Source organism: Hyperolius riggenbachi, chromosome 11, assembly GCF_040937935.1.
Source record: "Hyperolius riggenbachi isolate aHypRig1 chromosome 11, aHypRig1.pri, whole genome shotgun sequence".
Taxonomy (NCBI): domain Eukaryota; kingdom Metazoa; phylum Chordata; class Amphibia; order Anura; family Hyperoliidae; genus Hyperolius; species Hyperolius riggenbachi.
In genome coordinates this window covers 226,355,342-226,499,520 of record NC_090656.1, presented here as the reverse complement: position 1 = coordinate 226,499,520, position 144,179 = coordinate 226,355,342, and the positions used below count along the sequence as shown (strand labels likewise).

The 144,179-nt window shown below is 47.0% G+C and overlaps 1 protein-coding gene across 4 annotated transcripts; it reads right to left on the bottom strand.

Moving 5' to 3' along the window:
- Window positions 1–61,254: 61,254 nt before the first annotated feature.
- NAP1L4 (nucleosome assembly protein 1 like 4) lies at window positions 61,255–139,233 on the bottom strand. 4 transcript variants are annotated; one of them, XM_068260664.1, is made up of 15 exons: window positions 139,111–139,213; window positions 118,963–119,021; window positions 116,458–116,557; window positions 112,950–113,094; window positions 110,184–110,276; window positions 96,899–97,018; window positions 91,200–91,271; window positions 87,778–87,917; window positions 86,309–86,454; window positions 84,785–84,807; window positions 80,752–80,871; window positions 80,386–80,415; window positions 80,100–80,156; window positions 70,858–70,898; window positions 61,255–61,907 (listed from the first exon to the last, which is right to left on the bottom strand). In XM_068260664.1, the coding sequence occupies exons 2-14, from the start codon at window positions 118,994–118,996 to the stop codon at window positions 70,893–70,895; spliced, it is 1,086 nt and encodes a 361-aa protein (XP_068116765.1). In that variant the 5' UTR covers window positions 118,997–119,021; window positions 139,111–139,213; the 3' UTR covers window positions 61,255–61,907; window positions 70,858–70,892. The 4 variants fall into 4 exon arrangements, with proteins under 4 accessions (XP_068116765.1, XP_068116766.1, XP_068116767.1 ...); XM_068260665.1 differs by lacking the exon at window positions 70,858–70,898 and having other exon boundaries at window positions 139,111–139,233; XM_068260666.1 differs by lacking the exon at window positions 70,858–70,898 and having other exon boundaries at window positions 112,950–113,091; window positions 139,111–139,214.
- Window positions 139,234–144,179: the final 4,946 nt, after the last annotated feature.

Sequence of the window (144,179 nt, the reverse complement as noted above, 5' to 3'; positions counted from 1 at the left end):
CAGCTGATCTTTGTGACTGCAATAGTGGCTGAATCACACCCTGAAACAAGCATGCAGCTAATCCAGTCTGACTTCAGTCAGAGCACCTGATCTGCATGCTTGTTCAGGGGCTGTGGCTAAAAGTATTAGAGACACAGGATCAGCAGGCGATTCAGGCAACTGGTATTATTTTAAAAGGAAAAATCCATATCCTTCTCCGTTTAGGTTCCCTTTAAGGATTTGTAGTATAAAAGCCAACTCACATTGGCTGGGATTTGAACCTGGGTCTCACTGTATGGTGGGCAAGCACACTAACCACTATACCAACTGAAGCTGGCCTAAAATTTACTATTTATGCTCAATACAAGAGAAAAAGTAGACAAGACAAATAACATTTATATCACACTTTTCTCCTGGCGGACTCAAAGCACCAGAGCTGCAGCCACTAGGGCATGCTCTATAGGCAGTAGCAGTGTTAGGAAGACTTGCCTAAGGTCTCCTACTGAATAGGTGCTGGGTTACTGAACAGACGGAGCTGAGATTTGAACTCTGGTCTCCTTTGTCAGAGGCAGCGCCCTTATCCATTACACCATGCAGCCACTGCTTACAGATATTTAGCCAGACATGGCCTTCTCTTTTGTGTTCAACAGTTGTCCAAATAGAACCCCAGATAGCCAGGTAGATTCATATCTCTCTCTTTTCCTAACACTGCTACTGCCTATAGAGCATGCCCTAGTCGCTGCAGCTCTGGTCCTTTGAGTCCGCCAGGAGAAAAGTGTGATATAAATGTTATTTGTCTTGTCTACTTTTTCTCTTGTATTGAGCATAAATAGTAAATTTTAGGCCAGCTTCAGTTGGTATAGTGGTTAGTGTGCTTGCCCACCATACAGTGAGACCCAGGTTCAAATCCCAGCCAATGTGAGTTGGCTTTTATACTACAAATCCTTAAAGGGAACCTAAACGGAGAAGGATATGGATTTTTCCTTTTAAAATAATACCAGTTGCCTGAATCGCCTGCTGATCCTGTGTCTCTAATACTTTTAGCCACAGCCCCTGAACAAGCATGCAGATCAGGTGCTCTGACTGAAGTCAGACTGGATTAGCTGCATGCTTGTTTCAGGGTGTGATTCAGCCACTATTGCAGTCACAAAGATCAGCTGGACTGCCAGGCAACTGGGTTTGTTTACAGGAAACAGCCATATCACTCTCAGTTAGGGCCCATTCACACTTAGAACCGCAGAACGCCGGCGATTACCGCCGGCGTTTTGCGGGAGTGATTATCGCGGAATTAGCGATTATCGCGGAAAAATAACTGGACACTGCAGCGGTTTTGGAGCGATCGCGATTAGCGTGCTTTGCACGCTAATCCCGATCGCAAAACGCGGAACGCTCGTCGCCGGAAAACCGCTGCATGCAGCGCGGTTGCGGTTATCGCTAACCGCAACCGCGGCAGTGAGAACACTGCCATTCGCTACATTGTGTAGCGGTTCTTGCAGAACCGCTAGCGGTTTGCCGTGAGCGGGAATCGTGCGATTTCCGCTCAAGTGTGAATGGGCCCTTAAGGTTCCCTTTAAAGGAGAACTGTAGTGAAAGGTATATGGAGGCTACCATATTGATTTCCTTTTAAGCAATACCAGTTACCTGGCTATCCTGCAGATCCTCTGCCTCCAATACTTTTAGCCCTAGACCCTGAGCAAGCATGCAGCAGATCTGGTGTTTGACATTTTTGTGAGATGTGACAAGATTAGCTGCATGCTTGTTTCTGGTGTGATTCACACTACTGCAGCCAAATAGATCAGCAGGGCTGCCAGGCAACTGGTATAGCTTAAAAGGAAATCAATATGGCAGCCTCCATATACCTCTCACTACAGTTCTCCTTTTAGCAATCTAATGGTTCTATTGCATTGAGCATAAATGGTACATTTTAGGCTAGCTTCACTTACTACTGTAGTGGTACAGTGCTTAGGGTGACGTGCCCACCACACAGTGAGATCTGGGTTCGATTCCCAGCTATGGTATGATGTATACTGGTTTTTAAAATAGTATAATTCCCTGGCAGAAGAGACCCTCCGGTAGGAGGGAATAGGTAGAAGGGTAGAAGGGGAGAGGAGGGAGATTAAAATCTTCCTAGCAGAGTGTGTAGCAGCTGTCCCATAACTAATTAGTGTAGGCAGACAACTGAGTCAAATGGTATAAGGACCTTGCTTGGAGGAGGGAGGGAGGGTGGGCGGGTCCTTCAGCAGTGATGTGTATTTCACTCAATTAGGTGTGGCTCCAGGTATTAGACCTTTTGAAACATGTTTACTATCATTTGTCCAGCTGATAGAATTTTTTAAAACTTTCAAAGTTCGCCTCCCCATTGAAGTCTATTGCGGTTCGCTAACCGAACCTTTCGCGGAAGTTCGCGAACAGGGTTCGCGAACCTAAAATCGGAGGTTAGGCCCAACTCTACTGTACAGTACATTACAGCGGCTAAGCCTGGCCTTTATTGCTCTCTATGGAATGTCGTCATATGACTCTCACTACGCGGCTTCATCAGGTTATATGTGGGGTAGAAAGGATAGCGATGATCAATGAGATGTCTGGATACAAATATATGTGGCCTGAAAATGGACTGTTCTCCTCTCTTCTCCTCCCCCCTTTCCATAGTACAATCCATGCTCCTCCCCCCACCCTTCCCATAGTATAATCCGTGCTGCTCCTCCCCGCCCTTCCCATAGTACAATCCATGATCCTCCCCATAGTACAATCCATGCTGCTTCTCCCCCTCCCTTCCCATAGTACAATACATACTGCTCCTCTACCCCCCCCCCTTCCCATGGTACAATCTGTGCTGCTCCTCTACCCCCCCCCCCCCTTCCCATAGTACAGTCCATACTGCTCCTCTACCCCCCCCCCCTTCCCATGGTTCAATCCGTGCTGCTCCTCTACCCCCCCCCCTTCCCATAGTACAATCCGTGCTGCTCTTCTACCCCCCCTTCCCATAGTACAATCCGTGCTGCTCCTCTTCCCCCCCCCCCCCTTTCCATAGTACAATCCGTGCTGCTCCTCTACCCCCCCCCCCCCCTTCCCATAGTACAATCCATGCTGCTCTTCTCCACCCTGCCCCCCCCCTACATGTGGTACTTACAGTGGTGTGAATAACTATTTGCCCCCTTCCTGATTTATTATTCTTTTGCATGTTTGTCACACTTAAATGTTTCTGCTCATTAAAAACCGTTAACTATTAGTCAAAGGTAACATAATTGAACACAAAATGCAGTTTTAAATGATGATTTTTATTATTTAGTAAGAAAAAAAACTCTAAACCTACATGGCCCTGTGTGAAAAAGAAATTGCCCCCTGAACCTAATAACTGGTTGGGCCACCCTTAGCAGCAATAACTGCAATCAAGCGTTTGCGATAACTTGCAACGAGTCTTTTACAGCGCTCTGGAGGAATTTTGGCCCACTCATCTTTGCAGAATTGTTGTAATTCAGCTTTATTTGAGGGTTTTCTAGCATGAACCACTTTTTTAAGGTCATGCCACAACATCTCAATAGGATTCAGGTCAGAACTTTGACTAGGCCACTCCAAAGTCTTCATTTTGTTTTTTTTCAGCCATTCAGAGGTGGATTTGCTGGTGTGTTTTGGGTCATCGTGCTGCTGCAGCACCCAAGATCGCTTCAGCTTGAGTTGATGAACAGATGGCTGGACATTGTCTTTCAGGATTTTTTGGTAGACAGTAGAATTCATGGTTCCATCTATCACAGCAAGCCTTCCAGGTCCTGAAGCAGCAAAACAACTACAGACCATCACACTACCACCACCATATTTTACTGTTGGTATGATGTTCTTTTGCTGAAATGCTGTGGTACTTCTACGCCAGATGTAATGAGACATGCACCTTCCAAAAAATTCAACTTTTGTCTTGTCGGTCCACAAGGTATTTTCCCAAAAGTCTTGGCAATCATTGAGATGTTTTTTTAGCAAAATTGAGACGAGTCTTAATGTTCTTTTTGCTTAAAAGTGGTTTGCGCCTTGGATATCTGCCATGCAGGCCGTTTTTGCCCAGTCTCTTTCTTATGGTGGAGTCATGAACACTGACCTTAATTGAGGCAAGTGAGGCCTGCAGTTCTTTAGATGTTGTCCTGGGGTCTTTTGTGGCCTCTCAGATGAGTTTTCTCTGCGCTCTTGGGGTAATTTTGGTCGGCCAGCCGCTCCTGGGAAGGTTCATCACTGTTCTATGTTTTTGCCATTTGTGGATAATGGCTCTCACTGTGGTTCGATGGAGTCCCAAAGCTTTAGAAATGGCTTTATAACCTTTACCAGACTGATAGATCTCAATTACAGTACTTTGTTCTCATTTGTTCCTGAATGTCTTTGGATCTTGGCATGATGTCTAGCTTTTGAGGTGCTTTTGGTCTACCTCTGTGTCAGATAGCTCCTATTTAAGTGATTTCTTGATTGAAACAGGTGTGGCAGTAATCAGGCCTGGGGGTGACTACAGAAATTGAACTCAGGTGTGATAAACCACAGTTAAATTATTTTTTTAACAAGGGGGCAATCACTTTTTCACACAGGGCCATGTAGATTTGGAGTTTTTTTTTCTCACTAAATAGTAAAAACCATCATTTAAAACTGCATTTTGTGTTCAATTATGTTATCTTTGACTAATAGTTAACGGTATTTGATGAGCAGAAACATTTAAGTGTGACAAGCATGCAAAAGAATAAGAAATCAGGAAGGGGGCAAATAGTTTTTCACACCACTGTATACCACAGGGGGTACTTTATTTGGGCTCAGGAAATACATCATGATTTGTTTATAGTGAAGCAATTATAAACCTGAATACATTTTTAGAAGTAAAAGCATAAATGAATGTAGGAAATGTATACGCCATTATTGAGCTCTCCTATTACATGCATGGGCCCAGGGCCACAAGAGCGGTCTCAGGCGCAAATTCTGCCTTCAGACACTACTGCAGCCAAATAGATCAGCAGGATAGCCAGGCAACTGGTATTGTTTAAAAGGTAATTAATATGGCAGCCCCCATCGCATGCGTATGAATTCGCCGTTGGGAGATTTGGGCGCAGGGTAAAGCTGAGAAACAGCTTACCCTGCTCCTGCACATGTACCGGCGGCGCCATTAATTGCTATTCCCCTTCCAGGTCACCATGGATAGTGGAGGAAGTTGTAATTCAGCCCCCAGTTGCTGCTGGCAGACGATTTACAGAGCTTTTATAGGAAATTTGGGCTCCATCTTTTGATGGCGACCAAAATTACTCACTGAGCGCAGCTATTGCCGTAATTCCTATTATAGCCTATGGTGGCGCCGGCTGCACCCAAATCTCCTGCACGGTTTTTACAGCGCTCAGCCTCCATATTCTTCTCACTTCAGTTGTCCTTTAAAGAGAAACTCCAGTGAAAATAATGTAATAAAAAAGTGCTTCATTTTTACAATAATTATGTATAAATGATTTAGTCAGTGTTTGCCCATTGTAAAATCTTTCCTCTCCCAGATTCACATTCTGACATTTATTACATGGTGACATTGTTACTGTGGGCCCGTGATGTAGCTGCTGCTAGCTTTTTTGGCAGTTGGAAACAGCTGTTATTTCCCACAATGCAACATGGTTCACAGACAGGAAACTGCCAGGACCATGGTCCTCACAGTTTCCTGTGGGAGGAGTATCACCACAATATCAGCCATACAGAGCCCCCTTATGATCAGTTTGTGAAAAGATTTCTCATGGGAAAGGGGGTTTCAGCGACTGATTGGGATGAAGTTCAATTCTTGGTTACGGATTCTCTTTACAGGGGCACTATGGCGAAAAATTGTAAAATTTAAAATATGTGCAAACAAACAAATAAGAAGTACATTTTTTCCAGAGTAAAATGAGCCATAAATTACTTTTCTCCTATGTTGCTGTCACTTACAGTAGGTAGTAGAAATCTGACAGAAGCAACATGTTTTGGACTAGTCCATCTCTGCATGGGAGGATTCTCAGGAATTTATTTATTTTCAAAAGCACTTAGTGAATGGCAGTTGCTCTGTCCAACTGCCAAAAACTGTGTAGGGAGCAGGGAGGCCGGCCAGCATCATTCTTTAAATCATTTTTAAGGGAATATCTTTATAAAGAATAAAAGCCTTGCTGAGAATCCCTTATGAAGAGATGGGCTAGTCCAAAACCTGTCACTTCTGTCAGATTTCTACTACCTACTGTAAGTGACAGCAACATAGGAGAAAAGTAATTTATGGCTCATTTTACTCTGGAAAAAAACGTACTTCTTATTTGTCTATGTTTGCACATATTTAAAATTTTACAATTTTTCGCCATAGTGCCCCTTTAAGCCTATTCCACAGGAGCGATTACAACTAGCTTAAATCATAATCGCGGTGCTGGCAGCATTTTCCAAACAACTTCGATCAGGTCCAATACCGCACACCCTGAAATCCCTCCGTGTTAATGCAAACATTGCTAGCGGTTTTTAGTGATTTCTGATTTTAGTAGCTCCCAGGCTTGTGTGTCAGGAGGTAACTGTGATAACCTTACCCACCAGAGGTGATAGCTAACTAAGGCTGTAATATAATAAGATCGGGAAACACTGGACTACAGTATTGGGAGTGTTGTGAGATGTTACAGCACCATCTAGTGGCTGAACAAACTAACTGCTACAAGTCAGGAAGGAGTTTCTCTCTATCCAGCTTTTAGGCCTAGTGCACACCAAAAACTGCTAGCAGATCCGCAAAACGCTAGCGGTTTTTTAAGTGTTTTTTCTTATTATGAAGCGTTTTGCTAGCGTTTTGCGTAGCTTTTTTTGTATAGCAGATTACAGATAGTGTTACAGTAAAGCTGTTACTGAACAGCTACTGTAACAAAAACGCCTGGAAAACTGCTCTGATCTTGAGTTTTGTCAAGCGTTTTGCGTTTTTCCTATACTTAACATTGGAGGCAGAAACGCCTCCGAAACCCAAAAAAATGCTGCAACCCAGGAGTATGCGTTTCTGCAAAATGCCTCCCGCTCTGGTGTGCACCAGCCCATTGAAATACCGCACCCAAGCATTTACACATCCGCAAGCGGTTCTAAAAATGCTACCAAAACCACTGTGTGCACTAGGCTTTAGTTCATTTTTAATACAGTGACCAGATGCCAAAAAAATGGGCATGGCCATGACACTATGGGCGGAGCATAATCGTAACCCCAAAGCAGCAAATCTAGCCAACTATGACCAATAAATAATAAATGCAGCAACAGTTACCCCAGGCATCAGAAAACAAACGCAATTTGGGCAACATTTCAGCAGAAAACAACGCAGTGGGCAACATTGGACGCCACGGCCAGTTCATGCAATCATACAGTGGCCGGGACGTCCTGCGGCTAAAAGCGGGACCTAGCGCAGCCTGGGACAGGGGACCCCGAATCCGGGACCTGTCCCGGGTAAAGCGGGATGTCTGGTCACCGTATTTTAAAGGACAACGCAAACGAGAAGAATATGGAGGCTGCCATTTTTTTTTTTACATACCAGTTGCTTGGCAGCCCTGCTGATGTATTTGGCTGCAGCAGTGGCTGAATCCCACCAGAAACAAGCATGCAGCTAATCTTGTCAGGTCTGGCAATAATGTCAGAATCACCTGATCTGCTGCATGCTTGTTCAGGGTGTATGGCTATATAGTATTAGAGGCAGAGGATTAGTAGGGCGCCAGGAAACTTGTATTGTGTAAAAAGAAATAAATATGGCAACCTCCTTATCCCTTATCCCTCTCGCATATCCATATAGCCTCTTACTATATAAAAAAAAAAAAAAATTGCTAAAACATTAAGGCGAGGAGAACGCCAGCGCATACCACTAAGGCTGCATCTGAAATGACCACCAGCTCAGTGTGCAGCACCTAAATAGGGTAACAGTAAATTCGGGCGCCTGAGGCAAGTGGACAAATCGGGCGCCGCCATTCACTCCCATAATAAATATCGTTTAATGGGCACCCGACAGGAAAAAAGGGCGCCGGAGAAAAATAACGTTTTATAAGCGGCGCCCGGAGACTTTTACTGTTTTATAACTGTTTCTCATGATTACACATTATTTAAGGATTTATAATTTTTTAAAACATTATTTTTAAACGATAAACAGTACAATCTTTTTTAAAACATTATTTTTAAACGAAAAACAGCACAATATTTTTTTCACACGTTATTAATGCTTATCACAGGGGGGTCTTAGGTTTAGGCACCAACAGGGGGGTCTTAGGTTTAGGCACCACCAGGGGGGTCTTAGGTTTAGGCACCAACACGGGGGTCTAGGGGTTAGGGGTAGGTACAGGGAGGGTTACTTACTATTTTTTTTTAAACATTATACGTTTCACTTTTTAAACGGAAGATTAACGTTTTCACAATTGCCAATTTCATGCACATTATTTAATGATTTATAACTTTATAAAACATTATTTTTAAACAAAATATAGTACATTTTTAAACGTTATCCATGTTTATCGTTTAAAACCCCGAGCCCTTTTTTTCCCAGCGCCCCTTTTTAACGTACGCCCTAAATAGACTTTCTGCACACTTCGCATTCAATTCCGATACAAATCATTAAGGCCTCTTTTACAGTGGGACGTTAAAGTCGCACGTTAGAAAATGTTTTAACGCAGACTAACGCACAGCAATACAAAGTCTGTGCAACATTCACAGTGCACACGTTGCATTGTGTGTAACGTGTAGCAATATTTAGAAAGTGCTGCATGCTGTGCGTTTAGCAATACATTTGCTGCATTATGTGTGTTGCACATGCTCAGCAATGATTTTTTAACAATGTAACGCATGCGCCGTTTTCGATCCATCAGTATGCGACAAAAACAGTGCACCAAGAGACAATGCAGTGGAAAATAACGTCCACTTTTATAACGTACTGTATATGCTCTGCGTTAGGGGCACGTTGTGCAACTTTAACGTCGCATCAAACGCAACGTCCCACTGTAAAAGAGGCCTAAAGATTGTAAGCCTCTAGCAGGGGCCCTTTTACACTTAAAGAACCACTATCGCCAAAAAGTAGGCAGTTAAAATCTGACAGAACCGACAGGTTTTGGGCCAGTCCATCTCCTCATGGGGGATTCTCAGGGTTTTCTTTGTTTTCAACAGCAGTTGCAAAGTCCCTACCTTGAAAATTTGAGGAGTGTAGGATGTGTGGAAGCGGAGATATTTATTATTTTACCATCAGCAGCATAATTAACATCACACTGAGCATGCGTGCTACTCAGTGTGGAAGGGAGCTTCCGGGCAGCGTGATCAGACATTACCCCGGCACTGGACAGCACAGAGCATGGATGAGATCAGCAGGTCCACACTGTATGCACTTAAATGTAGCAATGCGGAGGTTACCACTTACCAGCACGGAGGACAGAGGTAACACATCACTACACCTGTCTGTGCTGCACATTTCCTCTTCAGTGCAGCTCAGCACAGGGCTTCTTTGGAAATCCTCCTCTCCTCATTGGCTGGCCACAGCAGCACCAGCATTGGTTAGTGGGCTGCCTGGTGCTGCTGCTATTGGCTGAACTCTCTCCCCTGCTGCATAGTTACATAGTTACATAGTTATTTTGGTTGAAAAAAGACATACGTCCATCGAGTTCAACCAGTATAAAGTACAACACCAGCCTGCTCCCTCACATATCCCTGTTGATCCAGAGGAAGGCGAAAAAACCCCCACAAGGCATGGTCCAATTAGCCCCTAAAGGTAAAAATTCCTTCCTGACTCCAGATGGCAATCAGATAAAATCCCTGGATCAACATCATTCTGCCTTACCTAGTAATTGTAGCCATGGATGTCTTTCAACGCAAGGAAAACATCTAAGCCCCCTTTAAATGCAGGTATAGAGTTTGCCATAACGACTTCCTGTGGCAATGCATTCCACTTCTTGCTGCATGTGACTCAGCAAGCCGACAGTTGAATAAAAGAAACTTTAAAGAGACACTGAAGCGAAAAAAAAAATGATGATATTATGATTTGTATGTGTAGTACAGCTAAGAAATAAAACATTAAGATCAGATACATCAGTCTAATTGTTTCCAGTACAGGAAGAGTTGAGAAACTCCAGTTGTTCTCTCTATGCAAACAAGCCATTAAGCTCTCCGACTAAAGGCCCATACACACGTCGGATTTTTCTGAACGACGGGTCGTTTGAACGTCCCGTCGTTCAGTCGTTCGCACGCGGAACGTGTGTACGGACTATCGTTCGCGTGATAAGACTGGTTTCCAGCGATCCGCCCAGCGGATCGCTGGAAACCAGTCTTATCACCCGAACGATAGTCTGTACACACGTCGGATTTGACGTGCAAACGACTGAACGACGGAACGTTCAAACGACGGGTCGTTCGCAAAAATCCGACATGTGTATGGGCCTTAAGTTAGTCGTGGAGAGGGCTGTTATCTGACTTTTATTATCTCAACTGTAAGTGAACTGTTTACTTTTTCTCTGCCAGAGGAGAGGTCATTACTTCACAGACTGCTCTGAAAGAATCATTTTGAATGCCGAGTGTTGTGTAATCTGCACATAATATAGAATGATGCAATGTTAGAAAAAACACTATATACCTGAAAATAAAAGTATGAGAATATTTTCTTTGCTGCTAATCTTCTAGTAATTATTCATAGTACACAACCAATTCATTATATCATATTTTTTTCCGCTTCAGTGTCTCTTTTAAGTCAAAATTTGTCAGGGATATGAATAATTCTGGGCAGCACTGTAAATAGCATCATGAGTCGCTAAAATAGCAGCGTGTGTTCACGGAGGGCTGTGAGCTTCGTCTGCCTATGTGCGGGGAGAAGATCTAGCTGCTTTTAAGTCCCTGAAAGCTGCATATGTAAAGCTTCCATGTCGGGTGAAAGAGACAGTGAGCTGATCGACAAATCATATGTAGCAGCTTGCGAGCAGCTGAATTCTATGCACACACTGCTACATCCATGATCAGCTCACCATTTCCCTTCACCCTGCATGGAAGCTCTACATCCGCAGTTTTCAGGGAGTTAAAAGCAGATGGATCTTCTGCCCGTACACAGGCAGTCAAAGCTCACTAGCCTTCAGTGCACTGTGCACAAGCTGCTATATTAGCGTCTCAGCTCTCTTCGTTCGCCCGGCATTTCAGATTTATGGCAGGCAGCGGCAGACTACATTAAGCAGATCTTTTCCCCGCAAGCAGACTCTCGGAAAGGCACACATTCTTCACATTCTTTTACACGCTGCCCAGCTCAGTCTCTACCTTCACTCCCTGTTCCAGATCCAGGCAGCGGGCAGATAATTAGAAGCTACTAAATCTTCTCCGCTGATGTCGCTTACATCATCTTCATCTCATCTCCTAAATACTCAGCCGGGAGACGCTGTAAACACTCCAAATTTTTAGCATTCGGACTATAAGACGCACTCACTTTCTCCCCCCATTTTGGGGGGAGAAAAAGTGTGTCTTATAGTCTGAAAAATACGGTACTAACCTCGCTGTCAGTTCCTCTTAGAAGGTCACCATTTTCTTCTTACAGCGATCCCTTCCAGTTCTGACAATATTTTGTCAGAACTGAAATATATCAGTTATATATCAGCAGCTGTCAGTTACAACTGAATGTGCAAGGTAATGTCCATGTTTCCCTATGGTTCAAGTGGGTGATATTACAGTTTAACAGTGTGCTGACCAGGAAGCTGTTAGGGGGTAATGGCCATTTTTAAAATGGAGGAAGGAAAATCCATTGATCATAGTGGACAAATGGTATGCAGGAGAAGAGAAAGAGATTGGATAGTAGACTACACAGGAGTAAGTATGACCTATGTATGGTTATTTTGACTTTTTCTCTTTAAAGAACCACTATCGCCAAAAAAGTAGGAAGTTAAAATCTGACAGACCCAAAAGGTTTTGAGCCAGTCCATCTCCTCATGGGGGATTCTCATGGTTTTCTTTGTTTTCAACAGCAGTTGCAAAGTCTAACTGACAAAATAGTGGGCAAGTGATTAGGGAGGCTGGCTGGTATCTTACCATTTTGAACTTCTGTTCAGGAAATGCTGTTGAAAACAAAGAAAACCCTGAGAATCCCCCATGAGGAGACCAATTGGAGCAAAACCTGTCGGTTCGGTCAGATTTTAACTGCCTATAGTGGTCCTTTAATCAGTTGCTCTCAGTTATAACTGAAACCAAACTGATTTTCAAAGTAATGCCCATATTTTCCTATGGCACAGTTCCCACTATTCGCGGTTTAACTGAAATCTTTTTTCACAATGCACTGCTATGGAAAAACCACGTACCAACGCTCGTTTCCATCTGTGGGCTTCTGTCCGCTTTTCAGCAACACATATCAATCTGTAACATTGATGAACTGATAAAAAGTGGACAGAAGCGCACTAACGCATTAAGTGTAAAAGGGCCCTTTACTGTATAATAATTACTGTAATCGCAGGGCTATTATTACAGCCGGTGTTGTGTCTGATTACGCTGCCTGTGGATTTGCGCTGCCCCGCATGCGCAGTAGGAGACTGTGCGGCCTCAGTTCATATTTAATTATGCTGCTGATGGTAAAATACTAAATATCTCCGCTTCCTCACATCCTACACTCCCTAAATTTTCAGGGTGGGGAGGGGATCCCCCGAACGACCTGTATGCTAAATTGCAGCCCCCGAGCCCCGCTGGTTCCCGAGATCGGTTTCTCTAATCTATCTCCTGAACCAGCGGGGCTTGGGGGCTGCAATTTGGCATAGAGGTCGTTCGGGGGGTCCCCTCCCTACCCTTAAAATTTGAGGAGTGTAGGATGTGTGGAAGCGGAGATATATAGTATTTTACCTCCAGCAGCATAATTAACATCACACTGAGCATGCGTGCTACTCAGTGTGGAAGGGAGCTTCCGGGCAGCGCAATCAGACATTACACCGGCACTGGACAGCACAGAGCATGGATGAGATCAGCAGGTCCACACTGTATGCACTTAAATGTAGCAATGCGGAGGTTACCAGCACTGAGGACAGAGGTAATACATCACTACACCTGTCTGTGCTGCACATTTCCTCTTCAGTGCAGCTCAGCGCAGGGCTGCTTTGGAAATCCTCCTCTCCTCATTGGCTGGCCACAGCAGCACCAGCATTGGTTAGTGGGCTGCCTGGTGCTGCTGCTATTGGCTGAACTTTCCCCTGCTGCATGTGACTCAGCAAGCCGACAGTTGAATAAAAGTAACTTAGTCAAAATTTGTCAGGGGTATGAATAATTATGGGCAGCACTGTAAATAGCATCATCCTGATTCAAATCTTCTTGCTTTTACTGATGGCTGACATGGTACAATACTCTACAGTCTATATCAGTGTCACCGGCCTTCAGAGAGCTTTCCCAGGCCAGGGTTTGTCTGACTTACCTTAGAAATGATAAAGAGGGATTTGAAGGTCAGGTGGAAGATCAGGCGAGGAGGATTTATCCTGTATAATTTCCAGCAGTAACTCCAACATCCACCCTGCAAGACAAAGCAGGACTACTATCACTGCACTGGGCCAGGAGAGAGATGAGAGCTCTAGAGACTCCTAGTGGTAAAACATGAGTAATGCACCTATCAGCGCATTGCTATGCAGGGCTTCGGACTAGCAAAACTCCCAACTCAGGTTTCTTTATCCACAGCACTTCCAACCTCCTCCAATTACACATCCATACAGGAAATAAATGGTAAATATACATTTCTTACGGTACAAGGCGTGTCATCCCTGCCAGTGTGAATACTCCAGATAATATACAACCCTCACAAATGAAAGCCTATAGATCGGTCAGTGGTTAGTGAGATGCAAATAAAACAGATTATGTAGAATTATGCAAATATATGCATTTTAAATGAACCAGAAGTTTGCATAATTCTGCATCTATGAATCATTTGCATCTTATTGGCCATTCAGTAACCTTATAACAAAGGACAGAGTTTGTATGTAATCCCCGTGTCTATATGGGTTTCCTCCGGGCACTCCGGTTTCCTCCCACATCCCAAAAACATACAGACTATGATACATACACTACACAATATAGACAAGGGGCATTCAATTGTGAGCCCCTCTGAGGGACAGTTAAACAGGAATTGTAGTGAAAATAACATTCTGAAATGTATCACTGGTGTGGACGTGTTTAGTTCTGCCAGGTGATCTATGTGGAATGTTCATTACTGAGAGTTCTATGCACAGAGTGAAGTACTGCTTGCTTGGCAGTTGGAAAAAGCCGTTATTTCCCACAATGCAATGAGGTTCTCAGAGAGCAAACGGTCAAGACCATGGTCATGACATTACACTGTGGGAGGGGTTTCACCACAATATCAGCCATACAGACTCCCCTGATGATCTATTAGAGAAAGGAATAGATTTCTCATGGGAAAGGGGGTATCAGCTACTGATGGGAACGGAGTTCATTCCTTGGTTAACGTTCATCTATAAAGAGACTCTGAAGCTAGTCTAAATTCATGTTTTTAACTGCTATTTATACTAAGTAATATAGCTAGTGCTAAAACGCTGCATTCCCGCGGCAAAACGAGAAGTTTATACCCCCCAAATCACAGGGCAAAATCCACAACTTTCTTGGCCACGGATTTTGCTGCTCATGGAGGCAGAGCTTTGAGCTGCAGCTCTTCCTCCATTCCCGTCAATCTGCCTGCGGATCTCCGCCTCTCCCCCGCCCCTCTCTGTGAATGAAGATTGAGAGGGGCGGGGGGAGGCGGGGATCAGCAGGGACTGACGCACGAAGAGGCAGAGCTACAGCCCTAAGCTCTTCCTCAATCAGGGTATAAACCCCTTGTTTTGCCGTGGAGATGCAGTGTTTTAGCACTAGCTATAGTGCTTCACATAAGTAGAAGTTAAAAATGCAGATTTAGACTCGCTTCAGAGTCTCTAAGTCCTAGGTACTCAACGTGTGGTACGCATACCCCAGGGGACAAAAAGTAGGGATAATAAAAATTGCACCCTGCAGGAAGAAAACACAGAGACAACAGGAGCCCAAATGGTGCAGTATGTCACAGTACCAGAAGCATGTAAAATATGCAAATGTATTATACTCACAAAGGTGGGTTGCAGAAGGGCAACCGACCACTAGAAGCAGGTGGAGATGTATAACCCCGACTCCACTCGGGTGACCAGACAGAGCTGGTGATGGTCGCACTCTTGATAAAAAGCAAACCTCAAATGACCTAAACTGGTCAAAGAGGGTTGATCCCCCTCCAAAAGGAGGGTGAAGGCACAAGGTAAAGGGGGAAGAGGCGCCCAGAGCAGATAAAATATGTTAAAATCAAATAAAATGAAAAAAGTGAGGTGGCTTACCTCAATGAAGACAAATTCACGTATTAATAGAATTTTATTGCACTGGCAACGCGTTTCGTGGGTGCATACCCACTTCCTCAGGCCAAATAGCAGTGCCTAATAGTGCTTGTAGCCACAAATAAGGCGCCTCTATCTAGATATCTAGATTCTCGTAGATTGCAATGCGTTTCTCGGACTATGTTCCTGCTTCATCAGGCAAATATTGAGAGGAAAATCTCAAAAAGAGCTGTTAACCACTTGGGGACCTAGGGCTTTCTACCCCTTAAGGACCGGCCACTTTTTTTCCATTCAGACCACTGCAGCTTTCACGGTTTATTGCTCGCTCATACAACCTACCACCTAAATGAATTTTGGCTCCTTTTCTTGTCACTAATAAAGCTTTCTTTTAGTGCTATTTGATTGCTCCTGCGATTTTTACTTTTTATTATATTCAGCAAAAAAGACATGAATTTTGGCAAAAAAATGATTTTTTTAACTTTCTGTGCTGACAGTTTTCAAATAAAGTAAAATTTCTGTGTACATGCAGCGCGAAAAATGTGGACAAACATGTTTTTGATAAAAAAAAAAACCCATTCAGTGTATATTTATTGGTTTGGGTAAAAGTTATAGCGTTTACAAACTATGGTGCAAAAAGTGAATTTTCCCATTTTCAAGCATCTCTGACTTTTCTGACCCTCTGTCATGTTTCATGAGGGGCTAGAATTCCAGGATAGTATAAATACCCTCCAAATGACCCCATTTTGGAAAGAAGACATCCCAAAGTATTCACTGAGAGGCATAGTGAGTTCATAGAAGATATTGTTTTTTGTCACAAGTAAGCGGAAAATGACACTTTGTGAAAAAAAAAAAAAAAAAAAAAAAAGTTTCCATTTCTTCTAACTTGCGACAAAAAAAAAATGAAATCTGCCACGGACTCACTATGCCCCTCTCTGAATACCTTGAAGTGTCTACTTTCCAAAATGGGGTCATTTGTGGGGTGTGTTTACTGTCCTGACATTTTGGGGGGTGCTAAATTGTAAGCACCCCTGTAAAGCCTAAAGGTGCTCATTGGACTTTGGACCCCTTACCGCAGTTAGGCTGTAAAAAAGTGCCACACATGTGGTATTGCCGTACTCAGGAGAAGTAGTATAATGTGTTTTGGGGTGTATTTTTACACATACCCATGCTGGGTGGGAGAAATATCTCTGTAAATGACAATTTGTTATTTTTTTTACACACAATTGTCCATTTACAGAGATCTTTCTCCCACTCAGCATGGGTATGTGTAAAAATACACCACAAAACACATTATACTACTTCTCCTGAGTACGGCGATACCACATGTGTGGCACTTTTTTGCACCCTAACTGCGCTAAAGGGCCCAAAGTCCAATGAGTACCTTTAGAATTTCACAGGTCATTTTGAGAAATTTCGTTTCAAGACTACTCCTCACGGTTTAGGGCCCCTAAAATGCCAGGGCAGTATAGGAACCCCACAAATGACCCCATTTTAGAAAGAAGACACCCCAAGGTATTCCGTTAGGAGTATGGTGAGTTCATAGAAGATTTTATTTTTTGTCAAAAGTTAGCGGAAAATGACACTTTGTGAAAAAACACAATTAAAATCAATTTCCGCTAACTTTTGACAAAAAAATAAAATCTTCTATGAACTCACCATACTCCTAACGGAATACCTTGGGGTGTCTTCTTTCTAAAATGGGGTCATTTGTGGGGTTCCTATACTGCCCTGGCATTTTAGGGGCCCTAAACCGTGAGGAGTAGTCTTGAAACGAAATTTCTCAAAATGACCTGTGAAATTCTAAAGGTACTCATTGGACTTTGGGCCCTTTAGCGCAGTTAGGGTGCAAAAAAGTGCCACACATGTGGTATCGCCATACTCGGGAGAAGTAGTACAATGTGTTTTGGGGTGTATTTTTACACATACCCATGCTGGGTGGGAGAAATACCTCTGTAAATGGACAATTGTGTGTAAAAAAATCAAAAGATTGTCATTTACAGAGGTATTTCTCCCACCCAGCATGGGTATGTGTAAAAATACACCCCAAAACACATTATACTACTTCTCCCGAGTACGGCGATACCACATGTGTGGCACTTTTTTGCACCCTAACTGCACTAAGGGGCCCAAACTCCAATGAGTACCTTTAGGATTTCACAGGTCATTTTTGTTTCAAGACTACTCCTCACGGTTTAGGGCCCCTAAAATGCCAGGGCAGTATAGGAACCCCACTAATGACCCCATTTTAGAAAGAAGACACCCCAAGGTATTCCGTTAGGAGTATGGTGAGTTCATAGAAGTTTTTATTTTTTTGTCACAAGTTAGCGGAAATTGATTTTAATAGTTTTTTTTCACAAAGTGTCATTTTCCGCTAACTTGTGACAAAAAATAAAATCTTCTATGAACTCACCATACTCCGTACGGAATACCTTTGGGTGTCTTCTTTCTAGAATGGGGTCATTTGTGGGGTTCCTATACTGCCCTGGCATTTTAGGGGCCCTAAACCGTGAGGAGTAGTCTTGAAACCAAATGTCGCAAAATGACCTGTGAAATCCTAAAGGTACTCATTGGACTTTGGGCCCCTTAGCGTACTTAGGGTGTAAAAAAGTGCCACACATGTGGTACCGCCGTACTCAGGAGAAGTAGTATAATGCGTTTTGGGGTGTATTTTTACACATACCCATGCTAAGTGGGAGAAATATCTCTGTAAATGACAATTGTTTGATTTTTTTACACACAATTGTCCATTTACATAGAAATTTCTCCCACCCAGCATGGGTATGTGTAAAAATACACCCCAAAACACATTATACTACTTTTCCTGAGTACAGCGGTACCACATGTGTGACAATTTTTTGCAGCCTAGGTGCGCTAAGGGGCCCAACGTCCTATTCACAGGTCATTTTGAAGCATTTGTTTTCTAGACTACTCCTCGCGGTTTAGGGCCCCTAAAATGCCAGGGCAGTATAGGAACCCCACAAGTGACCCCATTTTAGAAAGAAGACACCCCAAGGTATTCCGTACGGAGTATGGCGAGTTCATAGAAGATTTTATTTTTTGTCACAAGTTAGTGAAAAATGACACTTTGTGAAAAAAAAACAATAAAAATTAATTTCCGCTAACTTTTGACAAAAAATAAAATCTTCTATGAACTCGTCATACACCTAACAGAATACCTTGGGGTGTCTTTTTTTCTAAAATGGGGTCACTTGTGGGGTTCCTATACCGCCCTGGCATTTTACAGGCCCAAAACCGTGAGTAGTCTGGAAACCAAATGTCTCAAAATGACTGTTCAGGGGTATAAGCATCTGCAAATTTTGATGACAGGTGGTCTATGAGGGGGCGAATTTTGTGGAACCGGTCATAAGCAGGGTGGCCTTTTAGATGACAGGTTGTATTGGGCCTGATCTGATGGATAGGAGTGCTAGGGGGGTGACAGGAGGTGATTGATGGGTGTCTCAGGGGGTGGTTAGAGGGGAAAATAGATGCAATCAATGCACTGGGGAGGTGATCGAAAGGGGGTCTGAGGGAGATCTGAGGGATTGGCCGAGTGATCAGGAGCCCACACGGGGCAAATTGGGGCCTGATCTGATGGGTAGGTGTGCTAGGGGGTGACAGGAGGTGATTGATGGGTGTCTCAAGGTGTGATTAGAGGGGGGAATAGATGCAAGCAATGCACTGGCGAGGTGATCAGGGCTGGGGTCTGAGGGCATTCTGAGGGTGTGGGCGGGTGATTGAGTGCCTTAGGGGCAGATAGGGGTCTAATCTGATAGGTAGCAGTGACAGGGGGTGATTGATGGGTAATTAGTGGGTGTTTAGGGTAGAGAATAGATGGAAACACTGCGCTTGGGTGGTGATCTGATGTCGGATCTGCGGGCGATCTATTGGGGTGGGTGGGTGATCAGTTTGCCCGCAAGGGGCAGGTTAGGGGCTGATTGATGGGTGGCAGTGACAGCGGGTGATTGATGGGTGGCAGTGACAGGGGGTGATTGATGGGTGGCAGTGACAGGGGGTGATTGATGGGTGATTGATAGGTGATTGACAGGTAATCAGTGGGTTATTACAGGGGAGAACAGATGTAAATATTGCACTGGCGAATTGATAAGGGGGGGTCTGAGGGCAATCTGAGCGTGTAGGCGGGCGATTGGGTGCCCGCAAGGGGCAGATTAGGGTCTGATCTGATGGGTAACAGTGACAGGTGGTGATAGGTGGTGATAGGGGGTGATTGATGGGTAATTAGTGGGTGTTTAGAGGAGAGAATAGATGTAAACGCTGCGCTTGGGTGGTGATCTGATGTCGGATCTGCGGGCGATCTATTGGTGTGGGTGGGTGATCAGATTGCCCGCAAGGGGCAGGTTAGGGGCTGATTGTTGGGTGGCAGTGACGGGGTGATTGATGGGTGATAGGTGATTGGCAGGTGATTGACAGGTGATCAGTGGGTTATTACAGGGAAGGACAGATGTAATTAATGCACTGGCGAATTGATAAGGGGGGGGGGGGGTCTGAGGGCAATCTGAGCGTGTGGGCGGGTGATTGGGTGCCCGCAAGGGGCAGATTAGGGTCTGATCTGATAGGTAACAGTGACAGGTGGTGATAGGGGGTGATTGATGGGTGATTGATGGGTAATTAGTGGGTGTTTAGAGAAGATAACAGATGTAAACAATACATTTGGGAGGTAATCTGACGGCGGGTTTGCGGGCGATCTAATGGTGTGGGTGGGTGATCAGATTGCCCGCAAGGGGCAGGTTAGGGGCTGATTGATGGGTGGCAGTGACAGGGGGTGATTGATGGGTGATTGATAGGTGATTGACAGGTAATCAGTGGGTTATTACAGGGGAGAACAGATGTAAATATTGCACTGGCGAATTGATAAGGGGGGGTCTGAGGGCAATCTGAGCGTGTAGGCGGGCGATTGGGTGCCCGCAAGGGGCAGATTAGGGTCTGATCTGATGGGTAACAGTGACAGGTGGTGATAGGTGGTGATAGGGGGTGATTGATGGGTAATTAGTGGGTGTTTAGAGGAGAGAATAGATGTAAACGCTGCGCTTGGGTGGTGATCTGATGTCGGATCTGCGGGCGATCTATTGGTGTGGGTGGGTGATCAGATTGCCCGCAAGGGGCAGGTTAGGGGCTGATTGTTGGGTGGCAGTGACAGGGGGTGATTGATGGGTGATAGGTGATTGGCAGGTGATTGACAGGTGATCAGTGGGTTATTACAGGGAAGGACAGATGTAATTAATGCACTGGCGAATTGATAAGGGGGGGGGGGGGTCTGAGGGCAATCTGAGCGTGTGGGCGGGTGATTGGGTGCCCGCAAGGGGCAGATTAGGGTCTGATCTGATAGGTAACAGTGACAGGTGGTGATAGGGGGTGATTGATGGGTGATTGATGGGTAATTAGTGGGTGTTTAGAGAAGATAACAGATGTAAACAATACATTTGGGAGGTAATCTGACGGCGGGTTTGCGGGCGATCTAATGGTGTGGGTGGGTGATCAGATTGCCCGCAAGGGGCAGGTTAGGGGCTGATTGATGGGTGGCAGTGACAGGGGGTGACAGATGGGTGATAGGTGATTGGCAGGTGATTGACAGGTGATCAGTGGGTTATTACAGGGAAGAACAGATGTAATTAATGCACTGGTGAATTGATAAGGGGGGGTCAGAGGGCAATCTGAGCGTGTGGGCGGGTGATTATGTGCCCGCAAGGGGCAGATTAGGGTCTGATCTGATAGGTAAAAGTGACAGGTGGTGATAGGGGGTGATTGATGGGTGATTGATGGGTAATTAGTGGGTGTTTAGAGGAGAGAATAGATGTAAACAATGGATTTGGGAGGTGATCTGATGTCGGATCTGCGGGCGATCTATTGGTGTGGGGTGGTGATCAGATTGCCCGCAAGGGGCAGGTTAGGGGCTGGCTGATGGGTGGCAGTGACAGGGGGTGATTGACTGGTGATTGATGGGTGATTGACAGGTGATTGACAGGTGATCAGGGGGATAGATGCATACAGTAAACAGGGGGGGTGGTCTGGGGGGGGGGGTGTGGGGAGAATCTGAGGGGTGGGGGGTGATCAGGAGGGGGCAGGGAGCAGGGTGGGGGATAAAAAAAAAAATAGCGTTGACAGATAGTGACAGGGAGTGATTGATGGGTGATTAGGGGGGTGATTGGGTGCAAACAGGGGTCTGGGGGGTGGGCAGGGGGGGGTCTGATGGGTGCTGTGGGCGATCTGGGGCAGGGGGGGGGGGAAATCAGTGTGCTTGGTGCAGACTAGGGTGGCTGCAGCCTGCCCTGGTGGTCCCTCGGACACTGGGACCACCAGGGCAGGAGACAGCCTGTATAATACACTTTGTAAACATTACAAAGTGTATTATACACTTTGTATGCGGCGATCGCGGGGTTAACATCCCGCCGGCGCTTCCGTATAGCCGGCGGGATGTTGCGGCGGGTGAGCGGCGCCAGGCGGAGGCGGAGGATCGCGTCACTGATGACGCGATCGCTCCGCCCATGCCCCTACAAGGACCGCCGCCAATTGTCAATACGGCGGTCCTTGCGGGGTGCACTTCCCGGCCGCCAATTGTACATACGGCGGTCGGGAAGTGGTTAAGCTGGCCACTAACGGTCCAATTTCTAGCGAAAAATCGTTCGAGCGATCAGAAATTCTGATCGGATTGGTTGTAAATAATCTCCATTGGTGGACACAATTGATTATGAATGAGTGAAAAAAATGTCGCCGAATGAATTTTCGTCGAACGAAAATTTGCATTTTCTTGGTGGTCGTGATAGATAGGAAGCAATGATTGGTTAGTTGATGGTGTAGTGAACGATTTTTCATCCGATCAGAATTTCTGATCGCTCGAACGATTTTTCGCTAGAAATTGGACCATTAGTGGCCAGCTAAGAACGCTTCACTGAGGAGCTGGGCTTGCCTATAGTTCTTTTAGGGCTCAATCCCACAAGCAGCATTTTCTAAGTGCTAGTGATTTGAAGCTCTTGCTAATGCAATGGGGATTTTTTATAAAATCCCATCGCTCAAGTGGGATCACACCTATAGCATTATATTAGCAAGAGCTTTTTACATCACAAGTACTTAGATATGGCTTACTAACGTACTGCTAGCGCGTTTCAGTCTCTCCATCTGCATGCTTGTATGGAAAATCCTCTATTGCCAATATACTGAAGGCACATGCCACAACTTCCAACCCTGCTCAGCTGAAAATAAAAAGAAAACTCCATGTTAAATAGTCTAATCACAATATTAGAAAGCCCAAACACCTCATCCTCTATAAATACAAGTGGCCTGTCAGGTCAAACACTGCCTGGCCAAGAAGGGCAAAAAAGTATGCGGCCTTCTCTCAAATTTATTCCAAAGTGGCATTGCTGGAAAATGCCAAAGTCACTGCTGCTCCTTTGTGCCACCACTTATATGGAAATAAGTCGATAATTAGCATCCCCCAGACCTATTTTTAATAGTTAAAGCAGCGACTTCCACTATTTGATGACAAACACATTAGACTGGGTCTGCCAGCAATTGCACCAACACAATTTGGGAGAATTTTCGTGCCCATTTTTGGTCCAAGACAAAATCCACATTCAGCTGCGCCTGGGGATTCCAAATATTCAGGTTGTAGAATATCCTGACAGGCAAAAAAATAAAAAAGGGATCAGGAAATTCGGGCGCACCATGCGCCGCCATAGGACGGAATGTGACAGTAATTTGGGCCCCATCAAAAGACAGATCCCAAATTACTATAAACACAGTGTCACTTTTCTGAGGTTTGATAAGAACTGTAGAAACAAGAGGAAAAACATAGATTTTTCAAAAAGACCTTGTAGTTTGAGAAAATAAATTCTGCATACCTCAAAGAAAAAAAAAAGTTTTTTTTAAAAGGACACCCGAGGTGACATGTGGCATGATGAGATAGACAGGTGTATGTACAGTACCAAGCACACCAATAACTAGGCTGTGTTCCTTTTTTACTTTCTCTGCCTGAAAGAGTTAAAAATCAAGTATGCAAGTGACAGTTTCTGTCTGGCTTGGGACTGGGTCGGACTATAGCGTAACCCTCACTGTTAAGCAATTATAGCCATAAACCACTTTACTGGCAGAAAATGGCTTCTGAGAGCAGAAAAGAAAAAAGGGGAGGGGGGGGGCGTCAACAGTTCATAGATTCTAGCTCTGGCCTACTTCAATGAATGGGTCATTGAGAAGAGGCCATTAAAAAAAAAACTTAAAAATTACATTTAAATATAAAATAAAACCGTGGGATACCAAAAAAAAAAAAAGTATAGATGTGTGTATATATATATATATATATATATATATATATATATATATATATATATATATATATATATATATATATATATATATATATATATATATATATATATATATATATATATATATATAGTCTTTCCCCGAAAATAAGACAGTGTCTTATATTAATTTTTGCTCTAAAAGATGTGCTAGGGCTTATTTTCAGGGGATGTCTTATATTTCTATTAGGAAGTGTCTCTCAGCAGAACATTTCCTGTTCCTTTGTACTGTAATGTTCATGGATTTGAAAGTATGCTGCTGTACTGATCAGGCACCTGCCTTGTCTTCCCTGCACACAGCTTATAACCTTGCTGTGTGCTGGGATGACTGAATCAGTGCACTGCACCACTGTGTCCCCACTTACTGGCTGCCTCTTTCTCCTCTTTAGCTTCCACTAGGGCTTATTTTCAGGGTAGGGCTTATATTTCAAGCATGCTCAAACTTCCAGCTAGGGCTTATTTTCAGGGTAGGTCTTATTTTCAGGGAAAGAGGGGATAGATAGATAGATAGATAGATAGATAGAGAGTCCAGAGCTGATAGTCCAGAGCTGAGAATGGGATGGTTATGTGTGGCGCTCTCTGTTCGTCAAGTATCAAGAGGATATGGCCGGATAATTTCCAAGGATACTGTAATGGAAGTTAGGAAAGGTATTTCCTGTACATTAAAGCACGTTTCCGTGGCTGCAGTTTTATTTAATTTTAACTCTTTGTGGAAATGTTTATAGTGTGGGAAATATTTGAATGAAGAAAACCTTGTCAAACAAGAGATTAACTCACGCTGGTGAGAAACCACATTCATGTGCTGAGTGTGGGAAATGTTTAGTTCATAAATCACTTCTGGTCAGGCCTGAGAGATCTCACACTGGTGAGAATCACTTATCTGCTGAGTGGGGGAAATGGTTTTGCACAGAAATCAGTTCTTGTCAGCACATGGATAGGGCTTCTCACCAGTGGGAGGTCTCATGTATCAATGTGGGAAATGTTGTGGGAGTCAATCAAATTTTATAATGCATAAGAAATCTCACTGGTAAAAAGCCCTATTCATGGTGTGATTATGGGAAATGTTTTGCCCAAAAAAAAAAAAAAAATCAGACCCGGTCACACACTGGTGAGACGTACTATCCATGTGCTGAGTGTGGGAAATGTTTTGCAAAGAAATAAGACCTTGCCAAATATAAGCGCACATGGATAGGGCTTCCCACTAGTGCGTGATTTCTGTGCAAATCGTTACCCACACACACACACACACACACTATATTAAAGAGACTCCGTAACAAAAATTGCATCCTGTTTTTTATCATCCTACAAGTTCCAAAAGCTATTCTAATGTGTTCTGGCTTACTGCAGCACTTTGTACTATCACAGTCTTTGTAATAAATCAATGTATCTTTCCCTTGTCAGACTTGTCAGCCTGTGTCTGGAAGGCTGCCAAGTTCTTCAGTGTTGTGGTTCTGCTATGCACTGCCCCCTCAGGGGGGAAAGAAACACACAAATGATCTCTTGAGATTCAAAAGGAAGGCTGTATACAGCCTGCTTGTGTATGGATGTATTTTCTATGTGTGGACATACTGTACATCAACCTACTTCCTGTTTTGGTGGCCATTTTGTTTGTTTATAAACAAACTTTTTAAAACTGTTTTTAACCACTTTTAATGCGGCGGGGAGCGGCGAAATTGTGACAGAGGGGAATAGGAGATGTCCCCTAACGCACTGGTATGTTTACTTTTGTGCGATTTTAACAATACAGATTCTCTTTAATGGGGCTTTTTAACTAGTATGACAGGTCTCATGTGGATTTCAGAAAAAAAAAAAAAAAAGTCTTCCCACACACAGCACATGAATCGGGCTTCTAAAGAGTGTGTGTGTGTGTGTGTGTGTGTGCATGCTATAAACAACAAAAGCCGATTTTGAAACAGCATTTCCCACACTCAGCACATGGATAGGGCTTCTCACTAGTGTGTGATCTGAGTGTGGGAAATGCTTGGCTTCAAAATCAGCTCTTCATGTTCATAAGAGATCCCACACTGGCAAGAAGCCATATTCATGTGCTGGGTGTGGTAAGTGTTTTTTCTGAAACCCCAGCTTCACACACAGATTTCACACTGGCAAAAAACACCATTCATGCACCGTGTGTGGCAAATGTTTGCCGTTCAACCTTCCCGGCGGTAACCCCGAACGTAGGGTAAGCCGCGCAGGAGGATTTCTCAGGCCCTGCTGGGTCGATTTGCATAATTTTTTTTTGCAACACGCAGCTGGCACTTTGCTAGCTGCATGTGCAATCTGATCGCCGCCGCTCCGCCCCCCCCCAGGCAGCGCTGAGGGGTGGATCGGGACTCCTGATGACGTCATCCCACCCGTCGCTAGGGGAAGCCCTCCAGGAAATTCCGTTCTTTGAATGGGATTTCCTGATCAGAGATCGCTGAAGGCGACCGAAGCAGGTGGGGGGGATGCCGCTGCCCTGGGCTGGGTGCATAATTTAAAATTTAAAAACTGCTGCGCTGCCCCCTGGCGGTTTTTAATAGACCGCCAGGAGGGTTAAGTCACTGCTTATAAGACAGGAAATGTATTGGCTGTAAGTTTTCTTACACACTTTTTTCAGAAGGAAGCAGATTTAAATCCTTAGAACTCTTTCATGCTACTAAATGTATTGGTTAGTTAAAGTGGTATAGTCCCTGAATGGAGGTGACATGATAGGATAAACATGGATACATACAGTGCTGCCCATAATTATTCACACCCCTGGCAAATTTTGACTTAAAGTTACTTTTATTCAACCAGCAAATAATTGTCAGGAATAATTGACAGGAAAGGACATAGGCGTATCCCAAAAGATAAGACGACAATGTACAAGAGGTTTTGTTGTGGAAAAAAAACAAACATTTCTCAGCTTTACATTTGAGCAAAAAGTGTCCAGTCCAAAATTATTTATACCCTTCTCAATAAATCAACAGAAAAGCCTTCATTGGCTATTACAGCAAACAAACACTTCCTATAATAAGTGCAGATCAGCTTTTTGCATGTCTCCACTGGTATTTGTGCCCATTCGGCTTCAGGTTTAGCAATGATCTCCAAATCTTTCAGGTTCTTGCAATCATCCTGATCTTTAGCTCTCTCCACAGATTCTCAATTGGATTCAAGTCAGGACTCTGGCTGGACCACTCCAAAACATTCATGTTGTTGTCGGTTAACCATTTCTTCACCACTTTTGCTGTGAGTTTTGGGTCATGGTCATGGACTGAAATGTCCACTGGTGCCCAAGGCCAAGTTTCTCTGCAGACTGCCTGATGTCGTTGAGAATCCTCATGCATTTCTCTTTTTATGGTGCCGTTTACTGTGATTAGGTTCCCTGATCCATTGGCTAAACACCCCCAAAGCATTAGGTTCCCACCACCATGTTTGACAGTGGGGATGGTGTCCTTTGTGTTGAAGACTTCTCCTTTTTTATGCTAAATGAAGGAAACAACATTGTGACCAAACAATTTAACTTTTGTTTCATCTGACCATAACACAGAAGACCAGAAGTCGTCTTTGTCCAGATGAGCATTTGCAAAGGCCAAGCAAGCTTTTGTGTGCCTTATCTGGAGAAGTGGCGTCCTCCTTGGTCTGCATCTGTGGAAGCCAGCAGTGTGCAGTGTCCTTTGGATTGTCTGCCTTAAGATGTGCTACCAGCAGAGCCCAGATTCACCAGGATGGCCTCGGTGGTGATCCTTAGATTGATTTCCATTATTCTCACTATCCTCCTGGCCAGCACAGGTGTCACTTTTGGCTTCCACCACATCCTCTGAGATTTTCCACAGTGCGGAACATCTTTTTTTTTTTAATAATACTTTACACTGTAGCCACTGGAACTTAAAAACATTTAGAAATGGCCTTGTAGCCCTTTGCTGACTTGTGAGCAGCCACAATGCACGGCCGCAGGTCCTCACTGAGCTCCTTTGTCTTAGCCATGACTGTCAATGAACCAACTGCAGAGAGCTGCTGTTTTTTACCCATTGAGTAGATTACAACAGCTGTTCCAAATCGTGACCAGGCAATTTTTCACAATTCTGCACTCTGCAGCTTTAACAGCTCGCTGCAGGGCCATACAGCTTAGCACACAAATGAATCTTACCTCCATTTCTTCACACAAATAGGCCTTTCTTTTGGTGATCTCTGATAGCTGCTGCGATGGTTAGGTTTATTTATTTATCTTATTTATATAGTTATCGCTCCCTCCCCCCCCTAAATTGGCCTTAGGCTGTGATCCATAGTTTTTTCCTACCCCTCATAGGCATCAGCATCGGGTGGAGCTGTGATTCTTATTCTATTGAGCGGAACTCACATCACAGTAAAAACTTTAAATTATGCTTCAAAATCAATTCACGGTTTGGGCTCCCAATGTGAACTCGCCCTTACAGAGCTGGCTGCTGCTGCCATGTGGTTCAGTGAGTCTGTCTGTAATTACTGTTTACTAATATGACCATGCTGTACTAACTATCACAACAATGTGACGGACTATGGCCCGCTGGAGCAGCAGATTAACATTACTGCAGCTGCAATAGAGACTGGAAAGCAAAGGTTTCATTTGGACACACAGCATAAGATGGCCTTTTTATGCACTACCTGTCTACTCAACAGCACTCCAAGAGTTCAAAAAACACACTGCAGGTGTCCACATTATTTTATAATTCTCAGAAAGCAGCTGAAAATGCGCAGGCCTGGGGTGCCGACGCTGCGGACCGCGGGTCGGGCCCAGCCAGGCACCTCCAGGCCGCAGGCCTGGGGTGCCGACGCTGCGGACCGCGGGTCGGGCCCAGCCAGGCACCTCCAGGCCGCAGGCCTGGGGTGCCGACGCTGCGGACCGCGGGTCGGGCCCAGCCAGGCACCTCCAGGCCGCAGGCCTGGGGTGCCGACGCTGCGGACCGCGGGTCGGGCCCAGCCAGGCACCTCCAGGCCGCAGGCCTGGGGTGCCGACGCTGCGGACCGCGGGTCGGGCCCAGCCAGGCACCTCCAGGCCGCAGGCCTGGGGTGCCGACGCTGCGGACCGCGGGTCGGGCCCAGCCAGGCACCTCCAGGCCGCAGGCCTGGGGTGCCGACGCTGCGGACCGCGGGTCGGGCCCAGCCAGGCACCTCCAGGCCGCAGGCCTGGGGTGCCGACGCTGCGGACCGCGGGTCGGGCCCAGCCAGGCACCTCCAGGCCGCAGGCCTGGGGTGCCGACGCTGCGGACCGCGGGTCGGGCCCAGCCAGGCACCTCCAGGCCGCAGGCCTGGGGTGCCGACGCTGCGGACCGCGGGTCGGGCCCAGCCAGGCACCTCCAGGCCGCAGGCCTGGGGTGCCGACGCTGCGGACCGCGGGTCGGGCCCAGCCAGGCACCTCCAGGCCGCAGGCCTGGGGTGCCGACGCTGCGGACCGCGGGTCGGGCCCAGCCAGGCACCTCCAGGCCGCAGGCCTGGGGTGCCGACGCTGCGGACCGCGGGTCGGGCCCAGCCAGGCACCTCCAGGCCGCAGGCCTGGGGTGCCGACGCTGCGGACCGCGGGTCGGGCCCAGCCAGGCACCTCCAGGCCGCAGGCCTGGGGTGCCGACGCTGCGGACCGCGGGTCGGGCCCAGCCAGGCACCTCCAGGCCGCAGGCCTGGGGTGCCGACGCTGCGGACCGCGGGTCGGGCCCAGCCAGGCACCTCCAGGCCGCAGGCCTGGGGTGCCGACGCTGCGGACCGCGGGTCGGGCCCAGCCAGGCACCTCCAGGCCGCAGGCCTGGGGTGCCGACGCTGCGGACCGCGGGTCGGGCCCAGCCAGGCACCTCCAGGCCGCAGGCCTGGGGTGCCGACGCTGCGGACCGCGGGTCGGGCCCAGCCAGGCACCTCCAGGCCGCAGGCCTGGGGTGCCGACGCTGCGGACCGCGGGTCGGGCCCAGCCAGGCACCTCCAGGCCGCAGGCCTGGGGTGCCGACGCTGCGGACCGCGGGTCGGGCCCAGCCAGGCACCTCCAGGCCGCAGGCCTGGGGTGCCGACGCTGCGGACCGCGGGTCGGGCCCAGCCAGGCACCTCCAGGCCGCAGGCCTGGGGTGCCGACGCTGCGGACCGCGGGTCGGGCCCAGCCAGGCACCTCCAGGCCGCAGGCCTGGGGTGCCGACGCTGCGGACCGCGGGTCGGGCCCAGCCAGGCACCTCCAGGCCGCAGGCCTGGGGTGCCGACGCTGCGGACCGCGGGTCGGGCCCAGCCAGGCACCTCCAGGCCGCAGGCCTGGGGTGCCGACGCTGCGGACCGCGGGTCGGGCCCAGCCAGGCACCTCCAGGCCGCAGGCCTGGGGTGCCGACGCTGCGGACCGCGGGTCGGGCCCAGCCAGGCACCTCCAGGCCGCAGGCCTGGGGTGCCGACGCTGCGGACCGCGGGTCGGGCCCAGCCAGGCACCTCCAGGCCGCAGGCCTGGGGTGCCGACGCTGCGGACCGCGGGTCGGGCCCAGCCAGGCACCTCCAGGCCGCAGGCCTGGGGTGCCGACGCTGCGGACCGCGGGTCGGGCCCAGCCAGGCACCTCCAGGCCGCAGGCCTGGGGTGCCGACGCTGCGGACCGCGGGTCGGGCCCAGCCAGGCACCTCCAGGCCGCAGGCCTGGGGTGCCGACGCTGCGGACCGCGGGTCGGGCCCAGCCAGGCACCTCCAGGCCGCAGGCCTGGGGTGCCGACGCTGCGGACCGCGGGTCGGGCCCAGCCAGGCACCTCCAGGCCGCAGGCCTGGGGTGCCGACGCTGCGGACCGCGGGTCGGGCCCAGCCAGGCACCTCCAGGCCGCAGGCCTGGGGTGCCGACGCTGCGGACCGCGGGTCGGGCCCAGCCAGGCACCTCCAGGCCGCAGGCCTGGGGTGCCGACGCTGCGGACCGCGGGTCGGGCCCAGCCAGGCACCTCCAGGCCGCAGGCCTGGGGTGCCGACGCTGCGGACCGCGGGTCGGGCCCAGCCAGGCACCTCCAGGCCGCAGGCCTGGGGTGCCGACGCTGCGGACCGCGGGTCGGGCCCAGCCAGGCACCTCCAGGCCGCAGGCCTGGGGTGCCGACGCTGCGGACCGCGGGTCGGGCCCAGCCAGGCACCTCCAGGCCGCAGGCCTGGGGTGCCGACGCTGCGGACCGCGGGTCGGGCCCAGCCAGGCACCTCCAGGCCGCAGGCCTGGGGTGCCGACGCTGCGGACCGCGGGTCGGGCCCAGCCAGGCACCTCCAGGCCGCAGGCCTGGGGTGCCGACGCTGCGGACCGCGGGTCGGGCCCAGCCAGGCACCTCCAGGCCGCAGGCCTGGGGTGCCGACGCTGCGGACCGCGGGTCGGGCCCAGCCAGGCACCTCCAGGCCGCAGGCCTGGGGTGCCGACGCTGCGGACCGCGGGTCGGGCCCAGCCAGGCACCTCCAGGCCGCAGGCCTGGGGTGCCGACGCTGCGGACCGCGGGTCGGGCCCAGCCAGGCACCTCCAGGCCGCAGGCCTGGGGTGCCGACGCTGCGGACCGCGGGTCGGGCCCAGCCAGGCACCTCCAGGCCGCAGGCCTGGGGTGCCGACGCTGCGGACCGCGGGTCGGGCCCAGCCAGGCACCTCCAGGCCGTTTCTGCTTCCTGTCTTTAGACTAGACCCCAAACGTGTTGTGTTGTGTTGTGTTGTGTTGTGTTGTGTTGTGTTGTGTTGTGTTGTGTTGTGTTGTGTTGTGTTGTGTTGTGTTGTGTTGTGTTGTGTTGTGTTGTGTTGTGTTGTGTTGTGTTGTGTTGTGTTGTGTTGTGTTGTGTTGTGTTGTGTTGTGTTGTGTTGTGTTGTGTTGTGTTGTGTTGTGTTGTGTTGTGTTGTGTTGTGTTGTGTTGTGTTGTGTTGTGTTGTGTTGTGTTGTGTTGTGTTGTGTTGTGTTGTGTTGTGTTGTGTTGTGTTGTGTTGTGTTGTGTTGTGTTGTGTTGTGTTGTGTTGTGTTGTGTTGTGTTGTGTTGTGTTGTGTTGTGTTGTGTTGTGTTGTGTTGTGTTGTGTTGTGTTGTGTTGTGTTGTGTTGTGTTGTGTTGTGTTGTGTTGTGTTGTGTTGTGTTGTGTTGTGTTGTGTTGTGTTGTGTTGTGTTGTGTTGTGTTGTGTTGTGTTGTGTTGTGTTGTGTTGTGTTGTGTTGTGTTGTGTTGTGTTGTGTTGTGTTGTGTTGTGTTGTGTTGTGTTGTGTTGTGTTGTGTTGTGTTGTGTTGTGTTGTGTTGTGTTGTGTTGTGTTGTGTTGTGTTGTGTTGTGTTGTGTTGTGTTGTGTTGTGTTGTGTTGTGTTGTGTTGTGTTGTGTTGTGTTGTGTTGTGTTGTGTTGTGTTGTGTTGTGTTGTGTTGTGTTGTGTTGTGTTGTGTTGTGTTGTGTTGTGTTGTGTTGTGTTGTGTTGTGTTGTGTTGTGTTGTGTTGTGTTGTGTTGTGTTGTGTTGTGTTGTGTTGTGTTGTGTTGTGTTGTGTTGTGTTGTGTTGTGTTGTGTTGTGTTGTGTTGTGTTGTGTTGTGTTGTGTTGTGTTGTGTTGTGTTGTGTTGTGTTGTGTTGTGTTGTGTTGTGTTGTGTTGTGTTGTGTTGTGTTGTGTTGTGTTGTGTTGTGTTGTGTTGTGTTGTGTTGTGTTGTGTTGTGCTGTGTTGTGTTGTGTTGTGCTGTGCTGTGTTGTGTTGTGTTGTGCTGTGTTGTGCTGTGTTGTGTTGTGTTGTGCTGTGCTGTGCTGTGCTGTGCTGTGCTGTGCTGTGCTGTGCTGTGCTGTGCTGTGCTGTGCTGTGCTGTGCTGTGCTGTGCTGTGCTGTGCTGTGCTGTGCTGTGCTGTGCTGTGCTGTGCTGTGCTGTGCTGTGCTGTGCTGTGCTGTGCTGTGCTGTGCTGTGCTGTGCTGTGCTGTGCTGTGCTGTGCTGTGCTGTGCTGTGCTCTTCCGCCTGCAGCCGATGGGCAGTGGCAAAGGCTGGGCCTAAACGACCGCAATACACCCATCGTTGGCAGGTCATTATGTGGCTGCTGGCCAGGGATCGCGCACATCCCCTGGCAATAGGCTTCACCCACCCTCGATCACTGGGACCACCAGGGCAGGAGGCAGCCTGTATATTACGCTTTGTATACATTACAAAGCGTATTATACACGTCCTATGCGGCGACCATCGGGCTAACAACCCGCTGGCGCTTCCGATTGGCTGGCGGGTTGCTAACCCTACAATCGCAGCATAGGACGCGTATAATACACTTTGTAATGTATAGCAAGCTTATTATACAGGCTGCCTCCTGCCCTGGTGGTCCCAGTGCTCGAGGGACCACCAGGGCAGGCTGCGGCCACCCTAATGTGCACCCAAGCACACTGATCTGCCCCCCCCCCCCTGCCCTCTGATCACCCACAGCACTCCTCAGACCCCCCCCTGCCCACCCCCCAGACCCATGTTTGCACCCAATCACCCATCAGTCACTCGTGTCACTATCAGCGCTATTTTTTACATGAGGTTCTAAACTGCTCCCTGAATCCCCCCCCCCCATGTATTGTATACATCCATTCTCTCCACTAATCACCTATCACCCACCCCCTGTCACTAACACTGCCCCCTAAGGGCTCTTGATCACCCCCCACACACACCCTCAGATCCTCCACAGACACCCCCCCCCCCGTGTACTGTACACACCTATCCTCCCCTGTAATCACCCGTCAATCATCCCCTGTCACTGCCACCCATCAGATCGGACCCTAACCTGCCTCTTATGGGCATCTTATCACCCACCCGCACCCTCAGTTCACCCACAGACCCACCCTCAGATCACCTCCAAAGTGCATTGTTTACATCTGTTCTGCCATCTAAATCACCCATCAATCACTCCCTGTCACTGCTACTCATCAGATCAGACCCCTATCTGGCCCTAGGGCACCCAATCACCCGCCCACACCCTCAGAACGCCCTCAGACCCCAGCCTTGATCACCTCGTCAGTGCATTACTTGCATCTATTCCCCCCTCTAATCATACCTTGAGACACCCATCAATCACCTCCTGTCACCCCCTAGCACACCTACCCATCAGATCAGGCCCTAATTTGCCCCGTGTGGGCTCCTGATCACTCGGCCAAACCCTCAGATCCCCCTCAGACCCCCTTCCGATCACCTCCCCAGTGCATTGATTGCATCTATTTTCCTCTCTAACCACCCCCTGAGACACCCATCAATTACCTCCTGTCACCCCCCTAGTAGTGATGGGCGAACAGTGTACGCCACTGTTCGGGTTCGGTACTCCCCGAACACCTCATGGTGTTCGGGAGGGTGCTCAGGCACGCTGCCCGAACCCGAACAGGCCTTCTTTGGTCGGCCGAACACAGCCGTGTCCGGCCGAACATAGCCCCCTATAGGGTCCCAGCATAAACGGAGAGCATGCCCCGAGCGCGGGGAGAGCATGTAGATGACACGTACCCTCGTTCGCGTCATCGCGGTACTTCTGCGCCCTCTTGACGCGACTTCAAATGTAAACAGGAAGTGCGTCGAGAGGGCGGAAGCACCAGATGGTACTAGTGCCCAAGAACTCCAGCTTCCCTCTTCCTGCCCTCCTCCTCCGGTACTTTTGGGCACTTAAATTTAATTATAGGGTACCGGCAGAAGGGAGAGCTTAGCGGGGAGGGGTGGGGGCATTTCCGACACCCCCCCCCCCCCCCGCTCAGGGCATGCTCTCCTTTTAGGCTGGGATCCTATAGGGGACCCAAAGGGACATGTTCGGGTTGGGTTCAGACTCGAACATGCCGAACATCAGGGGCAGGTTCGGCCGAACCACACCGAACCCGAACATCCAGATGTTCGCCTAACACTACCCCCTAGCACTCCTATCCATCAGATCAGGCCCAATACAACCTGTCATCTAAGAGGCCACCCTGCTTATGACCAGTTCCACAAAATTCGCCCCCTCATAGACCACCTGCCATCAAAATTTGCAGATGCTTATACCCCTGGTCATTTTGAGGCATTTGGTTTTTAGACTACTCCTCACGGTTTTGGGCCCCTAAAATGCCAGGGCAGTATAGGAACCCCACAAGTGACCCCATTTTAGAAATAAGATACCCCAAGGTATTCCGTTAGGTGTATGGTGAGTTCATAGAAGTTTTTATTTTTTCGTCACAAGTTAGTGGAAATTGACACTTTGTGAAAAAACAATACAAATCAATTTCCGCTAACTTGTGACAAAAATAAATTCTATGAACTCACTATACACCTAACAGAATACCTTGGAGTGTCTTTCTAAAATGGGGTCATTTGTGGGGTTCCTATACTGCCCTGGCATTTTAGGGGCCCTAAACCGTGAGGAGTAGTCTTGAAACCAAATGTCTCAAAATGACCTGTGAAATCCTAAAGGTACTCATAGGACGTTGGGCCCCTTAGCGAAGTTAGGGTGCAAAAAAGTGCCACACATGTGGTCAGACGCGGAGCTAGGGGGGGGGTCGGGGTAGGACAAGTGCCCCCGGGCGCTAGGTCACCTAGGGCGCCCCCAGCTCAGCTGCAGTGTTTTTTTTTTTTTTATTTATTTATTGTATTGATACGCTGCTACGCAGCGCTCACCGCCGGGCCGGATCTCCTCATCCCCACTCAGCGAGTGACGTCACTGACGTCACACGTCATGATCGGCGCACCGCCGCGCAGCGTCCATACAGAAGTGGAACGCTGCGCAGAGCGGCAGAAGAGGCGCCGCCAGCCAGCTAGCCCAGCCCACCGGCCCCTGAGCCCCAGACCAGCCCAGCCAGCCCCATCCCTCTCTAGAGGCTAAACAGTCAGGCAGACAGCGTGGAGGATGTTCCGTGCGTGCGTGGAGCTGGAGCCCAAGGTCAGGTAGGGGCCATTTGTGGCTGCCCAATTCACCCCAAGGCACCTAAGTCTGCTGGAGGGGACAGTGAGGGAGGGAGAGCAGCTTTCCCTCTTCTCTGAGCTGCTCCCCTCCTGCTGGGGAGGGGGACATCTGGCTACCTACTCTGGGCACATATACCCCTGCCTACATATACTGGGCATATATACCCCTGGCTACATATACTGGGCATATATACCCCTGGCTACATATACTGGGCATATATACCCCTGGCTACATATACTGGGCATATATACCACTGGCTACATATACTGGGCATATATACCACTGGCTACATATACTGGGCATATATACCACTGGCTACATATACTGGGCATATATACCACTGGCTACATATACTGGGCATATATACCACTGGCTACATATACTGGGCATATATACCACTGGCTACATATACTGGGCATATATACCACTGGCTACATATACTGGGCATATATACCCCTGGCTACATATACTGGGCATATATACCACTGGCTACATATACTGGGCATATATACCCCTGGCTACATATACTGAGCACATATACCCCTGACTATATATACTGGGGACATATACCCCCCACTACATATACTGGGCACATATACACCTGGCTACATATACTGGGGACATACACCCCTGACTATATATACTGGGGACATATACCCCTGACTACATATACTGGGGACATATACCCATGGCTATATATACTGAGAACATATACAACTGCCTACATATACTGGGCATATATATCCCTGGCTACATATACTGGGCACATATACCTCTGGTTACATATACTGGGGACATATACCCCTGCCTACATATACGGGGCACATATACCCCTGGCTACCTGTTCTTTGGACATCTCTACCCCTGACTACCTGTTCTGGGGACATCTATACCGCTGGCCACTTATTCTGGGGACATCTATACTGCTGGCCACCTATTCTGGGGACACCTATAGAACTGGGGATACCTATTTTTGGGCAACCACTGCTGTCAATTGAGTGTATTTTGGGGAACTGCTGCCAGGTGAGATGTGTCTACCATATTAAGGGGGCATTCTGCCTATTTATGTCAAATGCTGTCTATTTATGTGCCTCATGACTGCTGAATTTGTTTTGTTTGGGGCCTCATGGTTACTGAATTTGTCTTGTTGGGGGCCTCATTATTTGTTGGGGGCCTCAAGATCACTGAATTTGTCTCGTTGGGGGCCTCATGATTGCTGAATTTGTCTTGTTGGGGGCCTCATGATTGCTAAATTTGTCTTGTTGGGGGCCTCATGATTGCTGAGTTGGTCATGTTGGGGGCCTCATGTTTGCTCGTGATTGCTGAATTTGTCTTGATGGGGGGGGGGGGGGGGCTCATGATTGCTGAATTTGTCTTGGAACATGCTGGAATGTACATACTGAGGGAGGGTGGGTGAGCGTGAGCCTGCTAACCTCCATGTACATTTGGCTCCACCCATAACCGCAACCTTCACCTTGGGGGGGCGCATTAATAGTCTTTGTCCCCGGGCGCTGAAAACCCTAGCTACGCCTCTGCATGTGGTATCGCCGTACTCAGGAGAAGTACTATAATGCGTTTTGGGGTGCATTTTTACACATGCCCATGCTGGGTGGGAGAAATATCTCTGTAAATGGACAATTGTGTGTAAAAAAATAAATAAAAATAGTCATTTACAGAGATATTTCTCCCACCCAGCATGGGTATATGTAAAAATACACCCCAAAACACATTATACTACTTCTCCTGAGTACGGCGGTACCACATGTGGCACTTTTTTGCAGCCTAACTGCGCTAAGGGGCCCAAAGTCCAATGAGCACCTTTAGGCTTTACAGGGGTGCTTACAATTAGGCACCCCCCAAAATGCCAGGACAGTAAACACAACCCACAAATGACCCCATTTTGGAAAGTAGACACTTCAAGGTATTCAGAGAGGAGCACGGTGACTCCGTGGCAGATTTCATTTTTTTTTTTGGTCACAAGTTTGAGACGACAAAAAAAAAAAAAAAAGTTTCCATTTCTAAGTGTCATTTTCCGCTAACTCGTGACAAAAAATAAAATCTATGAACTCACCATGCCTCTCAGTGAATACTTTGGGATGTCTTCTTTCCAAAATTGGTCATTTGGGGGGTATTTATACTATCCTGGAATTTTTGCACCTCATGAAACATGACAGGTGGGCAGAAAAGTCAGAGATGCTTCAAATTGGGAAAATTCACTTTTTGCACCATAGTTTGTAAACGCTATAACTTTTACCCAAACCAATAAATATACACTGAATGTTTTTTTTTTTTTTTTCTTTTTTTTAAATCATTTCTTTTGACAAAATTCATGTCTTTGATGAATATAATAAAAACTAAAAATCGCAGCAGCAACCAAATAGCACCAAGAGAAATCTGTATTAGTGACAAGAAAAGGAGGGAAAATTCATGTTAAAACTGCAGTGGTCTGAATGGAAAAAAAGGCTCTGGTCCTTAAAGGGATACTGTAGGGGGGGGGGGGGGGGGGGGGGGGGGAATGAGTGAAAACCACTGCGCCTGAGTTGCCTGGTCCTCAATCCCGCTGATGTCACCAGGAGCGTACTGTGCATACTGGGCCTGCGCTGTGCGCTCGACGACATCAGCGGGATCGAGGACACGGCAACGCAGGCGCAGTGGTTTTCAGACTTTAAAGTCTGAAATTCCAGAAGTGAACCGGAGGCGGGGCCACAGCATCGGTGAGTGGCTGCGTGGGCACAGGATGTCTGCGGGGGACCATTAGAAGCCCGGGTAAGTTCAACTCATTTTCCCCCCAACCCCCCTACAGTATCCCTTTAAGTGGTTAATCCTCATGATTTTCCTATATAAATCGTTGGTTATTACAATAAAAAAAATGTTAAATATATCATATAGGAGACACACACAGTGATATTTTAGAAGTGAAATGAAGTTTATTGGATTTACAGAAAGTGTGCAATATTTGTTTAAATAAAATTAGGCGCATACATTTGTGGCCACCAGTAAAAAAGAAATGAAATCAATATTTAGTAGATCCTCCTTTTGCAGAAATTACAGCCTCTAAATGCTTCCAGGAGGTTCCAATGAGAGTCTGGATTCTGGTTGAAGGTATTTTGGACCATTTCTCTTTACAAAACATCTCTAGTTCATTCAGGTTTGATGGCTTCCGAGCATGGACAGCTCTCTAACTCACACCACAGATTTTCAATTATATTCAGCTCTGGGGACTGAGATGGCCATTACAGAACGTTGTACTTGTTCCTCTGCATGAATGCCCTAGTGGATTTTGAGCAGTGTTTAGGGTCGTGGTCTTGTGGAAAGATATAGCCCCGGCGCAGCTGCAGCTTTGTCACTGATTCCTGGATATTGGCCTCCAGAATCTGCTGATACTGAGTGGAATCCATGCATTTCAACTTTGACAAGATTCCCAGTCCCTGCACTGGCCACACAGCCCCACAACATGATGGAACCATCACCATATTTTACTGTAGGTAGCAGGTGTTTTTCTTGGAATGCAGTGTTCTTTTTCCTCCATGCATAACGCCTCTTGTTACGCCCAAATAACTCATCAGTCCACAGCACCTTATTCCAAAATGAAGCTGGCTTGTGCAAATGTGCTTTAGCATACCTCAAGCGGCTCTGTTTGTGCTGTGGGCGGAGAAAAGGCTTCCTCTGCATCACTCTCACATACAGCATCTCCTTGTGTAAAGTGCGCTGAATGGTTGAATAATGCACAGTGACTCCTTCTGCAGCAAGATGGTGTTGTAGATCTTTGGTGCTGGTCTGAGGGTTGACTGACTGTTCTCACCATTTGTCGCTTCTGTCTATCCGAGATTTTTCTTGGTCTGCCACTTCGAGCCTTAACTTGAACTGAGCCTGTGGTCTCTCCATTTCCTCAATAAACAGACAGCTTAAATCTCTGAGACCGCTTTCTGTATCCTTCCCCTAAACCATGATGGGGAAAAATCTGTCTTCAGGTCATTTGATAGTTGTTTTGAGACCCCTATGTTTCTACTCTCTGGTGTGCACCAGCCCATTCCCTCTCATTAGCCAAGCGGTTTCCCCCCCCCCCCTGCAAGCTTTTTACAAATGCTTCAGAACCGCTCTGGTGTGCACCAGCCCTAATACTTTTAGCCATAGACTCTGAACAAGCATGCAGCAGATGACATTGTCAGATCTGACAAGATTAACTGCATGCTTGTTCCTGGTGTTATTCAGACACCAATGCAGCCATATAGATCAGCAGGGCTACCAAGCAACTGGTATTGGCCTCCATACCCTTCTTACTTCAGCTGCTCTTTAAGACTCACATTGTGTATCCTGTTAGACCATAATACCAATGGAGGAGAAAGCTCCATTGCACATTACATGCAGTGTAACATTTGAGGCAGTTAAACGTATGCTTCAGTGTAACGGTCTCTGTCACAAGGCCTTAGTGCGAGTAGCCTGGAGGCGGGGGACACACAACTGTTCTCATGCGTGTTTTCTGTGCGACTTCTGAGGAACTTGTTAATCAATGGCTAGTACACAAAGCGTTTTTCGCACGCAGAGGGAAAAAAAAAAACCCTGCAGGATGATTCTGCACTTTTTTTTTTTTTTAACAATTACATTAGTGGCTGTGAGAAGGAGATCTTTTTTCCTGCATACAAAAAAAACACATGGCATGCAGAAAAACCACACACAGAAAACTGAAAGACAAGTGTGTCCCTTTCCTTAAAATGTACCAGAGACTAACAAATGGAACAAATCTATACTTACCCCATAAACCCCTCCCAGTCCCTCGCCGTCCTCCCGCAGTCTGCCGTTCAGCCTCGGTAACTGGCTCAGTCAGGTCCAGTATGGGGTCTCCCACGCATGTGCAATAGATCCGGACTGACATGACTGAGCCGGTTACTGGGGCTGATCGCGGCTCAACGGCAGATCGCGGGATGACGGCGAGGGACTCGCACCTGCTTAAGGGGCTGGAGGAAGTCCCGGGCAAGTATCAATTCATTCTATTTCTTAGTCTCTGGTTTACTTTAAGGACCAATGTCAATAACAAATGTGCGCCAAGCAGTGATGTTTACTGCTGATGAATGTTCAGTGCAAATCACCAGGAATTTTTATTTTTTTTTAAACACACTTGTGGCACATAAAATAAACTTCATGAAATCACTCCTGTGCCCGTTTCGGACGTCGGGACACTCCAGCTGTGTAGGGGGAGCATAGCCAGCCTCTCACCTAGCTGAGTCACTTAGGAGTCTCCAAGTGCAGCGCTTGTTAAGAACGGTCTATGTAGCCTGGGGGAGCTTACATGGATCAGCTGGGTGATTATGCTCCCCCTACACAGCAGTAGTGCATCCCAACACCAGTACAGGCACAGGATTGATATCAGGAAGTTTATACATTTTCTGCCCACAAATGGAAATCCTGGTGAATTGCACTCTTGTACACTTCACTGCTTGACACAGTATTGTTTGTGACACTGGGGCCTTTACAGTTACATTGACTCTACACATTCACTACTACATAGAATCAGATTAACATAGACTACCTTGCCTAGGGCCCCATTACATTTAGCACCCCCTTGTGGCCTTTATGATAAGCTGTAGTGGAGAGAGGGGGGAGTGAGGTGGTGGCAGGTGGACCCCTTAACGCATATAAATTAAGCCAGCAGGTAATTTGGGCGCAGGGTAAAGAAACTGCTCACCCGCCTACTGCAAACGTTCTGGCGGCGTTAATTATCCTTCCCCCTCCAGGTCGCCGTGGACAGTGGGGGAAATACACAACTCTGCTGCACGCTACTGCTGACAGCCAAATTACACAGTTATCAAACTAAATTGGCCTGCGTCCTGATGGCACCCAAATTACTGTCCTGAGCGCCACTTTAGCTGTAATTCCTGTTACGGCCTATGGCAACGCCAAAACCTCAGGCGCCATTTACTGCAACCACAGAGATCAGCAGGACTGACAAGCAACTGGTATTGTTTAAAAGGAAACATCCATATCCCTTTCAGTTAATGTTTCCTTTAACACCCACTAGGCCCCAGGCACCCAGGGTAAATATAGCCGGCGGCGATCGGGGGGGGCGGGGGGGGGGGGGTGGAACTGGTGCTAGCTACACCAAGTTAAACCAAATTTTTTTTTTTTGTAAAGCCACCTGCGGTTGCAGGGCCGCAATAAATAGAACGCCAGGGTGGTTACCCTCCCTGGCGGTATTGACGGTTATACACGTCAATACAGATCATGCCGTGAACAGTATTGATGGGGGTGGAGGGGGTCAGAGAATGCAGACATTTTTCAGTTTCCACATGACAAGTGCTACAGTTTGGCCCTTACCTGATTACAATGCTACCTTATTTCACTACTAGCTGGGCATGCAGCAGCCCATTATCCCCAGTCTGCATGTCAGTGGTGATCAGATGTGATTGCTAGGGCGACAGGTCAGGGGCCCCAGTGCTGTACAGATGCATCACTAGGTAATGGCAAAGCAATGCATCTGTAGAGCACTGGGCCTCAAAACTATTGCCTTAGCAATATCGACTGATCCCTACAGGCGGCAGTCATTAAAGGCTTAGTAACAGATATAGATATTACAGGGGTAAAACAAAAACCACTGCACCAACTCAAAATGATTTGCATCTGATTGCCAACTCCTAATTAGCAGCTCTGCCAAGCAACTGGTATTGACAAAAAAAAAAAAAAAATATATATATATATATATATATATATATACTTTGTGTTTATTTTTCTTAATAATCCTTACTTCATGTTCTCTTTAATGATGTTCACCCAGTGGCGTTCCTACTGTAGTGCGCAGGGGGGCGGGGTGCACCGGGTGACAGACACCCAGGGGGGTGTCGCCACGACCCCCCACAGCACAGAGCAGGAGGGGGAAGCAGCGCTAGGAGGGGCAGTGGGGGCAGCGGTGGGGAGGGGGGAAATATCTCCCCCCTCCCTCACCTGGGACCCCTCCTTCTGCCTCTCTCCCCCTCCATTCAGCGGTGGCAAGTGCGGGCTCGGCGGCGGGGAGACGTGCGGAGAATTACTCACCAGTTCCGCGTTCCAAGCGCCGTCAGCGTCATGTCGTCACATCTCCGCCTTCATTGAAGGCGTGAATCTGTGACGACATGACGCTGCCGGCGCTTGGAACGTGGAAGTGGTGAGTAATTCTGCGCATGTCTCCCCGTCGCCGAGCCCGCACTTGCCACCGCTGAATGGAGGCGGGGCAACTATACCAGCTATATTGGGGGCAGCTATACTAGCTATACTGGGGGGCAGCTCTACCAGCTATACTGGGGGGCAGCTCTACCAGCTATACTGGGGGCAACTATACTAACGTCATTGGGGGCAACTATACAAGTCTCACTGGGGGCAGCAATTCTGGGGGAAACTACTAGCTATACTGGGGCAACTATACTAGCTAATACTTTAAATTACAGTTAGCTCCACCCTCATCCGGTCATGACCACGCCAATTTTTGCCACGAAGCACGCCGCAGGTTGTGGTCACGCCCATTTTTTTTGTTGGGGGGGGGGGGGGGGGGGGTCTTAATACCCAGCACTGGGTGCCAAATGCCCTAGGTACGCCACTGTGTACACCTTTCATGTAAAAGTCTTTCATGTTAGTTCACATCTGATATTGTGTTCCCATTGCTGCAGCAAACAGCAGAGCAGAGCCACACAGGGACCCCCATATTGCAGCACATACAGTCAATGAAAAGTATGCTTCACTGTCACAGCGTGCATTTTGCACCATGGGTTACGCTGCCACACATGATTATACTGCAACACACTGCAAATGTCACATAGGTGCATTACAGAGTGGCCATTACAAAAACAAAAAATAAAAGTTTCAACATGCTCCCTGGGTTACCCTTGATATACAGACCAAATTTGGGGTCAAATGAAGGAATGTATTGCAATCACTCACAACAATCAGCCCCACCCCATAGACTTAAAAACAAACAAACAAAAACAAAAAACTTACAAAATCAATTTACAGAATTTTGCCTGCTTATCCCTACATACAAATATGCAAGCCTGGAACATCTGCAACCAATAGAAAGTGGAGTACAATAGATAGATACACACACTTAATACTGACCTGTGGTTATCCACCATGTATTCTTCTTGATAACCTACCCCCTCCAACAAAATTCCAAGAACTTATGCTGCATACACACTTGAGATGAAAGTCTTTGGAAAAGGTAAGATCACAGACCAATCCATGTAGTATGAGAGCCATACTCTACACAGTCTATTATATGGAGCCGAACTCCCCAATAGATCCATTCCTGCAAAATGCATTCATAGTCTATGAGATCTGCAGATCATCATACACACCTGGTTTAACAGGCAATCATCTGCAGATCAGATCCACCAGGATGGATTCTCAGATCTGCAGATGATTTCCAGATATGCAGATGAAGTCTGTTAAACAAGGTGTGTATGAGGATCTGCAGATCTCATAGACTATGAATGCATTTTGCAGGAATGGATCTTTTGCAGGAACAGATCTGTTGCAGATAATGATCTTTTGAATGTCTACAGCATCTTTGTGTGCAGCATCTTGCAAAGATTTTATCTGATGGGGAGTGCAGCTCCATAGAATAGACTGTGTATAGTATGGCTCTCATACTACATGGAAGGTGGTAAAATTGGTCTGTGATCTTGCCTTCTCCAAATACTTTTATCTCAAATGTGTATGCAGCATTAGGCCGCTTTTCCATGAACTGTTGAGCTGTGTGCTCAGCAAGCAGTTGCCAGGCAGCTGTGAGCAGTTGCCAGGCAGCTGTGAGCAGTTGCCAGGCAGCTGTGAGCAGTTGCCAGGCAGCTGTGAGCAGTTGCCAGGCAGCTGTGAGCGTTTGAGAGGCATTTCACTGCCTAGAAACAGTTTGTGGAAAAGAGGCCTTACATCCAAGCCTTACCTTCAGGAATGCACTTCACACCAGACTGATGGTCTGTGGTCAGAAAACAGCTTACAGGCTGAGCTAAGGAGCCCACCCACCAGTGTGCAGGGGGCAGGAACTCCCACAATGCAGTAGTAGGGAGGGGCAATAACATGCAAATACTACCAAGTTGATGCAGAACCATGCAATTTTATATGCAAATATATGCAGCTTGGAAATGGGACAAATGAATTCTGCCGAGGTGATTGTTCATTTTCAAGCTTCATACATTTGTGTGTAAAACTTGCATAATCCTGCACCAGCTTGGAATTATTTGCTTATTGATAATCCCTAGTCAGGGGCTCTACAACATAAACTGGCTATATTTTATTGTTCCAATTCGAAGCAGCAAACATTGCATACAATTAGCATGCAATTGACATCAGGTAATGGTTACCATTTCATTGACCAGGGGAGTTGTTAAAGTGAGCCTCCAGACTAAAAAAAATCGACTCAGCAGCACTGAAAAGGCCTGGTGTTTCTTTAACAGTTTCACAGCATCAGAACTTTGTTTCTCTTATACAAGCTTCATTTTTAGCTGCACAGAAGAAAACTGCTCGGGCATTTTTCCCCTGATGCTGTGCAAAGCATGATGGGATTTTTGTTTTACATTTTGAATTCGACATTTGAAGCCTAGCGTGTGCAGCTGGGAGGGGTTATAAGGACACAGGACAGTTGGAACTGTGTCTCCTGCTCCTTGTCACCTCCTTTCAACCAAACAGATAGCAGCCCCCATGAATCACAAACATTTGCTTGTTCTTTTAAATCAGGGTGGGTAAAAAATTATATTACCTATCTATTCTAATAAACATAACTAATGTAACTTAATGACAGAATGTTTGTTTAGGCTGAAGTTCCCCTTTAATGTCCAATCTACACGATACGATTACGTTTCTATTTACAATCCGATTAAATCTGACATGTCCGATCAGGATTCGATTTGATTCAATTCAATTTGATTTGCCATTGTTTTGCAATGGCAAATCAAATTGAATCGAATCCTGATCGGACATGTCGGATTTAATCGGATCGTAAATAGAATCGTAATCTAATCGTATAAAGAATCGTATCGTGTAGATTGGGCATTAAGCCTCATCTACACGTGTGGATGAGGCGGCGATCCGGTGGCTCGATTAGCCACCGGATCGCCTCTTCCGTGTCCCCGCACGTGCCCGCTGCGTCCCCGCTCGCGCCGGATTTGATTCCCCGCTTATCTTCCGCTCGATTCCCTGCCATTGTCCCCTCGCAGGGAATCGGCGGTGCGGAGATCCGTCCTGTCGGATCTTATCAATCGAGCCGCATCAGTGGCTCGATTGATAAGGAACATCGCGGACGCATCTACGCGTGTAGATGCGGCTTTAGAGTCCTGAGAGATCAGGAGCCCCTCTGCAGCGCGTTACCACAAAATAGCAGCAGTTGTGTTCCCCCACAGAAATAGCATAATCTGCCAGAATTTCACAATAATAGGCAGAGTTTCTGTGTTGGCCTGGGTGCTGGGCTGGCCGTCATGTGACCTGGGTTGGTTGGCGGGGATGCTGTCAGTGGCGTAGCTAAGCGGCTGTGGGCCCCGATGCAAGTTTTACAATGGGGCCCCCAAAGCACTCTATACATAGCAATTGATACAGCACACCAAAACCTGCCAATGGCTACTACAGTGTCAGAGGTGCAAGCAGGGGTTGGGGAACAGTTTGTTAATGATTACTACTATTCAAAGTATCTATAGAAGTGATTATTACCAGCACAGGACCAATAGAGAGCTAATACTGCAGTTGAGGCAGGGCCCCTCTGGCCCAAGGGCCCTGATGCGGTCGCAACCTCTGCACCCCCTATTGCTACGCCCCTGGATGCTGTGCTGGCTTAATGAGCTGGTGGTACTGAGCTGACTTGCTTAACAGCCTGGTGATGCTGACTGTATTGTGCCAGCCGAGTGACCAGCTGACCTGGGGATGCTATGCTGGGTGACCTGCTGTGCTGGAGGATGGCTGGCTGTTACAGACTGGACCTGCAGCTGCTTGAGGCCTCTTTCAGAAAAGTGTTTCATTCACTGCCTGTCATCTGCTCTCCAGCACTAGCTGGGCACCTGTTAGCGCCTCGGTATCAGCATTGGAGTCAGATTTAAGCATGCCATGCTCAGACTGGACATGTCACGGTACTCTGCTGTCTGAAAGAGGCCTAAAGGAAACCAAAGAACTACAGAGTACTTCCTCCAGCGCCCCCTGTAGGCTGTGGGCTTCCTCATCATCCTCCCTGTCCCACTCATTTTTCCACTGTCTAGCTCGGTAGTCTGGGAGTGCTGGAAATCTGCAGCCATGCACATTCTTGATCATACTCCTGTGGCTAGAAGCATTCTGCGCAGGAACAGTGTGCTACTGGCCACAGAAGCACCACTAGGGGGCGCACACAGCCAGGTATACACATTGGAACATGATTGAGCCCAGTCACGGCTTTAAAGAGAACCAGAGACAAGAACATAAGAGATTTATACATACCTGGGGCTTCCTCCAGCCCCATAAGCCTGGATCGCTCCCACGCCGCCTTTCTCCGCCGGTACCGGGTCCAGTCATTTCGGCCAGTCAACGCAAGCGCAGTGTGCTCCCTCCGTACTGCGCAGGCACATGCGTACAGAGAAGGAGGGAGCCCCTGTGCATGAGGAAGAGTGGCCGCGTCCGCCGGAAGTGACGGGACCCGGTACCGGCAATAGAGGCAGCGTGGGAGCGATCCAGGGGCTGGAGGAAGCCCCAGGTATGTAGAACATCTTTTTTTTTCATTTTTTTAGGCAGTCTTGGTCTCTGGTTCCCTCGGCTTTAACCCTTCCAGCCAGCGGTGGTCAGCGAGGGAGCCCACAAGCTTCAAGGGGCTAGAGGAAGCCCCAAGTATTAATGCTTGTACACTTGAAAGTACACTGAGCATCAGTACAGAAGGGAAATAATGTTTTTTTAACAGAACCTCGCTATAAAGTGAGGTTTGCAACTCCGTATGCTGTTGGGAGGCCTGGGGTTACACCATTGCTTACCTACTGGGGGCTACTCGTAAAGCCCCATTCCATGTGATGTTCACTATCCCAACCAACCAGAATCCCACTGTAAAGCACAGTCCCGGCCACAATGCATGCCAGCAGATGCATGCCGCAATGTATACTGGGAGCTGTAGTGTGCAGTGCGGCCAGGAGCGCACTCTACAGAGGGATTCTTTTAGGTGCGGCAAGCTGCAGCTGGCAATCATCACAGGGACAAGGGGCTACATGAGCAGTCCTACAGGTAAGAAATTGTGCTCCCCTAACCCCCATCAAAAACAGGCGCACGTGAAGGAAACATGAGGTAAATTAAATCAGGGTAGCTTTATTTACCTGGGACTTTCTGCAGCTCCTAGAAGTCTGTGTCCCTCGCCGCAGTTCTGCTGTCACCCATTCATCCACTCCGTATGGGTCAGCGGCTTCTGCGCATGTATGGGTGCATGCACCGCTCATGGTCACGCTTGTGGCCAGGAGTGTGCTGCGCAATAGTACTGCATAGAATGCTCCCAGGCAGGGCAGCACAAGCATCACCACTCCGTATGGGTCAGCGGCTTCTGCGCATGTATGGGTGCATGAACCGCTCATGGTCACGCGTCTGGCCAGGAGTGTGCTGCGCAATAGTACTGCATAGAATGCTCCCAGGCAGGGCAGCACAAGCATCACACACACACCCGTGCTTGCACAGAAGCCAACAGAAGAATGGGTGACAGCAGATCTGCAGGGAGGGAGGACTACACAGACTTTCAGCACTGAAGGAGGCTCCAGGTAAAAAAAGCTAAACTGATTTAAATGAAATTTAAAGGATAATGAATAAAATTGCTTATTGCTTACAACGTTCATTTATAGAATGTTTAGTCAGAGTCTGCCCATGATAAACTCTTTCCTCTCTCTGATTTTCATTCTGAAATGTATCACTGGAGGCTTTAGTTCTGCCAGGTGATCTGTGTGGAATGTTACAGAGTATATGCACAGAGGGAGATAGTGCTTGCTTGGCAATAGGAAGCCATTATTTCCCTCAATGCAATGAGGATCACAGACAGCAAACTGTCAGGACCATATCAGGATGGCATCACACTGTGGGAGGGGTGAAACCACAATATCAGTCATACAGACAGAAGGACAGCCAGGCAATGTGCATTATTTAACAGGAAATAAACAGGTCAGCCTCCATATCCTGCTCACCTTGGCTTTGCCTCATATATCATTTAAAGGACAACTGCAACAGGAGATATGGGGGCTGCAAAATGTATTTTCCTTTTAAACAATACCATTTGTTTTGCTATACAGCTGATCTATTTGGTTGCAGTAGTGACTGAATCACACCAGAAACAAGCATCAGATAAGTCAGAAGTGACGATGTCAGAAGCACCTGATATGCTGCATGCTTGTTCAGGGTCAATAGCTAAAAAAAATTACAGGCAGAGGATAAGCAGGATAGCCAAGAAACTGGTATTGTTTAAATGGAACCTAAACTGAGAATGATATGGATTTTTTTTTTTTTAAATAATACCAGTTGCCCGACTCTCCTGCTGATCCTGTGTATCTAATACTTGTAGCCACAGCCCCTCAACAAGCATACAGATCAGGTGCTCTGACTGAAGTCAGACTGGATTAAAGGCATGCTTGTTTCTGGTGTGATTAAGCCACTACTGCAGTCAAAGAGATCAGTAGGACTGCCAGGCAACTGGTATTGTTTAAAAGGAAACATTCATATTCCTCTCAGTTAAGTTTCCCTTTAAAAGCAAGTGAGTGACCTCAGCTACTTACTGTGAGGACAGCTGGGGCACGAGGCTGCCGCCTTCTGCTGGCCCTGGTGGAGGAGGAGGCATGAGGCCGGCTTCAGCTGCTGGAGGAGACATGAGGCTGGCTTCAGCTGCTGGAGGAGACATGAGGCTGGCTTCAGCTGCTGGAGGAGACATGAGGCTGGCTTCAGCTGCTGGAGGAGACATGAGGCTGGCTTCTGCTGCTGGAGGAGACATGAGGCTGGCTTCTGCTGCTGGAGGAGACATGAGGCTGGCTTCTGCTGCTGGAGGAGACATGAGGCTGGCTTCTGCTGCTGGAGGAGGCATGAGGCTGGCTTCTGCTGCTGGAGGAGGCATGAGGCTGGCTTCTGCTGCTGGAGGAGGCATGAGGCTGGCTTCTGCTGCTGGAGGAGGCATGAGGCTGGCTTCTGCTGCTGGAGGAGGCATGAGGCTGGCTTCTGCTGCTGGAGGAGGCATGAGGCTGGCTTCTGCTGCTGGAGGAGGCATGAGGCTGGCTTCTGCTGCTGGAGGAGGCATGAGGCTGGCTTCTGCTGCTGGAGGAGGCATGAGGCTGGCTTCAGCTGCTGGAGGAGGCATGAGGCTGGCTTCAGCTGCTGGAGGAGGCAGGAGGCTGGCTTCAGCTGCTGGAGGAGGCAGGAGGCTGGCTTCAGCTGCTGGAGGAGGCAGGAGGCTGGCTTTAGCTGCTGGAGGAGGCAGGAGGCTGGCTTCAGCTGCTGGAGGAGGCATTAAGCTGGCTTTAGCTGCTGGTCCTAATGGAGGAGGAGGCATGAGGCTGGCTTCTGCAGCTGGTCCTGGTGGAGGCATGAGGCTGGCTTCTGCTGCTGGAGGAGGCATGAGGCCGGCTTCTGCTGCTGGAGGAGGCATGAGGCCAGCTTCTGCTGCTGGAGGAGGCATGAGGCCGGCTTCTGCTGCTGGAGGAGACATAGGATGGCAGGCAGAGAGGAGACAGGCAGGCTGTGAGCAGTACACACCAGACAATATCAGCTGATTCCCATGCTCAATATGGAAGTACTACTCAAACCTCCCACCTTTTCACATCAAATCCATACCCACTGCCAGTGATTGGTCAGAGGGCGGTGGGGTTTCGTGTGACAGGCTCAGCCTCAGCCCATAAGGATAGCTGCAGGCTGAGCTAGATGATGATGCAAGCACCAAACCCCGCCCACAATACAACCGTCTGTTAATTAACAAACTTTCTATAAATAGTGTTACTTTTTTGGGCTCTATTCATAAAACATTTGCAGTAAAAAAAATCTTGGAGGGAAAACACTGCATTGGTATTTTAGACTTTTGTGTGCTAATTCATAAAAATGTTTACACTTGCAATAATAGGTCGGGGAATTCCTGCACTAAACTGGTGGTGCTGCTGAGTTGTTACATTTGCTGGCTGAGTTGATACATTTTCTCCTGCAGAGACAGCGTTAGTATAAAGGAGGCAGCCCCAGCATCCCTTTACATGTGTATTTTTCTGGCTCTCCTCCTGAATCTGCACTGAATCTGTCTATTAGTCTTCCTAAACAATCTATTTAATTGCCACAGCTTAGAAGAACGTCAATAAATGTTACACATGCAGGCTTTCTGATGTGACATATATCTGAAAACAGGTACCCAAGGGGTTAAAAAAAACACAGCCTTGGTATTCGGAATGCCTTGTCTGCTCTCCTCTCACTGCAGCTGCCTGGGAGGTCTGTCACATTCACTTAGCTGTTATCTTGGCTGTTACCGCTGGCTTATCGCCTTATCTAAACAGTCGGGTTTCTCCGCACACATTCCGCCTGCTCTAATCTTTATGAATTAACCTTCAGTTACGTGTAGTGATAATCTCCGCACAAGGAGGTGATTTCCCGCACTGCTCAGGAATGTCAGATTTTCATGCGGAAACAGCCTTTATGAATGCCCACTTTGCTAAATGGTCGGGAAAGTCAGCTGTTTTGAGCGGAAAACTTGCGGTAAAGTTTTATGAATAGAGCCCTTTGTGTCTGGGATTTCTGTATTAATTGCTGCAATGTCCATAAATATGTGTTTCCTGCTGAGCCTGCAGACAAGAGTCCCGCCCCTCAGCCCTGCTAAACCAATCACCGCAGCCCAGCCTCAGCCTTTGTCCCTCCCCTTGGCCAATGATGTCACCAGTTTCTTTTTCCCTCCGTTTTGGCCCCGCCCCCACATGTGACAATCTCCTGCAAGCAGCCAGAGAGAAGGGAAGGAGGAGTGTGTGAAACCTGAGTATGTGATGTGAGTGACTGGCATGCACAGGGCTGGATTTCTGGGAAGCCAACATAGGACAGTGCCTGGGGTGGGAAATTGCTAAGGGCGGATGGGGAGCTGCACACATTGCCACAGACACATGGCAGCCACGGTCCGTCCACACTGCAGCCCGTCCTGAGTGTGCAGCGGGCGGCTAAGCAGAGACAGGAACACAGGAGAGAGTTTGCTGAGCTGATGGGAGCTGCATAATATGTGCTGCTCCTCTACCCTCTCCCCCCCTTCCCATAGTACAATCCATGCTGCTCCTCTACACTCCCCCCTTTCCATAGTACAATCCATGCTGCTCCTCTACACTCCCCCCTTCCCATAGTACAGTCCGTGCTGCTCCTCTACCCCCCCCCCTTCCCATAGTACAATCCGTACTGCTCCTCTAACCCCCCCCCTTTCCCATAGTACAATCTGTGCTGCTCCTCTACCCCCCCCCCCCCTAGTACAATCCATGCTGCTCCTCTACACTCCCCCCTTCCCATAGTACAATCCATGCTGCTCCTCTACACTCCCCCCTTCCCATAGTACAATCCATGCTGCTCCTCTACCCCCCCTTCCCCATAGTACAATCCATGCTGCTCCTCTACACTCCCCCCTTCCCATAGTACAATCCATGCTGCTCCTCTACACTCCCCCCTTCCCATAGTACAATCCATGCTGCTCCTCTACCCCCCCTTCCCATAGTACACTTCCCCACCCACTTCCCATAGCACAACCCGTGCTGCACCGTGTCAGCCTGCACCACCACCCAGCTCTGGAGACCAGCTGCCCTCCTTCCTACATCGGGGAACCAGACCACAAGGATGGACTCTTGGACTGATCGTCGGAACCAGGGGTGTCTTCTTTAATCTGCATCCTTAAAAGGCCTCTGCCTCTCTCCTCTTGCCTTGGTTCTTTCTCCTTCTTCCTCAGTCTCTCTTTAGCTATCCCGTCTCTCTTTCTCTCTCTCTCTATCCACTCTTTTTCAGGACACACTGCGGGGCATCTGGAGCTGCTGTGGAGCGAGTGAGCGCCGTCGATAGTTGACAGGCTGCTCCCCTCACTTAGCACTCCAGACTTCCCCACGCGTCCTTCACTATGGTTATGTGCGTTATGTATATATAGGTAGATGCTTACTGTGTGTACTGTACCTGATTCTATGTGTTGGATCGCATGTATGTGTTTGTAGCATCTCCGACCCTGTATGAGCCAAACATAATTCCGGGTACAACCCCCGTTGTACTTGGCGAAATAAATATGATTCTGATTCCTCTACCCCTCCCCCCTTCCCATAGTACAGTCCGTGCTGCTCCTCTACCCCCCCCCCCCTTCCCATAGCACAACCCGTGCTGCTCCTCTACACCCCCCCCTTCCCATAGTACAGTCCGTGCTGCTCCTCTACCCCCTTCCATAGTACAACCCGTGCTGCTCCTCTACCCCCCCTTCCCATAGTACAGTCCGTGCTGCTCCCCCCCCTTCCCATAGGACAGTCTGTGCTGCTCTTCTACCCTCCCCCCTTCCCATAGGACAACCCGTGCTGCTCCTCTGCCCTCCCATAGTACAACCCGTGCTGCTCCTCTACCCTTCCCCCTTCCCATAGCACAACCCATGCTGCTCCTCTACCCCCCCTTCCCATAGTACAACCCGTGCTGCTCCTCTACCCTCCCCCCTTCCCATAGCACAACCCATGCTGCTCCTCTACCCCCCCCCCTTTTCCCATAGTACAATCCGTGCTGCTCCTCTACCCTCCCCCCCTTCTCATAGTACACTTCCCTGCCCCCTTCCCATAGTACAATCCGTGCTGCTCCCCCCCTTCTCATAGTACAGTCTGTGTTGCTCCCCCCCTTATAGTACAATCCGTGCTGCTCCTCCCCCTCCACATGTGGTAATTATACCATCGGGGGTACTTTATTTGGGCTCAGGAAATACATCATGATCTGTTTATAGTGAAGCAATTATAATCAGTAGGAAGATTAAAACAAAAGAAATCATCTATAAATACCGGAAACCTGAATACATTTTTAGAAGTAAAAGCATAAATGAATGTATGAAATGTATACGCCATTATTGAACTCTCCTATTACATGCATGGACCCATGACCACAAGAGCGGTCTCAGGTGCAAATTCTGCCTTCAGACACTACTGCAGCCAAATAGATCAGCAGGATAGCCAGGCAACTGGTATTGTTTAAAAGGTAATTAATATGGCAGCCCCGATCGCATGCGTATGAATTCGCCGTTGGGAGATTTGGGCGCAGGGTAAAGCTGAAAAACCGCTTACCCTGCTCCTGCACATGTCCCGGCGGCGCCATTAATTACTATTCCCCCTCCAGGTCACCATGGATAGTGGAGGAAGTTGTAATTCAGCCCCCAGCTACTGCTGGCAGACGAATTACAGAGCTTTTATAGGAATGTGGGCTCCATCTTTTGATGGCGGCCAAATTACTCATTGAGCGCAGCTATTGCCGTAATTCCGGTTATGGGCTATGGTGGCGCCGGCTGCACCCAAATCTCCTGCACTGTTTTTACAGCGCTCAGCCTCCATATTCTTCTCACTTCAGTTGTCCTTTAAGCCTATTCCACAGGAGCGATTGCAACTAGCCCAAATCATAATCGCGGTGCTGGCAGCATTTTTCAACTGACTTCATTCAGGTCCAATACCGCGCACCCTGAAATCCCTCCATGTTAATGCAAACATTGCTAGCGTTTTTTACCAGGGCTGTGGAGTCGGTCCAAAAATCCACCGACTCCGACTCCTCAGTTTAGGATTCCTCCGACTCCTAATTTGCATATTACAATCTTGTTGATTGAAAGTATGTAACATGAAATTCGTCTCTTAACTGCCAACGCTTAGGAATTTTACAAGACAACTGATGTAAGGAGGCTATGGAGACAGCCATATTTATTCCCTTTAGTCATAGACTAAAACTAGTCCTTGGTAAGAGTACTTGTAAAAGGTACAAACCGGAACAAAGAACATCTATCAGCAGGGCCGGGCCGAGGCATAGGCTGGAGAGGCTCCAGCCTCAGGGCGCAGTGTAGGAGGGGGCGCACAATTCATTCAGCTGTCATTCCTAATTGTGTTTGAAGCAGAAAGAAATAAGAAAAGGGGATACATAGCAGTGACTGCAAGCCAGATAACTGGAGATTAAGGTGTTTGGGAGGTTGTGGGCCCTGTGGCACCTCTTTGTCTAATAGCAATCAGTGTGTGACGGCTGGGGTGGGAAGGATGGAGGGGCGCACTTTGGTGTCTCAGCCTTGGGTGCTGGAGGACCTTGTCCCGGCTATGTCTATCAGACCCTAGGCAATGTAACTGTGGGTACATGTAAGAGGGATGTGCAGGTACTCTGCAGGAGAATAAGGAGATTCTTCCTCTATTACACATTCTTCATGCACAATCTGAACATGGATCAGGCCCTAGGCAATGTAACTGTGGGTACATGTAAGAATGATGTGCAGGTACTCTGCAGGGGAATAAGGAGATTCTTCCTCTATTACACATTCTTCTTGCACAATCTGAACCAGGTTTATGGGTGACAGACAACACCTCTGTGTTCAATGTGCACAACATTCTCAGTGGATTCCCTGCAGCTCTGTGGGACGTGCATATGTATGTGTAACAAAATAAACCTGAGACAGATGAAATTAAAGTTTTATACATACCTGGGGTTTCCTCCAGCCCCCTGCAGGCTAATCGGTCCCTCGCTGTCCTCCTCTGCCACCTGTATCTTCTGCTATGATTCCAGGCACTTGAGTCAGTCTGGCGTAGTGCGCATGAACACACTCAGTCACCGGGAGTGTACTACACCTGCGCAGCACTATTGTGCAGGTGCAGAACGCTCCTGGCTGTGGGAGTGGCACACAGCCATACAGCGCTGAGTGGCTGAATTACCAGGACTCATAGCAGAAGATAAGAGTGGCGGAGGAGGACAGCAAGGGACTGATTAGCCTGAAGGGGGCTGGAAGAAGCCTCAGGTATGTATAAAACTTTTCTTTTCATCCTTCTCAGGTACCATTTAATTTGTAGTCACCAAACCAAATTTTAACATATTAAATTATTTGATTTCATGAGCAAAAATTTTCATAAACCAGCATCAGTGCAGAATTATTTCCATCTCATTGACCATCTCTATTAGTGACACGGCTACACATTTATTTATTGTATTTATAAAGCGCCAACATATTACGCAGCGCTGGACAATAAATAGGGACATCAGGTATTCTTACAGTATAGATGTTATTTAGTATATATAAGAGATTCCTGTGTACACATCATATATACTGTCACAATCAGATCTGTATATCGGACATTAAAAATACGGGGACTGCTTTATTGAAGCAGCACAAGTAACTAATTTTGATTGGTTTATTTCATTTTTGTGGACTGAGTACAGCTATTACTGTATGTATAAATTATTTATGATGCCTATTATCTGAGAAATAGAACATTTTATCATATTTTCTATTTTAATTCCAGTTTAAATTCATTAGGAGTCGGAGCATTTTTTCCCCGACTCCAGGCACCCAAAATTGCCCCGACTTCCACTCCACGACTCCACAGCCCTGGTTTTTACAGTGATATTTGATTGCTAGTAGCTGCCAGGCTTGTGTGTCAGGAGGTAACTATGATGACGTTACCAATCATAGGTGATACTCAGCTAAGGCTGTACTATAAGATGGGGAAACACTGGATTACAGTATTGAGAGTGTTGTGAGATGATATAGCACCATCTAATGGCTAAACAAACTAACTGCTACAAGTCGGGATAGATTTTTTCTCGCTATCCAGCCTTTAGTTCATTTTAAAAGACAACTAACGAGAAGAATATGGAGACCGACATATTTATTTTCTTTTACACGATACTAGTTACTTGGCAGCCCCGCTGATCTATTAGGCTGCAGTAGTGTCTGAATAACACCAGAAACAAGCATGCAGCTAATCTTGTCAGGTCTGGCAATGTCAGAATCACCTGATCTGCTGCATACTTGTTCAGGGTCTAAGGCTATATAGTATTAGAGGCAGAGGGCTGCCAGGCAACATGTATTGCGTAAAAGGAAATAAATATGGCAGCCTCCATATCCCTTATCCCTCTCGCATATCCCTATCGCCTTACTATAAAAAAATTGCTAAAACATTAAAGAGAATCTGTATTGTTAAAATCGCACAAAACTAAACATACCAGTGCGTTAGGGGACATCTCCTATTACCCTCTGTCACAATTTCGCCGCTCCCTGCCGCATTAAAAGTGGTTAAAAAGTTTTAAAAAGTTTGTTTATAAACAAAATGGCCACCAAAACAGGAAGTAGATTGATGTACAGTATGTCCACACATAGAAAATACATCCATACACAAGCAGGCTGTATACAGCCTTCCTTTTGAAGCTCAAGCGATCGTTTGTTTCTTTCCCCCTGCAGCTATCTTCCACTGAAGTGTCAGGCTGTTTCTTCCTGCAGAGTGCAGACAGCTCTGCCTGTATGTAATTCCTCAGTATGTGAAAGCCCAGCCAGCTCAGAGGAGGATTTATCCAGCTTGTAAAAGATAAGAGAGAAGCTGCCCTAATCTAAATAATACACAGGCAGTGTGCAGAGAGGGGCCTGGAGGGGGGAGATGCATCACAGAACCACAACACTGAAGAACTTGGCAGCCTTCCAGACACAGGCCTGACAAGTCTGACAAGAGAGAGATAAGTTGATTTATTACAGAGATGGTGATAGTAGAACGTGCTGCAGTAAGCCAGAACACATTAGAATAGCTTTTGGAACTTGTAGGATCATAAAAAACAGGATGCAATTTTTGTTACGGAGTCTCTTTAAAGGCTGTAAGCCTCTAGCTGGGGCCCTTTTACACTTAAAGAACCACTATCCCCCAAAAAGTAGGAAGTTCAAATCTGACAGAACCAAAGGTTTTGAGCCAGTCCATCTCCTCATGGGGGATTCTCAGGGTTTTCTTTGTTTTCAACAGCAGTTGCAAAGTCTAACTGACAAAATAGTGGGCAAGTGATTAGGGAGGTTGGCTGGTCTCTTACCATTTTGAACTGCTGTTCAGGAAATGCTGTTGAAAACAAAGAAAACCCTGAGAATCCCCCATCCCTCCAATTGGACCAAAACCTGTCGGTTCGGTCAGATTTTAACGGCCTATAGTGGTCCTTTAATCAGTTGCTCTCAGTTATAACAGAAACAAAACTGATTTTCAAAGTAATGTCCATATTTTCCTATGGCACAGTTCCCACTATACGCGGTTTAACTGAAATCTTTTTTCACAATGCACTGCTATGGAAAAACCGCGTACTAACGCTCGTTTCCATCTGTGGGTTCTGTCCGCTTTTCAGCAACACATATCAATCTGTAACAAAAATGCGCTTCTGTCCACTTTTTATCAGTTCATCAATAAGTATAAAAGGGCCCTTTACTGTATAATAATTACTGTGACCGCAGGGCTATTAAAGCCGGTTCAGCCTCCTGGGCTTTTCTGTTGCATATCATGACAACGACTGACTCCATAAGAGGGGGTAAATTGTTTAACCCTCCTGGCGGTTTGCTAAAAATTCGCCAGGGGGCAGCAAATCTTTTATTTTTTCATGTAGCGAGACAAAGTCTCGCTACATGATAGCCGCTGCTCAGCGGCATCCCCCCAGCCCCTCCGATCGCCTCCGGCAATCAGGAGATCCCATTCAAAGAACGGGATCTCCTGGAGGGCTTCCCCCGTCGCCATGGCGACGGGGCGGGATGACGTCACCGACGCCAAAGGGGATTCCGATCCACCCCATAGAGCTGCCTGGCACTGATTGGCCAGGCAGCGCACGGGGTCTGGGGGGGGGGGGGGGGGAAAGTTGGCTGCATGAAAGCCCACTAGATGGCGCTCCGGAGGCGTTCTTCCGATTGCCTCCGGCAGCCAGAAGTAACACGGAAGGCCGCAATGAGCAGCCTTCCGTGTTTGGCTTCTCCTGTCGCCATGGCGACGAGCGGAGTGACGTCATGGACGTCAGCCGCCTCCGATCCAGCCCTTAGCGCTGGCCGGAACTATTTGTTCCGGCTGCGCAGGGCTCAGGCGGCTGGGGGGACCCTCTTTCGCCGCTGCTTGCGGCGGATCGCCGCAGAGCGGCGGCGATCGGGCAGCACACGCGGCTGGCAAAGTGCCGGCTGCGTGTGCTGCTCTTTGAGCAAAATCAGCCCAGCAGGGCCTGAGCGGCAGCCATCGGCGGTGATGGACGAGCTGAGCTCGTCCATACTGCTAAGATGGTTAATGACAGTATGTTTGTTTAGGTTGAAGTTCCCCTTTAAAAACCAAAACCATTTTCACATTTCATTACTCCTTCCATTCATTCAGCTATAACTTTATAGTTACTTATCACACTGAAATGATCTATATCTTTTTTTTTTTGCCAAAAATTTGGCTTTCTTTGGGTGGCATTTTGTGCTGAGAATTATTTTATTTTATATGTACTTTAAATAAAATTACAAAAAAAATTACTTAGTTTTCAGCCATTAGAGTTTTAAAATAAAATGTGCTTTGATACACAAAACTCAGATTTGTCCCGGTTATTGTAATGTTTAAATTGTGTTCCTAATACAATGTATGGCGATAATATTTTTTCTGGAAATAAAAGGTGTATTTTTTTCCGTTTAGGGATTTTTTTAATACGATTTCGCTTATTAAAAGGTCTTATCTGCAAAATTAACAGTAATATACCCTCATAACATACATATTAGAAAAGTCCCTAAGGTAACTATGTAACAATAAAAAAAAATTAAATGTAATTTTTTTTTTTTAAACAAGTGTTTTATTTTGTTAACTACTATGGAGCAGGGTTAAAAATAAAAAAAAAACTAATAACTTTTCTTTGTAAAATGGTATAGAGGTGTAATTGGGTATATTTTTACTTTTTGATCACAAGATGGTGCTACTGAGACAATGTTCTATTGATAGAAACACGGAAGTGTATTTTGAATGAGAGCTTGCATCTCGTTGCTGCAAGCTCTCGGAAGACACAGGCACAGTGATTGGGGTTGAGAATAGCAGATTCTCATATCCCGATCACAGATGGAGGGGGCTGTGACTGTAAGGAAAACTAAAACGGTGTGGGGATCGTGACCGCGGCGGTAAGTGAACAGTATGCATATCTATGCCCCTGATCCGCCCGTGACGTATACAGGGGCATAGATATGCATACCAGGGATCCTGAAGTGGTTAATTTATGCAAAACAGTTTAATTGTCTCATTTCACTGTTCAGTCACATGACTACCCGGCCCCCCTAGCACCTTCCCCTCTCATAAGGATGGCTGGGTGGGGCTCACACAGCAGAGGGGTGACGGTGCTGGTTCCAATTGTGCTTCCCTAAAATGTACGCTACCCCGGTGCACAGTAGGATCCTGTCATTACCCATGAGTCCAACAGGTGAGATCACAGTGTCATGATGACAGGCGGCAATTCACTACAGGGTTACAGTGCCACCCGGAGGATGGAGGGAGAACTGCAGCACTGGATCCCAGGGAGGTGAGTGAGTGCTGGGCTACTGCAGATCTCTCAGTGGTGTGACTTCTTTCCCCCAGTTTTAAGGTCTCAACGCCTGCAAAAAAAATTGCACTGCTTTTAGATCCTAAAATCCAGAAAGAACCATACCGCCGGGGGGGTTAACGTATATAAAACATTTCCATTTGTTTCTTGTTCGGAATTCTAGTTTGGAGATATATGAACCTTAAGCTGGCCACTAACGGTCCAATTTCTAGCGAAAAATCGTTCGCGCGATCAGAAATTCTGATCGGATTGGTTGTAAATAATCTCCATTGGTGGACACAATCGATTATGAACGAGTGAAAAAAATGTCGCCCGAATGAATTTTCATCGAATGAAAATTTGGATTTTCTTGGTGGTCGTGATAGATAGGAAGCAATGATTGGTTAGTTGATGGTGTAGTGAACGATTTTTTTCATCCGATCAGAATTTCTGATCGCTCGAACGATTTTTCGCTAGAAATTGGACAGTTAGTGGCCAGCTTAAGATACGTTTATTCCCAGAGCCGCCCTTTAACCTCCCTGGCGTTCTATTAAGATCGCAAGGGAGGCTGCGGGAGGGTTTTTTTTTAATAAAAAAAAACAAAACTATTTCATGCAGCCAACTGTAAGTTGGCTGCATGAAAGCCCACTAGAGGGCGCTCCGGATGCGTTCTTCTGATCGCCTCCGGCGGCCAGAAGTATGAGCGGCCTTCCGTGTTTCGCTTACCTCGTCGCCATGGCGACGAGCGGACTGACGTCATGGACGTCAGCCGCCTCCGATCCAGCCCTTAGCGCTGGCTGGAACTTTTTGTTCCGGCTACGCTGGGCTCAGGCGGCTGGGGGGACCCTCTTTCGCTGCTGCATGCGGCGGATCGCCGCGCTGTAGCAGCAATCAGGTAGCACACGCGGCTGGCAAAGTGCCGGCTGCATGTGCTGCTTTTTATTTGAGCCAAATCGGCCCAGCAGGGCCTGAGCGGCAGGCTCCGGCGGTACTGGACGAGCTGAGCTCGTCCAGACCGCTCAGCAGGTTAAAGAGACCCAGAGACGAGCGGATACTAAATGTATACATACCTGGGACTTCCTCCAGCCTCATAAGCCTGGATCGCTCCCACGCCGCCGTCCTCCGCTGCCTCTGTCCACCGGTACCGGGTCCCGTAATTTCGGCCAGTCGACGCAAGTGCAGTGCGCTCCCGCCGTACTGCGCAGAGGCATGCGTACAAAGCTGGAGGGAGCCCCTGTGCATGCGTCCGCCGGAAGTGACGGGACCCGGTACCGGCGATCGAGGCAGCGGAGGATGGCGGCGTGGGAGCGATCCAGGGGCTGGGGAAAGCCCCAGGTACGTATAACATCTTTTTTTCCATTTTTTACCTACCCTTCGTCTCTGGTTCCCTTTAAGGTTTTCCTCCCTGGCTTAATCAGTCATAAATAATAATGAATTACTAAATAGAGCTTTAAACGTCGTTTTTATTTTAACTTACTTTATTGCATTTTTAAATACTTTGTACAAGTTAAATAAGCAGAGTGTGTGCATTTGTAAGCATTCCCCGCAGAAAACATAACACAGACCCACCACTTATACGCAACAGGATAGGTTATAACACTCAGCCTATCAACTCGCGAGGAACTGGTGATGTCACCGAAGGCAGCCCCGCCTCCCACAGCCGCTACATGGGTTCTCCCCAAACCGTGGAACAAGATGGCCACCCTCCCGCCGATGGCAAAACTTTGTTCCTTTCCCTCCCCATTTTGGTTAGTTCTAAAGGACAACTAAATAACATAGTGGGAAAAAAATGAAAAATAAAAATACAGAACTCAAAAAATTCAGTGTGTTGACTTAGGCTGTGCTTCCGGTCTAAGAGAACCTGACAAAAAACAAAACAAAAAAAAAAAAAGGTCTAAAAATTCTGAAATTATGCTGAAAGGGCCAACATAAAAATAAATCATGCATACAAAAAAACAAAAACAAAAAACAAAACATAAAATAAGCTTCGGCTTAAAAATTTGCTGCAGCACTGTAGAATCCTGAAGATTTGGAAAAATAATGCTCTAGAAAGGCGTCCGCCACCTTGTTGCCATCACTGCTGTTTACATTCCGCAGGCTGGCCGGCTTCTTTCTGAGGAAACAAGGAGAGACGGGCTGTGATACTCTGGAGTCTATTACAGGTTATACAGTCAAGCGGCGAAATATAAGGGGTGTCCGATCTGGCTTCCAACTGGACTCAAGCCTGCGACTCCTACCTGCTAACCCACCGCTCAAGCCTGCCTACCTGCCACTCAAGCCTGCCCACCTGGTGCCAACTCGCCACTCAAGCCTGCCAACCCTGCTATTTAATCCTGCCCACCCACCACTCAAGCCTGCCCACCTGTTGCCAACCCCTGCCTGCCAACCCCTCCCACTGAAGCCTGCCAACCAGTCACTCAATCCTGCCACTCAAGTCTCCCAACCTGCCAACCAGTCACTCAAGGATCCCAACCAGTCACTCAACCCTGCCAACCCCCCGCCACTCATACCTGCCAACCTGCACACTCAAGTCTACTGCCACTCATGCCTGCAATGGAAACTTCCAGAAGTGTGATCGGTGATTACTTCAGAAATTAACCACAACTAAACTAAACTTAATAAGGACTTTTACTTACCTGGGGCTTCTTCCAGCCCCCCTGTAGTGTTTGAGGTCGCTTGGCATCCTCTGAGCCCCCTCTGTTGTGCCACTGGCATCTCCAAAATTCCTGCAACTGGAGCTCCAGTTGCACTCACTGCGCATGTACATACCTGTCCGCGCACGCCCCCGATCATGCTCTCATCCCATCTGCACAGTTCTCAAAACAATGAGCTGCGCATGCGCAGAATGCTCCTAGTGATGGAAGTGCAATCATGGAGCGGACGGGAGCGTGCATGCACAGGGCAGCTCCAGTTACAGAATTTCCAGAGCCGACAGCAGGAGAGGATGTGACAGACTACGGGAGTCTGGAAGAAGGGCCAGGTAACTAAAAGTCATCAGTTTTTAGTCCGGTGCAGGTGTGCTTTAAAGAGAACCCGAAGTGAAAATAAACATGATATAATGAATTGTATGTGGAGTACAGCTAAGAGATTGAACATTAGTAGCACATATACGAGTCTCCTATTGATTTCCAGTACAGGAAGAGTTAAGAAACGTCAGTTATTTATGCAAAAGAGCTTCTCTGGGCTCTCCATCCAAACTTGGGTCGCGGTTATCTGGAGCACTTATACATCAAAGAAACAGAGACAGATTTAGATTTTTACTGCAAAGAAGTTGATAGGGTCATTAGCGTTGCTTTATTATAGTTTAAAATACAGTGTGTGGCTTGTAACTGCAAATATAACAGAATCACGCAACGTTATATGCATATATATGCTATATGTCTAAATTTTAAAACATGAGACTCTTTTCTTTGCTACAAAATGCTCTATGAATTATCATTACTACACATACAAATCATTACATCACAAGTTTTTTTTTCACTTCAGTGTCACTTTAAAGAGACACTGAAGCGAAAAAAAATATATGATATAATGAATTGGTTGTGTACTATGAATAAATACTAGAAGATTAGCAGCAAAGAAAATATTCTCATATTTTTATTTTCAGGTATATAGTGTTTTTTCTAACATTGCATTATTCTATAATATGTTCAGATTACACAACACTCAGCATTCAAAATAAGTCTTTCAGAGCAGTCTGTGAAGTAATGACCTCTCCTCTAGCAGAGGAAAAGTAAACAGCTCAATTACAGTTGAGATAATAAAAGTCAGATAACAGCCCTCTCCACGACTAAGTTAGTCGAAGAGCTTTTTTGCATAGAGATAACAACTGGAGTTTCTCAACTCTTCCTGTACTGGAAACAATTAGACTGATGTATCTGATCTTAATGTTTTTTTTCTTTGCTGTACTACACATACAAATCATAATATCATATTTTTTTTTTCGCTTCAGTGTCTCTAAGGCCTTTTCTGCAATTTCGGACTTCGAAGCAGGGCTGTGGAGTCGGTACAAAAATCTTCTGACTCCAACTCAGACTCCTCAGTTTCTGAACCCACGACTCCGACTCCAACTCCGGGTGCCGAAACCAATGTTAGTTACCTGGTAACATCCTTTTTAGTAACTTCCAGGACAGGTCCACCATGAGAACGACAGGCTCCTCCCAGGAACAGGAAACGTCCAGATAGAGTACTCTATAAATCTTTGTCCAACCCCTTGATCCTCAGTCAATTCCAAGTACTGTTCCTAAAAACAAAGGGGTTTTAATATTCATACTGCATATACATATACTTTTCTTGTACTTATATACTCATATTAATCCTTTACTCGGGTGGGTTACGGACCTGTCCTGGAGGTTACTAAAAAGGATGTTACCAGGTAACTAACATTGGTTTTTCCATTAACCTCCAGGACAGGTCCACCATGAGAAGATGAGCAAGAATCTTACCCAATTAGGGTGGGCCGACTGCCTGCAGGACTTTTCTCCCAAATGATTGCTGTCCTGCAGACATCAGGTCTATTCTGTAGTGTCTAGAGAAGGTACTTAGACTTGACCACGTAGCTGCTCTGCAGATCTCTTCCGGCGTAGCACCCGCTCTGTAAGCCCATGAAGTGGCCGCTGCTCTAGCTGAATGAGCTCTAACTGTATATAATAATCCCCTGTAATCTTATAGGATTCCTCTATACACCGTTTTATCCCTTTCTAAATAGCATCTAAGACATCTTCTGAAATCTAAACCCGGCTTGTATTATTTTCTTTAATCTTTTTATCTTTTCGCTTGTTAAGTACATTCTTTCTGTTTCTGAATTTATTATGACTCCTAGAAACAATCTTTGACGTTGGTTGTAGGACCAACTTGTCTCAGTTTACTATCCATCCGAGGGTCTGTAACTGATCTAGTACTTTTTCTTGTATTTCTCTCTGTTTTTTGGTATGACTCCGCCACTACAAGGAGATCGTCTGGATATGGAATTATGAGAATTCCCTCAGCATGTAAATACTTTATCACTTCCGCCATTACTTTTGAGAAGATCCTCGGTGCTGATGATATTCCGAAGGGCAGGACAGTAAACTAAAAATGTTGAATCGTCTTCTTTTCCCTTACCGCAAATCTCAGGAACTTCTGAGACAACACTCTTATTGGAATGTGCCAATATGCGTCCCTCAAATCTATGTTTATCATCATGCAGTTTGTGGTTAACAAGTTTCTCACAGAGAATATTGATTCCATCCTGAATCTTTGATAAGACACAAAAGGTGTTTAAGCTTTTAAGATTAGAATTAACCTGAATTTTCTCGTCAGCTTTCTTACCAGAAAACCGTCGAATAAAATCCCTGATAGCCAGTGATCTGACTGCCCGGAACCGGTCCGACCATGTTCTCGTCTAACATTGATTTTATGATGCTGGCTTTTCTCTCTGTCCTTTTGGAAGAGGAGTAGCAATAATTTTCTTGCTGGAAGGGACTGAAACTGAATTTTGTACCCCTGGTTTATAAGATTGAGGATGAAATCGTTTTTGCTTATTTTCGTCCACTGGGAATAGAATTCCGATAGACGACCCCCAACTCTTTCTCTGGCGTCAATTCTTTTCTTGACTATTTTGGTTTCGGAAAAGAAAACGCTTTTTCGTTCCCTCTCTATTAATAGCCCCAGGTCTCCCCTTGCTACGTATGTTGTAGCTGCTGCTGGTCGAAAATTTGCCCCTGCTGCAGTCCAGGCCTTTTTAAGGGCAAACTCCACCTTCTTATCTTGTGGATCCTTCAGGTATCCCGGATCCTCAAAGGCTAATTCATTGTCTATATTAACCTGTGAGATGTTGTAGATCTTATGTATAGGGAAAGTCAAAGATTCTTTTGGTTCCATTCCCTGATACAATCTATTGTGCATCGATAATTCTGATTTCTTAGATTCAATATTTAGAGTTTTATTAATAGCCCAGATAAGCTGCTCAGTCTCATCAGCTGGAAATCTAAACCTGGAGATTTTCTGATTTCAGTCTGGCTGTCCATACTTTTAGAAGAAGAGTCTGACTCATCATTATCCTCCTCTTCACCCTCTGTATTTGGTATATCTACGGCCGGCCTGGTCGTACTAGTACCAGGGATTACTGCTTCTGTTGCTGGGATGATAGCAGAAGCAAATACTTCCCTTAATGACTTAATTGTCTCAGCCCTCTCAATTTTTACGGCTGACATTAATTCTTCCTTTAAGTCCCCTGAATGTTCCTACATTAACTTTACTTAAACCGATTTGACAAAACTGCTTATTATAAGTATGGGCCATTTTTGTATCACAGAGCGGGCACCACCTTCTTGGCCTTGCTGGGTCAGTAGACTCTGTGCCCTATAACAATACAAACAAAAAATATAGTGTCATTTTTCTTTCTAAACCTAAAGAAAGAACACCCTGGTGCGCATCTGTCAAAGAGTGATAAGTAACCCTGAGCCCAGATGGATAAGAACATGTATAGAAATATCATATACATATGATTTATTTGAGGCCATCTATATAATCCCCCTATATATATTAGACAGGGGATGATACCACATAAACTGCCAACAGGGTTATATACACTTATATTGCCTGTACACTGATCCTATGTTGGCCCCTATGTTGGCACGCTCTGAAGAAGCCCCAAGGGAGGGGTGAAATGCATTAGCGATGGCCGCTGCTGGTGTGCGTCCTGGATGATCTGAATGTTTGGGCAGTTCCCACGTGGCAATTATCCCCTGCTTACTACATCTTATGGCAGCAGAGCACAGTATACAGATAAGTGGAAATAGGCAGTAGTCTGCATACTTATATGAAGTGCTGAGGGAAATACATATTGCATTTCAGCAACCTTCTATGTGAACTGTCTGGAAGGGGCATTACTGCTATCAGCTAACTGGATAAGGATTAGTGTGGCAAGGACTGATGATCACACATACAGTTTGCAATCATGCTGTTTGGTACGTGGTGCAGCTGCCCTTAAGTGATTTTTTTTTATCTACCAAGTCGTATGCTGCCTTTTATCATTATTATGACAAGTAAACCTTATTGGGACATTGCCTCAGCATTACATTGCATATTTATGAGTGGGTGATGTGAGTGTGGTTTCTCTCTGGTAGATGTATTGGGGCCCCAATTGGATCTTGTCATTTTTAGATTTATGCAATTTATACCCTATATTTATTGGGGGTTCTTTTGCTCAAATTTTCAAACAGTGAAGCATATTTTCGTGCAATAAATGGTTCTCTCTTATGAGTGCAGCTAAACTGGTGTTGGTGTTCTGTATTTTGGGTGATATATATATATATATATATATATATATATATATATATATATATATATATATATATATATATATATATATATATATATATATATATATACACACACACACACACACACACCATATGACCCAGCAATATCACAACTGAATATCTGCAAAACATATCTCCAGCTATATGCATAAGTTTATACAGACCTCAGATCAGACGCTAAGCCGGCTTTATATTATACTGCACAGTCAGATAATAAGTAACAGACCTCCGTACACACGCGGCATAAGGCGTACGGCTCATACCATATAGGTCCCCAAGCCTCCGCCACTCTCACCTTTCCTGGCTCCTGCTTAGCGTCCCTCCCGCTCCGTTCGTGACACGAAATGCCGAACCATGCGGGCTTCCGGCGTCTCTTCCCCGCGCCACCGGAAGTGACGCCGCGTAAGGGCGGAAGTACGTCACAAGGACGCCGCCATTGAGGGCAATCAGCCACCTTCCCTCCGGAGGCCTGCTAGACTTCCCACGTCACTTCCGGTGCGCCATTAGCCTCCGCTCTAGGGGAATCATGGACACCGCGCGTGTCCTCCGGATCCACCTGCAACTCGGGCAGCCAGGACAGCCACAGGAGAAGGTACACCTCGCTTCTCCTTACTAGACCCAAATACCTCTCTAGGTAGGTCCACCATTCGCCGCCAACCGGGTCCCAAACACACCTGGTCTGACGGACCGGCGAGCGACTAGAGCACTCCTTGTTCCTTGGAACAGGAAACGTCAACTGAGGATCAAGGGGTTGGACAAAGATTTATAGAGTACTCTATCTGGACGTTTCCTGTTCCTGGAAGGAGTCTGTCGTTCTCATGGTGGACCTGTCCTGGAGGTTAATGGAAAAAAATTGCCACGACTCCGACTCCACAGCTCTGCTTAGAAGAGTAAATGCCCCCATAGCAAAGATAGTCAGTGAGATGGTAATTACTCCAGCTTGCATGCAAATATATTGCAGATTGTATGCAGCCTGGTAATGGACCAATGGCGAGCACTTCCTGTTGCATGATGGGCCCAACTCCAAACTAAATCTACACTATATAAGGAAGAAGTAGATTATTTATATGTAGATAGACCTATAGACCTATACACACACACACACACACACACACACACACACACACACACACACACACACACACACAGACACACACACAGACACACAGACACACACAGACACACAGACACACACACAGACACACAGCACCATTACAGTACAAAAACTACCATTTATTTATAAATCATTGTAAAATAGGACCCTTGGCCAGAGATACAGTCAGTCTCCCAGAGGTGACAAAGTGCACATACAGCAAGCCAGACCAATCAATAAGACTCCACATTTTGGTTTCCCTCCCCCTATAGATTGTAAGCTCACAAGTGCAGGGCTCTCTCACCCTTTGTGTCTTTAGCTTGCACTCTGTTAGACATTTTAGTCATGTTACATTTGTCACTATAATCACCAGTTCTGTATGTTGTATCAGTGGCCATATTTGATGCACCATTCTGTACCCCTAGTTTCTTTTCCTACTTTGCACTATGGAATATGTTGGCGCATTATAAATCAATATTAATAATAAAGTTTTCTTATTTAGGAGTTTAAGGTGTGTTTGGTAGACAGATCCTAGCAGTTTCCATGTAAGCTCACACAACCTGCTATTGTCTATTGTAGAGAGGAAGGAGACAATTGTCTCCAATGAGGGAGAAAAGTGCACCACCTGCTGGCCAAATTCCATGTGGGACCAAATACATCTCCATACAAAGCACGGCCCCCCGGCACTTTCTCATTGGAGACCATAGTCTCCTCTCTGCTACAGACAAAGTGAACTATGTTTGACGAAATGCGTAGTCTTATTGGATTGCTTTGGCTTGCTATACCTTATGTCATCTCTGGGTGGCGTAGCAGCAACAGAGAGGAATCTGCAGAGCGTTAAGGCGCAATCAGCAATGTATACAGGAAGGAGTTAAAGAGACACTGAAGCGAAAAAAAAAATTATGATATTATGATTTGTATGTGTAGTACAGCTAAGAAATAAAACATTAAGATCAGATACATCAGTGTAATTGTTTCCAGTACAGGAAGAGATAAGAAACTCCAGTTCTCTCTATGCAAAAAGCCATTAAGCTCTACGACTTTGAAAGTCGTGGAGAGGGCTGTTTTTTGACTTTTATTATCTCAACTGTTCCTGGACTATTTACTTTTCCTCTGCCAGAGGAGAGGTCATTACTTCATAGACTGCTCTGAAAGACTCATTTTGAATGCTGAGTGTTGTGTAATCTGCACATATTATAGAATGATGCAATGTTAGAAAAAACACTATATACCTGAAAATAAAAATATGAGAATATTTTCTTTGCTGCTAATCTTCTAGTAATTATTCATAGTACACAACCAATTCATTATATCATATTTTTTTCGCTTCAGTGTCTCTTTAAGACAATGTGGATTTGCTGCATTGGAGACTGTCTGTACCTCTGACCAAGGGTCCTTTTTTTAAAATGATTTATTAATAAATGTTAAGTTTGATTGGTCACCCTCCACCACAGCCCTAGCTAAAAACATTACACTCCTCCCTTCTATACCAGCCTTCTATAACCTCACTGAAGAATGTCATCTTTGTTCAGTGTTAAATAAAGATTTATTGAGGGGAAAAAAAAAAAGTTTCTAGACGGCAGAGCTACAGAGGCAGAGATTGGGCGGGGCTTCCTGCAGGCACACAATCACATGATCAGAAACCCAAAACAGAGAACAATTTGCTTTTTACCACAAAAAAACAAACAAAAAGAAAGAACAGGAAAGTTACGGTATCAAATAAATGGGAAGCAATGAAAACTGCAGACAGAAAATAACACAATTAGCTTGATTCATCAAGCTGCGCTGCCATCAATGAACGTAGTGAATGATGAATCAAGCTGATTGTATGCACAGTGACAGGTTCCCTTTATGCCTGGTACACAGCATGCAATCTCCTGTCAGACGAGTCAAAATGATTATTTCTGTCACGCCCGATCTGATTTCCCGATCAAATTTTGTATAGAAGTGTTAGGAAAAGTGATCAGAAAAGGTGGCCATGCGACCATTCGATTTGACAATTATTATCCAATCAGATAAAAATGGTGATGTGACCAATTTTGGGGCGAAATTGGGCATGGGACATGCTGCAAGGTGTAGGGCCGACTTGCTTGATCAGGTGCACGGCGGTAACTGCGTGCGATATCGGGATGAGTGACGAACGCGACGGAACCACTGTCACTGCCCCCCTCTCCCCAAGAAGTATACTTTACCTTCCCGCCACTGACTCAGTCTTAACACACACGTGCCCATGTATATGGCGGCAACCACATGGGGCACATGTATGCGGACGGAGCAACCAGCAGCAGACAGGCACAGGTGAAGTATACTGCACTGGGCACATTTTACATTAGGGTGGACAGGGAGGGAGGAGTAGTCACAAGGCCGATTCCTGAGAGATTTCATGTTGAAATTGATTGGGAATCGGCCTGTGGGGTATGGGCAGCCAACAGACCTCTCTCCGATCAGATTTATGTCCGAGATATTTGTCTCTTCGCCGAGCTACCCATAACATCGTCTGATGTATGGGCACCTAAAATCGGTCATAAAAACAAATTGATTTGACCGGTCTATCCGATGTGAAATTGCATGGTGTGTACCAGGCATTAGAGAACGGTGTAAGTTATGAGAGACAGAGAGAGATAAGAGAGGGGGAGACAGTGACAGGAATGGGGGGTACTCCTTACCTAGGATTGTATGAATGACAAACATGAAAAAAAAATTACACCTAAACAAAAACAAAAAATGTCAGAAATCAATAACGGTGAGCATATGGCGTGAGAAGAACAAGCTGCGGACACAATACAGATAAAAAACCAAAACCACAGGAAACTGCTGATCATACATTACTGATCGCACATTACTCACACTTCAGGTACTTTGGCCCTGATTCACTGAACTGTGGTAAGATCACGAGCAGAGCATGGGCTGGCAGCGTAGAGCAACTCAAATCACCCTTATAATAATCCAACCACTGCTAGGGTGACACGCGTCGCACTAATCGGGTATCTCTCACTATGCTGCCGGCGGTACAAACCGTACCACTGCTCCATGCCAGTCTTACTGCAGTTCAGGGCATCAGGCCTTGTATAATGAAACCGAATAACAGATTACAAACACTGAGCTTAACAAATACAATCAAGACCAGCTGGTATTTTTTTTTTTTTTTTTTTTACAAAGCCAAAAAGATCTATACAAAAATGGTTAATTGGGAGAAAGGTAATAAAATGTATTAAAAAGGACGCTGTAAGGAAAAAAAAGCCCCCCAAAAAAACAAACAGCCCATAGGGGTATTTACCTCAGAAGTGGGAAGCTCCAGGATCCCAATGAGGCTTCTCCCGCCCACGTTAGCCCCCGTAATTCCCCCGACACACATTGGCAAGCATTGCGCAGGCGCAGCAATTTTTTACTTTCCTGGTTCCAGCGGAGGCGCAGTAGCGGATTTCCAATAAGCTCAGGATGAAATAGCCAAGCGTGATTGGGTTGGCTCTAGACGCCTGTGCAGTACAGCGGCCCCGATCGGGCTTGGCCATTTCCGCCCGCCTGAGCCCGTTCTGTAAGCTGCTACTGCGCATCCGCTGGATCTTGGTAGGTAAATATTTACCTTGTTGCTGTTTTTTTTTGGGGGGGGGGGGGTACAGTGTTACAGAAGGTACAGTGCTGGAACGGACAGATGGAAGAGGATGGGGAAGCCTCATTAGGATCCAGAGGTATCCCCAGAGCAGGTTTTTTTTCCCCCCTCCTTAAAGGGAACCAGACGAAGCACCCTTATGTATTTTACCATATATATCAGTGGGAACATTGGAGAAACACCTACCTTGCTTTCTGTTTCATATCTGTGCTGCACAGTTTGCTTGTAATCAGCCCTGATAAACCCCTGAATGAGCATTCAGTCTGGCTTTGCTCAGGAATATTTATAGCTCAGTCCGTGTTCTCTCATGTCTTTTCAAGTTCAAGCCTGCCCCCTGCTGGCTCTGCTCAGGAATCATTATAGCTGAGTCATTATAGCAAAGCCAGACTGAAAGCTCAGTCAGGGATTTTATCAGTGCTGATTAGAAGCAAGCTGTGCCGTGCAGAATTAAACAGAAAGGCGTTTTCTCTAATGTTTCCACTGATCTATATGGTAAAATACATGAGGGTACTTTGTCTCTGGTTCACTTTAACATTTGCTTTAAAACCAGAACTGGTGCTTGATGCTCAGCTTAGAGATACAGCTGGCACTGATTTTAGGCCTGAGGAAGTTAGTCTTACATATTCCCGAAACGCATTGCCGTAGTGCAAATTAAAATTTCCAGATTTCATAATGTTCTTTGTGTCATCTTTGAGGCAAGTCATCTTTAATTGGTTTGAATACACTTTATTGCCATTTGAGGGTCTCTTTCTCCCCGTCTTTTCACTTCCATTGGAGGGCTGTAACCCTGCCGGTACACTTGGATGCCATGTATAGGGGTCCGCCCCTTTTTTTTCAGAGAGTGCAACTACATGTAGAGAGAGACCGTTGTGCTCTCCACCTGCCTTACTGGTTGGTAGGGTTGGGTGGGATCCATTTACAAGCTACATATATTTGCATAAAAATGTACTTATTTCTGCATGATCTCTTAAATATTTGCATCTCATTGATCATCCCTACCAACCAGTAAGGCAGGAGGAGAGCACAACGGTCTCTCTACGTGTAGTTCCACTCTCTGAGAAAAAAGGGGCGGACCCCTATACACGGCATCCAAGTGTACCGGCAGGGTTACAGCCCTTTAATGGAAGTGAAAAGACGGGGAGAAAGAGACCCTCAAATGGCAATAAAGTGTATAGTGTGTAAGAAATATTTGCATCTCTTTGGTCATCTCTATTGGTTGGTTGCCCCTATTGCAACCTTATTTTGTGAGTACCAATTCTTGATCTGCTTACCTTTTACTTCACTAACGTACTTCACCACCTGGGCTCCTATTGTCCGTGTTGTGTTTTCTGAAGGTACAACCTGACAAGGTCGGCATCGGCAACGGAGGGGACCCCAGGCCATCGGAGCTCCAGCGAGGGACCGATAGGATGCAAGGGGCTGGAGGAAGCCCCAGGTAAGTAGATCTTACTTTTTTTTTTTTACGCCGGACGGGTCCTTTAAAGGATACATCCGAGCTAAAATAGAAAACGATGACGCAGCGAGGTCGCCATCTACAACGGAGGAGATCCCGGGACATCGGAGCTGCGGCGAGGGACAGATAGGCTCCCAGGGGCTGGAGGAAGCCCAAGGTAAGTAAATCTCGTTTTTTTATTTTAGCTCGGATTAATCCTTTAAGAGTAGGTTCTACTGACTCTGCCCCTAGTGGGAGCTGAGAATTTGCCCAAGGTAGAGTCTAAGTGACAAAGGGAACCCAAGGTGAGATAGATATGGAGGCTGCCATATTTATTTCCTTGTAAACAATGCCAGTTACCTGGCATCCTGCTGATCTTCTAGCATAATTAATGTCAGAGTTAAAACCCTGGACCATGCATATGGCTAATCCAATAAAAAAGTCAGAGTACCTGATCTGCAGCGTGCTTGTGCAGGGTCTATGGCCAAAAGTATTAGAGACACAGGATCAGGGAGACTGCCAGGCAACTGGTATTGTTTAAAGGAAATGCATATGGCAGCCTCCATATCACCGTCACCTCGGGTTCCCTTTGAGGTCTTCATCGGAGCACCCCACAAGAATGGTGGTCTGCTACCCCAAGCGGGCAATGGACTACTGTACTGCCTATTGGCCACTAGGTCACGACCCCTGGGATAGCCCTTTGAGAGGGAACAAGTGAGACTGCATTATCAAGTGCAGAGTCAAACAACAAGCTGATGGTCGTGTGCAGGCTGCCGATAATTGGAGTCAGAGGCCAAAGTTCAGGGCGGGCCGAGGTCAATGACGGTAATCGATCAGAAGCAGGTGGGGCCACATACAAGTACAGCAGACTGACCAAAGAACCATCAACACAAGCTGCAGTGAGTGATGGGCTTGTATAGGGACAGATCTGTGTTTGAACATGAACCTTTGTGAACGATTGTACACTGCGCGAGTAACAGGTACTCCGCACAAAGAGTAAAGCGTCGGAAAAGACTCAATTGGTTTAACCCGCCCAGCGTTCACAATTACGCATAGTGGGCCAGGCGAAGGGGCAAGGGAGCATGACAGCAGCATTTCACCAACCACAACCTCCACGCAGCTCTCCTGATTGCTACATACATCACAGGACAACAGATTCCCGACTGACTGGGGAGGAAGGGTCAGACGTCTGTATGTGTGTGATCGGGGCAAGGAAAATTGGTGTGTCCAGGACAAGCAGCGTCACCTTATCAACTTCCCCTGCAACTGGAAGGTTCACGTGGGAGCAAAAAAAGAAAAAAAAAACCCCACAAATCCACTTACCTGGGGCTTCCTCCAGCCCGTGGCAGGCAGGACGTGCCCTCGCCGCAGCTCCGCAGGCTCCCGGTCTTCTTCGGTAGTGCACCCAACTTGGCCAGGCCCAGCTGCCAGGTCAGGCTCTTCTGCTCTCCAACGTGCGTGTCACTGGTGCTCGCTGACGTCATCAGACGTCCCCCGGGCTGTATTTCCGCGCCTGCGCATTACAGTACTGCGCAGTATTTCCGCGCCTGCGCATTACAGCCCGGAGGAAGTCAGATGTCAGCGCGCCCCCGTGAGGCGCATTTTGGAGCGCAGAAGAGCCCGACCTGGCAGCTGGGCCTGGCCAGGTCGGGTGCACCACCGGAGGAGACTGGGAGCCTGCGGAGCAGTGGCGAGGGCACGTCCTGCCTGCCACGGGCTGGAGGAAGCCCCAGGTAAGTGGATTTTTTTTTCTTTAAGCTCCTGCGTGAACCTTCCCTTTAAAGAGAACCTTAACTGAGGATTTTATAAAAAAAAAAAAAAGTTTCACTTATCTAGTGCCTCCTGCAGCCCCCTGAAGACGTCCTGTGCCCGCACCATCTCAAACTGATCCTCTGGTCCCCGCAGGCAGCTAGTTTCTTTTTCAGTGTCTGACCATTTGCCAGACCGTGAGCCTGCGCGGCTCTGGCCACGTGCGTAGTCGACTGCTCTCTTGCCACTGTGGCCTACCTATGTACGTACTGCGCAGAACGGCCACGGCGGCAGGAGTACGTACGCGACCAGGGCTGCCCGCAGGGGACCGGAGGATCGTTTTGAGATGGCGCAGCCACAGGACATCTGCAGGGGGCACCAGATAAGTGAAACTTTGTATTCCTCATTTAAGGTTTCTTTTACAGTGGTTTGCAAAAGTATTCGACCCCCTTGAAGTTTTCCACATTTTGTCACATTACTGCCACAAACATGCATCAATTTTATTGGAATTCCACATGAAAGACCAACACAAAGTGGTGTACATGTGAGAAGTGGAATGAAAATCATACAGGATTCCAAACATTTTTTTACAAATCCAGTGTTCTCCCCAGAATTTTCTTCCAGCCGGGTGGCATGAAAAATAGCCGGGTGGGGCACAGCAGGGGATTGCAGGCCTGGCGCAGGTTTGCTTACAACATAGGAGGATGAGGAGGAGGGGAGTCGATGACAGCCGGGTGCTCACCAAAATTAGCCGGGTGGAGCACTAGGCTAAAAGAGCCAGGGGAGAACACTGAAATCAATAACTGCAAAGTGGGGCATGTGTAATTATTTAGCCCCCTTTGGTCTGAGTGCAGTCAGTTGCCCATAGACATTGCCTGATGAGTGCTAATGACTAAATAGAGTGCACCTGTGTGTAATATAATGTCAGTACAAATACAGCTGCTCTGTGAGGGCCTCAGAGGTTGTCTAAGAGAATATTGGGAGCAACAACACCATGAAGTCTAAAGAACACACCAGACAGGTCAGGGATAAAGTTATTGAAAAATGTAAAGCAGGCTTAGGCTGCAAAAAGATTTCCAAAGCCTTGAACATCCCACGGAGCTCTGTTCAAGCGATCATTCAGAAATGGAAGGAGTATGGCACAACTGTAAACCTACCAAGACAAGGCTGTCCACCTAAACTCACAGGCCGAACAAGGAGAGCGCTAATCAGAAATGCAGTCAAGAGGCCCATGGTGACTCTGGACGAGCTGCAGAGATCTACAGCTCAGGTGGGAGACTGTCCATAGGACAACTATTAGTCATGCACTGTACAAAGTTGGCCTTTATGGAAGAGTGGCAAGAAGAAAGCCATTGTTAACAGAAAAGCATAAGAAGTCCCGTTTGCAGTTTGCCACAAGCCATGTGGGGGACACAGCAACCATGTGGAAGAAGGTGCTCTGGTCTGATGAGACCAAAATTGAACTTTTTGGCCAAAATGCAAAACGCTATGTGTGGCAGAAAACTAACACTGCACATCACTCTGAACACACCATCCCCACTGTCAAATATGGTGGTGGCAGCATCATGCTTGGGGGGTGCTTCTCTTCAGCAGGGACAGGGAAGCTGGTCAGAGTTGATGGGAAGATGGATGGAGCCAAATACAGGGCAAACTTGGAAGAAAACCTCTTGGAGACTGCAAAAGACTTGAGACTGGGGTGGAGGTTCACCTTCCAGCAGGACAATGACCCTAAAGATAAAGCCAGGGCAACAATGGAATGGTTTAAAACAAAACATATCCATGTGTTAGAATGGCCCAGCCAAAGTCCACTTTGCAGTTATTTATTATTATTTTTTTAAATGTTTGGAATCATGTATTTTACTTCAAGAGGGCTGAATACTTTTGCAAACCACTGTAAAACAAACCTGAAGCGAATATAAACTTATGAGATGAGTTGTGTAGTACAGATAAGAAATATGACATTAGTAGCAAAGAAAAGAGTGTCATTGTTTTCCAGTACAGGAACAGTATACACATATATATATATATATATATATATATATATATATATATATATATATATATATATATATATATATATATATATATATATATATATATATATAAAAACTTCAGTTACAGTATCTATGCAAAAGAGCTTCTCTAAGCTATGCGACCCACTGGGTCAAATACAGTCCTGTTTTCAGAAGCACTTAAAGTGAACCAGAGACGTAGCACCCTCATGTATTTTACCATATACAGTAAAGGCCAAAAGTTTGGACACGCCTTCTCATTCAAAGAGTTTTCTTTATTTTCATGACTATGAACATTGTAGTTTCACACTGAAGGCATCCAAACTATGAATTAACACATGTGGAAGTATAGTACATAACCAAAAAGTGTAAAAACTGACTATTCTAGGTTCTTCAAAGTAGCCACCTTTTGCTTTGATTACTGCTTTGCACACTCTTGGCATTCTCTTGATGAGCTTCAAGAGGTACTCACCTGAAATGGTTTTCACTTCACAGGCTTGCCCTGTCAGGTTTAATAAGTGGGATTTCTTGCCTTATAAATGGGGTTGGGACCATCAGTTGCGTTGTGGAGAAGTCAGGTGGATACACAGCTGATAATCCTACTGAATAGTCTGTTAGAATTTGTATTATGGCAAGAAAAAAAGCAGCTAAGTAAAGAAAAACGAGTGGCCATCATTACTTTAAGAAATGAAGGTCAGTCAGTCCGGAAAATTGGGAAAACTTTCAAAGTGTCCCCAAGTGCAGTCTCAAAAACCATCAGATGCTACAAAGAAATTGGCTCACATGCGGAAAGGAAGACCAAGAGTCACCTCTGCTGCGGAGGATAAGTTCATCCGAGTCACCAGCCTCAGAAATTGCAGGTTAACAGCAGCTCAGATTAGAGACCAGGTCAATGCCAAACAGAGCTCTAGCAGCAGACACATCTCTAGAACAACTGTTAAGAGAAGACTGTGTGAATCAGGCCTTCATGGTAGAATATCTGCTAGGAAACCACTGCTAAGGACAGGCAACAAGCAGAAAAGACTTGTTTGGGCTAAAGAACACAAGGAATGGACATTAGACCAGTGGAAATCTGTGCTTTGGTCTAACGAGTCCAAATTTGAGATCTTTGGTTTCAAGCACCGTGTCTTTGTGCAACACAGAAAAGGTGAACGGATGGTCTCTACATGCCTGGTTCCCACTGTGAAGCATGGAGGAGGTGTGATGGTGTGGGGGTGCTTTGCTGGTGACACGGTTGGGGATTTATTCGAAATTAAAGGCATACTGAACCAGCATGGCTACCACAGCATCTAGCAGCGACATGCTATTCCAACTGGTTTGCGTTTAGTTGGACCATAATTTATTTTTCCAACAGGACTTCGGACTCAATTCACTAAGATCATGCTGGAGATAATAAGGCAAGAGAAAAACTTACCTCCACACAGTGAGAGAGTTATCTTATCTCTTCATTCCTTAAGTTACCTCCTCTGTAGTTATTTTCACACGTAGTTAATTAACAGCCCTTCTTTAACTCTGGAGTTATTTTAAGGATTGAAGAGTTAACTTAAAGACAGAAGAGTTAACTTTAGGTTTGCCTGAAGTAAAATGTTTCCTGAATACGACATGCTTCATCACCATGGTGATAACTCTAGAAACGTTATTAAAGACAGGAGTTAAGCTTAGTGAATTGAGGCCAATGACCCCAAACACACCTCCCGGCTGTGTAAGGGCTATTTGACCTGAAAGGAGAGTGATGGGGTGCTGCGCCAGATGACTTGGCCTCCACAGTCACCAGACCTGAACCCAATCGAGAGGGTTTGGGGTGAGCTGGACCGCAGAGTGAAGGCAAAAGGGCCAACAAGTGCTAAGCATCTCTGGGAACTCCTTCAAGACTGTTGGAAGTACATTTCAGGTGTCTATCTCTTGAAGCTCATCAAGAGAATGCCAAGAGAGTGTGCAAAGCAGTAATCAAAGCAAAAGGAGGCTACTTTGAAGAACCTAGAATATGACAGTCAGTTTTTACACTTTTTGGCTACGTACTATAGTTCCACATGTGTTAATTCATAGTTTGGATGCCTTCAGTGTGAATCTACAATGTTCATAGTCATGAAAATAAAGAAAACTCTTTGAATGAGAAGGTGTGTCCAAACTTTTGGTCTGTACTGTATATCAGTGGGAACATTAGAGAGAACACCTACCCTGCTCTCCGTTTCATTCTTCACTGCTCAGCCTGCTTGTTATCAGCCCTGATAAAATCCCAGACTGAGCACTCAGTCTGGCTTTGCTCAGTAATCATTATAGCTGAGTCATTATAGCAGAGCCAGAAGGGGGCAGGCTTGGGCTTGAAAAGACATCAGAGAAGACAGACTCTGAAACACCTGTTCATTCTGAACATAAAAAAACTTTTACAGCTAAAACAAAAAGACTTCCTTTCGGTTGTCTTGGGCTTGTGGTCACATGATTATGCCTACAGGAAGGGACCTACCATAAAAGAAGTCTACTGTAATTGGCCAAGCACTGCTGTCCTGCAGTATATCTGCATTCAGTACACATTAAATAAAAGGCTTTTTTCATTAGTTTGTTTAGTTGTGCCGTCACACATGCCTCAACCATGAACATTCTATAAAAACAAAAAACAATCCCACAAGCTACAAAATGCCAGCGTACTCCCAGCAGAAGACCTGATGCACAGCGTGGGATTGAGATAGAGGGCCACTCCTTGCTGCCCACAGCCTTGATATCGGTTCATTAGCTCCTCCTAGCGGTTTGCGCATGACAGGAAGGGGCGGGGAAGCCTCTGTTAGAGTGGTTCTGTGATTGCAGGGTTTCCTGGCCACAGCAATAATTGAATTTATGCATATGTTATATTAACTAAAGCAGCTTGGAGCTGGTCCAATCAAATGCAGCAGGAGCAGTACCCGATTGGTCCAACTCGAAGCTGCATAAGCTTGGATACACTTTGCATCTCATTAGTCGTCCTTTGCACCTGACACAGCAAAGTCTGTTTATTTACAATGTGAAGGTCTCCTCGTACTGGTGCACCCCTCCCCAGCTTCAACCGTAGAAACCAGGCTGAGAGGATGGAAGGGGGGAGAAGGTCTTTGTGAAATAAAAAAAGGAACTTACTTTTACTGGTTCATCATCATCGTCCTCACATTCGCCATCGTCATCTCCTTCCATTTCCTGGGAAGTAAAAGATGTGAATTATTTCTCACGCACGCAGCGGTTTGTGCGACCATGACCCACGGCGGTCTCTATTACTGATAAAGCTTGTGGTTAGATTTCCTGTAGAGCCCTCTGTACCCACCACAGATACCTCTCCTGTGTACCTGGCACTAGTCACATGATGAGCATATAGGCCCTGCACAACATACACATAGATCACATATAAATGAGGAAGCATGTTACTCACCTCCTCCTCTCCTTCCTCATCCTCTTCAAACTACAGGAAAAGAAACAGAACAATCAGTGAATGATGACACCAGAGCATGCTAGGAGTACAGTCATGTTCTGCCTGCTCTCTCTAAAGTACAGCCTCCCTGCCCCCCTCCAAGTCATGTGGCTAAAGCTGTCACACAGAGATGCAGAGATATTACAGCTGTTGTACAGAGTACACAGTATAGACAGGAACAGGAAGGACTGCACAGAGCAATGATCAGACCTGATCTACAAGTCATGTGAGTAAAGCTGTCACACAGGGATGTAGAGATATCACAGCTGGTATACAGATATACAGCCGGTATACAGTATGGAGAACATGTAGTTATAAAGGACTTACACTCTCTTCATCCTCGATGGCTTCTCCGGTGAAATACAGAACGGCTCGAGGCACGATTCTCTCCCGGAAAAAGTGGCCAAGCTCAAAATCTGCCGCTAACGAGTTCTCCGTCTCTTCATCCTGCGACCAAACAACTCAACAAATGATCACACCACGAAAAGGAACACTTGCCATAGCAACGTCGTCCATCAGTCATTTAAAGAGAATCTGTGAGTTTAACCACTTTTCATCCAGACCTGGTTTACCCTTATGGACCAGAGCAGTTTTGACGTTTTAGCTATGCAACTATTTAATCAGCAATAACTTTATCCCTACCTATGACACCTATATAAAATATATATTGCTTTTTTTCCCAAACAAACTAGACAAAAAAAAAAATAGGAAAATAAATAAATATGTCTCAGTTTTACCAATTCCAGTTCAGAAATAAAAACACTACTGTAGATAAAAAATCCCCCAAAACACAAATTTAGTTTGGCTATTTCAACCGTTTATCACACAAAACTTAGATTATGTTCCTGTCACAATTTATATTGAATATATTGGATTCTGAAATAATGCTACAGTGTGTATTTTTCACTATGAACTGAGAAAATAAAAGTATTTTTAATGGTAAAAATCAATTTCACTGGCTCAGGGAACATATATTCCCCTTCACCAATTAGTGTTGCAGCAGGTAGTACCAGAGGTTTTGCACAAATGCAAGCCCAGTCAAGCACAGCTGAGCTTCAGCTACAAGCCGTATATTCTCGTGGCTTAGATGAAGTCACAGAGGATGCAGATATACTGTAGCTGATGCTAAAGTGGTTAACAGAGGCAAAAGTTAGATACTTACCTCGGTTGAGGGAAGCCTCAGCAGGGAACATCTCCAGGCATTTGTGGGCCCATATTCCTGTGCCACAGACATCTGTAGGCGTTTAGGACAGTTTTGGCTCAGTGCCAACTTTCTCCTTTACTTGAAATATGCAAATTTATGAAACTGTTACTGCAAATTTATGCAGCATGAAAATTCACCAATCAAATGCTTTTACTGCAAGATTTGTTTAGTTCATTTTACATTTTCTTAATAACTAGCATAATTCTCAAACATCTCACATCCCAATAGCAACCCTACTGACTAAAGGACTTTGGTACATGTAGATGTGGGAAAGACATTTAATAACCGCAATTCAAACTTAACTGGCACTGGTGTGTAGTTTTTTAAAGGAGCTTTGTCACAAAAATCTTAAAAAATGTAAAATACATGTAAACATATACAAATAAGAAATATGTTTCTTCCAGAGTAAAATGAGCCATAAATTACTTCTCTCCCATGTTGCTGTCACTTACAGTAGGTAGTAGAAATCTGACATTACCAACAGGTTTTAGACTAGCCCATCTTCCCATGGGGGGTTCTCAGGGTTTTCTTTATTTTTAAAAGCAGTTAGTGAATGGCAGCTGCTTCGTCCAACTGCCGAAGAAGTGTACGGTGAGCAGGGAGGCTGGTCAGCATCATTGTAAAAATCTTTTTCAGGGAGTGTCTTTATAAAGAATAAAGGCCATGCTGAGAATCCCCCATGAAGAGATGGACTAACCCAAAACCTGTCAGTAATGTCAGATTTCTACTACCTACTGTAAGTGACAGCAACATAGGAGAAACGTTATGTATGGTTAATCTTAATCTGGAAGAAATGTACTTATTTGTATGCGTTTTCAATTTTAAGATTTTTTAAAGGATAACTTTAGTGAGAGTTATATGGAGGCTGCTATATGTCTTTCCTTTGAAGCAATAACAGTTGCCTGGCAGCCCTGCTGACCCTCTGCCTCTAATACTTTTAGCCATACACCCTAAACCAGCATCCAGCAGATCAGGTGTTTTTGACGTTGTCAGATCTGACAAGATTAGCTGCATTCTTGTTTCTGGTGTGATTCAGACACTACTGTAGCCAAACAGACCAGCAGGGCTGCCAGGCAACTGGTATTGCTTAAAAGTGAATAAATACGGCAGCCTCCATATATCTCACTACAGTTGTCCTTTATTAACAGAAAAAAAAGAAAAAAGCTCGATGTCTGAGGGTTGCCTGAACTAAAAATATGGACAAGTTTCCCTTCACACTTTTTCATGATAGTTAGTGGTCTTTAAAAAAAAAAAAAAAAAAAAAAAAAAAACTATAGTGAAAATAAAAAGGTAATCCATTTTTTTTTTTTTTTAAATAATTTTTAAATGTAGTCAGTGTTTTCCCAGTGTAAAATCTTTCCTCCACCTGATTAACATTCTGCTATTTATCACAAATGGAGACAGCTTTAGTCCTGCCAGGTGCAGCTCTGCAGGATGTTTGTTTACTGAGAGTTCTACAGTCAGAAAATATATGGGCCATTGCACACCAAAAACCGCTAGCGGATCCGCAAACTCTAGCGGGTTTTGAAGCGGTTATTAACCACTTTGTCCTCGACGTATAAAAACGTCAAGGAGGACAGGCGCGCTCCCGCGGCCGATCGCGCGCGTGCACTCCCGGCCGCGGAGTCGGTAGCCACGGAATCAATTTATCGGGCTATGGAGCCCGATCATTGATTCCTCTCCCCCGCTGAAAAAGCGACAGCTTCTCTCGGAAGCTTCGCTCTTTCTGAAGCTGTGTCCCTCTAAGCGTACATTGTACGCTTAGAGTGACGTCATGTAAAAAAAAATCGAGATTGCCATCTTGTGGCCAAAAAGTAAAACTACAAGTAAATTCCCCAAAACATTACCATACACAAATATTTCCCCAAATAAAACTTTTATATCCCACCCTCCCAAAAATGCCCACATAAAATGTTTAATAAAAAAAACAAAAAAAACATTACTATAAAAAAAAAACAAACAAAAAAAAACAAATATTTACCTAAGGGTCTAAACTTTTTAAATATCTATGTAAAGATGAAATATTTCTCTCAATTTTTTTTCATAAGCTTGTAAATAGTGATGTATGCAAAACGGAAAAAATGCTCTTTTATTTCCAAATAAAATATTGTCGCGATACATTGTGATAGGGACATAATTTAAATGGTGAAATAACCGTGACAAATGGGCAACAACAATACGTGGGTTTTAATTATGGAGGCATGTATTATTTTAAAACTATAATGGCCGAAAACTGACAATGAACTTTCATTTTTTTTTCTTACTCTTCCTGTTAAAATGCATTTACAGTAAAGTGGCTCTTAGCAAAATGTACCCCCCAAAGAAAGCCTAATTGGTGGCGGAAAAAACAAGATATAGATCAGTTCATTGTGATAAGTAGTGATAAAGTTATAGGCTAATGAATGGGAGGTGAACATTGCTCGGATGCATAAGCTAAAAACGACTGAGATGTTAAGTGGTTAAGAGTGATTTTCTAAACATGCCTTGCATTTTTTGGAGCGTCTTGGTGTAGCGTTTTTATATTTTGTTACAGTAATGCTGTTACTGAACAGCTTCTCTAACAAAACGCTTGGAAAACCTGCTCTGATCTAGCGTTTTTCAGAGCGGTTTTCCACTCTCCTAGACTTTACATTAAAAGCACCTCAGAAATCAGCAGAAATGCTGCAGCCCCCGAGTTTGCGTTTGGGGGAAAAAAACAAATAAACCGTTCCAGTGTGCTCCAGTCCATTCACTTTCATCAGCCAAGTGGTTCCCCCCCCGAAGAGTTTTAAAAAACGCTCAGAACCGCTCTTGGTGTGCACCAGCCCTGCCTGCTACTCCAAAATGTTCTGAGAGGAGAATTTCGCACAGCTAAACAGCCTAAGCTAAAAAAATCATTGGGAGGGCAGAGATACATACTAATATACAGAACTTTATAAATATAGGATTTTTTTTTATTCTAAATCCAGGATTATTACCATAAAAGTTGGTATCCTAAATAATTTACTGCATTCTACTATATGTCACTACAGGGCCTCTTTAAGGTATGTGAAACTTGAATCCCCCATACTCTCAGCGTGGAACTCTGAAATAAACTGACACCTCCCTGGTGACGTCTCTCTGGTGTATAACGTGAGACATGTAAAGGAATTCTATATAATTCAGCGATTTACTCACCATTTCCTCCCCTTCTCCAGATGCTGCCAAGAGAGAAAAACAAGTGTAAATAGACTCACTAAATTCAAAGCATGAAAAAGAGACTAATGAAACTATTTACACAAAATTCAATGCAGATTATGCACTACAGATGGCGCAATTACTTCAATTTATCCAGTTTCTAAAAAACGGCAGCTCCTTCCTGATGCTTTACAGCAGGGGTCAGGAACCTTACTGGCTGAGAGCGCCATAAATGCCACATATTTTAAAATTTGTATTTCCATGAGAGCCATACAATATGTTTCAAACGGGAACAGTGCGCATGTGCAGCATAGGGCTCACCTCCCTGTTGACATGGTGATGTCCAATGTATTAGAGAGCAAGGAGGGAGGCACCGCTTCTTTTAAAATCCCTTTATTCCGGTGGGGGAAGATGCAGGTACATAGCAGTGGGGGTAACAGATTGGTTTAAGCCAGCGAAACAGCTTTTAGGCATCCGTTACCCCCACTGCTATGTACCTGCATCTTCCCCCACCGGAATAAAGGGATTTTAAAAGAAGCGGTGCCTCCCTCCTTGCTCTCTACCACATTGGATTTCAAGCTGCGTTCTGGACGTGCACGCTCTTGGTTCCCATCTCCGGTGTGTCTGCCCTGCTACATTTGGTGCCAGGTACTGTGTCTCCATTTCCACTTCATGACATGGTGATGTGTATACAGTTGATCAGCAGATCAGCAGCGTGACAGACACGTCTTCATCTTCTGTTGGGTTTCAGCAATCAGCAATTTCCCCCGAGAGCCAGACAGGAGAAATACCAACTAACAGCTTGTACAATTAGCTAGCTGACTTTGGGGGCTAATTCACTTTGTAGGACGAGATCTCCGCACTTTGGCTCATTAGGCTGCCTGTCAAGTGACAGGCAGCCTATTTGGCCAAAGTGCAGGGATCTCGTCCTACAAAGTCACTGGACCTTACAGGGTCCAGGGTGGGACAAGTGGAGCAGCCGTTAGTTTTGGTGGGAGTGCGAGTAAGTTAGCAGTGCATGCTACAGCAGTAGCGTGCCTACTTTGAAAATTTTACTTGCGCTGCCACACTAAGCTGCGCTGCTTGAGCCGTGCAGTTTAGTGAATCAACCCCTACTGATTTGTCTGTGAGCCAGATGTAGCCACATCTGCCTCCCGAGCCATAGATTCCCTACCCCTGCTTTACAAGGAAGAGGTAGCAACAGGACAGACTGCTCCTTCCTGATACCTTACAGGAACGCATGGGTCAGACTGCTCTTTCCTGACACATCACAGTAACAAAGGAGGTCCAAGGACAGACCACTCCTTCCAGATGCCTTACAGGAAACTGAAACTCACAGGACAGACCGCATCTCCCTGACAGGAACTCATGGGTCAGACTGCTCTTTTCTGCTGCATTACAGTAAAAAAGAAGTCACAGGACAGACCACTCCTCCCTGACAGGAACTAAAGGGACAGATTGCTCTTTCCTGACGCATTACAGGAAACCATGAAGTCACAGAACAGACAGAAGGTGCAGACTCACCTTTCACAGGGCTAAAGAAGTTAAAGAAGGACTCGTTGGGGACTTGTTTGGTGATGGTCCTCACAGTCCCACGTCCCTTGTGCTTCTGCTTCTTTTTGATTGTTTTGACTGTAACATTCTTGCCCTTTTTCCAGTCGATAGTACACCTAGTTTCAAGGGAAAAATAAATTATTCTCATGCTCTTCTCAAATCTGAGCATCGTACAGCCTCTTCACTGCAGGACTAACAGTCCAGGAATGACTGCAGGGATGGCAGATGCGGGACTGACCGAGATAAGGCCGGGGAGAATCTATGCTCCCCACTATTTGTTTTGCACTATGTACAGCGCTACGCAAGATGTTGGCCCTATAAAAACTATATAAAAGATGATTTCTGCTCTGGAGAAGTCCAAGGAGAAGTATTACCATGGTCAGGTTCAGGATGAACTGTCTCCAATTTCTCGAAATTTTCCTATTGGCTCTTCACTGTAATGGATGGCTTTACAGACCAACAGGGAGGAGAAGGAGCGGAGATCACTTAAAAGGGAACAGAGCACCAAATTTTTTTTTTTTTTAATAATTATCACCGCCCCATAAGGGAGGTTATAAATGTATACTGCCATGGGGGAAGCACCATAACTTGTGAATGGAATGCTGCTACTCTGGTTCCCCCGTTATCTTTGTTTTGCAGCGGCCAACAGTTTGTGTCTTCTGCCAGTTTTGTGAGCGTGCCGCAAAGCATCCTGGAAGTTTTAGTCCAGGAGATTATAGAAAATGTACTCGCATCCATGGACTGCATCTCCCAGCATGTATTGCGCTACGCTCACAACAATGCTGGGCAGATGCAAGCTGTGGCCGAAGTGAAGTTGGCGACGGGGAACCAGAGGAGCAGCACACACCGTACGCTAGTAATTGTGCCCCCCCCATGTCAGTATCACTTTGGGGAGGTGATAATTTTAAAAAAAGTATACCCATATAGCCTTGAATATAAGTCGACCTCGTGTATAAGTCGACTCCCTCTTAGAGGACATCCGAGGTGAAAAAAAAACTGATGAGAAAAACAAATTGTATTTATCCTCCTCCTAAAATAGACTTTGGATATCTCAGTTTTCATTTTATATTTGAATCTAGTTTTTACGGTTTCATTGTCTCTGCTCAATGACACGTTGACGTATGCTAGAGCTCGAAATCTATGAATTTTTATCTCTTTCCTGCCATCAGAAGCACTGATCCGCTTGTGCAGGAGGGGCTCCATGCTGCTGTGTAGGCTGTCAGTGCACATGCGCAGTGGGGCCACACCTGTACAGGGATGGGTGCACCGTAAAGAAGAGGGTCCCGCGAGCATGAGTGGGCTGCAGGGGGCTTAGAGAAGCCTCTACTGAGGGAAGTATGTAACACTTGCTTTTTCCTCACAGGATTAAGTGATGCGAGTTATTCTGTTCCTGTAAATATTTCTGTATTTCCCAGGACGGCTCGCAGACAGACACTCACCCCTCACAGTCGATGATTTCAGGTCCCTCGAAGGAGAAGGGGTCTGTGGAGTCAGGCTCAGATTTCATCTTGTACGTCTTTGTCAGGACTTGGTTATTGAAAAACTCGTTGGCTCCGAAGTGGAACTCTAAAGAGAAAGACTGAAAGACCACAATCGTTTATCAATAACGATAATGTTACAACTGTGAAGTGAAGGCAGGTAAGACATTGTGCTGCAATGCATGTTGGGAGATGTAGACCGGGAGAGTATAGAGAATGTTCTTGTATCCTCAGACTACATGTCCCAGCATGCATAGCGGCAATCACGCTCACAATACTGCTGGGAGATACACACTGCGGTCGGTATGAAGCAGGGCTGTGGAGTCGAGGGGTCAGAGCAATTTTGGGTACCTGGAGATGCGAGTTGGAGTCGGTGATTTCATAAACTGAGGAGTCGGAGTCGGGAGTCTGAGTTGAATAATTTTGTTCAAAATCCACAGCCTTGGTAAGTATTAGACTAAGGAGTCGGAGTCATTTTGGGTCGGAGTCGGAGTTGGTGGTTTCATAAACTGAGGAGTCAGAGTCGGAAGATTTTTGTACCGACTCCACAGCCCTGGTGTGAAGTGAATATAGTGACCTTGTCTCCCAAACCCCCAGTGGCAGTTTAGAGCAGGGCTGTGGAGTTGGAGTCGAGAGATCATAGTAATTTTTGGGTACCTGGAGTAGTACGTTTCATAAACTGAGGAGTCGGATGATTTTTGTACCGACTTCACAGCCCTGGTTTAGAACCTCCCTCAGGGGGAGGTAAATTTTTGTAACCACATATTCCTCATAGAAAAGGAAGTTCAAATATATAGGGGGGTGGGGGTGGTAGATCTCGTGGGCTCTGCAGTTTCTAAAGTAGCTTTCAAGCCAAAAGAGTGTGGGCATCCCCTACCTTCAAGACAAGAGGTAGCCAATTACAATTACAATTACAGACATTACAATGGTTTAGGCAGGGTTTATTGTACTTAAATAACACGTTAAGTAAGAAGAATATGAAAGCTGCCATGTTTATTTCCTTTTCAACAATACTAGTTGCCTGGCAGCCCTGCAGATTTATTTGTCTGTAGCAGTGTCTTATTCACATCACAAACAAGCATGCAGCTAGTCTTGTCAGATCTGACAATGTCAGAAACACCTGATCTGTTGTATGCTTGTTCAGAGGCTATGACTAAAAGTATTAGAGGCAGAGGCTCAGCAGGATAACCAGGCAACTGGTATTGCTTCAAAGGAAATAAATATGGCAGCCTCCATATCTCTCTCACAACAGTTGTCCTTTTATTTAAAGAAAATCTGTAGCGAAAAAAACCTCCCCTGGGGGGTACTCACCTCGGGAGGGGGAAGCCTCCGGATCCTATTGAGGCTTCCCCCGTCCTCCTCGGTCCCACGGTGGCGGGTATGTAAATATTTACCATTTGGCTCCAGTGCAGGCGCAGTATCGGCTCTTCCCACAGAGATAGGTGGAAATATCCGATCTCCGTCGGACCGCTCTACTGCGCATGTGCAAGTCGCCTGCGCAGTAGAGCAGACCCGACGGAGATCGGCTATTTTCGCCCATCTCCATCAGAGGAGCCGCAACAGCGCCCCCGCTGGAGCCCGAAAAGGTAAATATTGCACCGGCTGTTGGATTTGTCGCCTGTGCGTTCCGGGGGCTGCAGCGAGACCGCCGTGGGACACAGGAGGACGGGGGAAGCCTCAATAGGGTCCAGAGGCTCAATAGGGTCCAGAGTACCCCCCAGGGCAACTTTTTTTTCAGTACAGGTTTTCTTTAAGTATGCTAACTGTAAACCTATATGACCGCTGCAGTAATGCTGCCAGCACTCATAAGTCTATTTGCTAGACAACCTCTGGAGAAGAAGATGTGCAGCACATGCGCTCAACTCGTGGTCGTCCACGGCGAGGCCTGTTCTGAGTGCAACCTGTCTCGTTACATCACTGTATGGTCTTGGCCACAATGCTGCAGCTCAGTTCCACAGCACTGGCAATCTTTTTATAACCTAGGCCATCTTTATGTAGAGAATCATAAGCGTTCTCTGTCATGAGTTGCCCTGCTGAGCAGCTAGTGATCAGTATAAGAGCAATAGCACTAAATATAACACACCTGCTTCCCATTCACGCCTGAGACTATGGAATACTAATAAGTCACATGACCCCAGGCAGGGAAAATGTCTAATTGGGCAGACTTGTGACATTCCCCACATAGGGGTGTCCTCACTTTTGTTGCCAGTGGTTTAGTCGTTAATGGCTGTGTGTTGAGTTATATTGACGGGATGGGGAATTTACACTATTATAAAAGCTGTACACTGACTGCCTTACATTTTATCGCTGTTTCATATCTTCAGTGTTATCCCATAAGAGGATACAATAAAATATTTACAAAATCCTGCCTTTAACCACCTGTTAAGTGCTTAAAGTGAGATAACTGGTTTGTGGCTGTTGAGGACCGCAGTGTTAAAACCCCCTAAACACCATCCTGTCTTTTCCCTAATTGGCCACTGCAGCTTTAAGGCCAAGCTGCAGGACCGCACAACACAGTACACAAGTGATTTCAACTCCCCCTTTTCCCCCCCACCAACAGAGCTCTCTGTTAGTAGGGTCTGATCGCTCCACATTTGTTTATTTTTTTTTATATAAATATTTCCTTTTAAAAAAAATAAAAATAGCTTTTTTTTTTTTTTTATTTCTTTTCCTCTGCTCCCTCCCTACCGCCACCAGCGAATGAGGGTGATCAGCTGTCATAGGCCTTAGCCTATGACAGCCGATCACTGTCCAGCTTATGGAGGGGACAGCCGTGTCATACAGTACAGCGTTGCTGCCGATCGCAGTGCTGTACATGTAAATAGACGGCGATTACGCTGTCTAACAGTCTCCCGAGAGACGACTGCCGGTCGGAGACTGAAGGCGGGGCGAAGCTCCGCCCCCCGAGGAGATGCGCGCAATCTCCTTCAATAGCCAGCTCCAGGACCTGACGCCAATTGGCGTTAGGCGGTCCTGGGGCTGCTGCCACGTCCACACCCATTGGCGTGGGGAGGTCTTTAGGTAGTTAAGATACTGCACTGCTGTTGTCTGCAGCCAGCAAAAGTTGCCGTGCTGTACATTCTTGGAATGCCTTGATCTCTCACTCCAAGCAGAAAACAAAAACTTCAAGCAGAAGTCCTCTTTTATGGCCTCTCACTGTCCCCTAGTGACAAGTGGCCATAAATACACATTACAGCAGTACTAATTAGAAGCAAGGAAATGTAACAAAGAAATGTAAATTTTTTTTGCTAAAATAAATTGGCCTGGAGCACTTGCAAGCACCAGCTACTAAAGGGTTAATTAATTCAATAGATGACTGATGGCTTAGCTGTTGCTAGTAAATAGACAGAGATATGGCCTCGCGCACCGGCTCCGATACTCACCATTGGCTGTGCAGTCCCTGAGAATTTCACTTTCACATCCTGAAGATGCTTCAGTATTGGCTCGTCGTGTTCCTATAAACAGAGCACGTTCCATAATCAAATGTGTCAGTGTGGAAAGCAGGAAAAGATTACAGACAGGGCCAAGTCACACAGAGATGTATACCCCGACATGCCAGGATTGTGCAGTCATTATTATGACAGAATATTTATATATAGAGTGTGACATCTAACCCCATAATACACAAATATGGTGAAAGTAAATACACTCCCAAACAGCCATAATAAATGATGCAGCATCCGGGGCGATTCATTCCAGGCAGCTGCGACGCACGTGATTGGCTGTTCTCTGGAAAGAGTCACTGAGTACTGAACAATGGCAGAGCAAGTGACAAGCAACATCGTCCAGTGACATCGTCAAAGAGGGGGGAGAACTTTCCACAAACGGGTAAACAGTAACTTCACTCCAGATTTAACTTTCAAATTAAATATGCAAATTTATTTTTTAAAAAAAAGGACCTCACTAGCGGTATGGACAAGCCTGACTCATCCCTAATAAATTAGCTGGATTAGGCAAGGAGGAGTCAGGCTCATCCAGTAATTACACTTACCAGCAGCGTCGCTGGTGTGCGGGATCCCTCCTCGGCACCTCCTGGCTTCCCAGCCCACATATTCTTCGCTGCAATCCCCAACAGCAATCTTCTCTTCTTCCTCCATCCACTTCCTGTCTCTCGGCGATCATGTCCCCTGGCGTGTCCCACTGATGATGCTGCGTGCGGGGCCCCCCCCCCCCTTTTTTTGTATTGGATTCAATACAAACATCTGTATTGGATCCAATTTAAAAAAAATTCCAAGTGTAAACAACAACAACAACAACAAAAAAGCTGCTGCAGCTAAAGCTAATAACATTTTTTGGGATGCATTAAAAAGGGAAATAAAAACTCGAGATGCGAGCATAATATTGTCCCTGTTTAACTCTCTAGTAAGGCCACATCTGGAATATGGAATTCAGTTCTGGGCAGCGCATTACAGGAAAGATATTGCAGTTTTAGAGCAGGTGCAGAGACGAGCAACAAAATTGATACGTGGGATGGAAGGTCTCACTTTCCAAGAAAGGTTAGATAAACTGGGTTTATTTAGTCTAGAGAAAAGACGCCTTAGAGGGGATCTAATGAACGTGTAAATACATCAGAGGGCAATTTAACAGGTTCAGCGCCGCAGTGCCGAAAATCTCATGCATCCGAGCAACGTTCACCTCCCATTCATTCGCCTATAACTTTATTGCTACTTATCACAATGAATTGATTTATATCTTGTTTTTTCCGCCACCAATTAGGCTTTCTTTGGGGGGTACATTTTGCTAAGAGCCACTTTACTGTAAATGCCTTTTAACAGGAAGAATAAGAAAAAGACGGAAAAAATTCATTGGAAGAACAAAGAGAAATCGAGAGCCCAATATGGTGTAGTATTGTTAAGTTGGTTGTGGTTTAAAGCAAAATATTAAGATATACTCACAAACATGGGTTACCCATAGGCAACCACTTCAAATGCAGGTGGGGAGTATTAGAACCTGACCCCACTCAGGTTATTAAGATGACGCTCTCTGTAGATAGGAAACGGGGTAGCACCCCTCCACCGAGGGTGGAATCAAGATTTCAGCAAGGCTTGGTGTACAGAGGCGCCAGAGTAGAATAAAAATGTTTAAAAACCGTCTAAAAGAGGGGGATGTTCAGGTGGACTTACCTCCCTCAAAAATATAGAACTCAATTGAGTCACAATATATCAATACAAAAAAACGTTTTATTTAACTCCACTTAGTGCAACGCGTTTCGCAGGTGTGGTCCTGCTTCATCAGGCAAACAGGAGTATAACTCAATGGGTCTAGATGCAGAAGTGAGCGCCTCTGAGAGGCGCTCACTTCTGCATCTAGACCCATTGAGTTATACTCCTGTTTGCCTGATGAAGCAGGACCACACCTGCGAAACGCGTTGCACTAAGTGGAGTTAAATAAAAGGTTTTTTTGTATTGATATATTGTGACTCAATTGAGTTCTATATTTTTGAGGGAGGTAAGTCCACCTGAACATCCGGCTCTTTTAGACGGTTTTTAAACATTTTTATTCTACTCTGGCGCCTCTGTACACCAAGCCTTGCTGGAAAAAATTCATTATTTCTCAGTTTTTGGCCATTATAGTTTGAAATTAATATACGCTACCGTAATTAAAACGCATGTATTTTATTTGCCCATATGTCCCGGTTCTTACACCGTTTAAACGATGTCCCTATCACAATTTATGGTGCCGATATTTCATTTAGAAATAAAGGTGCATTTTTTCAATTTGCGTCCATCCCTATTTATAAGCTTATAATTTTAAATATTATAATAACATATTCTCTTGACATGCATAATTAAAAAGTTCAGACCCTTGGGTAACTATTTATGGTTTTTTTTTTTTTTTTTAATTGTATTTTTTTTTTTTAATAAAAAAAATTGTATGTGGGTAATTTTTGGTATGGAAGGGAAACTGCTAATTTTAAATGTAAAATTATAGATTTTTTTTTTTTCAAAAATGTATGTGGGTGCAGTTTACTATTTGGCCACAAGATGGCCACAGTGAAAAAAGTCCTGGATGCGAACGATCTCGCATCCAGGAACTAAAATGCTGGGGAAAAGTTTCCTGGGGGCAGAAATACCGCGCTCTCTGTAGAGAAAGAGTCGGTATTTCTGCGGGGAAGTTAGATCGGTGAATGGGAATTATATTCCCATTCACTGATCGGGGGGCTAGCGGCGGGTGCACGCACGGGCGCGCGCCCGATCGCGCGCACCACGCAGGGAAAACAGCAGTGTCTATCTGGACGAGGAAACTCGTCCAGATAGGCCGAACTGGATAAAAGCTTGGCGGATGAGCTTGTTGTCCCTTGGCCTTCTCAAAGATCTGCGCATGGAGGAAAAACGTTTTAGCCATTTATTTAGTAAAGTGTTCTTTACAGTAAGAGTGATTGAGATTTGGTATGCATTGCCACAGGAAATAGTTATGACAAATTCTAGATCTGCAAAGGGGGCTTAGATGCTTTCCTTGCGTTGAATGACATCCATGGCTACAATTACTAGGTAATGCCTAATGATGTTGATCCAGGGATTTTATCTGATTGCCATCTGGAGTCGGGAAGGATTTTTCCCTTTTGGGGCTAATTGGACCATGCCTTGTAAGGGTTTCTTCGCCTTCCTCTGGATCAACAGGGATATGTGAGGGAGCAGGCTGGTGTGGTACTTTGTTTTCTGGTTGAACTCGATAAGATTTATGTCTTTTTCAACCAAATTAACAATGTAAAAAAATACCGGTAAGTTTTTTTTTTTTTTTTTATATTGTCCGCATGCATGCAGGCAACAATATAAAGAAATAAGGGGGGAAAAAAAAGGCAATAAAACGCCGGGGAGGGTAAAAAGGAGCGATATCCTTCACTGAATAGTGGCTGCATGAGCCATATGTCATCCCACCATAGTCCCCACACTGTGTCCTCCCACTCTGGCGATACCGGGTGGCTGTAGACGTATTGTGTGGCCATAGTATGCGGGGGGCAATCTATAGCAGCCAAACTTTGTATGGGTTTTTAAAAATTGGTCTCTTTTTTTCACTTGCTTTATTAAAATTGCATATTTAATTGAAAAGTGAATCCGGATGATGTCATGGTTAGCCTGTTTGATAGCAAATGCAACTACTAGTGCCATCATTAGTGGTGATGGGGCTTTCTAATACATGGTTGAGCCGGGCATTGTTATTTATTAGAACAACATTACCCACACCAGGGACGGACTGAAAAGCCAAGCATCTCCATCTGGGCTCACTGCTTTTTCATTAATACTCTCTCCCCCCCCCCCCCCCCCCCCAAAAAAAAAACAAAAACAAAAAAAAACAAAAACCTAAAGACAAATTTTCAAAGCAAAAGTCATATTCATAAGAGTAAGTTACATGATGCACTACCTGATCTTCTACAACTCAAAAATCCCATTGTGCTACTGTGCAGGGCTGTGGAGTCGGAGTTGAGGCAATTTTGGGTACCTGGAGTGGTTTCAATAAACTGAAGAGTTGGAGTATTTTTGTACCGACTCCACAGCTCTCAACTGTGCACCTATCCACACAGTCCACACAGGTTTAACACCAACCCTTCTCGCACTCCACTGGCTACCGATAAAATGGAGAAATCTGTTTAAAGTGAACCTTAAAGGGGAACTGAAGAGAGAGGTATATGGAGTCATGTCTATTTCCTTTTAAGCAATACCAGTTGCCTGGCAGCCCTGCTGATCCTCTGCCTCTAATACTATTAACCATAGCCCCTGAACAAGCATTCAGCAGATCAGGTGTTTCAGTGGTTCAGACTTTAAAGTCAGATCTGACAAGACTAGCTGCATGCTTGTTTCTGGTTTTATTAAGATACTACTGCAGAGAAATAAACCAGCAGGGCTGCCCAGGCAACTGGTATTGATTAACAGGAAATAAACATGACAGCCTCCATATAGCTCTCTCTTCAGTTCCCCTTTATGTCAGAAAGAAAAAATTAGTTTTACTCACCTGGGGCTTCTACCAGCCCCCTGCAGCAGTCCTGTGCCCTCGCAGCCACTCACTAATCCTCTGGTCCCCCGCTGCCAGCTAGTTTCGTTTTTGCCGACAGGCCCGTCAGGACTGGCCACGCGTAGCTTTTTCCGCATTACTGACTGTAATTAGCGCTATTGCGGGCCGCAACGTGTACAAAAATATGCGTTGCCGCATATCTATGCGTTCGTAATGCGGCAACCAGAGGATTAGTGAGTGGCTGCGAGGGCACAGGACTGCTGCAGGGGGCTGGTAGAAGCCCCAGGTGAGTAAAACTCATTTTATTCTGACTTAAGTGTCTCTTTAAGATTGGCTTATTCAAATCCTTGCACAATCTGGGCCCTGGATATCTGAAGGACTTGTTGCACATGCATCACACCCCCACAATCTTAAATCAAGGGACTCCAATAACTTGGTCACCCCACCTCAAAGCCTTTGGAGGCAGAGCATTCTGTCATGCTGCCCCTACACTTTAGAACTCCCTGCCACACCCAATCAGGACATCTCCATCCCTGGAAGCATTTAAAGGAACACTTAAGTCAAAAAATAAACAGAGTTGAACTTATACCTGGGGGTTCTTGAAGCCCTCTGGAGTGATCCGGTGCCCACAATGCCGGTCCAAGTCCCTCCAGCCAGCAGCAGCGCTTCTCACAAAGCTGGCTGGTCACCACATGTTGGCAGCTACTGTGCATTGCTGGCCCTGAGCGGTATGTACCCTGATCGCTCTCCCACGCCGGGATCGCTCTGCGCAGTAGCGAGTTTCGTCTACTGCACATGCGCAGAACGCTCCCGGCCCGCATGATGAAGCGCGTGGAAGGACTTGGACCGGCGTCGTGGGCACAGAACAACTCCAGGGGCTGCAAGAGGCCCAGGTAAGTTAAAATAATTTTTTTTTTAAACTTAAGATTTCCAAACTGAAAAGCCACCCGTTTAGTCTGGCATAAATGAACACCTGACTATTTCCTCTGTAACACAGCCCAGCCTGCAGCCCTGTATTGATAGGAGTAATAACTATGCACTGTGAGTCCAATGGGAGAAAAGTGCTTTACAAATGTTATTGTATTATTGTATTAAGACCTCTATTGCTCACACACGCCTGATATGGACTCACCTGAAGAGATATATTGATCATATCTACATTCTTAAATATGGTCAGCCAGAAGTCGGGGATACCCTTAAGGTCCTCTGTGCTCGGCGTGTCACTGAGGGTCATCTTCTTCTTCACATCTTCCTACAAAACAAAACACCAATAAGAACACAAGAGTCTCCCGCCACAGACCCCAAAGACGACAACAGACCACAGAGATAGTCACAGAGCTGACTCCAGGCCACAGAACTTACCAAAGGCAACAGAGTTGACTGCAGGCCACAGAGATAGCAACAGAGTTGACTACATGCCACAGAGATAGTCACAGAGCTGACTCCAGGCCACAGAGATAGTCACAGAGCTGACTCCAGGCCACAGAGATAGTCACAGAGCTGACTCCAGGCCACAGAGATAGCCACAGAGCTGACCGCAGGCCACAGAGATAGCCACAGAGCTGACCGCAGGCCACAGAGATAGCCACAGAGCTGACCGCAGGCCACAGAGATAGCCACAGAGCTGACCGCAGGCAACAGAGATAGCCACAGAGCTGACCGCAGGCAACAGAGATAGCCACAGAGCTGACCGCAGGCAACAGAGATAGCCACAGAGCTGACCGCAGGCAACAGAGATAGCCACAGAGCTGACCGCAGGCAACAGAGATAGCCACAGAGCTGACCGCAGGCAACAGAGATAGCCACAGAGCTGACCGCAGGCAACAGAGATAGCCACAGAGCTGACCGCAGGCCACAGAGCTGACCACAGGCCACAGAGATAGTCACAGAGCTGACCGCAGGCAACAGAGATAGTCACAGAGCTGACCGCAGGCAACAGAGATAGCCACAGAGCTGACCGCAGGCAACAGAGATAGCCACAGAGCTGACCGCAGGCAACAGAGATAGCCACAGAGCTGACCGCAGGCCACAGAGCTGACCACAGGCCACAGAGATAGTCACAGAGCTGACCGCAGGCAACAGAGATAGTCACAGAGCTGACCGCAGGCAACAGAGCTGATCACAGGCCACAGATCCAGTCATAGACCACAGTGCCGACCACAGGCCAGACAGCCACAGAGTCGACTGCAGGCCACAGAGACAGCCACAGATTTAGCCAAAGACCACAAAGCTAGCAGCAGGCCAGACCAAAGAGTTGGCCGCAGACCTAGCCACAGACTTCAGACTCGACCACAGACCCAACCACAGAGCAGCCAACGTGGCCAACCAAAGAGCCTGCCACAAGCCACAGAAATGGACTACAGAGCACAGGTCAGATATTCGGACACAATTATGCATGTAAATGCTTTCTGTACTAATGTACTAATAAGGAAAAAGCGGAACTTTGTTTATATCTAATGCTATAAGATGATGGGTTTAAGGTACCCATACACGTTTACATTGCCACCCAATGTGGCAATCAGATCAATCCCTCTGATCAGAATCTAATCAGAGAGGGATTGAATCCCCTACACATTATCAGTACAGGTAGTCCCAGACTTACGAACGACCCACTTACACCAATAGCCTGAAAATGCTGGATTCTGTGGTAACGAGTCAAAACTTTATTTTAAAAAGACCTTGTAGTTATTCGACGTAGATCAAATTTTGCTTGTCTTATTACTCGGTTAAAAGAACATATTGGACTTCCGGTTCCGGCGCCCGCATGATCGGAGGCTAGGGGTGAGAGCTCCGTGCAGAAACCGGCTTCGCTAACAAACCGCAGCCAGATAAAAGATAGGAGTTGATCCTCCGAGTAACCCCAAGTCACCAGCACACAGACGCGGCAGATGGACAAATACCTCACCCGGTCCTCTCGGAAAAAGGCCGAGAAAAACGCCCGGCAGGAACCGCATGCAGGCAAGATGGCGGCGGGAAGATCCCACACCTCCCAGAGCCCTGAGCCTCACTCACCCGCGGGAACGTGGGACACTGAGAGCATAGAGGAGGATCACACCAGTGGGTCGCTCCACAGTGAAGACTACCGGGCAATCGCCCAGGAAGTGGCCAAGTTTATTACGCCTGACCTCCAATCCATAGTGGAGGGAGCTGTGAGGAAGTCCTTGGGACATGTAACGCGTCAATTGCAAGACCACGCGGGGAGGCTCGGAGAAGCGGAGAAACGCATAAGAGAATTGGAGAAAGATGTAGAGGAGGCAAGTAAACAGCTAGAGGACTCCCAGAGACACGAGCAAATGTTCTACGATCGTATTGAGGACATGGAGAACAGATCTAGACGGAACAACCTGCGAGTGGTAGGCCTCCCTGAACAGTATAAACTACAGGACATTGACGAGTTCTGTGAAAAGACCCTGCCAGAACTTTTAAATATGGATGGAACCTGTAGGGCAGAACGAGCCCACAGAGTGGGCCCCCAGAGAGCAGAAGGAGATAAGAGACCACCTAGGCTGGTAATGGTCCGCTATTTGGACTATAAAGATAAGGCAAAACTACTCTCAGCTTTTAAAGCACGCAGGGAACCACTTCTATTAGAGGGTAAGAAAATCATGATCTTTAACGATTACTCGGCAGATGTTACCAAGCGCCGTCAAGCCTTCAACGAAATATGCTCGGAATTGGTGAAGAGGAAGATTCGATTTGCCCTGATGTACCCTGCAACTTTGAAAATAACGGCGAAAGATGGGGAGACCTACATCTTCAAAAAACCTTCTGAAGCCAAAAAATTCCTTTCGCATCCTACGGCCTTTAACAGCCCGGCTAAAGAACGTGCTGGCCACTCGACGGAAGGTCCGGACATGAGTACCTGAGAAGAAGTGTTCCAGGAGGTCGTAAGTTACTGTGTGATCCTGTGTTGGGGACTGTTTAATGTTATGCGCTTTTGAGAAGTTATATGGCTGCTCATACACACGAAGCAATTGTTTATTGGAAACCCGCGAAGCCGGGGAAGCAGGAGAAAAGACACTCACCGAGGGAGAGAATGGCGGAAGCGACATGCGGGGAAGAAGTGAGGTCTGAAGAAAGAAAGGATGATAATGGGGAACTGAACTTACGGGGAAAGTTATTCAGCTGCTCATTGAGCAAAGATACGGGGGGTAAGGGAAGGGGGGAGGGGTATATAACTGGTCACTCCATGCTTAAGGCTCTTATAGGGGATTGTTGTCTAATCTATAGTCGTTTAGTGGATAAGAGGAGCTCTGACTGGCAAATTGGTTGTCTTAGTACCAGGTGCTACACATTCTCTCAGATATATAGATGACGTTCAAAATTATATCATGGAATGTGAAGGGCCTGCGGTCTCCACATAAGAGATCGCAGGTTCTGCGCCACCTAAAGAAATTACGTGCGGACGTAGCAATATTGCAGGAAACGCATCTAAAAGTAGGGGAAGCGAAACTCATGCGGAAAAGTTGGGTGGCAGAAGTATTCGAATCTCCAGCACAGAACCGCAAGGCGGGAGTCTTAACTCTAATCAGTAAAAAGGCCCGGGCAGAGTCAGAGCTCCTCTGGTCGGATGGGGAGGGAAGATGCTTAGCGGTAAATCTCATACTACCAGGGGATAAACTCACAATTTTTAATATTTATGGACCAAATGCTGGTACGAGTCAGTTTCTACATAACTTACAATGGCAGGTAACAAAGGTGGTGGCTAATAACCTTGTAATAGGAGGGGACTGGAATACGGTAATGCACACAGATGAGGATAAAAAGGGAGGAAACTATACCAGGCCGCAATTAGGGGGCAAAGAAACAGTCCTGGCTAAATTCCAAGCAGCTATGCAGCTTACGGACTCATGGAGATATATGCACCCATATGACCGGGAGTACTCCTTTCACTCGGCAGCGCATGGAACCTTTTCCCGCCTAGATTATATCTTCATAAATGACCGTTTAACGAATAGAATCCATACGGCGGAGATAGAAGATATAGTAATCTCCGATCACGCTCCGGTATCTCTGGAAATACAGGAAAAAATTCAGAAGGGTTCGGATATAATCTGGAGATTCCCCTCCTTTCTGTATGGGGATGAGGGGTTCCATGCGCTGCTGAGGGGCTGGTGGTTCGAATATAGGGAGGACAATAGGGGACACGAGGCAACCCCCCTTCTCTTTTGGGACACGGCCAAAGCGGTCCTGAGAGGTCGCATCATGGCATATGTGAGCGCAAAAAAAAGAGAAACAGCAAAGCAATATAAGGAGGCACTTCTGAGGGTTAGAGAGGCTTTCAGAAATTACAAGCTGTCCCCCACTGTACAGAAAAAATCTGATTGGCTTTCAGCTAAAGCCAATTCAGACAAGTGGTTTAGGGATAAAGAAACAATATCCAGATCATACACAGAGCTGAAATTTCATAAATATGGCAGTAAAGCGGGACGTATTCTAGCCTTTATGGCACGAGGCCACTTTACACCTACAAAAATACACACAATACGGGACGAGGGGGGAAGCCTGTTACACAATCCGAAGCAGATAAACGAACGATTCCGACGATTCTACGAGGCATTATATGCAGATACAGGGGAAGTAGATGTAGAGGGGATTCAAAATATACTACGAAAGGTTCACCTGCCTCAGCTTACCCAAGAGGAGGTAGAAGGCCTCAATGCAGATATAACAGAAGGAGAGATTAAAGCAACAATTAAAAATTTAACTAACCACAAAGCCCCAGGCCCAGACGGCCTCCCAGGAGAGTTCTATAAAATTATGAAAGAAGAGATAGTCCCTACACTTAGACGGGTATATGACACCACATTGAAAGGTAGAGGCCTTTTGGGCACAGGGAATGAAGCCCATATTAAATTACTCCACAAGGCGGGCAAAGACCCACAAAACCCAGGGTCCTACCGCCCAGTCTCCTTAATAAACCAGGATATTAAATTGCTCTCTAAGATCATGGCTGATAGACTGGCAGATCTTATGCCCAAACTAATCCAAGGAGAGCAGGTGGGCTTCATTAGAGGAAGAGCGGCGGTCACCAACATTAGAAAAGTGCTCCTGGTCCTAGAACAAGTAAAAGCGTACCCTAAATCGAATAAGAACTGTGCCCTGGTAACTTTTGACGCTGAAAAAGCGTTTGACGCAGTTAGATGGAAATGGGCAGAAGCTGTCCTTGTTAAAATGGGATTCCAGGGGGCATTCCTCACTATGTTTCGACTCATGTATAATTCCCCCCAGGCTAGAATTAGTACACCAGGCTTCCTCTCCTGTCCCTTTTCATTACATAGAGGCACAAGACAGGGGTGTCCTCTTTCACCCCTGTTATTTAACATATCACTGGAGCCTATGGCTCGGCTATTACATAATAAGCTGGAAGGTATACGCATTGGTCACATGAAAGTAGTGCAGACTCTATTCGCGGACGACCTCCTACTCTTCTTGTCAGACCCAGCCCAACAGCTCCCGAAGGCCCTGGAAATCATTCAGGAAATAGGCAATCACTCAGGATTTAAAATAAACACATCAAAGTCTGAACTATTATTGCTCTCAAAGTACGCAGATCATGAATCGGCCAGCGGTCTGGGTCTACAAGTAGCAAAAGAAAAGATAAGATATTTAGGAATAGATATTGGTAGGGATCCGAGCTCACTCTATACCCGCAACTTTTCCCCACTTATAAAGTCTGTAATTGAACAGATGCAGAGCTGGAAAGAGATTCCACTAGGAGTCCTTGGGAGAGCGGCGCTAGTCAAAATGATTAGCTTTGGGAGATTACTCTACCCTATGCAGGTTATCCCTCTATTGTTAAAACACAAGGATGTTAGAGCCCTCAACGCCGCATTCACTAAATTCTTATGGAGGGGGAAACGAACGCGCATATGTCTGATGAGGTTACAGCTCCCAAAAGCGATGGGGGGTCTGAACTTTCCAAATATCAGAAAATACAACCTAGCTTGCATGTTCCGACATGTTAGGGACTGGATTGCTAACACAGGACATTTTTCAAATATAGAACTAGAGAAATGTGTAGCTGAACCATGGGAACTGACGGGTCTCCTACACACGAACTGGCCATGCTTGCCAGTACGACTTAAATATAATGTAATATATAGAGATACCTTGCTAACCTGGAGAGAAATACGTAAACTATTCCACCTTCCTTGGAGGATATCAAAATACATGCCCCTAGGAGGGAATCCGGGATTTAAACCAGGTTCTTTACATGAAAACTATACAGTCTGGGCGGATAAGGGGGTTACAAAATTGGGCAATTTGATGGATCTCCGGGAACATAGACTCTCAACTCTGAGGGAATTATCGCAAAACTATGGTATCCCAAGAACTGACTTTCTCATATACAATCAAATTTGCTCTTACGTTAGAGCTAATCTACAAAACATAGCTTCAATAGCTGATATCTTACCATTTGACCTTTTCTTAAAGCCAAGAGGGGAGAGGCTATCTCTATCGGAGATCCAAAGATCTATTGCAACAATTGGGATGGAGGAGAAAGCAGTTCATAATATGAGCAGCTGGTCGAAAACATTCCAGGCCCCCAACCTAGAGAAAAGGATACTAGAGGGCAATAATTCAGTGAGAAGGGTGATGATAAGTGAGAAATGGAGGGAGTCCCACCTACTAATGATATATAAAGCAAAGTATGCCTTTAACTTAATTTATAAGACCCCAAGACCTGGATACATAGACCATTGCCCTAAATGTCATCAACCTCAGGCTAACATGGTTCATTGCATCTGGGACTGCCCTCCAATCCAAACTTTCTGGGACACGATTTGCATCTTTGCAGGTAAACTAGGAAATTGCACCATAGTAAAAGAACCACTTCTGCTTCTATTCAATGCAGCCCCGGTAGAAAACACACCGGATCAAACCAAACACATACAGGACATTGTACATATAACAATGTTGGCAGCACGCAAATCAATCTTTAACAGGTGGATATACTCAACATCTCCCACTTTGTGGGATGCTCAAGAGGAACTGAGACAATTAATGCTGATGGAAAAACTGGATGCAACTATGAATATGGATAAAGGGACGAAAAGATTCTTCAAGAGATGGAAACCCTTCTTATTGCTCACAATGTCAGATGCAGACCTACAACGCCTGATGCAGCCCTTCAAGTATTCCTCATGGTATGCGAGAGCGGATCTATCTGGCTCTCTAGGCAGACTGAAACTAAGAGCATGATCTGTCCAAATGAACAATGGGCATAAGACCCTAACCCCTAGGCCTTGGGAGAGGTTCTACTTGACTCTATTCTAGCTAAGCAGGAGTGACCAGGGGGGAGGGAGGGTAGAAAGGGAGAAGGGGGGGGGGGGAGGGGGTTGAGTTATACATCCTGTTTGTCTTGAACTATATCTTCGCTGTGAAGATCATTTCAGCTGTCATTGTTTATTGGAAAAATTCAATAAAACGTTTAAAAAAAAAAAAAAAAAAAAGAACATATTGATAAAAGTTTTGAAACACAAAAAGACCTTGTAGTTTTTGGGAAAAATGATTTTGAAAAATTCAATAAAAAAAAAATGTTTAACCACTTTAGTCTGAGGCACCGCTACAGGTAAACTGGACGAGTATTGACGTCCAGTGTTTAAGTGGCGGTGCGTGCGTAGCTGCCGCTACGAGCGGAGGCATTTCCGTGACGACGGTTGGGGAAGGGAAGCAGGGCTTCCCCGAACCAATCGCAGTGCATGTAATAAATGGTCAGGATCTTGATCAGGGGCCATGTCCATTCATAAGGAAGAATGTGAATGAAAGTAAAAGAAAAAAAGTACACCTTTATTTCTACATAATATATTAACGCCATACATTGCACTAGGAACACAATTTAAAAGCGGATATAGCCAGGACGAATAGGCAAATAAAATGGGTGGATTTTATTTATAGTAGCATTACTTATTTTAACCACTTAAGGACTGCGGTGTTAACCCCTCCCCCCTAGTGACCAGGCCTTTTTTCACAAAAATATGGCCACTGCAGCTTTAAGGCCTCGCTGCAGGGTCACACAACTCTGCACACAAGTGATCCCCCCCCCCCTCCCACCAACAGAGCTCTCTGCTGGTGGTGTCTGATCGCTTCCCCATTGTTTATTTTATAAATATTTATTTTTTAAATAAAATTGTACTTTTTTTTTTTTTTTTTTTAAACCCCCTTCCCTCCCCCCGCCAGCCAATCAGCGTGATCAGCTGTCATAGGCTTCAGCCTATGACTGTGGATAACAATTTTTCCCTCCAGGGGGGACAGCTGGGTCACACAGCTGTTCTTAGTACAGTGCTGCCTTAGATCGCAGCGCCGTCTAACAGCATCAGCGCTCGCACTCTCCTGCAAAGCCCATTCCCAGCCGTTCACGCCAATCGGCGTGGGGCGGTCCTGGGGCTGCCGCACTGCTCATGCCAATCGGCATGGAGCAGTCAGCAAGAGGTTAAAACTATAGGGGATGGAATTGGAGAAATAGTGTATTTTTTCTTTTCAATTTTTGTATTTGCCTATAAAGTACATAGAAAATAAAGTAATTACTGAAAACAAGTATCACCCAAAAAAAGCTTAACCTATTCGCGTTCCGTCGTTTTCACGTGAGAAATGTTCACCTCCCATTCATTAGCCTATAACTTTATCACTACTTATCACAATGAACTGATCTATATCTTGTTTTTTCCGCCACCAATTAGGCTTTCTTTGGGGGTTACATTTTGCTAAGAGCCACTTTACTGTAAATGCATTTTAACAGGAAGAGTAAGTAAAAAACAGAAAAAAATTATTATTATTTCTCAGTTTTCAGCCATTATAGTTTTAAAATAATACATGCCTCCATAATTAAAAGTCACGTATTGTATTTGCCCATATGTCCCGGTTATTACACCGTTAAAATTATGTCCCTATCACAATGTATGGCGACAATATTTTTTCCGTTTTGCATCTATCACTATTTACAAGTTTAAAATAAAAAAAAAAAAAAAAAAAAAAATTTTTTATATATATATATATATATATATATATATATATATATATATATATATATATATATATATATATATATATATATATATATATATATATATATATATATATATATATATATATATATATATATATATATATATATATATATATATATATATAGAAATATATCATCTTTACATTGATATTTAAAAAGTTTAGACCCTTAGGTAAATATTTACATTTTTTTTTATTATTTTTATTTCTTTTTTTATTGTAATGGGTTTTTTTTTTATATTAAACATTTTATTTGGGTAGTTTTGGGAGGGTGGGATGTAAACAATAGGTTTAAAATGTTAATGTGTGTTGATTTTAATTTTTTTTTACTTTTGGTTGTAGTATTACTTTTTGGCCACAAGATGGCGGCCATGAGTTTGTTTACATGACGTCACTCTAAGCGTAACACACGCTTAGAGCGACCCATGGGGGAGGTAACAGCCAGAAAAGGCGCAGCTTCCGAGAGAAGCTGTCGCTTTTTCAGCGGGGGAGAGGAATCAGTGATCGGGCACTTTGGCTTCAATTCATCAAAGGGTGTTCGATAACAAAATCCCAGTCCTTAAAATACCGCATTCGGTATTTTACACTTCACTGTGCTAATTCATCAATATTTTCCCATGTGTGGTAGAGGTTCGTTAAGTTACCGAAGTACTACGGCTTCAGTTCATCAAAGGCTGTTAGATAACAGCAGAGTGGTGCAGAGCAGCTTGGAATGTCCATGTGTTGTTACAAGCTGATTACAATAAAAGGCATCCAGACATCCCTTTACATGTAAACGTGTTATAGTTACTGTTACTTATACTGCCTCTGCTGCTCTGAATCTGTCCATCAGTGTTTCTTAACATTTTACTTATGTGCCACAACGTAGCTAAACTTCCTGGAGACATTACAAATTATTATTATTTAGTATTTATATAGCGCCGACATATTACGCAGCGCTGTACAGAGTATATATATCTTGTCACTAACTGTCCCTCAAAGGAGCTCACAATCTAATCCCTACCATTGCCATATGTCTGTATTATGTAGTGTAAGTACTGTAGTCTAGGGCCAATTTTAGTGGGAGCCAATTAACTTATCTGTATGTTTTTGGAATGTGGGAGGAAACCGGAGTGCCCGGAGGAAACCCACGCAGACACGGAGAGAGCATACAAACTCTTTGCAGATAGTGCCCTGGCTGGGATTCGAACCAGGGACCCAGCGCTGCAAGGCGAGAGAGCTAACCACTACGCCACCGTGCTGCCCATTACAAATGCCATGCTTGGTGATTTCACCACTTGCATCTTTGCATATTCAAACAGGGACTCAAAGGGTTACACCACCGTTCTCTCTGCTCACTGCCTGGGGGGTCTGGAAGCTTGTGTGGAGAAGCCTGTGTGACCTATCAGCAGCACTTGCAGGAGAACAGGGGCTGTTTCTATTGGCTGCCTGCTCCTGTTAATCATGAAAACATTCACACAGAAGGCTTTCCAAGCCTGTAACGACAGGGGAGAGCTGGAGATAATCACCGAATGTGTGAGCTAATGCGGTAACCTTGATGAATTAACATTTACTGACATATTTACTGGCACATGTCGGTAATTTATCTCATTGCTCTGTCATTTCAGCTTCTCATTCGGTAACAGCTTTGATGAATTAACATTTTCGAAAGTGTTCCGTTAAGTCAGCTGTTCTCAGCATTACCGAATGCGGTAATGCTTGATGAATTGAAGCCAATAGCCCGATTCACTGATTGCCTGGCTAACGAGCCGTGGGCCGGGAGCGCGCGTGCGGCCGCGGGAGCGCGCGCATGGTTCCTGGACGTAGTTTCTACGTCCAGGAACCAAAATAGGTTAACTGATGGCGGAGAAAAACAAAACAAATAAAAAAATAAAAAAAAAATAAGAGAAAAAAAAAGGTATAGACCATTTACGTGTAATGCGTAGTGATAAAGTTATTGTCAAATGAATGGGAGGCGCACTGACAGGGGAAAATTGCTTCCCTCCTGAAGGTGAAAACACCTGCAGGCTGAAGTGGTTAAACTCAGTAAAATTACATTTTGCTGTGATACATTATAACACACAGGGGTTGGACAAAATAATGGAAACACCTAACTTTGGCATCATAATCTTTGAACATGTTTTAAGCAATCAAAACTTGACATGTTATTTTTTTTTGTTTATTATTTTTGTTATTTCATATGTTTAATTAAAATTTTTTTTTTTTTTTTACAGATATTTAAACCAAAGTTGGTTATAATTTATAAAAATGGCAGATCTCTCAGACTTTCAAAGAGGCCAAATTGTTGGTGCTCGTATGGCAGGCGCTACTGTAACAAACTGCCTGAATGCTTGGCATTTTAAGAGGCACTGTCTCAAAAGTAATGACTGCCTTTCAAAGAGAAGGAAAAACGTCCTTAGAAAAGCACAGTTGTGGCCGAAAGTCGAAGTTGTCTGAGAAAGACCGTCTGACTCTAAATCGAATTGTTAGGAAAGCTCACAAGACCACGGCTCCTAAAATTACTGCAGAGCTGAATGAACACCTACAGAACCCAGTTTCCACAAAAACTGTTAGTTGGGAGCTGCAGGACAAATCTGGATTCCACAGAAGAACTGCAATTAGAAAACCTCTGCTCTCAAAGGCAAATGTTTCAAAGTGTTTAGAGTGGTGTAGAAACCACTAGAATTGGTCCCTCGAGCAGTGGAAAAATGTGATTTTCTCTAACGAATCATCATTTACCTTATTTCCGACCTCCAGCCGAGTGTATGTTTGGAGACAGCCGAAAGAAGCATTTCATCCAGACTGCCTTCTCCCAACCGTAAAACATGGCGGGGGTTCTGTGATAATCTGGGTGCTATTTCTTGGAAATCCGCCGGGCCAACGATTTCCCTTCATGGAAGAATTAACAGCCGAGACTATTTAGGAATTTTGGGTGACCAAGTTCATCCTATGGTTCAAGAACTGTTTCCAGAGGGGAATGCCATCTTTCAAGATGATAATGCCCCAATCCATACAGCTAGAATTGTTAAAGAATGACACGAGGAACATTCTAATGAAGTTCTCATCTGGCCTCATCTGGCCACCACAATCCCCAGACCTCAACATTATTGAGCATTTATGGTCGTTAGAGATTCAAGTAAGAAGTCTATTTCTTTTCTGCCGCCATCGTCTCTAAAAGAACTGGAGGGTGTTTTAACTGAAGAATGGGCTAAAATTCCTTTGGAAACAATTCACAATTTGTATGAATCAATGCCTCGGAGAATTGAGGCTGTAATTGCCACAAAAGGTGGACCTACAACATAATAAAATATATTTTGTTGAATTTCAAGGAGTTTCCATTATTTTGTCCAACCCCTGTATATACAGCGAGTTCTGAGCAGCACTACTGCCCACAGCAACAAATAAAATAAAGCAAAAAATAAGAAAAAATACAAATAAAATAAAAAGTGCTTATTTTATATTATATGCATGCATGTGGACAACTTGCAAGACTAACTTGCAAGCAGTCCACAAAAATGCTTACAATATAAAGAAACAAAAAATTGTACTGCTTTTGGTACAAAAATCACTGGGAAATTAAATGCTGGGAAGGTTAATTACTATTCCCTCTCCAGATCCCCATGGACAGTGGCGGAATACGCAATTTGGCTTCCAGTTATTGCTGAATTACGCTGTTCTTACATTTTGGGAACGATCTTTTGACAGGGCCCAAATTAGTGTCCGAGTGCTGCTTTAGCTGTAATTCCTAATCTTGCCTATGGTGGCGCCAGCTGTGCTGAAATCTCTGGTGCAGTTTTTACTTGATTCACTTTACAGGGACCCTTACTTGGTGTACCCTCCTGTAAAGTGCCATGGAACAGGTCAGTGCTGTACATTCTAAAATATAAACTGATGTACTGAGGCCAAAAAATGGGCTTGGATTTCCGGGCTTTATATTTAGGTCACGGCAGTGCCCAATGACCTGAGCCAAAGCCTCTGTCCCCCATGAGACCCATCAGGAAGGAGTTGCCATGGGAACACAAGACTCTGCCTGGCATGTACCAGCAACATAACTGTACCCACCAATCCCCTATGTGGACGGCCACGCGCTGCTGTATGCTCCACCACCACAGCTTGCTGGACAGCAGATCGCGCTGTAACTGCGGTATACGGTCACCTGTCTGTTCTCCCTGCAGTTTCCCCCGCCGAGGAACTCAACTAGACCGGCAATTCCCAAAACCAAGATGGCAGAAACCTGTACGCCAATGCAGTCATGTGACTTCAACTTCCAGAAAACAGTAACATTTCTTGAGCAGCGAACAGTTTTACGAGGAGTTGAAGTGGGTTTGACGGTCTGTGGTCTGCAGGCTGGCTTGTGAGGTTCTGAGGTCATCATCCAATGAGGAGTCCGCAGGGAACAGAGACAGGAAGTGTTGGGCAGAGTTACTTACCGCTAACTTCTCCTTGTCTTCCTCCTCACCGCCACTCTGCCATTCACATTCTGCGTCTGTCGGCTCCACCTGTCCCGTGACGATAACTCTCCTCTGTAACAACAACAACAATCATGTGATCAGCAAGTAAGTCTATGGAAGCCTATGACTGCTCAGCAGATTGGAAAACCACCTCATGAGGTAGAAAATAATAATAAAAAATATATATAAAGGTACACAATTTTCCCATTATACTGACTGACATCACAGCCAGAGGAGTAATGTGGGCGGGCTATAAATTAAGCCACTCCCAGCAGCAGGATGGTCATTATTCTATCATTTACATAGCTGGCACAGCAGGTGATTTTTGTGCCAGTTTTTTCACTGATCTGAGGCGGCGGGCAAGCATCCCATGAAACAGGTTGTCAATTTTATGTGCTCAAATAAAATTTTTTCAAATAAACTGGTCCAAATTCTTCAAGAGGGGTAAGATTCCCTCTCTGTATATAAGGTTAACAGCTTAATTAGCCTATCTTTTATGCATTGGGCGACTCCACCCCTGGTTTAAGGGCCGGTTCACATTAGCGGGTTTTCCCCGGAATGTATACTGTACAAACGGAACGGATGTGAATGGATCCAATGTTAACCTATGGATCCATTCAGATATGTCCGTTGGCACGGATACGTTCCGGTCCCCGGACCTAAAAATTGCTGCAGGCCCTAATTTTCTGGACCGTTCTGCTTAGCGGAACGGATCTGGACAAAAATGCAGCACCATTGGGGGCAATGGGAAACGGAAAGTTTTTTCACACTAGAGAAGAAACGGACTGTTCCATGGGGGCATGGGCCAACGTGAATCTAGCGACGGGAGGGTGAGGGGAGGGTGCAGCAGCCAGGCGGGAGGGTGAGGGAGGGTTTATACATACCTAAACTTCATAGGCAGCCGGCGGTAGAGGCTTCTGTCTTCCACCTCATGTGACTACATTCCGCGTCATGTGACTAGTCACAAGTCGCACTGCGTAGTCACAGCGGAAGAAGAGGAAGCCTCTACCGCCGCCTACCTATGAAGATTAGGTATGTATTGCCGAGTGAAAACTGATCCGATCAATCAGATAAGATCCGTTTTCACTATGTGAACCGGGCCACGGACTGAGCCATCCGGATCCGGTGAAGCGGAGACCAGATCCGCTCACTGGATCCTTTTGGCTCATTTTGCAGATGTGAACCGGGCCTAATTGTCTTGTCATACCTCTTTAGAGATAATATTTTTTTTTTTAGTTTGTCCTAAAGAACTTCCGGAGTGCGACCACCCACTTCCTGCCACAGACCTGGAAAACCGAGCGGTGAAGGTTAATTTCCACCTGCTCTGACGGTAGTTGCAAGGATTTGTAACCCGCCTTTGTGAGTGTATACAACCTTAGCATTTTGCTCTTCCGAATCTTACACAATTCTGCACCATTGGGCTCCTGGTCTCCTTGTGTCTTTTAGATGAGCCTGGGGTTGTTACAATTACAGGAACCATTGACATAAGCGACCACTCCAGCCAAAAATTAAGCAGTTAAAGTCTGACAGAACCAACAGGTTTAGGACTAGTCCCTCTCATTCGGAAAATGCTTTTGAAAACAAAGAAAACGGAGTATCCCCCCATGAGGAGATGGACTAGTCCACAACCTGTCAATTCTGTCAGATTTTAACTGCTTAGTTTTTTTTTAGCTGAAGTGGTCCTTTAATGAAGAAGATTGTTTTATTGATCGGTCCAAATTTCGGAACAATTCTTTTAGTCTGATTGGCTATCTTATTTTCTGCTCTGTTGGTGGGCTCCAGGGGCGTTGCTAGAATCCTAAGAGATCCGGGGCACTTTTCGGCACTCCAGCTGAAAAAATGGGTGTGGCCATGCACCAGAATATGGATGTGGTCATGGGTGGAGCCAAATTTATATGAACTTAACAGCGGTCTAAGTAGGCCTGCCTAGCAAAATGTTGGATGAAGCCCCCCCCTCCCAATTCATTAAAAAAAAAAAAAAAATGCAGCATATCACATAAATAGGCAGTGTTGCTTAAACATAACCAAGCAGGAAATGCTGGCCTGCCGCCAGGCAGTCCCCCCATAGGGTTCCCTAATGTTTTTAGTGGACGCCCTCCCATGAGGCACCACAGCTCCCAGAATGTCCCCATAGTAGAACCACAACTCCCAGCATGCCCCCATAGAGGCATGACAGCACGCAGCATGGCACCACAGCACCTAGTAGGCCTACATAGATGCATTGTGTGGGGTCATGCTGGGTGCAGTGGTGCCTCTATTAAGCATGCTGGGTATTGTGGTGGAGAAGGGAAATAAGCCCGCAAGAGATGCCTGCAGAATCTGTAGACCAAGTGGCCGGAGGTGAGTACTGCCGCCCGCTGCCTGGAGGACATCCGGGGCACCCCAGGATAGATCCGGGGAACGTGCCACTGATCTTTGGGGCTAGCGACGTCCCTGGTGGGCTAACATGATCGTTTTAAATCGGACAGGAAATGTATCAGCCGATGATTCTTTTCTCTTGAATCTGATACTTTTCCTCTCCCGTTTGCCATCTGGGCATGTCTCCTGTGTAGTTAGACACTCATGTCTTGCATCGCGCTCTCACATTCTGACTCTAGCTGCAGGACCGTTGGTATGCCGTGCAGCCCCACGACCTACAGGTCATGTGACCCCAGAAGGGGCCGCCCCTCAGATTGCTGCCCTAATCTGTGGATGTGCACGTGTGCCAGTCACAGACATACGGCCGGTATAGTGCGGTCTCGCTACCTGCTCAAACAGCGGCTCATACAGCGCGGCGTACTTCCTCTCCAGCTCGTGGACCTCTTCATAGAATTTGGCTTCTATATGGGCACATTTCTCCTGCAGCTGCTTCAGCGCATTGATTCTTCGCTTTACTGCCTTCGGTAAACTGCTGATACAAAGCAAAGCGTTAACTGTCTTTACAACCAACATGAGAGCTCATCCAATAAAGGATAGCTAAAATCAACTTGCTCAGATCTGCATTGCTTGTCATCGGACACAGCACTTCCGTGTCGCCTCTGTCACGGTGTGTAGCTCTCGCCTGTCGCCGTCACCCTTACACCTCTGTTGCTCTCACACCTGTCGCTGTCACCCTTACGCCTCTGTCGCTCTCTCTCGCCTCCGACGCACTTACGCCTCTGCCACTCTATATAGGAGTAAAAGTGGCCACACACACCATACAATTTTTTACAATTCTTTTTCATTCAAGATTTACAATACATTTTTCTGATTGACTAACATTTGAAAATCTGACCAATGTAACACACGCGTTACATTTTTCCTCTGTTGCTCTGTCACCCTTACGGCTCTGTCTCTCTCTGTCGCGATCTCGCCTGTTGCTCTGTTACCCCCATGCCTCCGTCTCTCTCCGTCGCTCTCTTGCCTCTGACACTGTCACCCTTACGCCTCTGTTGCTCTCTCACCCTTACACCTCTGTCTCTCTATGTAACCCTTATGCCTCGGTCTCTCTCTTGCCTCTGACGCTGTGTCACCCTTATGCCTCTGTCGCTCTACCGCCTGTCGCTCTGTCACCCTTACACCTCTGTCCCTCTCTCGCCTCCGTCGCTCTGTCACCCTTACACCTCTGTCCTTCTCTCGCCTCCGTCGCCCTGTCACCCTTACACCTCTGTCCCTCTCTCGCAACCGTCGCTATCACCCTTACGCCTCTGTTGCTCTGTCACTCTTATGCCTTTCTTTCTCTGTTGCTTGCTCACCTCTGTCACCCTTACGCCTCTGTCTCTCCCTGTCGCTCTCTTGCCACTGTCACCCTTACACCTCTGTCTCTCTCCGTTGCTCTCTCGATTCAGTCCATGTCACCCTTATGCCTCTGTCGCTCTCTCGCCTCTGTCGCTCTGGCACCCTTACACCTCTGTCTCTCCCTGTCGCTCTCTCGCCTCTGTCACCCTTACGCCTCTGTTGCTCTCTCACCCTTACACCTCTGTCTCTCTATGTAACCCTTATGCCTCTGTCTCTCTCTTGCCTCTGACGCTGTGTCACCCTTATGCCTCTGTCGCTCTACCACCTGTCGCTCTGTCACCCTTACACCTCTGTCCCTCTCTCACCTCCGTCGCTCTGTCACCCTTACACCTCTGTCTCTCCCTGTCGCTCTCTCGCCTCTGTCACCCTTACGCCTCTGTCTCTCTCTCGCCTCTGTTGCTGTCACCATTATGGTCTCTGTCTCTTTCTGTCACCCTTACGCCTTTGTCTCTCTCTCGCCTCTGTTGCTCTTTCACCCGTACAACTCTGTTGCTCTCTCGCCTCTGTCGCTCTTTCACTCTTATGCCAGTCTCTGTCGTGCTCTCGCTTCTGACACACTTGCGCCTCTGACACACACACACACACACACAATTTTCTACAATTCTTTTCAAATCAAGATTTACAATCATTTTTTTCTGATTGATTGTAACATTTGAAAATATCTGTTTCTACGTAACTGTTAAATTTTTAAAAGAAAAAAAATTGTTTGCATCTCTACATTACAAAACTGTCAGTCTACCACACACCATACAGTCTTGCAAAAAGTTCAGAAAGATCAGAAATTTCCGCCACTCCCAATCAAGAAAAAAAAAAAAAAAAAAGGAAAACTGTAAATTTTGTGTAAAAAAGATCGTTTTAATCAAATAGCTGTAAAATTGTTTAAAACTTTTGTCAGTATTACTATGTATCTTGTTTGTTTCTTACTCTGTAGCGCCACGGATTATGTTGGGGATTTATAGATCAATAATAAAATTGGATCATTTAATTGTATCGTGTGTGGTGGCCACCTTAAGCACCTCAAGTGGTAATGTGGAGGGAGGACTGTGTTGTGTGACAATAAAGGTGTTGTGAAGTGATCACCATAAGTTTTGCTGTGAACAATATCACGGACAGTGTGCTGTGGATGTACTGCTTGCTGCAATTATGTAGCATGGATGGAAGGATATAGTATAATTAGGTAGTGAGCTCCTCTGAGGACAGTCAGTGTTATAATTTAAGTAGGCCTCAGTTATTTGGACTGAGTTAGTCAAAAAGGCTTGATGAGCAGACCTGCCCTTTAAGGGGATTTTCTCTGAAGAGAGAAAATCTGCAGTTCTGTCAGCAGAACTAGAACATACCAAGAAGCTGTTCTGAACAAGGCCGCAGGTCTCCCTGACCTGGGCCTGAAACAATAAACATCAGTCATGTTTTGTAAATATTCACATTCCTGCATGTATGTCAAATGTCTCATTGATTATTAATCGAGTAGGCGGGTATGACGACACCATGAGTGGGTCCACCAATAGACTGATATAGGGGGTGGCGAAGATGATGTCATATTTAACTCTTTCCTAGCCGGTATTAAATCTGGAGCGAGCGATGGAGAACTCACTTCTGTTTCTTCCTTCCTCACTAGCTCGCAATACTGACTGGAACCCAATTATTTCTCTAAGCATGTTCTTCCTTTATGTAAGCTGATATAATGTATGCTATGTACATAGGTAGTTTAGTGTAACGTAGGTAGGAAGAAGGTACCTGATAGACTTCGGTAGGGAGTCTAATCAAGAGCTTGTAATGCAACATGAAGATCGGCATAGCTAGGATATGATGACTGTATCTATCTGTCTTTCTGTGACTTGAATAAATAACGGAAACATTGGAGAAGCCTGAGAAAGTCTATTTCCTGTTTGCTGTGTGGAGAGTCAAGTGATCTCACAGTCTGTGAGACGATGGTGTCGAAGCAAGGTGATAAGAACAGTTTATAACAGTCAGTGGCATGACTATGTACTCTGTACAGTGCTGCAGAAGATGTCAGTGCTATATAAATGCATAATAATAATATGGTAGGACATTAGACTATGACTATGGTAGGATTAGAGTGTGAGCTCCTCTGAGGACAGTCAGTGACATGGCTATGGATTCTGTAAGGTGGTGCAGAAGATGCCAGTGCTATATCAATACATAATATGGTAGGACATTAGGCTATGACTATGGTGGGAATAGATTGTGAGCTCCTCTGAGGACAGTCAATGGCATGACTATGTACTCTAATGTGCTGCAGAATTGGTCAGTGCTATAAACATACAGAAGAACAATTAAAATTATACTAGCTATCAGATTGGAAAATAATTTCTGGGGCCAATTATTTCTGACAAATGTTACAATATTCGGATTTGCTTTCTTTATGGTAATAGATGAGCAGCACATCAGCAGACAAGGCGTACGGACGTCCCCCGGATCCTGCATGCCGAGGTTACAGTTAGCAGTGATGAGATCTGGGTAAGATCGGAGGACTCACGTTTCTACGTAACTGGATGGAGTGTGAGGATTGCTGTCGAATCTCTCTTGAAGTGCGGCAAGAACCTGAGGATTCTGCATCATCTGGTCGGCCAGCTTTTCTGTGCGACAAACAGAGGAATCAGAAGGGATCAGACACAGAGGCGTTACCTGAACAATCTGTCATACCCCTGAGAGCTGCACAGAGATCTTCCAGCATGTGGGACCACAACCCATATACCAGCCAGCTGAGAGCAGGCTAACCAGAGAACCAAGGTTGTGCATACACACAATCACAGCCTAGGCTGTTTAGCTATGCGGTATTCTCCTCCCAGAGCATTCTGGGAGAACAGGCATTTTTTTCCCATTGTCTTTGGAATTCTCACAAACATACATTTCACAGAAGTGCACCTGACAGGACTAAAGCGGTTGATGCTTGTGATAAATTTCAGTGCAGCTCGCCCTGGTGGTCAGGCCTGGTCTTTACAAGACCTGTAAAGAAGGCCTGCAGTATCTGGCTATGTATCTATAATACATAGAATACATAATACATAGAATCATATAATACATAGAATCAGCCTATTATATAGTGCAGCTCCCCCTAGTGGTCAGGCCTGGACCCCACAAGACCTGTGAAGGTGTCCTGTCCATCTGACTATATAGCTACAGAAAAGTCCCAGTTATCTGGAATTCAGGCAACCGGAAGTCTCAACTAACCGTCACGCCTGTAACATAAAAGGGGTCCTCTTTTGGAGGGCTTTCTGTGGCTGCTGGCAGGCTTAGAAATACTTACAGAGGCTCCAGCGATGTCTGGCAGTCTCACTCTATCTCCCTGCGGGCTCCTAACAGCTTCTGGTGTTATGTCTGATCCTTCTGCCCGGAATCTGCCTTCCTCACTGAGCATGTTCAGTGGGCATTTAATTATTATTTCCCAGAAATATCTCCACTTCAACACGTCCTACACTCCCCAAATTTTCAAAGTAGAAAGGAGATCCCCCAAACTACCTCTGTGCTAAATGTCAGCCACAAAGCCCCGCTGGTTTACAAGACAAGATATAGTACATAAAGCTATCATGTGAAGCAGCGGGGGATCCAGCAGGGCTGCATTTTGGCACAGAGGGGTGTCCCCTTCTCTACCTTGAAAATTTGGGGAGTGTAGGTGTGGAAGGGGAAATATTTGGGGCGTTTAGCGCGGACGCACAATTAAACAGGAAGTGTGGCAGCACAGACTCCTACTGCGCATGTGGGGCATCATAAATTTACAGGCAGCACGATCAGACACATCACTGGCATCTGTGTACGGAAGTCGAAGTGTCACATGACCTGACGCGGGTCAGCTGACACTCCGGCTTCCGTGCTCTGGGGAAGCCGGAATGCTGCTCTAAGCCCGCGGAAAGCTGGAGAGAGACTGCCAGACATCGCTGTAGCCTAGGTAAGTGTTTCAAGGGAGAGCTTGGCACAATTTCGGCCGATTGCTCAAGCAACCGGCAAGCGCAGGTGTCTGGCGTCAGGTGATCCCCACCGGTGCCTTTGCTGTATAATACATAAACAGTTGAAGAGCCTCTAACCCCCCCCCCCCCCTTAAACACACCCGGGATACTTGCATTCGGGACGGAGAAGTGCCTGGATGCTATTGAGGCTTCCCCCATCCTCCTAAGCCTCAGGGATCCAGCGTTGCCTCTTCCGGAAATACACCCGAGAAGGATGTCGGCTGTGATGCTGGCACAGTAGCTCCTGCAATATTTACCTACTGCGCTCTCCTGCACAGTATCCGCTTTCCGATCGGGCTCAGGCAGTAACGGCCGAGCACGATCGGATCCACTCTATTGCGCAGACGCAAGTCACGCAGTACACAGATTTATTGATTTTCTTTAAGCTTACACTATAGTGCTGCTTTATTGGACTGAGATCGGACGAATTCAGAAGCCTTTAGGAAATGTGATTGATCAGATCAGGCCATCTTCTCCCATTGCTCCATGGTCCAGTTCTGCTGCTCACCTGCCCGCTGTTGACACTTTTAGCAGTAGACAGGGGTGACAAGGACACTGTGACTGGCCTGCAGATACACATCGCCCCTTGTACAGGACGCTGTGATGCTGTGTGTTCTGACTGCTCTCTCTCCTGGCAGCACACCTTTGTGAGATCAGAGCAGACAGCCTGTCTTCTCTCCCTCACACATTAGCGAGCCTTGGACTGCCACCACAGTTAGCTGGTCACCGCTTGGCCTACCGTCCTGCCATTTCAGCACCAGCCTCTGGCCAAAGCTCTGAACATAAAGGGGTGTTTAAACTTATGCTGACCTCACCTAAAACAACATACTGCATCTCACATCCCCCTCAAACCCATCCGAACATCTCTGCATCGTAGCCCCGCCCACAGAGATTAATCTGAGTAGAGATGTTTAGTTATGGGGAATGTGGATGTAAATGGATGAAGAGGCGGAGCAGGGGGAGGGGCTTAGTGTACATCAACTCCAAGCCAACCAGCCAAGCTGCAGAGAAGGGGCGATTATTAGGATATTTCTCACCTTTTTTGTCCGGTGCATTTTTATTTCCTTCCATGAGCGCTCCCTCAGTGATCAGCGTCCTGCAAAACAACAACACGGCCATTGAGACTGATCTGACACCACTGCATGTAACCTATGACATGGAGGCTGCCATTACTGACCTTCTGATGAAGGGGAAAGGACAGCTATAAAAGTTAACTAAAATTGTAAATACAACATATTTCCGCAAAATTTACTAGCATATTTCCGCATATTTACTAGCAAAAAGCAATGCAAAGGCTTTTTTTTTCATTTTTTATATGAAGAAAATATGACATTTACAGAGAACAGTTATCACTGTGGACATTACTATGGAGGGCTGTGCCAAGCACATCCAGCATACAGAAACAGTCCTCACCAGCTGTAATCCTGTGCCAGAAATCTCTTCAGAATGGTAGAAAGCAGAAATATAGCATCAAATAGTGCGCAAATAACTCAGCTGCTCCAGTACCTCTCACGCTGCATCACGCAGTGTAAAGTAAACAGAGATTACAGACAGGAAGAGCTCATTCTGAATAGTGTGCGTGTGTGTGTGTGTGGTGTGTGTGTTTACAGGAATAAAGAACAGGGACTTCTCTGCATAGCCTCTCTCTGTAGCTGAAAAATCTCTCAGCTGTTCTCATATGATCTGTGAGAAAGCAGAGTGTGTGAGCAGGGCAGAATGTGTGAATAGTGAATAGTGACAGAGAAGTGTCACCTATCTACATGGTACAGCTCCTGCCTTTGACTCCAAAAAGCGGATACACAAGGCTGTAATGAGAGACTTCTGAAAAGCCTTCTATTATTGCTGGCTAAAAGTTCTACATGTATGTGGGGTTTACAGAATGACAGTTTTTTTTGATAGCTCCTCTTTAAGGCTTATACCCACTAAGCGACTTTTCCAAACCGCTTTGTACGACAAACAATCTTTTTCCTGATATTACACAACATTTAAAAAATGTTTGTTTAGGAAAAAATGTAAAAGTTTCATGGCGTACATCATCTGCGGCGATCGCTCGTTTTTGAACGACCGCCATGTCTGATTAAGCTGAGGAGGATTGTTTTGACCCACATTAACTTGACTTTTGCCAGATTTGTCGAGTTGGAGCAATTTTGAGTACCTGGAGTTGGAGTCATTGCTTTCATAATTGATTGTTGTACCGACTCCACAGCCCTGGTTTACACGATCGTTGGTTTCTGATGCTGCAAACAACACTTGCAGATTTGGCCAGAAGAATCAGGAAGCGATTGTTTGTCTACGTATGACCCTGAATCATCTGCCCGTGATCTTTTGGTGGGTACGTAGCTTTTTAGGTCCGTGCACACGCCTGACTTAAGTCGGCTGATATAGACCACCTGAGCCAGGGGTCTCAAACTCATTTTGCCTGGGGGGCCGCAGGAGGCAAAGTTAGGATGAGGCTGGGCCGCATAAGGAATTTCACAATCGCGGCGCATCGCCGCCTCTGCCCGCCCCTCTCACTCTTCCTTCACAGAGAGGGGCGGGGAGAGGCGGCGATCCGTGCGGCGATTGACGTCAGGAGGGGCAGAGCTGAAGCTGAAAGCTCTGCCCCTGCCAAGAAATGCCGGCGGATTGCCCCCTGGGGGATTTGGGGTCTCTGCAGCCCTCGTTTAGCCGCGGGGATGCTGCGGATTACTTGGGAGCACTGAAGCGAACTATAAGGAAGCTTTTGCCGGCGAGGGCCACAAAATATTGTATCGAGGGCCGCAAATGGCCCGTGGGCCGCTAGTTTGAGACCTGTGTGTGTGTATGGCAGCCCCCAACCCGCGAGCGATCCGCCTGGCGGATCTACTCACCCCCAGCAACGCTCATTCCATTGTCCATGCCACTCCCCTGCCTGCTGTGTGACATCACATGCGCCGCTCATCATCCCTTCCACCCTGCATAACACAGCGCATTGTCAGCTACACGGCTGACACGCATGCGTACAGCCCGACCCAGCGATTCTGCCTAGGGATTGGGTCCAGCTCCCCGATGGGCGACATCCATAAAGGGTGCGTACACACCTTTACACTTCATGTGTAGATCTAATCCTAAATATTCCCACTTCATGCTGATCCATGGTCATGACATCACTCTACTTTCTACACCTGTATGCAAGTTATGCGTGTTACACGACTATAGCATGAGATAACCTAAAGACCAAAGTGTTCTCATCAACCTTCCCTGACTGCAGCAAGACCTGGAAGTGTGCCAATCCCCAGTCACATGCCAAATTATACATTACATGCCAGTGCCTGCTGCCCCCTCTGCCCTGCCCATGTATTGTAATAAACACCAATGTGGGACTTTGCAATTACACAGCCGTACAGATTAGCAGCCGCCAGCAATGCGGTACCAGTATAGTGCCGCAAAAGTGACTGTGCAGCACACGTTCGCTATACCCGGTACACCCCCACCCTTATTGGCTGCAGCATTCAGAGGCACCAACTGATGAGGGAACTGACGACACAAGGCATTATCGGAACTGACGACACAAGGCATTATGGGCTCCACGTACCCCTGTTGTCCATCATGTGACTACACAGCTAAAGATACTTCAATTCACTTTCAAATAATGCAGACAGTGCAGCTTGTGCTGAACATGCTAGACCTCAACACATGACAACGCTGAACCGACTGACTAATGAATACAAATCCGGAGCACAGAGACAAACAAAACAGGGCAGGAAAAGGTTTGACCAGACATCCTGCATGCAAATATCACCTGGGGGCAGAAGGTTGTGTGTGTGTGTATAGGTGTGTGCGTGTGTATAGGTGTGTGCATGTGTATAGGTGTGTGCGTGTGTATAGGTGTGTGTGTGTGTGTGTGTGTGTATAGGTGTGTGTGTGTGTGTGTGTGTATAGGTGTGTGTGTGTGTGTGTGTGTATAGGTGTGTGTGTGTGTGTGTGTGTGTGTGTGTATATAGGTGTGTGTGTGTGTGTGTGTGTGTGTGTATATAGGTGTGTGTGTATAGGTGTGTGTGTGTGTGTGTGTATAGGTGTGTGTGTATAGGTGTGTGTGTGTGTATAGGTGTGTGTGTGTGTATAGGTGTGTGTGTGTGTATAGGTGTGTGTGTGTGTATAGGTGTGTGTGTGTGTATAGGTGTGTGTGTGTGTATAGGTGTGTGTGTGTGTGTGTATAGGTGTGTGTATAGGTGTGTGTATAGGTGTGTGTGTGTGTGTATAGGTGTGTGTGTGTATAGGTGTGTGTGTGTGTATAGGTGTGTGTGTGTGTATAGGTGTGTGTGTGTGTGTATAGGTGTGTATAGGTGTGTGTGTGTGTGTGTGTATAGGTGTGTGTGTGTGTGTGTGTGTGTGTGTATAGGTGTGTGTGTGTGTGTGTGTGTGTGTATATAGGTGTGTGTGTGTGTGTGTGTGTGTGTGTATAGGTGTGTGTGTGTGTGTGTGTGTGTGTGTGTGTGTGTGTGTATAGGTGTGTGTGTGTGTGTGTGTGTATAGGTGTGTGTGTGTGTGTGTGTATAGGTGTGTGTGTGTGTGTGTGTGTGTATAGGTGTGTGTGTATAGGTGTGTGTGTGTGTGTATATAGGTGTGTGTGTGTGTGTGTGTGTGTGTGTATAGGTGTGTGTGTGTGTGTATAGGTGTGTGTGTGTATAGGTGTGTGTGTGTATAGGTGTGTGTGTGTATAGGTGTGTGTGTGTATAGGGGTGTGTGTGTATAGGGGTGTGTGTGTATAGGGGTGTGTGTGTATAGGGGTGTGTGTGTATAGGTGTGTGTGTATAGGTGTGTGTGTATAGGTGTGTGTGTATAGGTGTGTGTGTATAGGTGTGTGTGTATAGGTGTGTGTGTATAGGTGTGTGTGTATAGGTGTGTGTGTGTGTATAGGTGTGTGTGTGTATATAGGTGTGTGTATATAGGTGTGTGTGTGTATATAGGTGTGTGTGTATATAGGTGTGTGTGTATATAGTGTGTGAAGAGAGAGCAGTGTGTGTGTAGTGTGTGTGCAGTTTGTGCATATGTGTGCGCAGTGTGTGTGTGTGTGCGCGCGCGTGGTCCCCTACTTAAACCATTTCGAGCTACGATGTTCCAGAGAAACAAAGTTGTCTTCATGTACACAATATACAGCACTGTTTTTATTACAGTACATATATTTGTTGTTACATTTGTATAAACTTTCATAAGTAGTTTAAATTGAGCATTAAAAATGTCAACAATCTGTGGCCTTAAGGAAATACAATGCGCAAAATAAAAGGCCTGCGCAGGTTTTTTTTTTTTTTTCAGACCTGCACCCAGCCTGTTTTCTGAAGGAACCTCTAACCGGCCGGCACCCTCACTACCCGACCTGCTCTCTAAAGAAATTGCTACCTGCACCCGACACAAGCTTCCAGAACCGCAACCCAACCTGCTTTCTGAGGAAATAGCTACTCACATCCAACCTGACCCATGAGGCCCCAGAATCGCTACCCAACATGCACTTCACTACCCGCGGGCCTCAGGAACAGCGACCCCTCCCGTATCCTTGCTACCAGCACTGCTTTCTGATGAAACCCCTACCTGACCCGCAACCCACTTTTCAGGTGCCTAATGCAACCGTGAAGGCAGGGAGCGGTTATAGTTACCTGTCCAGAAAGCTGGACTGGCTTCTCCTCTCCTCCACCCGGGGCAGCGCTGCACTCCCGGCATCCTTCGAGTCTCAATCACATGATATGACAGCCAGTGGTGGGAGAGGATCAACATATTTCATCACCCCTCTATCACCACCGGGTGGCACTGCAACACTGACACCATCTTCTGGATACCGATCACGGAATACCATGTGATCAGAAGCCAGAAGAGGATGTCAGGAGTGCAGCGCCGCTGCTGATGGAAGAAGCAGAGAAGTGATTCAGCTGTCCAGACAGGTGACTATAACCGCTCCCTGCCGACTGCTCTAAACCGCAACTTCAGCAAGCTACCCACAACCTGACCAGCACCTGACCCAAAATGAAAAAAAAAAAAAAGTGGTTAGCTGAACCTGACTCACATTTAGGGTAACCCGCAGGTATCCACAGGTACCCAACCAAATGCAGACCTCTAGTGCAAGGTATACCCCAATTAAAAGCACGTAATTGAACCTAAGGACTGACCTGCAATAATCAGAGCGACCCCACGCAACGACCAAACACATGCAAACTTGTACAGAGTGTATGTCTCACCTCAGATGCAGGGGGTGCCACAGGGAACAGCCGTTACCTCACCTCAGATGCAGCGGGTACCACAGGGAACAGCTGTTACCTCACCTCAGATGTAGGGGGTGGCACAGGGAACAGCAGTTACCTCACCTCAGATGTAGGGGGTGGCACAGGGAACAGCAGTTACCTCACCTCAGATGCAGGGGGTGGCACAGGGAATAGCCGTTACCTCACCTCAGATGCAGGGGGTGGCACAGGGAACAGCAGTTACCTCACCTCAGATGCAGGGGGTGGCACAGGGAATAGAGATACCTCGCATCAGATGCAGGGGGTGGCACAGGGAACAGCAGTTACCTCACCTCAGATGCAGGGGGTGCCACAGGGAACAGCCGTTACCTCACCTCAGATGCAGGGGGTACCACAGGGAACAGCTGTTACCTCACCTCAGATGCAGGGGGTGGCACAGGGAACAGCAGTTACCTCACCTCAGATGCAGGGGGTGCCACAGGGAACAGCCGTTACCTCACCTCAGATGCAGGGGGTACCACAGGGAACAGCTGTTACCTCACCTCAGATGCAGGGGGTACCACAGGGAACAGCTGTTACCTCACTTCAGACAGGGGGTGGCACAGGGAATAGCCGTTACCTCACCTCAGATGCAGGGGGTGGCACAGGGAACAGCAGTGACCTAACCTCAGATGCAGGGGGTGGCACAGGGAACAGCTGCTACCTCACCTCAGATGTAGGGGGTACCACAGGGAACAGCTGTTACCTCACCTCAGATGCAGGGGGTGGCACAGGGAATAGCCGTTACCTCACCTCAGATGCAGGGGGTGGCACAGGGAACAGCAGTTACCTCACCTCAGATGCAGGGGGTGGCACAGGGAATAGAGATACCTCGCATCAGATGCAGGGGGTGGCACAGGGAACAGCAGTTACCTCACCTCAGATGCAGGGGGTACCACAGGGAACAGCTGTTACCTCACCTCAGATGCAGGGGGTGGCACAGGGAACAGCAGTTACCTCACCTCAGATGCAGGGGGTACCACAGGGAACAGCCGTATCCTCACCTCAGATGCAGGGGGTGCCACAGGGAACAGCTGTTACCTCACCTCAGACAGGGGGTGGCACAGGGAATAGCCGTTACCTCACCTCAGATGCAGGGGGTGGCACAGGGAACAGCAGTGACCTAACCTCAGATGCAGGGGGTGGCACAGGGAACAGCTGCTACCTCACCTCAGATGTAGGGGGTACCACAGGGAACAGCTGTTACCTCACCTCAGATGCAGGGGGTGGCACAGGGAACAGCTGCTACCTCACCTCAGATGCAGGGGGTGGCACAGGGAACAGCAGTTACCTCACCTCAGATGCAGGGGGTGGCACAGGGAATAGAGATACCTCGCATCAGATGCAGGGGGTGGCACAGGGAACAGCAGTTACCTCACCTCAGATGCAGGGGGTACCACAGGGAACAGCTGTTACCTCACCTCAGATGCAGGGGGTGCCACAGGGAACAGCTGTTCCTTCACCTCAGATGCATATTGGAAGGGGAAGGTAGGCTGCGAGTACATGAACAGCATGGTTGCCGTGTGGAGGAGCGCTCACTCCAACTGCTGGAGCAGTCCAGGCATGTGTGCAGGTACCAGTGTTTAGACTATAAGTCCAATTCCAGAGTTGTCTGAAAGTAAATCATGTATCCACGTTTCACCATGTATAACACAGGACTCCACTTACAGACCTTCTCCGCATCTATATATAGTGTGCATTATGTGTGTGTACAGGTGTCTGGCATATGTGTACAGTATGTAGAGGACAGTGTTTTCCGTGTATGTGACTAGGTAGCACAGTGCTTGTCCTGGAGAGGTTAGTCGGTTTGTAGCCAAGACATGAATACATTTTCCAGAGGATCGGTAATACTCATTGGTGAGTTGTCAGAGTCATCAGAAGTCAGTAAGTGAATAAGGTTAGCAGAGTGCAGGGAAATGTACCAGAGCTGCTAGATCTGAAAATCCTCATTTTACTAAACCAAACAACAGGTGCAAATAACAGCCTCAGGGAACACAAGCGCAAACACAGATTCCTGAAGGAGATTAGCGACGGGCGTTACCCCGGCAATGACCGTGTTACAGACCGCCTCCTCCTTCTGTACAGAAATATATAGAGAGAACAGCCCGGCCCGGGGCATCACTGAGGCAGAAGGTAGAATGCTGGACCAGGTGAATAGGGCGTGGGGATTGGCAGGCATGCAATAGATGCTAAGTATCGGCGGTGAGTTGGGCGCCCAATGCAGCAGTAGCCGATTGTAACCATTTAGAGGAGCTAATAGTTGCAATATTGTGTAGACAATTGGCTACAAATAGCGGTAGCTTGGTTGCCAGGGTTAACGGTCGGCGTTAGGTAGGGAGAGTTAGGCCCATAGCACTCTTGCATACTGTGTTGCCCCGCGTTACGCTTCTCTGTCGCATCCCTGCCGCAAGGGCCAGGTTATGCGATGGAAGTATCAAAGTCACCATATTCCCAACGCAAAGTCTGCAACGCGTTGCCGCATGATCCGTGCCAACCTAACATCAATGGGCAACCCAGCAATTGTGCACGACCGGAGCGTGGCGCGACGTGGTACACATGCACGGTCCGACGAGAATCCCAGTGACGTACTTCCGGCCCACTAGCTGGGGGCAGGCCTGTGCATATTACCGTGTGCGTGTGAGAATGGGTGTTGGTTCAATGCATAGCAGAAATAAAAAGTATGTGAACCCTTTGGAATTATATGGATTTCTGCACAAATTGGTCATAAAATGTGATCTGTTCATCTACAGTGGCTTGCAAAAGTATTCGGCCCCCTTGAAGTTTTCCACATTTTGTCATATTACTGCCACAAACATGAATCAATATTATTGGAATTCCACGTGAAAGACCAACACAAAGTGGTGTACACGTGAGAAGTGGTACGAAAATCATACAGGATTCCAAACATTTTTTTTACAAATAACTGCAAAGTGGGGTGTGTGTAATTATTCAGCCCCCTTTGGTCTGAGTGCAGTCAGTTGCCCATACATTGCCTGATGAGTGCTAATGACTAAATAGAGTGCACCTGTGTGTAATCCAATGTCAGTACAAATACAGCTGCTCTGTGACGGTCTCAGAGGTTGTCTACGAGAATATTGGGAGCAACAACACCATGAAGTCCAAAGAAAACACCAGACAGGTCAGGGATAAAGTTGTTGAGAAATTTAAAGCAGGCTTAGGCTACAAAAAGATTTCCTAAGCCTTGAACATCCCACGGAGCACTGTTCAAACGATCATTCAGAAATGGAAGGAATATGGCGCAACTGTAAACCTAACAAGACAAGGCTGTCCACCTAAACTCATAGGCCAAACAAGGAGAGTGCTGATCAGAAATGCAGTCAAGAGGCCCATGATGACTCTGGATGAGCTGCAGAGATCTACAGCTCAGGTGGGGAATTCTGTCCACAGGACAACTATTAGTCATGCACTGCACAAAGTTGGCCTTTATGGAAGAGTGGCAAGAAGAAAGCCATTGTTAACAATTGTTAGCAGAAAAGCATAAAAAGTCCCATTTGCAGTTTGCCACAAGCCATGTGGGGGACACAGCAAACATGTGGAAGAAGGTGCTCTGGTCAGATGAGACCAAAATGGAACTTTTTGGCCAAAATGCAAAACGCTATGTGTGGCGAAAAACTAACACTGCACATCACTCCGAACACACCATCCCCACTGTCAAATATGGTGGTGGCAGCATCATGCTCAGGGGGTGCTTCTCTTCAGCAGGGACAGGGAAGCTGGTCAGAGTTGATGGGAAGATGGATGGAGTCAAATACAGGGCAAACTTGGAAGAAAACCTCTTGGAGTCTGCAAAAGACTTGTGAATGGGGTGGAGGTTCACCTTCCAGCAGGACAACGACCCTAAACATAAAGCCAGGGCAACAATGGAATGGTTTAAAACAAAACATATCCATGTGTTAGAATGGCCAAGTCAATCTGTGGCAAGATCTGAAAGACGCTGTCCATCTAATCTGACTGAGCTGGAGCGGTTTTGCAAAGAAGAATGGGCAAGGATTTCAGTCTCTAGATGTGCAAAGCTGGTAGAGACATACCCTAAAAGACTGGCAGCTGTAATTGCAGCTAAAGGTGGTTCTACAAAGTATTGACTCAGGGGGGCTGAATAATTACGCACACCCCACTTTGCAGTTATTGATTTGTAAAAAATGTGTGGAATCATGTATGATTTTCATTCCACTTCTCACATGTACACCACTTAGTATTGGTCTTTCACGTGGAATTCCAATAAAATTGATTCATGTTTGTGGCAGTAATGTGACAAAATGTGGAAAACTTAAAGGGGGCCGAATACTTTTGCAAGCCACTGTAAGTCACAACAAACAAACCACACAGTCTACATAAACTAACACCACAAAAATAATTAAATGTTTCCATGTTTTTTATTGAACACACCATGTAAACATTCAAAGTGCAGGTGAAAACGGTATGTGAACCCCTAGACTAATGACATCTCCAAAGCTAATAGGAGTGAGGCGTTAGCCAGCTGGAGTCCAATCAGTAAGATGAGATTGGAGGTGTTGGTTACAGCTGCCCTATAAACAAAAAAACAAAAAAAAAACAAAAACCACACACACACACACACACACACACACTTGCAATTTGCTCCATATATATTGCCTGATGAAGCAGGGTCATCCATGCAAAACGCATGGAGAACTAAATAGTAGAGTATGTAAATAAATTACTTTGTTTTGTAATACAACCATCTTGCGTCTACTTGGAGGAGGTGGATCCACCACGGTGTCCTCTATTTTTCAAACTTTTTAGCTAATTTTATTCTTTTGGCGCCTCTGTTCAATGTATATCATGCAGTGCATGTTAGTGGCCGATAGAAAGATGCTCAGCACATGCATGGTGGTTAATGCAGGAGTCCCAGCCCCCAATCCCATTCTGAAAGCATACTGGCAAGTGTACTGTCTTTCCCATAAAAAAACAGGATTATTAAAGTGGATCAGAGACAAACTTTCGCTGTCTTTATTTTTCTGACCCTTACATATAGTTTATTGGGCATTCTTCCCCCCAAAATAATTTTTTAGTTCTATTTATTACCTAATTGCATGTAAATGAATGTATCCATGCCCCCAGCTCCTCCAGCACCTAGGCATTCTGAGTCCCATGCTGCAAGTGCTCATGGGAGCTCAGCCTGGGGAGGAGGAGGCTTTTGCAGAAGCATGCACAAGATTTCAGAGGCAAGGGGGTGAAGAGGGAAGGAGAAAAGAGGAGAGGGGAGTGGAGTTTTTATAGGCTGAGGGGTGAAGATGCAGATCAGCTTGCCTGTGTGTAATGATGACAAGTAGAATATGGCTGCTCTCTTTGTATCACAGGAATAAATAATCATAAACAGTTAAAGCTGTTTGCAGCTAGATATGCTGTGTAAACTATCTAAACTTTAGATAAGATATATAGACAAGTTACTTGTTAGTTTTTCATCTCGGATCCGCTTTAACATCTCAGTGACCACACCACAATGTGTCCTGCTTACTGCTGTCTGTCAGTGTTGGTGAGGTTTCTCCACTTCCTGTCTGCGCTGGAAGTACTGACACACAGAGACACAGGACAGCAATAAAACTATGGTAGCATACTAAGGACAGGGGTCACAGTCTCTTATCCCATCACATGTTCTACGACATGTCTCGTGTGCCTGTATGCACTGGTGATGTCACCGCGGGAGAGGCGGGATCTCTGCCAGCTGGCACGGGACATAAAATGCCAGCAACCCTCCAAACAAGTGCAGTGACCCAAATCACATCCAGCAAATCTATTTACCTGCTGAGACCTGAGAGGAGACTGAGCTGTGCTGCAGCCAAATAAACTCGCTGGACCGGTTCTCTATACCTGTGCCCCGAAATCACCTTCAACATGCCTAAAACTGCTGTGCAACCATTACCTGGCATTTCCAGCAGCGCCGCCAACACAAGGCCTGTAGCACTTCCACCACCAACACAGGGCCCGCAGCTCCACCACCAACACAGGGCCCGCAGCTCCACCACCAACACAGGGCCCGCAGCTCCACCACCAACACAGGGCCCGCAGCTCCACCACCAACACAGGGCCCGCAGCTTCACCACCAACACAGGGCCCGCAGCTTCACCACCAACACAGGGCCCGCAGCTTCAACAACAGGGGGGCACATGCGCTAACAACATGGGGCGGGGGGTCCCACCTGTGTGTGATCAGTGTGTACAGCTTGCTGGGTGTGAAGGATTCCCTGTGTGTGATCAGTGTGTACAGCTAGCTGGGTATGGAGGAGGAGGGTTCCCTGTGTGTGATCAGTGTGTACAGCTAGCTGGGTATGGAGGAGGAGGGTTCCCTGCGTGTGATCAGTGTGTACAGCTAGCTGGGTATGGAGGAGGAGGGTTCCCTGCGTGTGATCAGTGTGTACAGCTAGCTGGGTATGGAGGAGGAGGGTTCCCTGCGTGTGATCAGTGTGTACAGCTAGCTGGGTATGGAGGAGGAGGGTTCCCTGCGTGTGATCAGTGTGTACAGCTAGCTGGGTATGGAGGAGGAGGGTTCCCTGCGTGTGATCAGTGTGTACAGCTAGCTGGGTATGGAGGAGGAGGGTTCCCTGCGTGTGATCAGTGTGTACAGCTAGCTGGGTATGGAGGAGGGTTCCCTGCGTGTGATCAGTGTGTACAGCTAGCTGGGTATGGAGGAGGAGGGTTCCCTGCGTGTGATCAGTGTGTACAGCTAGCTGGGTATGGAGGAGGGTTCCCTGCGTGTGATCAGTGTGTACAGCTAGCTGGGTATGGAGGAGGGTTCCCTGCGTGTGATCAGTGTGTACAGCTTGCTGGGTGTGAAGGATTCCCTGCGTGTGATCAGTGTGTACAGCTAGCTGGGTATGGAGGAGGAGGGTTCCCTGCGTGTGATCAGTGTGTACAGCTAGCTGGGTATGGAGGAGGGTTCCCTGCATGTGATCAGCGTGTACAGCTAGCTGGGTGTGGAGGAGGGTTCCCTGCGTGTGATTAGTGTGTACAGCTAGCTGGGTACGGAGGAGGGTTCCCTGTGTGTGATCAGTGTGTACAGCTAGCTGGGTGTGGAGGGTTCCGTGTGTGTGATCAGTGTGTACAGCTAGCTGGGTGTGGAGGGTTCCCTGCGTGTGATCTGTGTGTACAGCTAGCTTGGTGTGGAGGAGGGTTCCCTGCGTGTGATCAGTGTGTACAGCTAGCTGGGTGTGGAGGAGGGTTCCCTGCGTGTGATCAGTGTGTACAGCTAGCTGGGTATGGAGGAGGGTTCCCTGCTAGTGATCAGTGTGTACAGCTAGCTGGGTATGGAGGAGGAGGGTTCCCTGTGTATGATCAGTGTGCACAGCTAGCTGGGTATGGAGGAGGGTTCCCTGCGTGTGATCAGTGTATACAGCTAGCTGGGTGTGGAGGAGGGTTCCCTGCGTGTGATCAGTGTGTACAGCTAGCTGGGTATGGAGGAGGGTTCCCTGTGTGTGATCAGTGTGTACAGCTTGCTGGGTGTGAAGGATTCCCTGCGTGTGATCAGTGTGTACAGCTAGCTGGGTGTGGAGGAGGGTTCCCTGTGTGTGATCAGTGTGCACAGCTAGCTGGGTATGGAGGAGGGTTCCCTGCGTGTGATCAGTGTATACAGCTAGCTGGGTGTGGAGGAGGGTTCCCTGCGTGTGATCAGTGTGTACAGCTTGCTGGGTATGGAGGAGGGTTCCCTGCATGTGATCAGTGTGTACAGCTAGCTGGGTGTGGAGGGTTCCGTGTGTGTGATCATTGTGTACAGCTAGCTGCGTGTGGAGGGTTCCATGTGTGTGATCAGTGTGTACAGGGTGTGGAGGGTTCCCTGCGTGTGCTCAGCTAGCTGGGTATGGAGGAAGGTTCCCTGCGTGTGATCAGTGTGTACAGCTAGCTGGGTATGGAGGAGGGTTCCCTGCGTGTGATCAGTGTGTACAGCTAGCTGGGTGTGGAGGGTTCCCTGTGTGTGCTCAGTGTGTACAGCTAGCTGGGTGTGGAGAGTTCCGTGTGTGTGATCAGTGTGTACAGCTAGCTGGGTGTGGAGGGTTACGTGTGTGTGATCAGTGTGTACAGCTAGCTGGGTGTGGAGGGTTCCCTGTGTGTGCTCAGTGTGTACAGCTAGCTGGGTGTGGAGAGTTCCGTGTGTGTGATCAGTGTGTACAGCTAGCTGGGTGTGGAGGGTTACGTGTGTGTGATCAGTGTGTACAGCTAGCTGGGTGTGGAGGGTTCCCTGCGTGTGATCTGTGTGTACAGCTAGCTGGGTGTGGAGGAGGGTTCCGTGTGTGTGATCAGTGTGTACAGCTAGCTGGGTGTGGAGGGTTCCCTGCGTGTGATCTGTGTGTACAGCTAGCTGGGTGTGGAGGAGGGTTCCCTGCGTGTGATCAGTGTGTACAGCTAGCTGGGTGTGGAGGGTTCCGTGTGTGTGATCAGTGTGTGCAGCTAGTTGGGTGTGGAGGGTTCCGTGTGTGTGATCAGTGTGTACAGCTAGCTGGGTGTGGAGGGTTCCGTGTGTGTGATCAGTGTGTGCAGCTAGCTGGGTGTGGAGGGTTCCGTGTGTGTGATCAGTGTGTACAGCTAGCTGGGTGTGGAGGGTTCCCTGTGTGTGATCAGTAGTACAGCTAGCTGGGTGTGATCAGTAGTACAGTAGGGCTCTTCATACCTAGGAGGCCCGGCGTGTCTGTAGTGATGTGACAATCACAAAGCCGGCCACTGCTGGAGATTGAGGAGGAGGAGGGGAGTCACACAACAGAACGTCTTATCTGTGGCCCTCGTGTGACCTCAGCCAGACTACTTCTGAGAATCTCCCCGACATAGAAGTCACTGGAAGGATAAGCCTGCCATCCTCCTTATATACAAATCCACCCAGGAAGAGGAAGCTGTGCTAGCAAATTAAGGCTACTGCAGTTATCACTTAGCTAACAGTGGAGGCATAAAAGGTGACAATCTAAAGCCTGGTACACACAGCCTTAACTGACCATTTCACCACTGCCAGGTAGTGGAGAGCTTCCCTACACACTTTTCATGGGACAACACTGAAGATATGACACTCTGATACAATGTAAGGTAGTCAGTGTCTTGCCACTATAGCTTGAGTAACAGTGTAAATCTGCTGTCCTAGCAAAACAAAAACACACAGCCATTAACCACTTAAGGACCAGGGGACTTTCTTCTGATCGGTGCTGCGTGGACTCTCCAGCCCGCAGCACCGATCAGGAATGAGCCAGGGCGATCAGACTCCCCCCTCCCTTTTTTCCCCCCACTAGGGGGATGTCCTGTTGGGGGGGGGGGGGGGTCTGATCGCCGCCAGCTACCGGCACTTTCCCCGCGTGTTTACATTTTGCCGGCGAGCCGCGATCAGCGGCTCTCCGGCTGTTCACGGAGACACCCTCCGTGAACTGGCATGGAAAGGTCGCTCGTTCGAGCGGCCGTTTCCATGCTATACCACTAACGACCCGCTGACGCCTATGGGCGTTAGGCGGTCGTTAAGTGGTTAATGACTAAACCACTGGCAACAAGAGTGAGAACACCCCTAAAGGAAGAGTTGCAACATTCTGCCCAATTAGACATTTTCCTTCCCCAGGGTCATGTGACTCATAAGTGTTACAAGGTCTCAGGTAGAGGCCTGCGCGGGTCCACTTTCTCATACCCACACCCGACCCACACCCGCCTTCTGGTGAATTTGATACCCGCAACACAACCCGCACCCGCAGAACCGCTGCCTGCACAACCGCTACCCGCACCCGACCCCTAGGCCCACTACCCGCTTTTTTACATTTTCTTCTAAAGTGCACATTTAAAGTAACATTGGGGAGCTGTAAAGTTAATAAAACCTATTTTTATACACAAACCAAAGCTAAAGAAGGTTTACATGCTTGCTTTCACTACCCGCGACCCGCACCCGACCCGCAGCTTAAATCAATTTGGGTACCCGAACCCGACCCGCATTTTGGGTTACCCGCGGGTACCCGACCCGCTGCAGGCCTCTAGTCTCAGGTGTGAATGGGGAGCAGGTGTGGTAACTTGGGAGATATTGCTCTGATACTGGTCACTGGACGTTTTGCATGCACTAGGCTAGCTACATGATTTAAAATAAATAAATAAAATAGTGCTGCGCAGCCACCCTGTCGATTTTAATAGAACGCCAGGGTGATTAAAGCGGACCCAAACCAAACATTTTTTAATTAAAAATATTTAGTTGCACCACTCTGACACATACAAAGATAAATGAACACTCCTTCAAGCCTATGATCATTTCAGTGCATGCTTTTCACCCTTCTCTTTTCATTACTAGGGTTATACTGGGGGCAGCCATTAGCAATTCCTCCATTGCCGGACACCATCTCCTTCACCAGTTTGCCGGAAAAATGCCGGCAATTTGAAAGGAAGGGAGGGGTTCCTCCAATGTAAAATATTTTATATTTGTCATCATGCAGCTGAAAAAAGGCTGCCATTTATTATTATAATTTAGAAAATAGATTTTATTTCTGAAATTTTGTATTTTTAATTTGGGTCCACTTTAAGTGCTGCTAGTGGTCCCCAGGGCTAAGCCTGGCTGTGATGAGATGGAAGCACTCGGTGATCGGCCTCTGACCTCACATATGGCGGCTGCCATGCAGCGTATGTCTCGTACTCCACTGAAAGTTATATATATCAGCCGACACGCTGAGTTATTTTACTAGAGGGAGTGTGATGATACACGAGATGGCGGCTATTTATATGTGGGGTGTGCAGCATGAGGAGAGGAACACATGCTGAGAACCTGGTACCGGCAAGAAGGCGGGGGCTATGTATTTACACTGTGAGGAGATCACGGGACCACCGTACTGACAGCTGATTTCTGGAGAGCCAACAACAGCTGTGCAAAGCTACAATCAGAGACACCAATAACTGATCAGAAGCAAGCCTCATCTCTGAGAAAACCGACACAAATGACTGACTACACTGCAAAGGTTTTTATTGTGTGCTGTCCATTGCCCCCATCCCAACCCCACTTCAGAGAACTCTGCTAAAAAATAACCCGAGGTGAAAATAATCTGACGAGAAACAATTGTATTTATCCTCCTACTAAAACTAAAGGTAGCCATACATCAGGCGACTTGGTGGCTGATCGACCATAGGATTTGATTATTTACCTCTCAAGCCCGCTGTCTGGGTGTCACCCTGGACTCCGCACTCCTCACATCCAAAACCTCACCAAGTCCTGCAACTTCCACCTTCGTAACATCTGTAAGATTCGCCCTTTCCTGACCTCTGCCACCACCAAACTCCTCATCCATGCCCTCATAATCTCCCGCCTTGACTACTGCAATGCCCTTCTGTCTGGTATCCCTATGACCCAAATCGCTCCACCAGGACGGCTTCCCTCTGTGAATCCTTCCACTGGCTTCCTATCCAGTCCAGAATCAGAGTCAAGTTACTGTGTCTGACCTACAAATCTGTCCACAAAACCTGCCCAACCTACATTTCTGATCTTACTCAGAGGTACATGGCAGGAACCGGCCCGCGGCACGCCTGCGTATACGGTTCCCGACTGCGGGTTTGACCAGATCAAGCGGGGAGCAGCCTTATTCGAGCTACAAACAAGGCTGGGACCCCTCAAAAGCTCCTTACTGCCACCACTAGCGGTTTGCTAGACACGTTCACTCAGCTGTCGAGTGCTCAATATGCAATCTGCGTTTTCGTATTTGGGTCAGCTTTGCGCTTAGACCGAATACGAGAACGCCACGCACACACACACAGTTGCAATATTACACTGTAGTAAAGCAAAACCACTAACAGTCGTTCCGAACGATACTGTTAGACTTCCCACTCGGCTGTCGAGCGCAGGAGTGCCCCATACACACAATGCAATTACAATTTCATATGGTAGTGTTGCTCAAGCATACAATTAGGCATGGACTTATACACAGCTACACTGCAGTCTCCTCTAGGCTATAGCCTCAATTCACTAAGCTTATCTCCTGTCTTTAAAGGGAACCTAAACTGAGAGGGATATGGATGTTTCCTTTTAAACAATACCAGTTTCCTGGCAGTCCTGATGAACTCTGTCTGCAGTAGTGGCTGAATAACACACCTGAAACAAGCATGCAGCTAATCCAGTCTGACTTCAGTCAAAGCACCTGATCTGCATGCTTGTTCAGGGGCTGTGGCTTAAAGTATTAGAGACACAGGATCAGCAGGAGAGTCTGGCAACTGGTATTATTTTAAAAGGAAAAATCCATATCCTCCTCAGTTTAGGTTCCCTTTAATAACTCTTCTAGAGTTGTTACCATGGTGATAAGGCATGTAGTATTCATGAAACATTTTACCTCAGGCAAGCCTAAAGTTAACTCTTCTGTCTTTAAATTAACTCTCCAATCCTTAAAATAACGCCAGAGTTAAAGACAGGCTGTTAATTAACTGCGTGTGAAAATAACTACAGAGGAGGTAAATTAACTACAGAGGAGGTAAATTAACTACAGGAGAGGTAACTTAAGGAATGAAGAGGTAAGATAACTCTCTCACGTGTGGAGGTAAGTTTTCTCATCTCCAGCATGATCTTAGTGAATTGAGGCCATTATCCAGGTGACACCTTCCAAAAGCCAGACTGGCTGACATACAATCCCATATGATACAGTAGTACACAGCAGACATAAAAATGGGAAAATGAAAATATATTACTGTATTATCCTTAACAGCATCAGCACCCCAATATAGCACCACAGTACACACCTGGCCGCTCACTCCGCTCCTCCAATGAACTTCGCCTAATGCCCCCCCCCCCCACACACATCACCCCATTCCCATGCATGCCTCCAGGACTTCTCAAGAGCTGCTCCAACACTATGGAACTCCCTACCTACACCCATTAGGGCAGCCCCCTCCAACACCTTCAAGAAGGCCATCAAAACTCACCTTTTAACTCTGGCCTACCACCCCTCACAAGTGCTCTAAACCCACAGCTGAACTCTAGACCCCTACCTTTCATGTCCTTACCTCTCCCTCTAGATTGTAAGCCTTTGGGCAGGGTCCTTTTGTGTCCTACCTGATCTTGCACCTCCATTACTGTACACCCATGCTATGCATCTGAGTGAACCTAACTTGCCTTATCTCTATGCTCCCCTCCAGTGACTAAGCATTACTTTGTACTCATACTGTGCTGCGTGATCTGCTCTTTCTTGTATTCATGTATTGTCATTTTGCTGTATGTCACCACTAAATATTGTTTGTAACCTAAACTTATGTCCAGCGCTGCGTAATATGTTGGCTCTTTATAAATACAATAAATAATAAGAATCAAAATCGGATGAAAATCTGTGCTGCCAAGTGCATGCCCGACAGACAATGCAACCAATTTCGGGCCAAAATTGGTCACATTAGTCGATCTCACATGCTGCAATATGTAGGGCTGACTTGCTCGATCGGGTGTGTGGTGGGAATGGCGTGCAATTTAAGGACGAATGCAATGAAAACCTCCGGCGCCGTCTCCTATAATGTTAAATGTCCCCCGGGAGCACAGTGCATCACCTCATCCTCCATACACGCGCTCCCCATGTGCTTGCCTAGTAAGGGCACACGTGCGACGGCAGACACGCAAGCATGTTACTGGGCAACCACGTGGCGCGCCTGTATGGAGAACCAGGTGCGCCCGGATTCAGGGGGATAGCGGCGAGGTGGCCAGATGTGGCGTCACATGCCCGATTCCTGATCAATTCGAGCATGAAATTGATCAGGAATTGGCCTGTGATGTATGGGCAGCTGACAGATTTCTCTCTCTAAATCAGATTTGATTAGAGAGAGATTTGTCTCTTGGTCGAATCGGCCCATCATCTCTGTACAAGCGCTGGCCCTGCGGTGTGTGTCCATCACACTCTGCGCAATACTGCACAAGCGCTGGCCTGGTGGTGTGTATCCATCACACTCTGCACACTACTGCTCAAGCGCTGACCCTGCGGTGTGCATCCATCACACTCTGCACACTACTGCTCAAGCGCTGACCCTGCGGTGTGCGTCCATAACACTCTGCACACTACTGCTCAAGCGCTGACCCTGCGGTGTGCGTCCATCACACTCTGCACACTACTGCTCAAGCGCTGACCCTGCGGTGTGCGTCCATAACACTCTGCACACTACTGCTCAAGCGCTGACCCTGCGGTGTGCGTCCATAACACTCTGCACACTACTGCTCAAGCGCTGACCCTGCGGTGTGCGTCCATCACACTCTGCACACTACTGTACAAGCGCTGGCCTGGCGGTGTGCGTCCATCACACTCTGCGCACTACTGCACAAGCGCGGACCCGGCGGTGTGCGTCCATCACACTCTGCACACTACTGTACAAGCACTGGCCCGGCGGTGTGCGTCCATCACACTGCACAAGCGCTGGCCCGGCTTTATCAAGCCTTGCGCACTAGTGCACAAGTCAACAAAATAACCTACCCGTCGAATCTTCCTACATCCAGTGACAAACACATAGCAGGAGGGTTAGGGAAGGGGATAGTAAAGTCTATGGGAAGTAGACAAAACAAATAATATTGATATAGCGCTTTTCTTCTGGTGGACTCAAAGCGCCAGAGCTGCAGCCACTAGGCCACTCTATAGTCAGTAGCAGTGTTAGGGAGACTTGCCCAAGGCCTCCTACCGAATAGGTGCTAGCTTACTGAACATTAGGTTCCTGGAGCGCCTATTTAGATGAAAGCCCAGCAGAACAGAGTGCCCCCCTAATGTGTTTAGGGGAGGGGGGAGGGTCACTGTGCTGTTCCCTGGAGGCAGAGCAGCCAGCAGTGACGTCACTTCCTGTGCTGAGGCTGCAGCACGCTTCCTGTTGGGTGCTCTGCAGTCATATATGCAGCATACAGAGTCCGGAGCTCTCCATGGTCGGTCAGAAGCGGTCTCTCCATGTATATACAGTACAGCGGGGCTATAGAGCATGGATGAGGGACTCACACACCGGAAGCACGCAGATCCCCCTCCCCCATCTCCTCCAGGACACTCACCCGCCGTCTCCTCTCTGCTCCGCTCCTTCCCGCAGCCTGCGCCGCTCTGCCGCTTCCCATTGGCTGACACACGCGTGACGCCACCGCGCTGCCTGCCGCTTATTGGCTGACAGACCAGCTCTTCCTCGTCACTGCCCAAGTCACGTGTGCGCGCGAGACCAAACACCCCGCCCACTGCAGTCAGTGATCCAATCGCCACCTAGCTTCTCGGCAGCGCCTCGCCTACCGCCTAAAAGAATGAATTGCGCTCCGCCCACTGCCAAGTGAAAAGCACCCCGCCTACTTCCAAATCAGAGCTCACAACGCCACGCCTACAGGCAAATTACACATCACAGCGCCCCTCCTACTGCCATCATTGAGGCCAATCGCTACTTGCGACTCTAAAGAGCCACGCCCACTGTCAATCACCGGTATCCCTACACTAGTAATCTCGGTGACACTAGTGCAGTGATAGGCAAACGGGACTAAAAGTCCTACAATGCATAGCAGGAATCTGACAGCCACAGTCATGATTCATAAAGGCAAATGCATTGTGGGGCTTGTAGTTCCTTAAAGGAGAAATGTAGTGAGAGGGATATGGAGGCTGCCATATTTATTTCCTTTTAAGCAATACCAGTTGCCTGGCAGCCCTGCTGATCCTCTGCCTCTAATACGATTAGCCATAGCCTCTGAACAAGCATGCAGCAGATCAGGTGTTTCTGACTTTAAAGTCAGATCTGACAAGACTAGCTGCATGCTTGTTTCTAGTGTTATTCAGATACTACTGCAGAGAAATAGACCAGCAGGGCTGCCAGGAAATAAATATGGCAGCCTCCGTATACCTCTTACTTCAGTTCCCCTTTAAGCAATACCAGTTGCCTGGCAGCCCTGCTGGTCTATTTGGCTGAAGAAGTGTCTGAATCACACCAGGAACAAGCATGCAGATAATCTTGTCATATCTGTCTAATGTGTCAGAAACACCTGATCTCCTGCATGCTTGTTCAGGGCCTATGGTTGAAAGCAGGGGCGTCGCTAGCCCTATTTTGGGGGGGGGCACGTGCCCCCAATCTGTCCTGGGGTGCCACGGATCTCTCCGCGCCGCCACCCCCTCTGTTAGCGGCTCCCTCCAGCCGCCGCCGCGTCACTCAGACCTCAGGATCAGGCGGCGAGCCGGCGACCAATCGTGTGGGCGCTAGGACCCAGCGCCCGCACTGATATGCGGAAGTGACATCACTTCCGCATATCGAGCGGGTGCGTCCGGCGCCCACTAGTACTGGTCGGGTCGCCGCTGATCCTGATGTCTGAATACACTGCCAGGTGAGGGGGGAGCGGCAGCAGCTAGAGGGGGGGGGGCTGTCACTCACTCACTACCTAAAGGGCCTCCCTGTCACTCACTCACTTCCTAAAGGGGCTCCCTGTCACTCACTTACTGCCTAAAGGGGCTCCCTGGCACTCACTCACTACCTAAAGGGGCCTCCCTGTCACTCACTCACTGCCTAAAGGGGCTCCCTGTCACTCACTTCCTAAAGGGGCTCCCTGTCACTCACTCACTACCTAAAGGGACTCCCTGTCACTCACTCACTGCCTAAAGGGGCTCCCTGCCACCCACTCACTGCCTAAAGGGACTCCCTGGCACTCACTCACTACCTAAAGGGGCTCCCTGGCACTCACTCACTACCTAAAGGGCCAACCTGTCACTCACTCACTTCCTAAAGGGGCTCCCTGTCACTCACTCACTACCTAAAGGGACTCCCTGTCACTCACTCACTGCCTAAAGGGGCTCCCTGGCACTCACTCACTACCTAAAGGGGCTCCCTGGCACTCACTCACTGCCTAAAGGGGCTCCCTGGCACTCACTCACTACCTAAAGGGGCTCCCTGTCATTCACTCACTGCCTAAAGGGGCTCCCTCTCACTCACTTACTACCTAAAGGGCCAACCTGTCACTCACTCACTTCCTAAAGGGGCTCCCTGTCACTCACTCACTACCTAAAAGGGCTCCCTGTCACTCACTTCCTAAAGGGGCTCCCTGTCACTCGCTCACTACCTAAAGGGACTCCCTGTCACTCACTCACTGCCTAAAGGGGCTCCCTGTCACTCACTCACTACCTAAAGGGCCAACCTGTCACTCACTCACTTCCTAAAGGGGCTCCCTGTCACTCACTCACTACCTAAAGGGCCAACCTGTCACTCACTCACTGCCTAAAGGGGCTCCCTGTCACTCACTCACTGCCTAAAGGGACTCCCTGTCACTCACTCACTGCCTAAAGGGGCTCCCTGGCACTCACTCACTACCTAAAGGGGCTCCCTGTCACTCACTCACTGCCTAAAGGGGCTCCCTGGCACTCACTTACTACCTAAAGGGGCTCCCTGTCACTCACTCACTGCCTAAAGGGGCTCCCTGGCACCCACTCACTGCCTAAAGGGGCTCCCTGGCACTCACTCACTACCTAAAGGGCCTCCCTGTCACTCACTTACTTCCTAAAGGGGCTCCCTGTCACTCACTCACTACCTAAAGGGACTCCCTGTCACTCACTCACTGCCTAAAGGGGCTCCCTGTCACTCACTCACTGCCTAAAGGGGCCTCCCTGTCACTCACTCACTGCCTAAAGGGGCTCCCTGTCACTCACTCACTGCCTAAAGGGGCTCCCTGTCACTCACTCACTTCCTAATGGGGCTACCTGTCACTCACTCACTACCTAAAGGGGCTCCCTGGCACTCACTCACTGACTAAAGGGCCTCCTTGTCACTCAGTCACTACCTAAAGGGACTCCCTGTCACTCACTCACTACCTAAAGGGACTCCCTGTCACTCACTCACTACCTAAAGGGGCCTCCCTGTCACTCACTCACTGCCTAAAGGGGCTCCCTGTCACTCACTACCTAAAGGGACTCCCTGTCACTCACTCACTACCTAAAGGGGCTCCCTGTCACTCACTCACTACCTAAAGGGGCTCCCTGTCACTCACTCACTACCTAAAGGGGCCTCCCTGTCACTCACTCACTACCTAAAGGGGCTCCCTGTCACTCACTCACTACCTAAAGGGGCTCCCTGTCACTCACTCACTCCCTAAAGGGGCTCCCTGGCACTCACTCACTCCCTAATGGGGCTCCCTGTCACTCACTCACTTCCTAATGGGGCTCCCTGTCACTCACTCACTTCCTAAAGGGGCTCCCTGTCACTCACTCACTACCTAAAGGGGCTCCCTGCCACTCACTCACTACCTAAAGGGGCTCCCTGGCACTCACTCACTACCTAAAGGGGCTCCCTGGCACTCACTCACTGCCTGAAGGGGCTCCCTGGCACTCACTCACTGCCTGAAGGGGCTCCCTGGCACTCACTCAGTGCCTGAAGGGGCTCCCTGGCACTCACTCACTACCTGAAGGGGCTCCCTGGCACTCACTCACTACCTAAAGGGGCTCCCTGGCACTCACTCACTACCTAAAGGGGCTCCCTGGCACTCACTCACTGCCTGAAGGGGCTCCCTGGCACTCACTCACTGCCTGAAGGGGCTCCCTGTCACTCACTCACTGCCTAAAGGGGCTCCCTGGCACTCACTCACTGCCTAAAGGGGCTCCCTGGCACTCACTCACTGCCTAAAGGGGCTCCCTGGCACTCACTCACTGCCTGAAGGGGCTCCCTGGCACTCACTCACTACCTAAAGGGGCTCCCTGGCACTCACTCACTACCTAAAGGGGCTCCCTGTCATTCACTCACTGCCTAAATGGGCTCCCTGTCACTCACTTACTACCTAAAGGGCCAACCTGTCACTCACTCACTTCCTAAAGGGGCTCCCTGTCACTCACTCACTACCTAAAAGGGCTCCCTGTCACTCACTTCCTAAAGGGGCTCCCTGTCACTCGCTCACTACCTAAAGGGACTCCCTGTCACTCACTCACTGCCTAAAGGGGCTCCCTGTCACTCACTCACTACCTAAAGGGCCAACCTGTCACTCACTCACTTCCTAAAGGGGCTCCCTGTCACTCACTCACTACCTAAAGGGCCAACCTGTCACTCACTCACTGCCTAAAGGGGCTCCCTGTCACTCACTCACTGCCTAAAGGGACTCCCTGTCACTCACTCACTGCCTAAAGGGGCTCCCTGGCACTCACTCACTACCTAAAGGGGCTCCCTGTCACTCACTCACTGCCTAAATGGGCTCCCTGTCACTCACTTACTACCTAAAGGGCCTAAAGGGGCTCCCTGTCACTCACTCACTACCTAAAAGGGCTCCCTGTCACTCACTTCCTAAAGGGGCTCCCTGTCACTCGCTCACTACCTAAAGGGACTCCCTGTCACTCACTCACTGCCTAAAGGGGCTCCCTGTCACTCACTCACTACCTAAAGGGCCAACCTGTCACTCACTAGCTTCCTAAAGGGGCTCCCTGTCACTCACTCACTACCTAAAGGGCCAACCTGTCACTCACTCACTGCCTAAAGGGGCTCCCTGTCACTCACTCACTGCCTAAAGGGACTCCCTGTCACTCACTCACTGCCTAAAGGGGCTCCCTGGCACTCACTCACTACCTAAAGGGGCTCCCTGTCACTCACTCACTACCTAAAGGGGCTCCCTGGCACTCACTCACTGCCTGAAGGGGCTCCCTGGCACTCACTCACTGCCTGAAGGGGCTCCCTGTCACTCACTCACTGCCTAAAGGGGCTCCCTGGCACTCACTCACTGCCTAAAGGGGCTCCCTGGCACTCACTCACTGCCTAAAGGGGCTCCCTGGCACTCACTCACTGCCTGAAGGGGCTCCCTGGCACTCACTCACTACCTAAAGGGGCTCCCTGGCACTCACTCACTACCTAAAGGGGCTCCCTGTCATTCACTCACTGCCTAAATGGGCTCCCTGTCACTCACTTACTACCTAAAGGGCCAACCTGTCACTCACTCACTTCCTAAAGGGGCTCCCTGTCACTCACTCACTACCTAAAAGGGCTCCCTGTCACTCACTTCCTAAAGGGGCTCCCTGTCACTCGCTCACTACCTAAAGGGACTCCCTGTCACTCACTCACTGCCTAAAGGGGCTCCCTGTCACTCACTCACTACCTAAAGGGCCAACCTGTCACTCACTCACTTCCTAAAGGGGC

Excerpts from the sequence above, each read along its gene's own strand:
- NAP1L4 (XM_068260665.1), bottom strand. The coding sequence starts at position 118,996 with ATGGAAGGAAATAAAAATGCACCGGACAAAAAAG. Across the intron at positions 116,558-118,962 it reads AAATGCACCGGACAAAAAAG|AAAAGCTGGCCGACCAGATG; the intron begins GTGAGAAATATC and ends TTTGTCGCACAG. Across the intron at positions 86,455-87,777 it reads GAAATCATCGACTGTGAGGG|GTGTACTATCGACTGGAAAA; the intron begins GTGAGTGTCTGT and ends CCTTGAAACTAG.